Genomic DNA, 107720 nt, shown 5'->3' with positions numbered 1-107720 from the left:
GGGGAGGCAGAACGTTTCTGCCTTTTCTGCTCCTTCCAGCCCTGCAAACACTAGAGAAAGTGTTGGGAAAGCAGTTCCCCCTCAGCTGCAGCTCGTGAACCATCTCTCTCCACTACAATCTCTCTGAAATCCAGCTGCATGACTTTATCTTTTGCCAGACTGCTTCACCCATATAACCCCTCTTCTCAAGTCACTGAGTTCACCCCTATCCATTCCCACATATATTCAAACTCCTTCACTTTGCAGCTCCTCACTTCCTGTACTCTTTATCTCTCCTTATACCCCTCCTCCTTGTTCACCAGGCAAGATCCTCCCATCTGTGCCCTTCTCCTCCACCCCCTCCTCCTGACCCTGTGCATTACACCAGGCTGCATCGCATGCTTGCAATAGACTTCCTGACTTGGGGTGCCAGGCTCCCTCTCTTGCCTTATTCTAGTCCAGTTTAAAAACCCATTTCCTTAAAAGATGAAATGAAATGCCTAACGTCCCTTTTGCCCTGTTTGTCTTGATTAGACTGTAAGATCTAATGAGTAGGGACAGTCTCTTATATGTTTTTGTGCAGCGCTATGTACATGGCACTATACTATGGGAGTGATAATTAGTAGTAGTAACTGGTTTGTACCTTTAGGAATCACTGACCCATGGATCCATGTCTTCACTGATGGGCATCGCCAGAACATCATTTCCTTAAGGTGTTCTTTGAGGAGCTGGGAGTTTAATAATGGACCAACAGTGTCTTTCCACCCAGAGCCAGCTGTTGCACCCATTCACCTGAAATCCAGGAATGTGCCTTTTGCACCCTGGTTTAAGATGAGGTGGAGCTTGAGAATCTCCTAGCACAAGGTATCCTAGAACTATTTCTGCATTCAAAAATGGGCCAGTGTACCAGTATGTAGGGGTTATGGGGATATATCAGCTTTTGCAAATCAATCAGAAGACTGAGTTTTTTTTAATTTTAATTTTATTTATATTCCACCTTACAGGCACTGTAATTATTTCCTTATCCCCAGTGGGCTCACAATCTGTTTGTACCTGAGGCCACAAGGAGTGGGAGCAGTGGGATTTGAACCCTGGCTTCCAGCTCCCTGCTCTAACCACTAGACTTTTACATCCTCCGAGCAGAGGTGTTTCAGGGATGGAGCTGAGGCAGAGTTAGAAGGGATGGAGTCAGCATTTATGAATGTAGCTTTTGAATTTCAAATGTGCCTCCGATATAGCACAAAAGTCAAACCATGCATTTGGAAAATTACTCTCGGCAATGAGCAGGAGTTTTAATTGTTAGTATTATTTGTCTGGTATATTGAGAGAATGTTTTTTGGGTTATTTTTATTCGGATGATCTTCAGCCAGACAGCAGGTGGCAGTATAAGAGCGCAGTGTTTCACTGGCACCAGCAGCTGGAGCAGACAGGATGAATCCCAGGACCGATGTCCTCACTATGCTGCTGAGGCTCAGAGAGAGAGACTATTATCACTGAGAGAGAGAGATGCCCGTTTCAGGAGACATTGCACTGCTGCTGAGGAACTGTTAGAGTGATAGAATAGGCTGAGATAATGACAGTTGGAATTAGCTGAGAGAGAGAGAGAGTTGTTTCAGCTGGGAAGTACAGCTGTGGGTTGACAGAAAAAGGTTGCACAGGACTCATATCTGACTGGGAAGGATGCAGCATTTCATTCTGCAGAAAACTATTAAGTACCAGCTGTTACTGTTCCTTTTTTTTCCCCCTCTTTGCTGTTTCCCAAGCCTTTTGAGTTAAATGTAAACCCTTTTCTTATATATAATAATTTATTAGCACTGTTTCTGTGAATGATTAGTGATTCAAGTGAGTTAGGGAAGGGTGTCAGCAGAGTCCTGCACCAAGTCACACACAGTTCTTTCAGGGTTTTTGTGACAAGTAGAGCTGGAGCAACCAACCAGCATCTGAATCAGTGAGGAGGTCTTCTGACCACAGATTGTGCTAATAAATAAACGTTTGAATGCTATTTAGTGATTCCTCAGTTGTCATATATTTATTTTGTCTTTTCTGGGTCCCTTTCCTAAGGTCTAAGCTCCTCCCAGAGGAGGACCTAGTTTAGGGTAGTGAGTGGACTAAACCATTTGCTATGGCTCACCTCTCTAGGAGTGACCACAGTGTTGCAGTTCTAGGTTTGGTCTGAGAAGCCAAGAGTATTCTGAGCAGAGGCTATGGAGTAAGAAGATAAGGGGAAAGCAAACCTCTTGTCCTGAGTAGGGTTGGGAGTCAGGAGATGAAGTGGAAGCAAGTCTCTGGTCGCTACAGGAGTTTGGGGAATGAGCATAAAGCCTGTCTTCTCTCCTCTATAGTTACTCTCCTGGAGTAACTATAGAGGTCAGACAGTTCCCTGTGCTCTGAGGGACTACTCATCTCTGAGGAATCACTGATTAGCATTGTGAAATCCCTGAATACCAACAAAATGTTTCTTCATTCATATTTATATACTAATAGGTCAATACAGAGAGCAAGAAGTTAGCTGGAATTACCCAGGTATGTGTTGCCGCTGGATAGACCCAAAGACAATGGAGTAAGTTTATCCAGCTAACTTCAGGGCTGCATCCACTATTACCAGACTTCCCTAGCTCAGTGTAACTGGGAAACACTCAATATCGGTGCTACCCAGCTAAACATAACCCCACACCCAGCACATCTGTTTTTTTTTTATCCAGGTAAGTTAACCGTTCATTGGCCCACAATTTTAACATTTTGAGGTCTGTCCAGCTAAATTCCAAACTCAGTCGGACAAATCCACTGACTGTAGACCTTTAAAAGTATTACAGGGCACCAAGCGATATTTGTTTAAGGCTCCTTACTACGTCAGCTTCTTTGTGTGCAAATTGTTGACTTCTCAGCAAGAAGACCACACACTCACAGGATGCCAAGGTAAACATCTAATGCACATGTACAGACGTTTACGGGATGAGCAGAACCAGAAAGAGAAAGAAAGGAGATATGTGAGCATTTCCTGATATCCTACTTTCCATTGGAGGTACAGGCACTGATCTTGGTTATCACAAAGTTAATTGTGTCCATTTCTGTATACGAAGTATGGGGCAAGTTTTCAAAAAAGCTGTTGAGTGGCCACAAGAGTTGATTACATTTATTTTTTCAATCACAGCATGGCAGCTGGAAATGTTCCCAAATTTAGCTTAGCCAGTTCACCACTGAGCAGCCTCTTGAAAACTTACCATGAGCAGCTCCAGAAGATCTACCCTCACTGAAGGGCATGCCCCTTAATCTAAAGGAAATACCCACCTCTCCCCCAACCCCAGAGCTCACCCCCTCCCATGACCCCTTCCTCTCCCTCAACACCTGGAAGGGAAAGGGATTGATAGCAGGGAAGAAGATAAAAGTAAACCCAGGAAATTCGGAGAGCATTTGATTTACTAGAAATGTTGATTTAAATCCAATTCCTTCCCCGCTGATGGCAAGTCCTTCTATTCAGTTAAGAAATAGTATTACTTTATTAGGAGTCAAGTTTGATAACTCATTACCTTTTGCTCCTCATTTCTCTTCTTTAGTACAAAGATTTATTTTTAATGTTCTTAGGCTAATTTGCAGGCTCAGACCATACTGGGAAGTCCATAATCCCCACAAATCTCTAACGTATTACCTAATCTTAAATCATTCAGACTCTTGTAATCCCACGTATCATAGCCCTACTTCTGCTCTCCCCCATAAAACTCAAATCATTCAGAATACTGCAGCAACATTGATTTTTGGAGAAAAGAAGTCTGACCGCATTACACCTCTTTGGCACGAGCTTCACTGGCTTCCTATCGCTGGTCGGATTCTTTCTCAAATCGCTTGCTTTTAAAGCACATAGATGGGGAACCCCCTCTTATCTAGCGCGTCTCTTACTTCCTGATGAGGCCGCTGTTATGCGCCCCGCCCGCGGTCGTCCCGCTCACGGGACCGCTCACCTTTGGGGTCCCAAAGCGGGTCCTGGTCCGGTCTCCCTCACGGCCCTTACAAGTCCCGCTAGGCCCCAGCTGTTGCTGGGCCTTTGGCCACACGCCAGGCCTCATGCCGGGCCTCGGCGTCGCAGCAGCTAGCCTCGCCCCTAGGCGCGCAAACGCGGACTAGCTGCACTGACGTAGGTCCCAGGGTGGGACCCTGATTGAATCCATGTTAAAAGGAAGTACCTGGCCTCACTTCCTTGCCTTGGCAATCAGGTCAGTTTGTTCCTGAGATTGCCCTTGCTTGTGTTCCTGCCTGTTGTTCCTAGTCTCGTTCCAGGATCCTTCTGTTCCAGTTCCGTTCCTGCTTGTTCCTGCTTCCTAGTCCTGCTTGTTCCTGTGTTCGTTGTCCGTCTCCCTGGTCTTACCTCAGATTGTCTTACTGGTATTGACCTCAGCTTGTTCCTGACCTGCCTGCCTGCTGCCTGCCAAAGACCTCAGCTTGCTCTTGACTGCTTGCTTGCCTGCTGCCTGCCCAAGACCTTCGCCTGCTCTTTGACCTTGTCTGATCTCTGGTTCCTGACCCTTGCTTCGTCGACTACCCCTTGGACTGACTTCTGGACTTTGACCTTTGCCTGCCTGACCTTGCTCCTGATTCTGGCTCTGTCCCTAGCCTTGTCATCGCCATCACTATTCTGGTTTTCCTTGCTTCAACCTGATTCCAGCCTCGAACACGATAGCGCTCCTCGAGCATCCGTGGGCACGCCGGACTTACACTCTCCCAGGAGACCCTGCGAGGCCCACCTAAGTCCAAGCAGCCCGGGTCCCTACGGGCTCCTCCTGGGGGGACCTCGGGCTTCCAGTGGTGAAGCTCTACAATGCCTCTGTCTCCTTCCATGCTCCGCCCCTGTGGACAGTCCCTGTACTACCACAGGCCAAGGGTCCACCCCCAAGCACAACACCTGCAAGGTTATTACCTTCATCTCTGCTGGCTTTACTTCCACTTCCCTCTCCTAGAGAAATTTGTCTGGAGCATGCAAGAGAGGGGGTTTTCCTATTTAGCTGCATATTTTGGAATACCCGTCCTCCGTCTTTACAAAGTGAGAAAGAATTCAGGATTTTTAGGAAAAGCCTCAATACTTGGCTTTTTGAAAGAGCCTACAAAGTTTAATTTCACTCGGATTATTTTTATTTTGTTCTGGACATTGTGATTTGTATTCATTTCACTGTTACTGATTTCCTGTTGAATTGTCTGTCATGTTTTCTTTCTGATTATGATGTATTAGCTTGCTTAATCACAAAATCTTACAAAAGTAAAGCAATGCAATGTACAAAGAATAAAATTCCATGCTATAAATGGCCATAATAAATGCATCATGTTAAAACAAGTAACACAACATCTAACCAGAGCTGACAAAGAAGAGGAAAAACCTATAGGACTGCTTAAAGGGACAGTGAGTGCTGTCTGCATTCTGAAGCACTTCCTGCAACCTGCTTGTTTAGGATGAAACACTAACATCTTCTCTAGAAAGCCCGAGAGTTGAACTTGAACTACTTTTTGAATAATTTTAGACAAGACAGGAAAACTTGAGATAGGATCAATAGTTTTCAGGAATATTTGGTAGAAGATGGGTATTTTTTTCAGAACCAGAAAGACTGTAGCTTTCTTGAGAGTAGCTGGTGACTTATCGGGTTCTGAACTGGTATTGATGATGGTGAGAAAAGGAAAAAGGGAAGGGCGTCATAGATGGAAGTGGCATGGGAAAGGGACACGGTGTCTGGGAGAAGGTGAATAGGGAACATCTTTCATGGAAGGGGAGGTTAGACCAGAAGAGGGTGAAGGTGAGGGAAGACTTACATGGACATGTGGAAAGAAGACGTGTGGGACATGTAAGAGGAGTGGGGGTAGGGGAGTCGAGGGTGTTACAGCAATGAGATCACAATATGGAAGGAAACAGGGTATTAAGTGGGGGACAAGGACTGGAGATAGGGAGGGGATGGAAGGAGAGAGGGTTTTAAAGGAGGGAGGGAACGGGGTGAAGTCACTCATTCTTCTTGATGGCTCATATTTCTTTATTTGATCTTTTAAAGCAAGGTTCAGACTTTAAAATGTGCAAGGCCAAACACACATCACCATTATATACAGGGAGGGCAATAATAAAAACAATTTCCCCAGGTAAAATGCTCTTTATATCCATAGAAATGGACTGTTTGGTTATTGTCCATCCTTTACATGAGTAAAAGTAGGAGCATATATCAACAAGGCATGGACTTTTACATGTAGTTTTGTAAACATTTCTGGTTTGGAGTTAGGAAACTACATGCAGAGTTTTTCCTTAACAAAGTGCCCTCACAAAAAGCAGGCATGGGTATTTTTGAGGGGGCAATAAAGAAAGCAAAACTAGATGTGTACTTTTGTATTATCACAGCAAACTTCTGGGTTAAAATTCACATGGGATTGGCCAGATCTTGCATACTTTGATTATTTAGATCAAGGCTGTGAAACATCCAGATCCAGATGAGACCCACAGCTCAATCCCAGGCAGCCCGCTGCCACAGCTGCAAACCAGCAGTTCATGGTGGGAGCTTCGGCTCCTTGTCTCTGACTCCTCTCCTGCACCCCCATAATCAAATGTTCACGGCAGGAGTGAGCATGATCTGCTGCCACATCTTTGGGTCATCCCCCCCCCCTTGAATTAAATACTCATAAGGACTGGAGAGTGGAACAAGAGCTCCTGCCTCATCTTTGGCTCCTTCCTGCAGCCTCCCACCCCAAGAATTAAATGTTCACAGAGGAAACAGAGCAAGAGCTTCTGCTGCTTCTGGCTCCTCCCCAGCCACCCAGAATTAAATATTCATGGCAGGAATGAAGAGCACACATCACATCTCTTCCTTCATAGCAGAAGTAAAGCAAGAGCTGCTGCTGCTGACACTTGTAGGTTAAACCCTTGCTCACTTGCTTGGACCTTGAGGGCCCTAGCAAGCACTGCAGAGGCCTTGCCTGCTCCTGCACATGTGCATCTCTTCTGACAACCTCCCACCCACCAACTGGGTTTCCCCTTGGATATGGGGCAAGTACCGTACCACCTGCTCCTTCATGAGGGTTTTCTGGGGACAGTGTGACTCCTCAAACCTGGGGTTTCACAGTACCCAGAAAAATAAAGACTGCACATCCAAAAAATTCAAGACTCACTGAGCAACTCACTTACGGGTCGATACAGTAAGGCCGCGGTAGAAACAGTGCGGCAGTGTCAGGCGCACCCTTCCTCCCCGCACCCACAGTTCTCTTGACCTAGCGCCTGATACTCTCTTCTAATTGCATGCAAATGCATGGCGCGGCTGTAAAGCGTTAGGGAAGGGTTATGCCCGCGTAACCCATTTTACTGTATAGGCGCTTAATACAGTGCCTATACAGTAACCTGGGTGCGCTGGTACCTGTCATTTCAAATGACAGGCACCAGGAAGTGTAAAAAACAAAATTTTTAAATACCTGTCGGAGGGCCGCGTGGGTCCAGGCGGCCAGCGGGATCCGGGGGGCTGGTGGTCGCGTGTTAAATCTAGGCCGCGGGCGGGTGGGCGCCTGTTCCAGGCGGCGGCAGTGGGGGGGGGGGGGCGGGTGGACGCGCGTTAGTTTAAGACGACCGGCGGCGGGATCCGGGGGGCCGGTGGTCGCGTGTTAAATCTAGGCCGCGGGCGGGTGGGCGCTTGTTCCAGGCGGCGGCAGCAGCGGGGCGGGTGGACGCGCGTTAGTTTCAGACGGCCGGGGGGCGGGTGGTCACGTGTTAAATCTAGGCCGGGCGGCGTGTTAAATCTAGGCCGGGCGGCGAAAGCAGCCGGCTCCTCCGCCTGGATGAATGAATGCGCGCCTGTGCGACCCCTGCGATTCGGCGCTCAAGGCAGTCACATGCCGTGACGTCACGCCTTGAGCGCCGAATCGCAGGAGTCGCACAGGCGCGCATTCATTCATCCAGGCGGAGGAGCCGGCTGCTTTCGCCGCCTGGATGAATGAATTCATTCACTGCCGGTGGGGGCTGCCTCTCCGGCAGCCCCCACCGGCAGTGAATGAATGCGCGCCTGTGCGACCCCTGCGATTCGGCGCTCAAGGCGTGACGTCACGGCATGTGACTGCCTTGAGCGCCGAATCGCAGGGGTCGCACAGGCGCGCATTCATTCACTCATCCAGGCGGATGAATGCGCGCCTGTGCGACCTGGCCTAGATTTAACACGCGACCACCCGCCCCCCAGCCGTCTGAAACTAACGCGCGTCCACCCGCCCCCGCCGCCGCCTGGAACAAGCGCCCACCCGCCCGCGGCCTAGATTTAACATGCGACCACCGGCCCCCCGGATCCCGCCGCCGGTCGTCTGAAACTAACGCGCGTCCACCCGCACCCCCCCCCCACCGCCGCCTGGACCCACGCGGCCCTCCGACAGGTATTTAAAAATTTTAATTTTTTCTTCTGACAGGTTTTATGTGTCCCACAGCATTACATTTTCTCGATCATCTCTGTATCGCTTTTTTTTTTTATTGTGTTTTATTGTTTTTGAGTATCTTAAGCGGTGTCGATGGATTTGTTACTAGACTCACAGTCCTAACTCCTACTAGGGGGAGGCGGTAAACTAACACGTTAAGGCCGCGGCAAAACAGCGGGTTACTAAGGAGATAATCTGAGCGCGCGTTACGGTATCGGAGGGGAATAGCTAATTCCTTCATTATACATTATACAGCTAATTCGTTCATTTACATGCCGGGTGCGGAAAGGGTTATGCGTCTGTTTTAAGAAGCGCTAAGGACGCGTGAAACTGGAGACTGTATAGCTGAATCGCCTTACGCGCCCGAATTATGCGCTCCGAGCACGTTACAGACGGGCAATCTTCGACCGAACGATACTGTATCGACCTGTGAATAAGGGGTAAGGGAAAACGCGCGTCCAAGAGCAGGCTAACAGTGCGCTCCATCGGCGCGCACTGTACTGTATCGGCCTGTTAATGAGTTGACCTGTACCGTTGTTTGGGGGAGGCGCCATCTCATTCTTGGCCTCAGGCAGCAAGTTGCCTTGAGCTGCCCCTGGATACATCCATTTACTCACTCTCCCTTAGCTCTTTTGGCCTGTGGAATCCCGCTTCCTATACTGATCCGGCTGGCAGGAGGTGGAGGTGAGCAACAGCAAATTCGCTCTCTTTCTCCTCCTCTACCGCCGGGATGCCACTTGTGTCTTGAACCGCATCAGGGGTGTTCCGAATTGTTCGGAACAACAGTCGGTGAGGTTGGGGCCAAAGTGCTACGGCTCATCGCCTCCCACTACGAGCGTGATCAGCCAGCTTCCGCCTTCCCGACCCCCGTTCTCCCAGGGCGATTCCGCTGGAGCCCGGGGCCCGGTTCACTAACAGTCCGAAGCATTTTATTGCCACAGTGACATACAAGATATGACTGGAACTATAATCCCAGCATGCAGTGTGGCAGCAGATGCTCCGTGATGATGTAGGCAGTGGCGCATAGCTCTCTTCTTCGGTACAAGCAGATCCTAATACGGTTAAGAGGGGAACAAGGGATCAGCCGAATGCTGAACTCTGCCATCTATTACTTTTGCCTGTCGACTGATGCTGAGGAATGAGGATTTGGATTAGTTGTGCCTGGAAATTTCTTGCCGGGTGGGGGGAGGGCGCTAGCGAACGGAAGTGCCGGAGAAGGGCGGAAGTGAATGTAAAAGGCCGCTGAAGAGAAAGGTAAAGTAAGGGATCGCGGTTCACAGTGCTGTTTAGCGGCTCTTTTTATTTCCCACTATGTATTCCGGTCTGTTATTCCAGAGACCCGTCTGGTTGCAGGGCTGCGCTCCTCAGTGTGAAGAGAGACTCGACCCGCTTCTGGGTTGCGCCCCTGTTGTGTCTCAGTAGACAGACGTTTGTTTCACATGTTGCGACCCTCAGAACAGTGAACTCCGGTCCTTGAGTGCCACAAATAAGCTTGCTTTTCCAGCTAACCAAATTATGCAAATTAATATAACTCCTGTATGAAATGTATGCAACTGTCATGAATATTTGTTTTGTGTCACGTGAAGTCTAGAGTTTGCCATCCGAGCCCTAGAGGCTGCTTTTTTTTGTTCAAGCTTTGCGGACCAGTCTGGTATCCACCGTTGACACGCTCTCTGCTTCTTGAGATCTCTGTTAGCACTTTGTAGCATTAATTGCGGGGCAGAACGCTGTGAATCTTCTTTCCTCCCTCAATAGAGATGTTTTTTGTTTTAACTTTGTTTCTTGTCTGATTTAGAACAGAGCTGGTGCAAGGTAATTTGGCGTGTCTGGGGACCCTTACAGCTTTGTGCCTCGGCCCTCCTCACGCACACCGTTAAAAATTATATATTTAGAACAGTGGATGTTCTTGCTAGATGTGTTATATCAAATTCATTAAATTCTATTTTTTTTTTTAATTTCCAAACATCATAACCTATTTCAAAGCAGCAAACAATATAAAACTAATAAATATTAAAAAAATATCCGCTGCTCTCCATATCTGTAAACTTTGATTTCCAGCTGCTGTGAGAATGTGGCTTACCAAGGGGTGGTTATGCACACAGACTTTTCTCTCCCTCACACACGCACTCTCTCATGTTCATAAACACATTCTCACACGCTTATACATGCTGTCCCACACACATACACAAGAATGCTCACGCACTTACTTTCTCCCTCTATTTATTTATTTATTTATTTAACAGTTTTATATACCGACCTTCATAGTAAATAACCATATCGGATCGGTTTACAATTAACAAGAATAAAAAACTGGGGTAACTATTCAAGTAAACGAAAGATAAACAGTAAGTAGGAATGAGTCTATGAAAGCAATAGCTACAGCCATAATCTTCTCTTTCTTTGAGCTTTGACTGCGCCTGCTCTATTCTTCAGGCCTGCCATTGCTCAGCTTCCTGCTCCACCTCATTTCTTTGGCCCTGCTCATCACTGCTTGGTGTCTTGCTCCTCTGTGTTTGCTGCTATCGAAGCTCCTGCTCTGCCTCCTTTCATCATTTCTGTGGGCTTGCCACTGCTGGAACTTCTGTTGCTTTACTTTTCTTTGCTCTGCAGGCCTGTCAGTACTGAAGCTCCTGCATCTTTGCTTTTTTTTTGGCCCCATGGGCATGCCCTTCAGTGCTTATTTTTTAGGCCTCATGGACCTGAAGCTTCTCCTACTGCAATGATGGCATCTCTGTCCTGCTGGTAGAAGTCTCTGTGACCCCACTTCCTCTTCTGTTCCATGCCGGCAAGAACGACATACCATCACTCTTCCACTCCCTGCATGGTGGCACTCTAGGCAGTCGCCTAGTGCTTCCACGAACCCTGGTTTAGAGCATTGTCATCGTTCATGATTTTTCTTGACAGAATACTGCCCCACCAGGAACTTTCATTTATTTATTTTATTTTTCCTAGGAATTTATCAATTTTTATTGCAACAGAAAGAAATCCGTGGAAAAGACTAATTTTTCCAGGTAAATCTTTTTTTTTCTTGTTGTAATAAACATTGATAAATTTCAAAGAAAAATAAAATTGCAAACAAAGGTCCCTATGCCTCGCACATTTATTTCTATTTAGTGCGTTAAATTAATTACATATCCCCCACCTATACCTCCTACATTTTCAGGGTTTTTTATCTTTGATCACAAACCTCATAATTTGTGATGTTTCTAATTTTATTCTGATAATTAGTTTTAGTTTATATGAGCATCATCTGGATTACCTGGCGGCCTCCCATATAGCAGGCAAGGAGAATGTACAGGCCGATTTCCTCAGTCGCCAGTCTCTCTATCCGGGAGAGTGGGAACTCTCGGAAGAAGTCATGGATTTGATCGTCAACAGGTGGGGTTGACCTCATGGCAACCTTGCGCAATGCCAAGGCCAACAGATTCTTCAGCCACTGGAGGGAGCACTGTTCGGAGGGAGTGGATGCTCTAGCTCTCCCCGGCCCACAGACGTCCTTCGTGGCCTCTGGTGGAAAAAGTTCTCCGAAGAATAGAACTCCACAAAGGGCCAGTTGTTCTGGTAGCACCCGAATGGCCTCGCAGACTGTGGTTCGCGGATCTCGTCAACCTGGCGACGGACGGGCCTCTTCGTCTCGGCCATCTTCCTCGTCTGCTTCGGCAGGGGCCCGTATTTTTCGACCAGGCCGATCGCTTTTGTCTAGTGGCCTGGCTTTTGAACGGAGACGCCTGAGGCGTAAAGGCTATAAGGAGGAAGTTATCTCCACTCTACTGCGGGCTCGTAAGCAGTCTTCTTCTCTGACTTATGTACGCGTTTGGAAAGTTTTTGAGACCGTTTGTGCGGAATTGGCTGTCTTGGCACGCTCCGCTCCGATTTCATTGGTACTTTCCTTCCTCCAGGAGGAACTCTCCAAGGGTCTTTCCTTCAGTTCATTGTGCGTGCAAGTGTCTGCTCTCGGCTCCCTTCTCGGTAAAGTCGAAGGTCATCCCTTGGCGGCTCACCAGGATGTGATTCGGTTCTTGAAGGGCGTCAAGCCGTCCACCAACCCCATAGATACCTATTTAAAGTTAATACACTTTTCCTCAGTAACTGAATAGGCAAAAGTTAAAGGGTATAGAGCCACTTTAGAAATAGGACGAAAACAATTTATTTAAAATTACTAACAACAAAAGGGGAAACAATTTGCCATTGAAACTTAGTTTTCGTGAGTAATATACTTACAGAGATGTTTAAGATCAGTAGGTAGTATAATTCCCAAATATCCAAAAGACTCTTCAGCCCATGGCAGTGGAAATTCTGAGCCCCAATTGCCTTAACCTGATTTAGAGTTGCAAGAACTTCTGATTTATCTAGGTGTAATTTCAATCCTGAAAAGGACCCAAAAAGATGAAATTCCTGTAGTAATGATTTCAAAGAGGACTTAAATTCCTGGGAAGGCGGCTTAGAACAAAACATTTTAAGGGGTTATTATAGCAATCTGGTAACATAGTAGATAAGAGCAGAAAAAGGCCAGCCAACCCAACCTGTGCATTCATTTAATTAAATTAATTTTCTTCTTTGCTTCTGGATATCATTATGGTGCATGATTAGGTGTGGTTGTATATTTTTCAGAGTGCTGCTGGTGACAGAATGACACGATGGACACTGGGGGTTATCCCCTCCTCCCTGACAGTATTCTCTATCAGATTTTTCTAAGCCTTGACCATGAAGACGTGCTGTCTGTGGGGCTGGTATGTCGGCAGTGGCATGCTGTGGCCCGGGATGAGTTCTTGTGGAAAAAGCTCTTTTACCAATATTACAGGGTTGACAGAGATGTGCCACGGCATCCAGGTAAGATTTTGCATATCATAAATTTAACCACGGTGATAAATCATAACAACAGTCATAAATTTCTGATATAAACAATAGAGGGAGTGGAAGAATTTAATCCCTTTTTCCTAGCCCAATATTTATCCTAAGGAATGGCTACAAGCTCTGAAAAACTAGACTTTTCAGGGTTATATTTATGTAATGGCAAATATGATCTAAAAACATAATTCCAAGCCTAGTCTTGCTTCTTGGGCTAGCTGTGGTGAGGTTTGCTTCAGAGGCAGTGCTCACAACCGCCAGGAAAGAAGGAAGAAGCATTGAGCTTCATTCTATAGTGAGTGCTTAGCGAACTGACTTACAGCAACATTTTGGTGTATGCCTATAACTAGGTTTAAATATTTCCTTGGGTTTGGGGGGGGGGGGGGGGTGGATGCATATAGTTTTGTTGTACAATATGTGTGTTGTCTTGGTTGGAATGATGCTTTGAGAGTATGCTAAGGTTTCTATTGTATCCCCAGTTTCCTCTGCATTCAGGCAGGCCAATCCCCAGTAATGGGTTATGCACCTCTGCCAGCAGATAGAGACTGAATAAGAAGCTGTTACTGATATATAGTCCTGACCCGACAACAGCCCACTAATATTCTCCAGCAGATGGGGGTTCCATTTCCCTACTGAGGATTGCCTTTAAAAAAAAAAAAAAAGGAGACATAGAAGAAAACAGAAGATAGACAAGAAGGTTATATAGCACTGCCTCCTGAGGTGATATCGTTGGTTCCCTCCCTCAATTGAGAGCCTTCAGTCCGGTAAACCTTGTACTAGTGTGGACTTAAAAAAAAAAAAAAGTTAGCAGTTGCAGGCTGAGAGACGGTGAAGGCAATCACCCTCTCCCCCATAGGTAAAGTTTTTAATTAAAAAAAACCAAACCAGATGTATTTTAGTAAAGCTACTTCCTAGTGGGTCTTTCTCCTTGGCGTTTGGCATCTCCTGCTCATGTCACTGGGGAGTTTTGTGAGCTGTGCAGGTGGCTCAGGCACGGCAGGTTGAAGAGCCTTTTGGCTAGTCTCTGCTCTCAGGCTTTCTTTCCGGGCCGAGTAGTAGATTGCGGCAGTTCCTTCAGACATTTTTGTATGTGACGTCGTGTGCCGTCTTCTGCGCCTAAATCTGCATCCCCTGTTGTGTGCATACTTTTGTGCGTATATTGTATGTCTAGTTAAGCGCATCGTTCAGCGCGTTTTGCGTGCATATGGCTGTACATTTTCTGTGTGCGTATTTCAGCGCATTTTGTGCATATTGCTAAGCGCATAAATCTGTGCGTAGTTCCCTGTACGTACCCGGATCAGTCCAGACTGTGGGTTGAGCCTCCTTTCCAGCAGGTGGAGACAGACCAAAACTGAAAGGGTATCCTATATGAGGACAGAGCCTACCCTGTAGCCCTTCAGTATTTGTCTGTCTCCAGCAGGTGGATCAGCTCACCCTTCGGTCTCCTGATTTAGGTTAGTCAGCCTTCTTTTCTTCCTTTCTTTGGATCAAGCAAGTACTTCTTCCTTAGGATCTTGATTGGCTTTCTCTCTGTAAAAAAAAAAAAAAAATAGGAGTTAAGTTTTCTTCTGTGCAGGAGAAGGCCCCATCTCCTGGCTCTTGCCGGACTCAGGGGGGCTTCGCCCTTGTGCGGAGCATAGCCTGAGTCCGTGAGTGCTTCCAGGTGTGGGGACCGGGGCTGGTGGTCCAGTTTTCATCTCCCCCCCCCCCTGGCTGCCTAGGGAGCTTAGAGCTCCATTGCTGTGCTCAGTCTAAGTTGAAAAAAAAAATCAGACTTTGAAAAAAGAACAGCAATATAATAATAATTTATTGGTAAATTTTTTAATTTTACTTACCTGTGATTCGAACAAACAGCCAGACAGGCAGGAGTCAGCAGGTTTTTCTCCCCTGCTTCACTCTTGCCGGCGGGCTGCCAATCAAAGCTATTTTTAACTTTTTTTCTCTCAGCGTGGCTCCTCTTAATTGTGGATGCCGCGGCCAGCAGCCTGCCTCACTTGTGGGCAGCCCTTGTTGCGCGAGGGGCTCTGCTCTGCCTAGGAAGGCCCCTCCTCGGCAGGACAGACAAATTTAGCCCGGAGATTGAATCCCCAACACATGGCCAGGCCGTTCCCGGGTCGGCAAAACCCGGGAATGGCGGCCATATTGGGTTTTTCTGCAGTTCCCGTTTCAGAGCTGCCTGGGGCTGGGGAGCCAGATTTTCATGAGTCTCCCCCCGATTTGAGCCCCGAGGCCCCCCAGGATGTGATCCCTGACCCCCCCCTCCCCCCCACTCCGGGAAATTCAGGACCTGTTTTTCTTCTGATTTTGTCCTTCTCCTGCACAAATCTTATTTAGCTAGCTTGCAGGAGGAGAGGGAAGGGCCCCCCCTTTGCCCCCCCCCGGCAAAAATTCCATGCCACGCACCGTTAACTGCCCAGCCGCGGAGCCTCCGGTGTCGCTTTGGGTGCGGGTGGTTCCGGGAGTGGCCCCCCCTCCCTGATCCCCCCCGGTGGCCCCAGTTCTTCCGGATCCTGATCTCACGTCTGATTCAGCGAGCACCCTTCTGCCCCTGGAGGGGGACGATCCCAGGGTCCTCCGCATGTTTCAAAGGGAGGAGTTGGAGCCCCTCATCCCCTTTTGTGGAGGGATCGAAGGCTTTGAAGGACAGACAGTCCTCGTGCTCCACCCCTAAGCCTGCCACACAATGAAGTTCAGTCGACCCATTCCTCGGTCCCTTTTCTGGGTGGCCGCCTTTCCCTTTTCTTCGAGGAAGGGGTCAAAATCACGTGGGACCAGTGGGTCCTCGACATTGTCCGAGATGGGTACGCCTTCGAGTACTGACTGAGCCATATCGCTGATAGAACTGGGGGCTGCCTTCTTGGCTGATGCGGAATGTCTTGTGAAAGATGCAAGGTAGCTCAAGCCATGAAGTACAAAAAACAGCAATCTGCAAATTCATCGCCACGGCCTCAAAGGCTTGCTTAAGGATAGCTTCAATCCTCCTATCCGGAGCATTCTTTAGAGCTGCCTCTCCTTCCACCGGGATGGTGGTTTGCATAGCAACAGAGCATACCAACGCATTCACCTTTGGGAAATGCAACTGCTCTCTAGCCTGCGGATCCAAGGGGTATAAACCCAACAAGGCATGCCCCCCTATAAAGGTCTATTCTGGTACACTTCATTCAAGGTCAATCAACAATTGAATAGCCGCCAGAGGAGTCACTTCCGTAATAGTGGCTAGATGGCAGCTGTGGCCATGTAATTGTTAGGCCAACATTATTTCTAAGTCCAATCTCACCAAGCTGCTCTTCAAGGGTTCCCTTTTGTTTGGCAATGAGTTCGAAAAGATGGGAAATAAATGCAGGGAAGCCCAGGTCCCTCATTTGCCAGAGGATTAAAAAGCCGGCTTCTCGGCCCTCTCAGGCAAGTGGCCGCTTTCGTGACTATAAGCGATTTCATCCTTATAGGGGGAGCATCTTCTCAGAGATCCCTTCCCTTCGGTAGGTCTCAGTCCTTTCCCCCCAATAGGCCTCAGAAAGATTTGGGCTTCGGGAGTGAAGCCTCTCAATCTTCTCAATCAAAGTTTGCAACCTCACAGGACAGGAGGTAGGCAGCCATCTATCTTGCTATCATCAGATAGAAGTGATTCGGGATGGCTATGCCTTAGAATTTCTTTACATTCCTTCAGATGCCTTTATGATATCCTCATGCAACTCCCCTCAGAAGAGGGTAGCAGTGAACACTCCATTGAGAAGTCTATTAGCCCTGAATGCCGTGATTCCCATTCCCAAATTGCAGCAAAATATAGGCCAATATTCCATCTATTTTATTGTACCCAAGAAAGAGGGGTCCTTTTGATCCAGCCTGGATCTTAAGGGAGTCATTCGTCATTTTCAGGTCACTCATTTCCGAATGGAAACTGTATGCTCCATCATAATGGCAGTACAATCAGGGGAATTACTCACGTCTCTGGATCTGACAGAGGAATATCTGCATAATCCCATTCACTGGGAACATCAGTGGTTCTTCTGGTTTGCCATACTGGATTGCCATTACTAGTTTCAGGCCTTACCCTTCGGACTGGCCACTGGATCTTCTCCAAGGTCATGGTGGTGGTAGCAGCGTTCTTGTGCAAGGACGGCATTCTGGTATACTCTTATCTGGACAACTGGTTGATTTGATCCAAGAACGTGGACGAAAGTCTCTGAGCTTTCACAAGGTAGTCTTCTTACTACAGGAGTTAGGCTGGGTGGTGAACCTATCTTAAGAGCATCTTACAGCCATCTCAGACGCTGGAGTATCTCGGCATTCACTTTGATATGAAACAGGGCAGAGTATTTCTGCCGGAGTGTCAGATTCAAAAAGTGATTGCTCAGATTCGTACCCTGATCAGCCCTGCTCACCCAACAGAGTGGTCTTATTTTACAGGTCCTGGGTTTGATGGCCACCATATAGGAAGTAGGTCCATGGGCAAGAACTCATATGTGACCTTTTCAGTGTGTTTTGCTTTCCCGCTGGAGCCTGGAGTCGCAAAACTATGCGGTAAGACTTCTGCCATTGGAGGCAAGCAGCCAATTGCAATGGTGGTTGCAGGCGTATCATCTCAGGAAGTGAGTTTCCTTGGAGACGCCGGATTGGTTAGTGCTCACACAGATGCAAGCTTTCTGAGTTGGGGGGGGCTTATTGTCAGGAGTTGATTGGTGCAAGTTCGCTGGAATGCCGAGGAGCAGCAGTGGAGCATCAACCGATTGGGAACTCGGGCGGTTCTTCTAGTGTGATTACAATTCACTGAGCGTCTAGATGCTCGGGCGGACCGGATAATGTCAGACAATGTGACGATGGTGGCCTGCATCAATCAGGGCGAAACCAAGAGTCAACAGGTGTCAGAGGAGATAGATGTCCTCGTGGTATGGGCGGAGCAGCATCTGCTAGGCATATCTGCTTCTCACATTGCCGGAAAGAACAATGTCAGAGCCAACTTTCTCAGCAGGAGGAACTTGGACTCAGGAGAGTAGTAACTATTGGACGGAGCCTTTCAGCTCATATTGGAGCGCAGGAGCTGTCCGTATCTAGACTTGCTGACAACTCTGACAACGTGAAAGTTCCGCGGTTTTTCAGTTGCAGACGGACCCGAAAGCACTGGGCATCGATGCGCTCGTTCAGGTGTGGCCAAGCGGTAGCCTGCTCTTTGCCTTCTAGCCCTGGCCTCTGATAGGCAGGATCGTTCGGAAGATTGCAAGTCAAGCCCTCACCATCCTTTTGTTAGCTCCGGATTGGTCCCAGAGGCTGTGATATTTATTTATTTATTTAAAGTCTTTTCTATACCGTCGCTAAGTTATATACCATCGCAACGGTTTACATGTAGGCACATAAGTAAGTTTGGAGTAAGCGTACTATAGTACATTCTAACAGGTGCCATTAAGTTTGGGTTACATTAAATCATAAAAAAACATACAAATGTTTAGTGATGTAGTTTCTGGCCAGGTGTACCTAGAAGGTACTTTTACAGGTCAAAAAAATCACATTTACTGTGTTATATTATTACATTCATTGTGTACTCAATTTGTTAATATATTGTAATGCACATTTATAAGAATAGTGCTATGTGCCGGTGCTCTTCTGTTTTATTCCAGTGTATTTTCTATTCTCCGGTCTCTTTATAAAAGGTTGTTTAAAAAGCCATGTCTTTAGACTTCTCTTGAATGTTTTGGGGTCTCTCTGTAATCTGATCTCCAAAGGCATTGTGTTCCAGATTGTGGGTCCTGCTAAAGACAATGCCCTTTCTCTTACCTGGGTTAGTCTCGCTGTCTTGACTGAGGGAATGGTTAAGAGAGCTTTGTTTGCTGAACGAAGGTTCCTGTGTGGTACTTGTACCCGTAGTGCAGTGTTTAGCCAGTCTGCTTTTTCATCATGTATTAGTTTATGTATGGTGCATAGTGCTTTGTATTTTATTCTTTGTTCTATGGGTAGCCGGTGAAGTTCGGCCAGAGTTTGTTATATGGTCTCTTCTTTTTCCAGTTAGTATTCTCGCTGCTGTGTTTTGTAGAATTTGAAGTGGTCTTATTGTTGTATTTGGGAGTCCTAGAAAAAGTGCATTACAGTAATCGGTACTGGCGAAAACTAGTGCCTGAAGCACTGTTCTGAAATCTGCAGGAGTTAGTAATGGTTTAAGTTTTCTGAGGATCATGAGTTTAGCATAGCCTTCTTTTACTTTTAGCGATATGTGTTGTTTTAGATTAATTTCGGGGTCCATTATTATTCCAAGATTCCTTACTTTTTCCGCTAGTTCTATTTTCTGGTTGTTTTTGAGTATAATTTGGGATTTGAATGATTTCGATATGCCAATCTGCAGAGACTGCTAGTGGGCAGTCCCCTCAGGCTACCACCGCAGAAGGATCTGTTGTGGCAGGGACCTATTCTACACGAGGATCTGGATTGATTTTGTCTTACAGTTTGGCCATTGAGAGGGCTGGGTTGTTGAAACGTGGTTATTCGCCTGCTGTGATTTCCACTTGCTTCAGGCCAGAAATACATCTCTGGCCTATGTTAGAGTTTGGAGAGTTTTCGAGGCCTGGTGTACTGAGCAAGTTTCTCAGCCTCTCAAGGTGGGTATTCCCTTTATGTAATCCATCCTGTAAGAATTGCAAAATAAAGGACTGGCCCTTAACACCTTGAAGGTTCAAGTGGCAGCACCTCACTTATTATAAGGGATGAGTCAGTGGTGGGCCTTTGTCTTCCCATCCTGATATATTCTGTTTCTTGAAGGCAGTTAAGCATCTTTGTCCTCCTTTGTGGCTTCGGTGCCTCTATGGGACCTTAATCTGGTCCTGGAATTCTTGGCATGTCCGACCTTTCGGCCGCTGTGTGGTCTTTCCTTGCGGCTGCTTAACTGGAAGACAGTTTTTCTGGTGGCAATCTGTTCCGCATGTTGGGTTTCCGAACTGCAGGCCCTTGCCGTAAGCTTTTTCTGCATATGACTCCGGGAGTGGTACAGCTTCAGACTGTGCCCTTATTTTTGCCAAAAGTAGTTTTAGAGTTTCATTTGAATCAGTCCATTTCTCTGCTTACATTGGACAGGGACAGAGAGAAAAGTATTGTATCTTCTTTTGCATACCTTGGATGTCAAGCGACATTTGCTGTGTTACTTGGAGTTTACTAAATCTGTACGGAAGTCTGTTCACCTGTTTGTGCTCCATGGTGGTGGTAAACAGGATGTTTCAGCAGCACTCGTGACTACAACCCATTGGGTTAAGGAGGTCATTACGGCTGCCTCTGTGCCTGCAGAGATTCTTTGCCAAAGCAAATTAGAGTGTATTCCATGAGGGCTCAGGCGGTAACGTGGGCGGAACTTAGATTATTGTTGCCTGTTGAGATTTGCTGAGCAGTGACAGCTGTCATCATTGCAGACCTTTTCCCAGCATTACCGCATGGATGTGTGGGCTCGGGAGGACACCGTATTTGTGCGGGCGGTGTTGACTGGACCATGGTCAGCTTCCCACCCTGTTTGGGAGTAGCTTTGGAGAAATTACTACTTACCCGAAAATTTCATTTCCTCTAATGAGAGCAGGCCAACCCCCGACCCGCCCTCAGCTGCTGCATTTTTACCTTTGGTTCACTGTTCGGTGCGGACATTGTAGAGTGTTGTTCCTGCTATTTGTTTGAAGACTGGTAAGTGGCTTAACCAGCCCCTCAGTTTATTGAATTTGTTTATTCTTTTGGCTGAGCTCTGTATTCCCTATTGGTTGAAAGCTTGAGAGGTTGATTATTGTTAATCATTTTTTACTTTAATCATTTTGTCCACAGTTTGGCTTTTCCAGAGGATACTGGTGGGCTGATGTTGAGGCAGGATTATATATCTGTGATGGCAGCTTCTTACTCTGTCTCCACCTGCTGGCTAAGGTGTATAACCCACTGGTGGGGATTGGCCTGTCTCATTAGAGGAAAGGAAATTATCAGGTAAGTAGTCATTTCTCCTTAGCTCTTACATCACTACAAGACTTTGAGGGATGGGATTAAATGTGTAGCAAAACATTAGGAGGCCGTGAATGAAAGCCCAGCTCTGAGTCTTCTCTGTGTAACAGGTGTCGGAACTTGGCCTCCGGACTTGGCCCCAGCATTGGGCCTGGGCCCTGGCCTAGGCCCAGGCGTCGGGACCCAGCCCTGTGCAGTTCAGACATCACCAGTTTGTACAGTGTGGACCCACAGTCCAAACAATGTTGTTTTCAACTGAGCAGCTACAAGCAGGAGGAAGGAAGTAAGACATGCCGATGGCAGAAGCAACAGCTGAACTGGCTTACAGGTGCTAGTCGAGATTGGGATGGCAAAGGGGGGGCACTTGCCACCCTGTAGCAACATCTCTTGTGGTAATGCTTTGTTTTAACTCGCACGTGAGTAGTTTTTACTTTCTAACTCTCAGAAGCGGTGTCCTGGTATGAGGAGTTCAGACGGCTTTATGATACCATTCCCTGCATCAAAGTGCAAACACTGACGGAGCACAGTGACCAGGTCCTGCACCTCAGCTTTTCCCACAATGGGTACCTGTTTGCATCTTGCTCAAAAGACTGCACTGTGAAGGTAAAGCACTACCAGGAAATATTGGGGAGTGGAGGTGAGGGGAGGGAGCCAAAGGCTGAAGACCATGGAAAGCTCTTAAATAGAGTGTCTGACACATTGAGCTGAAATAAGTCACTTTGTAGTTCAGAGCCCCCCCTCCATCCATCCTCCATGTGCTAAGTTACTTTACAAGCTTGAAAAAATATTATTTAATAATCTTTCCAAGCCAGGGTTTCACAGATTTTGTCCTCAGGGCCCTTAATCACATCTGGTTTTCAGGGAAATCAAAATGAGCAAATTAATCTGTTTTTAGATACACATGTACAAATATTTTTATTAATTTATTAATATTTTTTGGGTCATCTTGAAAATCAGACCTGGTTGGGTTCCTGAGGACCAATGTAGGGAAACCCAGCTGAATACTCCTAGAGCAGTCCAGCTTTGTTACTCTTGTCTTCAGCTACTCTTCCTTACTATGCATTCTGTATATCCACTGAATACGTTCTAATACTGTGCTCAATAAGTGCTACCATCTGAACTCCAAGCTTGAGGAATTTGAGTAGTGACTAGGGCCTCCAGAACTCAGTGTGCCCTGTTTTTCATGGTGAAATACAGTGATATCTCTAGTGTTCCCCACAAGCTCTCTCCCCCCGAGGGAGCATATCCATGATGTTCAGTAGAATGTCACCTGTGCTCAGTGCATGTCGTCTCTATCCCAGGGGGAATGTACTAGTGATATCCCTCTAGTGTTCACTATATGCTTTCTCTTTCCCAAGACCTATGGAATGAATTGGTGACATTCAGTAACATAGTGCTCAATGTGTGCCTTGACTTTCTCATAGAGCGTGATGGCAGAAAAAAAAACCACACGGCTTATCTAGCTGGCCCATCCACACCAAATGCTTCTCTGGAGATAGGGAGATACCCGCAATACCTGAATGTAATCTGCTTTGAAGTGTCTGAAAGGTGGAATATAAATCAAATAAATAATTGCTTAGCATCCAGTCAGATGAATCCAGTACAAGTGGGTTATGCATTTCTACCAGCAGATGGAGACAGAGCAAACTGACATCATAGTATGTACACTCCTGCAGTTACATCAGCCTGCCAGTATTCTCCGTCTCCAATAGATGGTGAACATGCATCTCCCCACTGGGGATTGCTTCATTTTAAAGAAAAGGAGAATTAAGGAAAGACAACTCACCCCGCTCTCTTGTGGTGATACCAAATGATAGTTCCCCCTGTTAAGAATTCCTGAGGTGATTAAGAGGTTTTTTTATTCTGCAGGGCTTCCTCCTCCCCCAATCTCCATGCTCAGCATGCCGGTTTGACATGCATTCCACACCGTGGGAGGTCGAGAGACGTGGGCAGCCTGGTGGGTTGAGCAGCCTCCTTAGGCTAGGCCCCACTCCGAGGCTTCTCACTGCACACCGCATGGTAGGCCGCAATGGCATTTCACGCGCTTTCTGAGGCTGCCCTGTACAGGCTTGTCCATCCAGCGTGTGCATCTTGCTGTACATCCAGGTTGTGGGCCCAGTTTTTGGGCGCACAGTAGGGCCTTGTAATCTGAGTGCCCACGTTAGGCGACGTGGAGTGGCCATGTGCTTGCCTGTGCGTGCAAGTGTTACTGTGCACTTAATTTTTGGCCTAGGAGAACGTGCCTAAGTGTCTGATGAATAATTTTTGGGTGCCTAGTTTAGCGCCTATATATAAAAAAAAAAAAAGCTAGATGTGCGCCTCTGCCCGCCACTCAGTGCATTGTTGGCCATTGTGGCACCTGTACCTAAGAAGCCTAAGCGTCCTTCTCTGTGCACTGCTTGTCATATTCGGGCGTCTCAGCTAGGAGTGCCCGCTGATTTGTGCCAGCACTGTTTGGAGGCTCAGGGTAATTGTGTTCCTCTAATTTCACTAAGTCCGGTTCTTCCCAGCCAGATGGGGCTGCCTGATTTTGGAACTCCTCTAATTGGTTCCTCAGCAGGGGAAGGTAGCTCAGTGAGTCTCCTCAGGTACTTCCCGGTCTTGATGCTTCTACTTTTTCATAGGTAGAATTTTTCCAGGTTTTGCAATTCTTTCTTCAGACACAGTCCTCAGCCTTGTCCCATGCTCCTAGAGCAGAGGCACAGGTGGGAACCTTGTCTGGATCTTCTGTTCAGCACTGGAGTACTCCTAGAATGGCAGCGAGTCCTCTGGATGGAGATCTGGATGGCACAGATGACACCAATCCAGCCTCTCTTGAGGATAGGGAAATTCCCCCCGATTGAAGCCATATAGAACTATATTGCGGTTCTTTCATAGAGAGGAATTGCCAGCTCTGATTTCCCAGACCTTAATGATCCTTTGAGTTCTTGAGGCAGCTTCTGAGCCCAAGAGAAATCCCATTTTGGTTTCCTTGTATAAGGCCTCTTGTTTTTTTCCCCGTGCTGGAATCATTCAAGAATTGATTGACCTTGAGTGGGGTGCCCCAGAGGCTAATTTCAAAGGGGTTCAGATTTTGGATCCAATGGTAAGAGAGCGCTTACGTTTTCTGAAGGTGGAGGAACTTGTATATGCAGTCTCCAAGCGGACCACTATTCCCGTGAAAGGAGGAGCGGTCTTGAAGGATGCTCATTATAGAAAGATTGAGACTATCCTTTAGCAGGCATTTGAAGCCGTGGCAATGACCTTGCAGATCGCTTCTTGTTGTTCCTTGGTGGCTCACTCTTGTTTGCTTCTCTCTCAGGAGGTTGATGACTCTGGAGTAAATCCCAGAGCAGTTATGGAATCAGCTGCTACCTTCTTGGCAGATGTGGGCTGTGATTTGGTTCGCACTTCAGCCAGAGGTGTGGCTTTGATAGTAGCGGCTAGGCTTCAATTATGGTTCAGAAATTGGTCGGCTGATGTGACCTCCAAGGCTAATCTCACCAAATTGCCCTTTAACAGCTCTTTTGTTTGGCAGCAAGCTGGAGAAACTGGCCAGTAAGTGGGGTGAATCTTCGGTTCCTCGTTTGCCAGAGGATAAGAAGCGGGCATAGTGCTCCATTATCAAGAGAGGTTGTGACAGAGGATCCAAGCATTTTTGACCCTTTAGAGGAGTGACTTTTCAGAGGTCTTGACCCTTCAGTAGGTTTCAGTCCTTTTGTCCCCGACAACCCAGATGAGGTGCAGGCTCGGGTGGTAGACCCTCCTGAACCTCCCAATGAAGGTTTCCCGACCCACCCCCAGAAACAGGAGATAGGGGGTCGCCTCTCTCTCTTTTATCAGAAGTGAATCGAGATCACATCGGATCAGTGGGTCCTGGAAGTGATACGAGAAGGATACTTATTGGAGTTTCACAGTTTTCCTCAGGACCTTTTCATGGAAGCTTCCTACCACTCCCCTCAGAAGAAGCAGGCAGTGGAGTTACATTGGCAAGGCTCCTCAGTCTGAGAGCTGTGGTCCCGGTGCCCTTGTCTCAAGAAAATACAGGGCGATATTCCATTTATTTCGTTGTGCCAAAGAAGGAGGGCTCTTTTTGTCCCATCCTGGATCTCAAAGGCATCAACTGTCATCTGTGATTGAAGCATTTTTGCATGGAGACACTGCGCGCGGTGATAATGGCTGTGCAGTTGGGTGAATTTCTGACCTCTCTGGATCTGTCCAGGCATATCTCCACATTCCCATCCAACTAGAACATCAATGCTTCCTGAGGTTCACAGTTATGGGACGCCACTTTCAGTTTTTGGCGCTGCCCTTTGGTCTGGCCACTGCTCTCAGGACCTTCTCCAAGGTAATGGTGGTAGTTGTGGCAGAGTTGAGAGAGGATGGCATCCTAATGCACCCATATTTGGACGACTGGCTGATTCGTGCCAAGTTGGTGGAAGAGAGCCACCTGGTGACTCGCAAGGTGATTTCCCTGTTGCAGGAGCTCGACTGGGTGATGAACGTAGCCAAGAGCAGTCTTCAGCCTACTCAGTTGCTGGAATTCCTGGAGGTTTGGTTCGACACAAAGCTGGGCAAGGTGCTCCTTACTGAAGCTCATATTCAGAAGTTGCTAGCTCACCTCCGTCTGTTGTTGAACACTCTGCGCCCGACTGTGGTCTTATCTAGAAGTCCTTGGTCTGATGACTGCGACCCTGGAAGTGATACCATGGGTGAGGGCACATATGTGTCCTCTGCAGCGCTCCCTGCAGTCTCTGTGGAATCTGCAGGCTCAAGATTATTCGATTCGGCTTCATCTGCTGATGGAGGACTCCTCCCAACTGCAGTGGTGGCTGCAGGCGGATCATTTACGTCGGGGGGTTTCGCTATCTCCAATGGACAGGCAAGTAATGACAATATATGCAAGTCTCCTTGATTGGGGAGCTCACTGTCAGGAGCTGACGGCGCAAAGGCGCTGAAGTGCAGAAAAGTCTGTCTGGCACATCAATTGGCTGGAAGCCAGGGCGGTCCAGTTGACATGTTTACAGTCGGCGACAGGCTGAAGGGCCGATTGGTCCAAATAATGACAGTCAATACAAAGACTGTGGCTTACATCAATCGGCAGGGATGTACCAAGAGCCAACAAGTGTTGCAAGCAATAGCTGTACTTATGGAATGGGCAGAGGTACATCTCCAGATGATCTCAGCAGCGCATATTACGGGCAGAGACAACTATGATCAGACTTTCTCAGCAGGGAGAGTCTGGACTCAGAAGTGGGTGTTATCAGACAACGCGTTTCATTTGATTCGGGATCGCTGGGGTCTCCCGTTCCTGTTGGTGACTTTGCACAATGCGAAAGCTCCTTGATTCTTCAGCTGCAGAAGGGACTCGCATTAATTGGGAATCGATGTCCTAGTGCAGGAGTGGCCGGAAGGCAAATTGCTTGTATGCCTTTCTTTCATGGCCCATGTTAGGAGATTGATTCAGAGGATTGAACTCCACAGAGGGATGGTGCTTCTGGTTGGTCCAGTTTGGCCCAGGTGACCGTGGTATGCAGATCTGCGAAGGCTCCTGGTGGATTCGCCTTTTTGGCGCACAGGACCCTGTTGCAACAGGGATCTGTTATTCACAAAGATCCAACTCAATTTTGGCTTATGGTATAGCCCTTGAAAGGGCTCACTTGCTGAAATGTGGATACTCTGCGGCAGTGATGTCCACCTTCATAAGAGCTAGAAAGTTCTCCACTTCCTTGGCCTATGTGCAGATTTGGAGAGTTTTTGAGGCCTTGTGTGAGGTATGACATACTCTTTCTTCCTTAGTTAAAGTCCCGCTCATTTTGGAATTTTTGCAGGATGGCTTGAATAAAGGCTTGGCCCTTAATTCCTTAAAAGTGCAAGTAGCTGCTCTCACCTGTTTCAGGGATCTGGTCAAAGGTGGATCCTTGTCGGCTCATCCTGATGTGGCCCGTTTTCTGAAAGGAGTGAATCATCTTCATCTTCCTTTGCAGTTTCCGGTGCCCCTATGGAGTCTCAATTTGGTTTTGGTTTTTTTTGGCAGGCCCTACGTTTAGACCGCTATGTACTCTGTCCTTGCGGTTTGTGACCTTGATAATGGCATTCCTTGTAGAAATTTGTTCTGTTCATAGGGTTTCTGAGCTGCAGGCCTTGTCTTCACAGGAACCGTTTCTCCAGGTGACTTCAGGAGCGGTACAGCTGCATACTGTTCCTTCCTTTTTACTGAAAGTGATCTCTGAGTTTCACTTGAATCAGGCCATCTCTCTGCCATCTCTGGACAGGGAGAGAGATGTAGAGGAGTATCGTCTGTTGCGGCCATTGGATGTCAAGAGGCATATTGTCAGGTATCTGAAGGTCACTGGGCCTTTGCCTGTTTGTCCTTCATGGTGGTACTAGACAGGGAGAGCCAGCCTCGCGGGCAACAATAACTTGTTTGATTAAGGAGTTAGTCACGGCTGCATACATGGATGCTGGGAAGCTGTTACTTAGCTAGGTTAGATCTCATTCCATTTGGGCTCAGGCAGTGTCATGGGCAGATGTTATATTGTTGTCTCCCGTCGACATTTGCCGAGCTGCAACGTGGTCCTCTTTACACACCTTTTCCACGTACTATCGTCTGGATGTTCAGGCCTGGAAGGATATGGCCTTTGTGCAATTTTGACTGGACCGCGGGCAGCCTTCCGCCCTATTCGGGAGTAGCTTGGGTACATCCTAGTGGTTCTGGATTCATCTGACTAGATGCTAAGAAATGAGAAATTACTACTTATTGATAATTTCCTTTTCTTTAGGACAGTCACATGAATCCAGCTTCCCTCCCTTGGCTGCTGAATGATTGCATATTGCTTCTCCTATGTGCCTACGAGTTACTGGGATTACTAGTAAGTGACTCCAGTCCCTAGACTAATGTTATTACCTTTTTTTCTGAGCTCAGTGTTGCCTGTTAGCTGAGTATTGACATGGTTGTCTATTTTTAATCAAGTTGCTTTTGAAGAAAATACTGGCAGAGGTGTATATACTGTGATATCAGTTTGCTCCATCTCCATCTGCTGGTAGGAATGCATAACCCACTTGTTCTGGATTCATCTGACTGTCCTAAAGAAAAGGAAATCAGGTAAGCATTAATTTCTCAGTCCTTTCCATTTCTTCAGAAATCCCTTGTGCTTGTCCCAGGGGAATGAATCAGTGAATATCTTCTTTGCTCATCACGTCCCCTCTGTCTCTCCCCCTCAGATTTGGAACAATGATCTGATCATTTCACTGCTGCATAGTTCCAACATGAGGCCTTACAACTGGAGCTACACCCAGTTCTCACAGTTTAATGCTGACGACTCCCTGCTGCTGGTGTCGGGAGTTTTTGTGGGGCCACACAATTCCTCATCTGGAGAGATTGCCGTTATTAGTTTGGGTAATTTTCTCATTTCTTTTTGAATTGCATGCTGTCCATCTTTATATTTGAGGCAAATTTGTGCTGAAATAATTTAGTTAAAAGAAATGACTGATAAAACTGGATGTGAAATCTGCTCCTTTGTGTATACATTGATAAATTTAGAAACTGATTGGTTTGGCGGGTTTAGTTCCCGCTAGTTTGGATCTCAGATGACATGAACTGGGGTCTGTGGGTGAGCCCTTCCAAAGTAGCAAGTGAGGTAAACTTAGTTTTTGGGTTCTTGCCAGGTTCTTATGGCCTGGATTGGCCACTGTTGGAAACAGGATGCTGGGCTTGATGGACCCTTGGTCTGACCCAGTATGGCATTTTCTTATGTTCTTATTAACTAGCATGGGTGCAGGCAACTGCGGTCGTGAGAAGTCACAAAGAGGTCAGGTTTTCAGGATTTCCATGGTGTGCATTTGTCAGTTATATTTGCGTACACTTACTTAAAAAATCCAATTAATTTTCATGTTTTGGTAACCCTGGATACCGAGCCTGTTTGTAGCTGTTGAGGACCGGAGTTATCTATCCTTGAATTGGCATAGCCAGAAGAGAATAAAGTTCTTATTTGGTACTGATTTATGACAAAAATAATAATTAGAAACCCTACTCCTAAGCTGTACAGTGGATTTGTTCTTGTCAATTACATCTTTTTGGCATTTGGATTCACATCCTGGCACAGTTGGCAGAATTTCATGGCAGTTAAATGAGGTGCACTTAACACTGGGGGGTATTAATAATATTCTTTTGGCCAAAGCTACCAGAATCTGAAGCATCCCCAAGCCACCTCATCAAGTTTCTTTATAATTGTACAGGTTTATTAGTTTGCAGTCATTCTGGTGAGAATAACATAGTAGCACAGTAGTTTTTGGCCCACCTAGACACTTCCTACTGTGTCATCAGAGACCCTACTCAATCTCTGATATCTTCTTCCTTTGCCCTCTGTGTCTGTCCTTAATATTCTTGAATTTCGCCATTGTTTTGTTGGTATCGCCTCTGCTGATAAGCAAGTCCAGCATTCCTTGTTTTTGCCCTCCTTCCAACATCACTTCATCTCATGATCCCTTGTCCTTGTGGGACAATGTATATCTTGTGTAACAAATATTTTGATGTATGCTGGGACAGTATGACTACATGTTTCTGCTTTTTCTTTCATCATTTTCGCAAGACTAACAGAAGCTGCTTTATTATGTTTATACAAATAATGAAACAAAGGAATGTTAAACTCTGACATTTTGTAACCTCCTTTTTGATGGTGGTAAAATTCACTCTTATGGCAGAGTTTATAATTTTGGTAGGGCTTTGGGACTCTGAAATTTATCTGGGACTGGAGAGATGAATAGCCCAGGACATTGGGAAAGTAGTAGGCTGCCACCTGCCTCTCCCTGGTCTTCATATACTCTGTGTAACCTTTGTGCTCTCTTGTCCTACCCTGCTCTGTAGAGAATTTCACACTGCTTTCACGGGTGAGGAACAAACCATACGATGTATTTGGCTGCTGGCTGAATGAGACCAACCTGATCTCTGGGAACTTGCATCGCATTGGCCGGATCACCTCCTGCTCTGTGCTGTGGTTGAACAATGCCTTCCAGGTGAGTTGGGGGATCTAAGAATATAAGAACATAAGAAATTGCCATGCTGGAGCATCCTGTTTCCAACAGAGGCCAAACCAAGCCATAAGAACCTGGCAATTACCCAAACACTAAGAAGATCCCATGCTACTGATGCAATTAATAGCAGTGGCTATTCTCTAAGTAAACTTGATAGCCGTTAATGGACTTCTCCTCCATGAACTTATCCAAACCTTTTTTGAACCCAGCTACACTAACTGTACTAACCACATCCTCTGGCAACAAATTCCAGAGCTTTATTGTGCATTGAGTGAAAAAATGTTTTCTTCAATTAGTCTTAAATGTGCAACTTGCTAACTAATGCCCCCTAGTCCATCTATTATTCGAAAGTTTAAATAACTGATTCACATCTACTCGTTCAAGACCTCTCATGGTCTTAAAGACTTCTATCATATCCCCCCCCCCTCAGTCGTCTCTTCTCCAAGCTGAACAGCCCTAACCTCTTCAGCCTTTCCTCATAGGGGAGCTGTTCCATCCCCTTTATCATTTTGGTTGCCCTTCTCTGTACCTTCTCCATCACATCTATATCTTGAGATGCGGTGACCAGAATTGTACACAGTATTCAAGGTGCGGTCTCACCATGGAGCGATACAGAGGCATTATGACATTTTCTGTTTTAGTCACCATTCCCTTTCTAATAATTCTCAACATTCTGTTTGCTTTTTTGACTGCCGCACAGCACACTGAACCGACGATTTCAATGTGTTATCCACTATGACGCCTAGATCTCTTTCTTGGGTAGTAGCACCTAATATGGAACCTAACATTGTGTAACTATAGCATGGGTTATTTTTCCCTATATGCATCACCTTGCACTTGTCTACATTAAATTTCATCTGCCATTTTGATGCCCAATTTTCCAGCCTCACAAGGTCTTCCTGCAATTTATCACAATCTGCTTGTGATTTAACTACTCTGAACTATTTTGTATCATCTGCAAATATGATTACCTCACTTATCGTATTTCTTTCCAGATCATTTATAAATATATTGAAAAGTAAGGGTCCCAATATAGATCCCTGAAGCACTCCACTGCCCACTCCCTTCCACTGAGAAAATTGTCCATTTAATCCTACTCTCTTTTTTCCTGTCTTTTAGCAAGTTTGTAATCCACGAAAGGATATCGCCACCTATCCCATGACTTTTTATTTTTTCTAGAAGCTTCTCATGAGGAACTTTGTCAAATGCCTTCTGAAAATCCAAGTACACTACATCTACAGGTTCACCTTTATCCACATGTTTATTAACTCTTTCAAAAATGTGAAGCAGATTTGTGAGGCAAGACTTGCCTTGGGTAAAGTCATGCTGACTTTGTTCCATTAAACCATGTCTTTCTATATGTTCTGTGATTTTGGTGTTTAGAATACTTTCCACTATTTTTCCTGGCACTGAAGTCAGGCTAACCGGTCTGTAGTTTCCCGGATCACCCCTGGAGCCCTTTTTAAATATGGGGGTTACATTAGCTATCCTCCAGTCTTCAGGTACAATGGATGATTTTAATGACAGGTTACAAATTTTTACTAATAGGTCTGAAATTTCATTTTTTAGTTCCTTCAGAACTCTGGGGTGTATACCATCCGGTCCAGGTGATTTACTACTCTTCAGTTTGTCAATCAGGTCTACTACATCTTTTAGGTTCACCGTGATTTGGTTCAGTCCATCTGAATTATTACCCATGAAAACCTTTTCCACTACGGGTACCTCCCCAACATCCTCTTCAGTAAACACCGAAGAAAATAAATCATTTAATCTTTCCGCGATCGCCTTATCTTCTCTAAGTGCCCCTTTAACCCCTTGATCATCTAATGGTCCAACTGACTCCCTCACAGGCTTTCTGCTTCGGATATATTTTTTAAAGTTTTTACTGTGAGTTTTTGCCTCTACGGCCAACTTCTTTTCAAATTCTCTCTTAGCCTGTCTTATCATTAATAAGCTAACTAGCTCTAGACCAGGCTCAGACATTTCACAATGTATTTAATTTAATACACTCTTAAGGCTTCTCTTTTCCAGCTGAACCAGCTTCCAAGTTCAAGGTCCTTGTTATTATGTAACTTTTGCTTCTCTGCTTTTGTCTCCGCTAATTATAAAAAAGTTGTTCCTTATGTTACGTTATGTTATACTGTTCTACCCCTGTTCAATGTAAACCGACCTGATATGGTATTCAACCTTGAAGGTCGGTATAGAAAAATGTTAAATAAATAAATAAATAAATGTCTTACATTTAACTTGCCAATGTTTATGCATTATCCTATTTTCTTCTGTTGAATCCTTCTTCCAATTTTTGAATGAAGATCTTTTGGCTAAAATAGCTTCTTTCACCTCCCCTTTTAACCATGCCATGCCTTCTTTCCACCTTTCTTAATGTGTGGAATACATCTGGATTGTGCTTCTAGGATGGTATTTTTTAACAATGACCATGCCTCTTGCACACTTCTTACTTTTGTAGCTGCTCCTTTCAGTTTTTTTTCTATTTTTCTCATTTTATCAAAGTTTCCCTTTTGAAAGTTTAGCACGAGAGCCGTGGATTTGCTTACTGTCCCCCTTCCAGTCATTAAATCAAATTTGATCATATTATGATCACTATTGCCAAGCGGCCCCACCACTGTTACCTCTCTCACCAAATCCTGTTCTCCACTGAGAATTAGATCTAAAATTGCTCCCTCTCTCGTCAGTTCCTGAACCAATTGCTCCATAAAGCTATCATTTATTCCATCCAGGAACTTTATCTCTCTAGCGTGTCCCAATGATACATATCCCAGTCAATATCGGGGTAATTGAAGTCTCCCATTATTACCGCACTACCAGTTTGGTTAGCTTCCCTAATTTCTCTTAGCATTTCACTGTCAATCTCACCACCTTGACCAGGTGGACGGTAGTATACTCCTATCACTATAATCTTCCCCGACACACAAGGGATTTCTACCCATAAAGATTCAATTGTGCATTTAGTCTCATGCAGGATGTTTATCCTGTTGGACTCTATGCCATCCCGGACATAAAGCACCACACCGCCTCCCTGGTGCTCCTCTCTGTTATTGCGATATAATTTGTACCCCGGTATAGCACTGTCCCATTAGTTGTCGTCCTTCCACCATGTCTCTGAGATGCCAATTAAGTCTATGTCATCATTCACTGCTATACATTCTAATTCTCCCATCTTACTTCTTAGACTTCTGGCATTAGCATACAAACATTTCAAAGTTTGTTTTTTGTTTGTATTTTCATTCTGCTTTTTAATTGATAGGGATAAGTTAGAAGTTTTTTAGCTCAGGTGAGTTTTTAGTTACAGGCACTTGGACTACCCTTCTTATTATTGGAATCTCACTGTCAGGATGCCCTAATTCTAATGCATCATTAATATCCTTTGAAGATACTTCTCTCCGAAACATGCACTGCTGAGCGACTGTCGGCTTTCCCCTTTGTTCTAGTTTAAAAGCTGCTCTATTTCCTTTTTAAAGGTTAGCGCCAGCAGTCTGGTTCCACCCTGGTTAAGGTGGAGCCCATCCCTTCCCCAAAAGGTTTCCCAGTTCCTAACAAAACTGAATCCCTCTTCCTTGCACCATCGTCTCATCCACGCATTGAGACTCCGGAGCTCTGCCTGCCTCTGGGGACCTGGACGTGGAACAGGGAGCATTTCAGAGAATGCTACCCTGGAGGTTCTGGATTTAACTTTTCTACCTAAGAGTCTAAATTTGGCTTCCAGAACCTCCCTCCCACATTTTCCTATGCCATTGGTGCCCACATATACCACGACAGTCGGCTCCTCCCCAGCACTGTCTAAAATCCTATCTAGGTGATGCGTGAGGTCCGCCACCTTCGCACCAGGCAGGCAAGTTACCAGTCGGTCCTCACGTCCACCAGCCACCCTGCTATCTACATTCCTAATAATCGAATCACCAACTATGACGGCCGACCTAACCCTTCCCTCCTGGGCAGTAGGCCTTGGGGAGATATCCTCGGTACGAAAGGACAGTGCATCACCTGGAGAGCTGGTTACTATTGAGTCTTCTCTCTTGTCTGCTTCCCGTTTATTATTTATACCTTTGGGGAAAATGAATGTCTCTCTCTTAGTCCCCTCTTTCTTCTTTAAGGTCTATAGGTCCTTAAGTCACATTTCATAGAGCTATTGGTGCAGACTCTGCTTCATTTTGGTAACTGTTTCTGGATTGCCTGTATTCTGTCTATATCCTTTTTGGAATTATAGGGGTATATATATATATATATACAAAGAGCCACTAGGTGGCACAGCTAACTGGCTAAAGTTGCAGCTGAATTTGCTGTTGAAACTGAGCATGCAACTTGTGTGGTTAGGTTTAAGGCACCCTTTTGTGCAGCTACCCTTAGGTGGACAAATATATATGCTGAAAACCATGCTTACTTGATAAATTGGAAAACCCTATTGAAGGCATGCCCAGACCAGGCCCTTTTTTTTGTCCAGCTAAATCTGTTCATTTCTGGAGGCTGTATCCCAGAAAGGATATAGAAAGACTAGAGAGGGTTCAGAGATTGGCAAACAAAATGGTAGTGGATTTGTACCAAAAGTCCTATGAGACGAGACTGAAGGACAATATATATATATCCTAGAAGAGAGGCAAAACAGGAGGAATATGATTATCTTCTTTTATCATCAAGAGCCCATGCAACTGTATATAGCCCTCTTAATTTTTTCATTAGCTGCTGTTGGTTCATGGATGGAGTCACCACATCCTGTATCTGTGGCAGTGGTTTTATCTTCACTAGAAGATTCCAAACTATCGCTACCACCATCATTAACACTAGTGTTCAAACCAGGAGTTGGCACAGTTTTATCATGGATGATGTGCGGCCAGTATAAATTGCTTTTTACTTCTTTTCATACTTTAATAAAAATTTGTCGCTTTGCTGAGATTCATGTCAGTGATGAGGAACTCGATGAGACTCGGTGAAAGACATATTTGCTTATTCCCCCCACCCCCCAGACCTCTCCTGTTGCATGTATATCATTATCCTCCTCCACATCATGTGCCACTCCCTTGGATTTTTACACCCCAAATGCATGAGACTACCCTTTTTGCAACTTTTCATATTTTCTACTCTTATCTGGAGTGTCCACCTTCTCCAACCTGTTGCATGTTTTTCTATCATCTTGAGAAGACAAATCTTATCTATTAATCCCACTGCAGTATCAATTATTATTATTACTATTATCATCATTAGAAAAATATTGAACATAACCCGATGTAGGACTGATCCCTCAGGCAGTCCCCTGATAACTCCCTTTTCCTTGGAATGAGCAGCATTTAACATTCTCTTCGATTGCCTATCACTCAATCCAGTTTACCTCCTCAGGACCAAGCCCTCCGCTTCTTGCTGACAGCTGTTCCCTGCACCAGTCAGTAGTTTCCATCATTCTCCACATTGGCTGTCCAATGCTGGATCATAAAGCTAGAACAGAACTCATGCAAATGGAGCAATTCTTGAAAGTTTATTGTGGCTGGTTTGAATGCATCAGGCAACGAAATCCTTGGTCTGTGACAGTTTGTTCCTATTTTTTTAGGTGATGTATTATTTTCAAAATAAAATTGCAGGTTTAAAAGGGAGAGGATAAGCAGCCCAGTAATATGTTTATTTTAGGCCAAATGTCATTTAGCACTTATGCTTCTGTGTTTATTTTTAATGTTTCAGGGCATAGAATCTGAGAATGTAAATGTTGTGAAGAGACTTTTTAAGATTCAGAATCTGAATGCCAGCACCATCAGGACAGTAATGGTTGCAGACTGTAGCCGGCACAATTCTCCAGACTTGGTCCTGGATTATAAGGAACAGCTGACTGCCGAGACCTCCACCAGCCAAACCCGTGACCTCGGTAGTGACAGTGAGGAAGAGGATGGAAAGGCAACAAGGAACCTGGAGTCAGAGCAGTTTGTACAGGAGAAAGAGGAGCAGCAGCAAATGGAAGAGGGGTCGAGTCCCAGCAATGGGCTGAAGCAGCTCCTGGATGATATCATGGTAGGCCGTGTCAGGCCTCCCCTGACCGAGAGTGAGCTGGAGACAAAGGTAGCTGCTCTGTTTGCAAGTTACAGGACTAAACCACCTGAAGGGAACCTGCATTCCACAGAGGATGGTGATAGAAAGAAGTACTTAATCTTCACCACTGGGTGCCTCACGTACTCTCCACATCAGATAGGTATTGCTGCCCTGCAATCAGACACAGACCTGTTCAGTCCATAGAACATAAATCTTTCTTGCTTACTCTCTTCTGAATTTACTTACCTGCTGTATCTACTGCTGTGTTTGCCATGTCCAGTTATCATAGGCCTTCCCATGGTTAGAATGGCAGTGATAGCACTGATTGAGATTTTAAAGTTGATTTTCAAAGCCATTAATGATCATAAACTCCCTAAGTAAATGATGCAAAGTAATAGAGTAAGAGGGTAATTGTATAATTGTAAGTTAGGATAAAGTCCACATGTAACATGTACATGTAGACTTTAACCAACATTTTCAACCTGAATTTATGTGCATGTTTGCCTCAAAAATGCTCAGATAATTGGCTCAATATGAGCATAGATTAACTTGTGTAAAGTTACATCTCCTCTTCAGAGGGCAGAACTTGGGTGTGTACACTTGCACACATACGTTTTGCAATAAAAAAAAACACAAGTTCCAAGTATAAACCATATCCCTTGCCCTCCCCCAGCAATGCCTCTATGCGGTTCACTAAGAAGTTTGTATGTAACTGGGTTACACATGTACTTTACACGCACATAGTCCCAGTCTAAGTGCATAAAACACAATTTCCCTGTACGTACCCGGGTTTTGTCCCCCCCTCTAGCAGATGGAGACAGAGAAGTTGTCAAAACAAAACTCCGCCTTATATAGGATGGTGCCACCTCCAGTCTGGCAGTATTTCTCTGTCTCCAGCAGATGGTGGAGGTGCAAAACCTACAGTCTGAGCTGTTTTCCTTGGTTTTAGGCTAGGAGTTGGTTAGACTTAGGGTGATTTTATTTTGAACAATTTTGCTTTAATTAAAAAAAACAAAAAACAGGTGAAAAGAGCAGTGAGGTCTCAGCCTCCCAGAGGGTCGTGAGGTCCTGAGAGGGCCATCCCCCACTGGTATTGAGGCAGTTGCACTGCTGGGTCGAGGACCCTCTTTTCCCCTATTTATTTATTTATTTATTTATTTATTTATAAAGGTTTTTATATACCAATTGCCGTCTGCACATCGTATCGGTTTACAAAGAAAACAGTGCAATTAAGTTGGAACATAATACAAAGAAAACAGTGCAATTAAAATGGAGCATAATACAGTGCAATTAAAATGGAGCATAAGTTAAAATGGAGCATAAAATAGTGCAATTAAAATGGAGCATAATAGATAAATGCATCATAATAGTTTACAAAAAGCCTAGTGATTATAGTAAGAGGCATACAGATATAAGGAGCAAGTTTACACAGGTACATGGATCAAATTGACATTATAAAAGTATAGTGTAAGTAAGAAGTATTTAAGTTGATCAACTTAAGAATTATGTACAAAACTACAGTTTACCAAGGACATTGATCTTATTATAAAGGGGTATAAACGTATAGTGGGACCATTGGAAACATAAGGAGAGATCGTCATAGGATGCTTATAGAGGTGGCATCAGGAGAGGTAATAGAGTATAGAGATGGAAGCAGAGATAGCGTATGGAGGTTGCATCAGAAAAGGTGAGTAAAACAGACAGATAAATTAAAACATGTAAGAGAATAACAAACATATGGGAGAATAACAAAAATGGCAGAAAATTAGGAAAGGAGGTGGTAAATGGAATAGAGATGGATTTGCGGGGGGAAGGGTGGGTGGTGTTAGTCGAAGGCTTGTTTGAAGCTCTGGGTGAGACACCGGGGAGCCCAGTTCACTCTACCCAGCAGGAACAGGACCTTGGACACTGCCGGGCAAGTTTTTTGGAAAAAAAAAAGTAAGTTACTTCGTGTCGGCCTTTTTCTTTGCTGCGGCTCTCTCCTTCCTGCCTCGTCAAGGCTGTGTAACGAGTGGCTTCCTTTTGTATTTTGGTTTCCTTTTCTCTTGTGCTTTTTTTTTTTCTGGTGTTCCTGATGCCGCGCGTGCAGTTCAGCCCGAGTGCGGCTGTCCAGGGAGGGCCTCTGTTCTGCGTGTTTGCCCAGGGGGAGGGCTCCTCTGGGGCAGCTGGAGCTGCAAAAATCGCTAAGAACAAGCCTGCATGAGTTTGACTTTACAAGTGGAGATCCGATTTTGCGAATGCTCTTAGACGGAACAGTGTTGTAGATCATATAGTCATCTATATGATCATCTCTCATTCTTAGCTTGTACATAACCAAGGAACTCAAGACGATTTATGTAAGCCCCTGAGGCAGCCGTTTTGAGACGGCGAAACTCAGCCAGAGTCGGGCTACCCTTGTTCTCCACTTCAATAAAGGATTTACTGAAGACTACAGGCATCTATTCTTTTTGTTCATCCTGACGGTTATCATAGATCGCCTTCCTTTGTGCTTTTTGAGTTCCTGAAGGGACAGCTGCTTCTAGACAGGCTGAGGCTGCTCTGTTCCCGTGCAGCGTGGGAACGGCGAGCCATTTTGGATGATTTTCAGCCGGCACCTCATGCAGCGTTGGGGGAGGGGATTCTGCCTCCTCCTCTTTCTCCTCAGCAGAATTTTCCTGGGGAAAGGGATCCTTTCATGCCTACTTCACCTGCAACAGAGGACAGCCCTCAGGGGACTTCAGATTCCTCTTCCTCTTTTTCATCGGAGTTTATTTTGTTCCTCCATAAGGCTTTTAAAGCGCGGAAGGCAGGAAAGCAGCAGTATAGTATGAAATTGTCCTCTCTGGGTTCTAAGCCCCATGCGAAGAAGCGGTCCAAGCCTAACGGGGGACCAGGGCCTTCGAAGCCCAAGCATCCACTATGTGTGGGGGTCCCTCAGACTAATTCAGATATTTCTGGGCAGGACTCTGACCCAGGGGACCCGGATGTTCAGCCCAAGCCCCCACAGGGGGTGGATGTGGACCCTGATTTACAGCAACATGATGTGACTAGGGGATCGCATGTTGTGGAAGGGGATGACCCTAAGGTGGTCCGTCTCTTTAGGAAGGAGGAGTTCTGACCTCTTGTGCCTGCTATTCTGGCTGAGCTGGGCATTGAAGGACCACCGGAGGCAATCAAGCTAGGAGCTAGGGATCCTGTATTGTTGGGTCTGAGAGGCCCGGCTACCTCTTTTCCTTTCCATTTCTCGGCCACAGACTTGCTTTTCTGTGAATGTGATACCCCGGATTTGGGTTTGAAGGTGAGCAAGGCTATGGATAAGCTATATCCTCTGCCGGAAGATGCTTTGGACCTGCTGCGAGTGCTCAGGGTGGATGCGGCTGTGTCTGCAGTTACCAAGAGAACTACGATTCCTGTTATGGGAGCGACAGCACTCAAACATCTGCAAGACAGGAAGTTGGAGTTGCAGCTCAAGAGAATATTTGAGGTCTCAGCACTGGGAGTGCAGGCTGCTATGTGCAACAATTTTGTCTTGCGAGCTGGCCTCCCCTGGGTCAGCAGTTACAGTCCAATGCTGGTCTCTCGGCAGAGAAAGCTTCTCAGGCAGGCCACCTAGAAGCTTCTATTGCCTACAGTGCTGATGCACTTTGCGACCTGTTATGAACGTTGGCAAGGTCCATGGTGTCGGCGGTCTCAGTTGCTTTTTGGAAAAGATCTGGAAGATATGATCCACTCTCTGGGGGAGAATAAGGTCCATCGGTTACTGGAGGATAGACTGAAATCAAGGGGAGCCTTTTCGTCCCAGGCAAGATTCAAAGGAAATCGAAGATTTCGAACATCTAGAGCTCCCACTACTTCTTTTCGTCAGGCGTCAATTAAGCAGCAAACCTGGTCTCAGTCCTTTCGTGGCTGACAATTCAGCAGAGCTGGTAATTCCCAGTCTGCGTCTGGGACCAAGTCCTCCCAATGAAGGGATGCCGTTCCATTCCTCGGTACCAGCTGTAGGGGGCAGACTGTCCCTGTTTTTCAAGAAATGAGCCAAGGAAACTTCTGATCAGTGGGTGCTTACCATGATAAAACAAGGCTACGCTTTAGATTTTGCACAGCACCCCCGGGACCGGTTTCTCATCTCTTCCTGCGGTTACCAAACCAAACGGAAAATGGTACAGGACACCTTGCAGCGCCTTCTCCAGCTAGGGGCCAACGTCTCCGTTCCTCCAGAGGCAAGAAGAAAAGGACGGTACTCCATTTACTTCATAGTGCCCAAGAAGGAGGGTTTCTTTCGGCCCATCCTGGGCTTGAAAAGGGTAAACAGATGTCTACGAGTGCCACGTTTTCACATGGAGACACTCCGGTCCGTCATTGCCTCGGTGCAAAAAGGGGAGTTTCTGGCATCCTTGGATCTCACGGAAGCGTACCTCCTTATCGGCATCCATCCAGACCATCAGAGGTTTCTCCGATTCTCTGTGCTGAGTCGGCACTTCCAGTTTCGAGCGCTGCCCTTTGGACTTGCCACCGCGCCCAGGACGTTCACCAAAGTGATGGTGGTGGTGGTGGCCCATCTCCGGAGGGAGGGGCTTTTGGTGCATCCTTACTTGGACAACTGGCTGATTCAGGCAAAATCGGAATCGCTTGCCTGGGTGGCGATTCGCAAAGTGCTCCGGCTCCTGCAATCGCTAGGCTGGGTGGTCAATTTCGCCAAGAGTCGGTTAGTACCCACTCAGTCCTTGGAATATTTGGGTGCTCTATTCGACACTCAGCAGGGCAGAGTTTTTCTTACCACTGAGCGCATCTCCAAGCTGCAAGGTCAGGTGAGAGACTTATTACTCAAGCAGTCACCCAGGGTCCGAGATTATTTGCAGGTTCTCAGTTCGATGACTTCGACCCTGGAACTGGTACCCTGGGCCTTTGCTCATATGAGGCCTTTACAGTCTGCGTTGCTTTCCCGATGGAACCCAGTCTCTGAACTTTTTCATCTGCCTCTCCCGCTTACGGATACTGAGCGATCCATTCTCGATTGGTGGCTGGTAGCGGACAATTTATCCCGAGGAGTTCTCCTGGAACTGCCAGCATGGACGGTGGTCACCACGGATGCCAGCCTCTCCGGTTGGGGGGGGGGCGGTATGCCAGGGGAGATCGGTGCAAGGATTTTGGACTTCCGACGAATCACAGTGGTCGATCAATCATCTGGAGATGAGAGCGATATGGTTAGCGTTACAGGAGTTCCATCCTCTCCTTCAAGGGAGGTCGGTCAGAATTCTGTCGGATAGTGCGACCACGGTGGCGTACATCAATTGCCAAGGAGGAACCAGAAGTCAGCCAGTGGCGATAGAAGCCCGTCAGTTGATAAGCTGGGCGGAGCAGCACTTAGCATTGCGGTGTCCCACATAGCCGGCGTCGACAACATTCAGGCAGACTTTCTCAGTCGGAACCGTCTCGATCCCGGGGAATGGGAGCTGGCGGACGAGGCGTTTCAGCTCATATGCGACACGTGGGGCATACCCAGCATGGATCTCATGGCTACGTTTCGGAATGCCAAAGCCCCACATTTTTATAGTCATCGCAGAGAGAGGGGAGCAGAAGGGGGTAGATGCCCTGGTTCTACCCTGGCCGACCGATGTTCTACTGTATGTCTTCCCTCCATGGCCGTTGATCGGCAAAGTGCTCAGACAGAGATCCAACCAGCGGAAGTAATCTTAGTAGCTCCAGAATGGCCGAGACGTCCATGGTTTGCGGACCTTATACATCTAGTGGTGGCGGGGCCACTGTGGTTTCCAGTTCTCCCAGACCTGCTGCATCAAGGACCCGTTTGTTTGGAAGAAGTCGATCGCTTTTGTCTAGTGGCATGGCTTTTGAAAGGCATCGGCTGAGTCGCAAAGGTTATTCGCCCGCTGTAGTGACTCCATGAAGTTAGCATGGGGCACATTTAAAACTAATCGGAGAAAGTTCTTTTTTACTCAACGCACAATTAAACTCTGGAATTTGTTGCCAGAGAATGTGGTTCGTGCAGTTAGTATAGCTATGTTTAAAAAAGGATTGGATAAGTTCTTGGAGGAGAAGTCCATTACCTGCTATTAAGTTCACTTACAGAATAGCCACTGCCATTAGCAATGGTTACATGGAATAGACTTAGTTTTTGGGTACTTGCCAGGTTCTTATGGCCTGGATTGGCCACTGTTGGAAACAGGATGCTGGGCTTGATGGACCCTTGGTCTGACCCAGTATGGCATTTTCTTATGTTCTTATGTTCTTACCCTTCTGCGATTGCGTAAAACATCCACCAACCTAGCGTATGTTAGTGTGTGGAAAGTTTTTGAATCTTGGTGTCTGGACCGGCAGGTTGTTCCTACCCGGGCTTCTGTGTCTGCTATCCTGTGTTTTCTTCAAGCTGGTCTGTCCAAGGGCTTATCATGTAGTTCTCTCAGGGTGCAGGTGGCGGCTCTTGGGTGCTTGCGGGGTACTGTTCAAGGCGTACCATTAGCGGCACATCCGGATGTGTCTCGTTTCCTGTGAGGGGTGAAGCATTTGTGTCCTCTGGTGAGACACCCTTGTCCGTCTTGGAGTTTGATTTTGGTTCTCAGAGTTCTGTGCTCTGCACCCTTTGAGCCGTTGAAAAGGGCAACTCTGAAGGTAATTTTTTTGATAGCCATTACGTCGGCTCATAGAGTGTCGGAACTCCAGGCTCTTTCCTGTAGGGAACCTTTTTTTCAGATCTCTGATTCGGGGGTTTCCTTATGGACAGTCCCTTCATTTCTGCTGAAAGTGATTTCTTCTTTTCATGTCAACCAATTGGTGGAGCTGCCGACTTTTGTGGATTTGGTGCAAATGGATCTCCTTGTCCAGGGACTTGAGAAGACTGGATGTTCGCAGAGCTTTACTGCATTATTTGGAAATTACCAATGCTTTTCGGGTGACAGACCATACTTTTGTGCTGTGGAGTGGTCCCAAACGAGGACAGATGGTGTCCTAGACTACCATAGCTCGCTGGCTGAAGGAGGCTATTGGTTTGGCCTATTTGATACATGGTCGCCTTCTCCCAGTTGATCTTTGGGCCCACTCTACTCGATCTCAAGCGGCATCTTGAACAGAGTGTCAGATGGTATCTCCGCAGAAGATGTGCAGGAACGCTACTTGGAAATCCTTGCATACATTTGCGAGGCATTACAGACTGGATGTTCAGGCACCGGGTGAAGGAGGCTTTGGAGAAGTAGTGCTTAGAGCGGGCCTCTCCAGATCCCATCCCAGGAAGAAAGCTCTGGTACATCCCAGGAGTCTGGACTGATCTGGGTACGTACAGGGAAAGGAAAATTAGTTTCTTACCTGATAATTTTCGTTCCTGTAGTACCACGGATCAGTCCAGTCCCACCCGGGAAACGCCTGGAAGTAAGGGAGAGTCCGCTCAGTTATTGATTGATTTGTTTTCAATCTGCAGAAATTGGATTGACTGTCCTCAAGTGGTTCTACAGGTTCAGTTCCTAGGAGGGTTAAGTGAACCGGTTATTTCTTTTTCTCTTGTTGAAGGGTTATTGTACATAGTTATGGAGGTTTTTTTGAGAGCCATTCTGCTTTGACATTGAGTAATACTGCTGGACTGTAGGTGGCACCATCCTATATAAGGCGGAGTTTTGTTTTGAAAACTTCTGTCTCCATCTGCTGGAGGGGGCAAAACCTAGGAGTCTGGACTGATCCGTGGTAATACAGGAGCGAAAATTATCAGGAAAGAAACTAATTTTCCTATTTCTTCCAGGACAGAATGACCCAGTCCTAGTTTTGTACCCCACTGCATGCAAGGGCTGATAATCCTGTTTTCATATGAAAATCATTCTGCTCCTAGATTAGTTAATCTGACTTCATTCCTCTTCTCACTTTGGACACCTGCTTTAGGAATAAATGCAGAACAGTTTTCTATATAATCATATTTAGTACTGGAGTAGACTGCAAAATGCCATTCACATATATTTTATCCGGGATTTGTTACTCCTGTAGTAACTAATCCAGTAGAGAAACCGTCTACATGGGGATTTGTCACTCCAGGATTCATGTGGAGCTTGATGTCCAGTCTCTTCCTGTGAATATGAGCAGCAGTAAGTCTGCTAGCGGCCTGTGTGAAAACAGCATTGGATAAATCAGAGCAGTAAAACAAGGACTTGTCTAGCCATGCTGAAAAATGTAAAATGGGACCAGCAAGTATTATTTGTGGTGCTGCAGTTTTTACAGATTTTACTGAGTGCAGTAGTTTGCTAGTTTTCAGGGGGGGATCAGATACAGTCCTTGAGGACTACAAAACCGGTCTGTTCAGAATATTGCTAATGATTATGCATGAGATAGGTTGGCATACAATGGAGGCAGTACATGCAAATATATTTCATCACTATGGGCTGCACCTTTGCTCGCTTTGCTCACCAACCCTCCTGGTGTTAGGGGTGCAAGCGGTACACAGGTGGGGGGATAGGCAGGTGTGGGCAGTGTTGCCCCCTTGCACACTCCACTTTTTCCTGTTCATTCTCTTCTCTCCCCATTTATATTAGGGAGTGGTGGTGTAGGTGAAGTGAATGTGGGGTTGGTAGGAAAGGGTGGGAGTGGTGTAGATGGTGGGGGGGGGGGGTGCACATTTCACCACGTAACCCCTTCCCCCCCCCATGTGTGAAGGGGGGGAGGAGTGGTGTGGGGTGTGCGTAGAGTGGTGATGCTCATGTGTGGGGATTTCAGGGGGGGGGGAGATAAGTTGTGTGTGTAGATGGAGGATGATGGTGTGAGGGTGTATGTGCAGCTGGTAGTGGATATGCTGGGGCTGATGGGCAGCTTCTGGGTATGTGTGCATGTTCCTGCTCCTCCCCTCCCTACCTCCTCCTCCTCCACTGTGAATGCATTTGTTTGGTGGTTTAAGTGAGGGTGGTGGGGTATGTGTGTGGAGAAGGCTGTGGGGGTGCGGATACAGCAAGGGGGTGGGTGTACGGAGAGGATGTGAAGGGGAGATAGAAGGCTTTCTGTGCACACAATTTCACTATTGCTATCCACTTCTCCTCTTCCATGTTCCCTCTTCTTCCCCCACACCAACTCCTTTCCTTCTCACTCCTGTAACTTAACCCTTCTTCTATCTTCTATTCAACTGTCTCCTGTTTAACTCCTTTAACTCATACCCACCCTCTTCCTTCTCTCCCTCTTTCCACCTCCAGCCTAGTCTTCCTACCACTGATGGGGCCTGAGAAACTCAGTCAGCTTTCTACATCTGTCGCTCCTTTTCTTTTCCTGTGGTGGATTTGGGAAACTCCAGAAGCCTTTCTGTGGCTGCCAGCTGCTGCTGCATTGCTGATTGTGCCTGCATTGCTTGAGGTCTCCTGCAGCAATTTTAGCAGTGTGCCAGCTTGTCCCTCTGCTCCAGATGAGCAGTGCTATGTGTGTGAATGCAGATGCACTGCGATGCTCACCTTGGTTTGAGATTGTGAAAGTGGAATGTGGGGGGTGTATGTATTTGGGGAGGGATTTATGCAGGGGCATTGGGGTATCAGGCACCCTAGGCGACCCTTTTATCTTGTGCCTGCCCCTAGCTCCAGCCTCGACCTCACTCACTCAGACAGGCCTCCTCTCTTACACATACTTAAGTTCCTTGTCTCATTCACACACACCCTTACACAGGCTTCCTCCCTCTCTCTCATTCCATGCCCTCTCATACACAGTCCCTTTCACACACACACACAGACGCTGCGAGCGGGATGGGTGCTGCTCGTGGCTTGCCGAGTCTCTACTCCTCTCAGCCATGAGTGGGATGGGCTCCACTCACGGCCCCATATGACTGCTCTTTGCCACCCCCTAATGGCTGGTGCCCTAAGCAACTGCCTAGTTTGCTTATTAGGATGCGCCAGCACTGTATATGGTGGGCGTAGGTGGTGTGTGATTGTTGTGATAGTGTGGATGAAGATGGAGGTGTGGAGTGTGGGTGATGGTAGTGGTATTCAGTAATGTGGAGGTCGAGTGAGTGATGCAAGTTGCTGCACGGAGCTGAGTACGTGTGCAAGGCAATTATGATTGGGTTTGTGATTGTGTGGTGTGGGTAGTAGGATGAGATGGAGGTGAGGGGTGTATTAATGGATGGTATGTGGTGTTGCTGGGAGGAGGTGAGTCATGTGTGAGGGATGAGTGTTACATAATTTACAGTGGTGTGAGTGGCTGTGAGGGTTGTGTGTGAGAAGATATATTTTTGGGGTGTAGTGCTGTGAGGGAGTGAGTGGCTAGGGGGCTGAGTATTGCAACTGGGTTTGGAGAAATGTTCAGGTGGAGGTGTGGGGGGCATGTATGTGTGCTATGTAGTGGTAGTGTGAGTGGTCTGAGATGTTGAGTGAGTGTTGTGACAGGGTTTCCGGTGGTGTGCATGGTGTAGGTGACTATGGTTAGGAGTGTGGGTAGGGATGTGTGTGAGCATATGTTTTTGTGGTGTGAGGGGGCTGAGTTGCCGAAATGGGGAAATAGATCTGTGGAAGAGGATCAGAGTGTTGAAACTGGGTTTGCAGTGGTGTACATGACTGTGTGGAGGTGGGAGGTTCATTGTGAGTGGTGATGGTGGTGCTGTGAAGGGAGTGAGTAGCTAGGACTGAGTAGGTGTGCCGGGGGGGGTTGAGTGTTGTAACTAGATTTGCAGGGCTGTGCAAATGGAGGTCTGGTGGTGGCATGAGTGGTGATGTGAAGGGGTGAATGGGTGTCCGGGGGTGGGGGGGGTATGGTGTAAGTGACTATGGATGGGGATGTGTGCGATGGTATGTTTGTGTGGTGTAAGGGGATGAGCTGCAGGAGTGGGGAAGTAGGTTTGCAGGAGGGACGCATATTGTTGCAACATGCTGTAGTTGAGGGGTGGAGGTGTAGATTGCGTAGTTGGTGATGTAAGGTGGTTGTGTGCAGTGGGGTGAGTGTTGTGAGTTGCTTTCTGGTGGTGTGAATGGCTGCGTAGAGTGTGCATGTGGGAGGGGGTTTGGGGAGAGGTGTGGTAAGTGAATAGTGCAAGTCGTGTGAGGGTGTGAGTGGGTATTTGAAGGAGTGAATGGTGTTGGGGGGGGACAGGAACATGCTAACATAGTTGAGTTTGTGGGTTCCATGTATTTGGGGGGAGGGGGTGCATGGAAAGGTGTTGAGGGAGAGTGCAGAAGCATGGACACTTTTCTCATTGCACACCCCACATTCTAATCCTTCATACTCTCTATTTTCTGACCCTTTCTTCTCTCTCCAGCACATGCTGTCTGCTCTCCTTTCCTCCTCCTTCTAGCTCGTTGACCACCTGAGCAGCTGCTTGGGTTCAAATTTCACAGGGTTTGTTTCTAGACTCTTCCTCTGCTTGCTGCTCACCCATTTCATACTTACGCTGACTCAGAGGATTTTGTAAACCCCTGGTAGGATTTCAAATGTTTTCTTTGCCTACTTCTTGTCTGCGGTTTCTGCTGGCCCTTTGCTGATTCTTATGCATTCATTTACCTCCTATCCAGTGGTCTTTCCTGCTTAGTTAGGCCGATACAATATTGATGCGATAAAAATGGGCATCCAAACTGCACGACTGTTTTCCTAACATGCGCCCATCCACTTCTCCTGGGCCCGCGATGCGATATGCAAATGAACAGCCACATAAAAAAGGACGCGCTAGGGGAAAATGAGTGTCCCTAGCTCATCCTTGCCATCGGGTGCCCAGGAGATGTGGCTGTTCGCACAGCCTCGGGTTAGGGAAACGGATGCTCAATTAATGAGCGTCCGTTTTCCAAACCTGCACACAGCCATGGGTTAGGAAAACGGATGCCGGCAAATTGAGCGTCCGGTTTCCTAACCTGACCTCCATCAAAACTTTTTTTTTTTTTTCATGTTGCTGCTTTCTGTAGTTCCTCCTACTTAGTATCGCCATGATATTAAGTCGGAAGAACCACAGAAAAGCAGTATTTTCTGCTTTTTTGTTAATGGCATGGGGTGCCTCAAGACTTAACACCAGCACTGGGGCTGGCGTTAATATTTGAGGGTTAAAATGTGAGCATCGGCACACAGTGGGCCAGATTTTATAACATACGCGCGGGCATAGATTTGTTCGCGCAACCCGGCGCGAACAAATCTATGCTCGATTTTATAAAATGCGCGCGCAGCCGCGCGCATGTTATAAAATCCAGAGTCGGCGCGCGCAAGGGGGTGCACAATTGTGCACCTTGCACGCGCCGAGCCGAGCAGCCCTCCTCCGTTCCCTCCGAAATCGGAGCGGCCTCTGGGGGAACTTTCCTTCCGCCCCCCTGCACCTTCCCCTCCCTTCCCCTATCTAACCCGCCCTCCCAGCCCTAACTAACCCCCCCCGACCTTTGTAGAAGAAGTTACGCCTGCCTGTGGGCAGGCGTAACTTGCGCGCGCTGGCTCTCCGTCCCCCGGCCTGGTGGCTGTTCCGGAGGCCTCGGTCCCACCCCTGGAACGCCCATTTTTTCAAGCCCCGGGACTTACGTGCGCCGCTGAGCCTATGCAAGATAGGCTCGGCGCGCACAGGGGGAGGCAGGGGTAGGTTTTCGGGTGTTACGCGCGTAACCCTTTGAAAATGTACCCCAGTGATTTTTTTTACATCGGGGCATTTACATGTGATGAGCACTATTAGCTACACGGAGGTTTGGACACATGTTTTGAACGCTCTAATCCCATTATTGCTTCGGGAGTTGTTCTAGCGCATCCAAAACACACACCCAACCATGTGTCAAGCTGTGCGCTAGGCTGAGCGCACTGTATTGCATAGGCCCCCCAGTGTTTGTTCCTTTCATTGTGGTCCACCCTCCCACACTATTTGCTGATCTCTGCACATGCGCATATGTGCTGAAGTTATTATCCGGAGCCCCTACTAATCTTATAATACAGAGAGAGAGATTCATTGGGGGTATCCTGAAAACGAGACCCAAGTTTGCATTCCTCAAGGACTGGATTTGTTCACCTTATTTTAAAGAAATACTGGAAGGATTGGTAACATGGTAATTCAGACATCACGTGTAGTAACCATAATGTGAATTGAAGCAATGGGATCAACCCATTCTGCTGAACCTCTTCCTGTTGAGCTGCTACTGAGTCCTTGAATTTGCATGTAATTGCTGTTGCACCCAGATATAACGAAATGTCACTTAGTGTTGTCCTAAAGCTTTCCAATTGTGATTAGAAAGCTTGAAAAATATGGATAGAGCTGTATTGGACAGTAACACCAAAAGAAAAGTTAGCACCTTCATAGTACAACATTAAAAATAATTTTAAAAAATGGCACAGCTTCTTATGGTTAAGTGTTCTTTTAGAGTAATATTATTAGATCCATGATGCCGCTTCCTTAAAGCAGCTTGTGCCTGCTCAGAGATGCCCTGTCCTGAGGAACTAACCAGAAAGTTCTCTTTGGTTTTTTCACTTTTTATTTATACAGTTACAAATTATTTCCAAGAACATTTTTGTTAGGTAAAGTAATCAACTTAGAAAAATACATTCATAAAGAAATTCATGTTAGGTCTTTTCTGTTTAGAAAAAAAGTTTCAAAAAATATTTTTTTAAATTGTTATACTGGCATCTGATCTCTGATGGTTTGCTTCCAAATGACTAGAGCAGTTTGCCCTGTCATGCCTGGAAATGCCAAACAGAGGCCCTTTCCTGATGACTACAAGGCCTACTCGCGCTTTTACACATGCGCTTTCTCTGACTCTCTCATTTTCTTTCAATCTAGTGTTTATTCTAAATGCATAGGGGGTTGAGGAGAAATGAGAAGCTTTACATAGGTTTGGGATTGACAGAGTTCAGGATGGTCGTGTTGTGTGCAAACCTTGCACCAGCTGTAAGATCCCTTACTCCTCCCAGAGCCTTGTTCTGCTCTGGGATACAGTGTTCTTTAGCATAACAGGGGGAGAGCCTGCTTATGTGTCTCTTCATTCCTTCCCCCAGGGATCAAACAGATTCTCCCTCATCAGATGACAATGGCAGGGCCCGTGCTTGGAGAAGAAAGGCGTTCAGATGAGTTTTTTGATTCCTTAGATCACGTCATTGATGTTCATGGACACATCATTGGGATGGCACTGTCTCCTGATCACAGGTGGGTAGGGTTTGAAGTCGTATTTTTTCCACCTTAGAGAGGGAAGTAGTCATTTGTAAATGGACTGTCAGGAGTAAATAAATAAATAAATAATGTTGAAAGCTTGGGCACCAGCCCAGATTTTTAGAAGCCAGGATAAAAAATCTTTCAGTTGCTTTTTTTTTTTTTTTTTTTTAAGTTTTCTTATTCCATCTCGTCATGCTATACCACTCCAGCCCTGACAAGGCATATAGAGGCGGACAACTCTGTTTTCCCTTGTGACATCACAGCCACTACTTATGGGTGGTGCTAAGCAGCAGGAATTTAGTGTTTTCTGCCTCCATGGTAGGACTTGGCTGGTGAGGCAGTGCGTCATTGGATCTTTGATCAGACTCTGGGGCCAGGCCACTGGCTTAGGGCAGCAGTGCAAGCCCATTGATCGGCTCCCAGCCCCAGAATGGGTGCTTTGGTTAAACCCGGCCGAGGAGCAGTGGAAAAAAAAACAAACCAGAGCAGAGATTCAGATTAGCAATTCCCTTTTTCTGCTGAGAGGAGGTTTTTCTGTTTCCTCCTTTTCCCTGCTCTCCTCCTGCTCTGATACCCCCTCGCTAACTACCTCCCTCCCCCCCCCCCCCCCCCCCCCCCCCCCCCCACTTCAGCTGCAGTCAGGCCTGGTAGAAAAAAAAAAAGAAAAACAGAATTAACAATGGAGGAAGACAGGCCAGTGAATTTGGACTGCTGTGGGTGGAAGAAATCTGCTTTAGCAGAGCCTATCTAAGGGGGAGTCGAATCAGACGTTCCTGCAACCACTGGTGGAGTGAGGGCCTCTGTTTGGGCCGTGCTATGAGATGTTGTGAGGCCTGCAGGTCGAGGAGCATCGGTATTGGCCCCGGGAGAACTTTTCCCTGGAAGTTTTCATTTCCCTTCACCAGGCCTTTTGTGCTTTTGCTTGGCTTGGGCAGGTACTTCAGGGGGGCCACTGCTAGAGCTCCGGAAGTGTTATACCGGCCCCTTCCTCTTTGGTTCCCACCAAAGGGCACAGCTGGCTATTGAGACTCTGGGGCCCTCGTGAGGCCCAGGGATGCTGATAGTTCAGCGTCCTTTGAGGAGGGGGGGGGGGGGGAGTTCCTCCTGGCCCTGAGTGATTCTGACATTCAGCTCTTTCACTGAGACAAAATGTTTTTTGGTTGAGCAGGTGACCTTGTGTCTCCATCTAGAGGAGTCGATGCCACAGGAGTTGACAGTTTGGGACTCAGTTATTAAAGGAAAGGGCAAACCCACTACTGTCTTTCCACTACACCCTGAAGTAGTGGAGATGATGTTGGTGGAGTGGGAGTCCCCGGAGTCAGGCCTGAAGGAGTTAACGTCCTGCATCGCCTGTACCCTCTTCTGTCAGCTGTGCGCAGAAGTTTTGGGGGTTTTTTTCAGGTCCTAATTATAGATGCCTTAGTCACAGCAGTGACCAGACATATGACTATCCCTGTGAGGGCGCTGCATCTCTAAAGGACACCCAGGACAGGAAGATGGAACTGCCCCTGAGAAGCTTGTTCATTTCTTCAGCTACGGCAATGCAGATTTCCATTTGCTCAGCCTCGGTGGTCCAGGCCCTCCTTAAAATTGCTCTTTGTGTTGTTATACCTAGTTGGTTACCAAATTAAAGGGAACATGGAAAATATGCATTTCTACACTGAACAAGCGGCCAGCTCCATTTTATCTGGTTTTCACCTTTTTGATGCTTCAGGTAATAGTGATGAGAGTGCCGAGCAGAGTAGTAAAGGAAATTGGGATGAATATGCAAAGAATAGAAAAAAGGCAGTGCGCATGGAACTCCATGCTGCCACCTTAGCTGAGTATTGCTATGTTAAACGCATCCCTAGAGGATTGCGAATTAACAAAGCACCCTCGTTATTTGCTGATGACAACACATTTATCCAAAAATGGAATTCTATTCTTAACAAGTGCTCCCATGACTTGATGCTTTTAATTATTGAATTTACTAAAGTTCAATTAGAAGATTTGAAAAAAGATACAGAATTAGAACTTGTGAAAATCCAAAATGAATTATCTGCGGATTCATTAGCAAATCATATGAGTGAGCTTCAGCAACAGTTGGATGAGTATCGAGTTGAAACCAAAAAATTCAAGATCAGTAAGTTTTATAGGGATGAGAAGGATTACAATGGGGGTTATGTATACCATTGGATGCAGGTGAATAAAAAACATAAATATCAGAAAAAGAAAGGAGATTTTTCTTCCTCTGACGAATCCACTGATGATTCAGACGATTCTCATCAGGGTAATAAGAAAGATGGGAGACAGGTCAGATTCGCAGAGAGGGACAATGATGGTAATCATAATGATGGTAATCGTTACGATACGCATCCACAGTCTGAGGCGAATTTTTTGGAACAGCGTGCTCGAGGCAACAGAGGCACTCGAGGGTCTCGGTTTCAGAAAACCAGACCCAACAGCTCCAATTACAATCTACGACGTTGAAGGAGAAGCAAGTGTCTGTGTTTAATCTTTCAGACAAAGTTCTTACTACATCCATGTTAGAAGTACTTAATAAAGGTCTTTCCTTTGCACCGGCTTTCCGATATGATTCGTTTTCCACCCGTACTGAATTACACAAGTTTTTTAGACGTCTGCACATTAAAGAGTTTTTTATGAGTGACAATAAACCATTTGAGAAAGGTGGTCTTTATAAACCCTCAAAATGGAGTCCACCTTCGGCTCCAAGTCACTTGTTGCAAACGTTTCAAAGTCTTGTGTTGAGGGATTTAGATTTATTAGATGTTCAAAGGGATTATATCCAATATAATCTTACAAAAGACCAATGGCAGGCTATGCTTCAATTGCGAGATGATACTTCTATAAAAATTAGCGCTGCTGATAAAGGTGGAGCTATAGTGGTAATGAATCAAATAGATTATGATAGGGAAGTATATCGTCAATTGAGCAATCGGCAGGCTTATAGAAGATTAGAGTATAATCCTACATCCAGATTACATTCACATATCATTGATCTTTTAGAATTGGCTAAGAAAGATAAGGTGATTACTAATAAGGAATATCAGTTCTTGTTGGTGTCCTTTCCCACTACAGCGCATCTGTACATATTACCCAAAGTTCATAAGACTTTAAATAATCCACCTGGGAGACCGATCGTAGCAGGTATCGGAACTGTGTTGGAACCCCTTGCTCAAATGATAGATCACTATTTACAACCTCAAGTGATAGCAGTGCCTTCATATGTGAAAGATTCCACTGACTTCATAAACCAACTAGCAGGGGTGCCTGAGATTCAACCCAATTGGGTCTTAGTGACTGCTGATATTACCTCATTATACACATGTATACCTCAATGTGCAGCTTTTGAAATCATTAAAACAGAATTGGCCAAAATTGATATGAACCCTAGAAGATTAATATTCCTTAACATGATCGCAGAAATAGCATTGACCCAAAACGTGTTCAGTTTTCAATCTGATTTTTTTCTTCAAATCCAAGGCATACCCATGGGTTCTCCCATGGCTCCCAGCGTTGCTGGATTGTATGTTGCCCAATTCGAAGAGAAACATGTTTATAAATCTGCATGGTTCCAGCATGTAAAATATTGGAAACGTTACATTGATGATTTATTTTTTGTTTGGAGTGGTGGCACCTGTGAATTGGATACGTTTTTGCAATTTTTGAACTCTTGTGATCCACATTTAGAGTTTACTTTTTCTCAACATCATCAATCTATTGTTTTTCTGGACATGAGAGTCCAGATTCAAAATGGGAAATTGATCACTAGAGTCCATAGGAAAAGTACGGATAGAAATACTCTCCTGCATTATCAGAGTTTTCACCCCAAACATCTTAAGGATAATATCCCGGTTGGCCAGTTCCTCCGGTACAGGCGTTTATGTACTTCTACTGCTGAATTTAAGATTCAGGCTGTTCAACTACAAGAGAGATTTCTTGCTCGAGGGTATACGAGGTCTGTCATAAAAAAGGCATACAAGCGTGCATTGTACGCTAATAGGGAAAATTTATTAATTCATTTTCCAAAGGAATCTCCCACTAGGTTGATTTGTTCTATTCCGTTTTCTTCTAAGGTTACTCAAATTAAAGAAGTCATTAATAGCCATTGGCATGTTTTGTCATCTATACCATGCTTTATAGACAAGCCTATATTTGCCATTAAAAAACGTCACTCCTTGTATGATAAATTAAAAGGTCAGCAAATATCTGGAGATTTGGATTCCCCTCATGGACAGATCCCATGTGGGTCTTGTTCCGTGTGTTCTCTTACACTGCAATGTCAGTTTTTTGATCACCCTCATTTAAAATATCCGTATCGGATTCCCCAGGTATTTGATTGTAACACCAGTGGTGTAATTTACGCTATTATCTGCCCATGTAATTTAATTTATGTAGGTCAGACAGCACGACCTATACGATGCCGAATTATTGAACATCGGAGTCGGATAAAATCAGTTCGTGAAAATGCCCCTTTAGTGAATCATTGGGTAGAAAAGAATCATGTTGTGGAGGATATCCGGTTTTTTGTTATCAAACAGGTTTCGCTTAAGCATGGTGGTGATTTGTCAACTGCACTAAGAAAAATTGAACAGCGGTTTATTTTTAGCTGGCAAACTATAATTCCAAATGGGTTGAATGGATCTATCGAGTGGAGTGCTTTCTTTTAAACATCACTGTAAGGGATTACCGGATTCTTAAGGGCTGGAAGTTCTTTTTACTCTGGTTTCTCGTTTTGGGTGCGATGGAGTATTTTTTATGGCATTAATATGGTCTCCCTTTTAGTGTTTTGCTTTAATTACTCTTAGATTTGTGTGTGGTTGAAGTTTTTTCAATCAATGAATGGGTAATTCTGTCAGGCTGGTGATTTGTCAGGATGTAATTGTGCCTTCTATATAAAGTTGTTGTTAGCGCTCTGAAATTCACATCGCTATGGGTGACGCCGATTGACGTCACTTCCGAGGAAACGTGAGTATTAGAGAACTTTAACGGGACGGCGTTGTGGTAAGTGTTATAGGTAAAAGCTTGTGCATGCTCGTTTCAATGACCTTTTCGTTTTATATCATTGCAGAATCATGATAGTTTGAGTGTGCTGGTTGGCTGGTGTGGCTAAAAAAATTTTTGCGTAAATATATATTAAGTCAAGCGACGTATGCCACTCATGCAGCATGGTGAATAATTAAACTCATTTGATGATACTTTTGAAGATATGCTGGAATATCGGGACGCCCAGTGAGGTCAGAGTGAACAGTAAAGTAATATCAAAATGTGAGTGCTCTCTCTTTTTTAGTTTGAGTTATTCATTTGGGTTTTTATTGGTTTAAAGTGTGGGTTTCAGTTTGGCTGGATAGGTGAGGGTAATTTATGTACGGAATGCGCTTTGAAATTAGAGTGGCAGTGTGGAGTTGGTTGGGTTAGGAAGATAAGTGAGTCTTGTGGGGCCGGGCCAGTGTAGAGGTTTGTTTACAATATGACTTTTGAATATTGTTGGGAAATATTATATTGATAATTGATTGATCCCGTTAGAAATTGTTTAATGTTATTATGATTTTTTGTAGTGCATAACTGCAAATGAAATGTTATAAACACAGTCCCTGAGGAAGCCTCTAAATAGTGAGGCGAAACGAAGATGTCTTTTGTCGGACGAATTGGCTTGTGTTAAATGTATAAATTATATGTACAACTAAAAATTGGGTCTATGAACATTTCAAACTTCATGTGATTTTTATTGTGGTGTGTGTGTATGAATGTGCTAGCTTAGTTTTAAATTTGTCTATGTAGGGTTTTGTGGAGTTTTCTATATAAATAAACATAATATTGATGTATTGGAAATTGTTGTCTCTCTAATTTTTATATGTTGATGATAGTGAATTAGGGAGTGGTACTTAAAATTGCCCTTTGTGTTGTTGTACCTTTTTATAGACCTGGCAGAGGTTGCAGGCAATTTCGAGTTTCCCAGCAGTGTCGGCTAGGTAGGTAGTTTTTTGGGGATGCCTCCTCAGCTTACTAAGGCTCGAGGTGCTAGGGGCAGTCCTTTCATGGAGCCAGAAGAGAGAGAGCGGACACCAGAGGCTTCTCATGAGCCTCCAGAGGTTCACTCGCTCATGGGAGTGGATCCACATAACGACCGACCAGTGGGTATTGGAGAAAATTCAGTACAGCTAATCTTTGGATCTGTATCATCCTATCGGAAACAGCTGTATGATGTCCCCCTGCTGTGCGCCGGACAAGCTGAGGGTGGTTCGCGAGACTTTGCTAAAGCTGCAGTTGTTGTGGTCAGTGGTACTGGTGTTCCTTATTGGAGCAGGGCTGAAGACATTATTCCATTTATTTTGTGGTACCCAAAAAGGATGGTTCCTTTCGTCCCATATTAGATCTCAAGGGCATGAACCGCAGTCTGTAGATTCCACATTTTCATATGGAAACTCTGTGGACCATTCTCGCCGCAGTTTGCCAAGGCGGGTTCCTGTGCTCGCTGAATGTGTCAGAAGCCTACCTGCATTTTCCCATTCATGAAGATCAAAGGTGTCTTCGTTTTTATGTTCTGCAAGAACATTTCCAATTCAGAGCCTTACCTTTCGGTCTAGCAACCGCCCCACGGATATTTACCAAGGTGATGGTCATGGTGGCAAAGGCAATATGGTCCACCCGTATCTCAACAATTGGTTAATCCAAGCGCCGACTCACAAGGAAACGTAGTAAGTGACTTGTTGAGTGGTTCAGTTCTTAGAAAATTTGGGCTGGGTAACCAGTTTTGCCAAAAGTAACTTACAGGGGTTTGGACAAATAACTTACAGCCCGAGCAGAGTATCTGAGGGCATGGTTCATGGGACAAGTGTTCCTCATGAACAAGAGAATGTGCAAGATAGGCAGGTTCAAGGCCTCCTGTAGTTGCTGATCCCATCCATTTGGGATTATTTACAGGTGCTCAGTATGATGGCGGCGACAAGCAGACTGTGAGGAACTGCAGAAGGACTTTGTAAGACTGGGGAACTGGGTATCTAAATGGAAGACAAACTTTTAATGTGGACAAGTGCAAAGTGATGCACATAGAGAAAAATTATCCTAACTAGGAGGCCAGTTTTCAAAGTGATTTCCATATACATCGGTTGTCTGGAAATTGGCCTCCCTCAGTGCAGCATAACGTGTGGACTTTTGGCTGCATTGAGAGGTGGTGTTTCAGGGGGCATTTAAATCAGCAGAGGGAAAAGTACATACATAATTGAATTTTTAAATCTCTACACATACATTTTATGCAAAATTCTAGCCATACAAAAACAAGCACAAGTGACTTTGTGTACTTTGTACCTGCCACAAATCAAAAGTATCCATATATCTTCTCTTTAAAAATTGGTGCAAAGTCCAAGGATAAAAAGTACACAGTCTTTCTCAGTGCAGACAGTTAGAAAATTGCCCAATCGTGGCTTTCGTGTTCCACTCAGAAAAAAAGACCTTGGAGTCCTTGACTGTGTTCCAGCAGTCAAAAAAGCAAACAGAATGTTAGGAATTGTTTGCTAAGGAATGGAGAATGTCATAATTCATTTGTATAAATTTATGGCGTGACCAGTTCTGATTGCTCCATCTCATAACAGATATAGAGGAAATAGCAAAGGTACAGAGAAGGGCAACAAATGATAAAGGGAATGGAACAGCTCCCCTACGATAAGAGCTAGGGCTCTTCAGCTTGGAAAAAATAGCTGATTTAAAACAAATCAAAGAAAGTGTTTTTATACTCCGCGCATAATCAAGCAGTGGAATTTATTGCCAGGGGACATGGTCGAGGCACCTAGCATTGCTGGGTTTAAAAGAGGTTTGGACAAATTCTTGGAAGAAAAGTGCATTAACAGTTATTAGTCAGGTAGATGTGAGGAACCACATCTTACTTCTAGGAGTGAGCAACAGGGAATGGGTCTGCAAGTAATCCAGACTGCCTTCTGTTGGAGATAGGATGCTGGGCTCCGTGAACTCTTGGTCTGACTGAATATATGGCATCTCTTATGTTCTTATGCTCCACAGGTACTTGTATGTGAACAGCCGGGCTTGGCCCAGTAACTGTGTGATATCCAATCCCATGCAGCCGCCCCCGATCGCTGAAGAGATAGACCTCCATGTCTTTGACTTGAAGACCATGACACGAGTGAAGCGTGCACTCCGTGCACACCGTGCCTACACACCAAATGATGAGTGCTTTTTCATCTTTCTGGACGTCAGCAAGGATTTTGTAGCCAGGTACCTCTTGGAGTTGTACAGAATAGGTCAACTTTGGAGTTTCACAATGCACTGTGAGGTCAGCTAGAAGCAGGTTGGGCTGGCAGCAGGCTTTAGTCTTCTGAGCTAGGTTTGGGTATTGGGAGCAGGACAGTTGGTAGGTGTGTGTGCAGTAAGGAGAGTTACCATATTTATTTATTAAAAGATTTATATACCACCAAAAAACAAATACATTGTACTAAGCAGTTTACAAATATACATATATCATATAAAAAAACATATAATCAAATAATACAATAAAAATAACTTAAAACATACAAAATTACAATAATGTATATCTAAACATTCCTGGTAATTGTTCTCCTAAGATTCACATTGTCCAATCATATCTAACTTGGGTATCGCATGGCATGTTTGTGGATCTGCCTGGGTTTGCTATGGCAACTCAGAACCCCATTCAGTTTATTGGAGCAGCAAATCCCAGGCCATCCTCAAGCACAGTGCCAATAAAAAAAATAGCTGGCACTTACATGTGTTTTTTCTGTGCATCTTTTTTTCAGCAATAACAAACAGTTTCTCTCAATCGGTTCTCTATTTGTAGCTTTGTTTTCTTTTGTTTGGGTACAGTGGTGCTGAGGATCGGCATGGCTATATATGGGACCGGCACTACAACATCTGCTTGGCGAAGGTGCAACATGAGGACGTTGTAAACTCGGTGGTGTTCAGTCCTGTGGAGCAGGAGCTGCTTCTGACAGCTAGTGATGACTGTACCATCAGAGTGTGGCGCTCGCCACGTACTGTTCGAATTCTGCAGCCCAAGAAGCCCACACCCAGGAGGCTAATGTTCTCTTGGCTCCTGAACCAGAAAAGCTGAAACAAAAAAACCCCAACCAGCCAAGAATCTTTCCACCTCTCCTCTTTGAACTCCTTCCGTTAAGCTGTTTAATTTATTTTTTATTGTATCTGGGGAGAAGGGTGATTTGCACTTGTAGCAGAACTTGTTATGCACGGTAAAGAGAACTTGTTTGGCTTTGTCTTTCCATGGCTGACAGCTCATTCACCAGCGCACCGTGAAACATACTTCCCTTACTGTGATCATCAGAAGGCTTCTCGTGTTGCCGAGCTGCACCTGCGCTCCTTTATTGTATGCATGTAAGCAATTTAAAAAAGAATGCAAGACTGGAAGGGAAGAAAGCATCACTCCCTTAGAAGAATATATGTGTCCCTCAGGAAAACAAAAATAAATACAATCTAGGCCTTCAGATTGTGTGTATGTAACTGCTCTTTGACACCCAGGTAAAGCCACACATCTTGTATTTGCTTGTTAAAAATCACATTGCTGCACAGTGAAAATGGATGATGAGGTTCTGTGGGCCTTTTTTATTTCCTTAGCTGCTGCTATGGGCATTAGAGGCACTGCACTCTGCTGCTGTCATCTAATTATTTGGCATCAACAGATGAGGGAACATACATGGATACCTGTATGTTACAAGACGGAGAAATTTCTTACCTATTATTTTCTGCTACACCAGTCCAGACAAGTGGGTTGTTCCTCACTACCAGCAGATGGAGGTAGAGAGCACAGCTTTTTCTGTGACATCCTCACATGTGGTGCAATCTAGAAAATTCCTCAGTATTCTAAGAACAAAGCACTAAATGCATCCCAAATAAAATAAACTAGTAACAAATTTCAGAACAAATCCTCTGATAGAACCACTTTTCTATAATGGGAGGTAAATATAAACAAAACTTACACATATTTTGTAAAATGTATGTGAAAAGGCATTTTTTTTTTATCATCCATATGATTTGAAAGAAGCAAGTTCTCTGCTATACCACAGCCCAATTTCCTAGGAGGATCCTGGGCTAGTGTAGCAGGACTAAAGGAAAGGAAATTAACAGGTAAGAAATTTCTCCTTCCTCCTCATCCTGCTACACTAGTCCAAATAAGTGGGAAGTACCAAAGCCTAACTAATCTGGGAAGAAGAAGTAAAGGGCCACCTTAAGGACACCAGCTCTGAAAGCTGCATCCTTTGTGGCCCTACCATTCAAATGGTAATGAATGACGAGTTCAAAGAGAGCCAAGTTGCTGCCTTACAAATGTCTTCTAGTGCAATAGCCACAGCTTCAGCCCAGAAAGAGGATTGAGCCCTGATAGAATGAGCTCAGAGAACAGATGGATCCTGATTACCCTTGATAATATACACAGAGGAGATGGTGTCCTTAATGCATCAGATAAGGTAGCTTTGAAAACTGCCTTGTCCTTGCGAGGACCTCCAAACATGAATAGTTTATCCTATCACCAAAAGGAATTAGTAAGTTCCAAATATCTTAGGAGAACCCAATGCACATCCAAAACTCTCAAAGACCTCACACCTTAACATTCATCTTTGGAAAAAAAACGGGAGGTTAATAGACTGATTCAGATGAAATACTAAAAACACCTTAGGTAAGAAAGAAGGCATTGGCATAATCAACTCTGAAATAAATTGAGCCAAACTTATTGCAACAAAAAACACCATATTTAGAGACGTATCCTTGACAGCCACCTGCTTCAGAGGCTTAAAGATGGGGAAAGATAAGGTCCTTAGAACCAAGTTAAGGACCTACTGAGGAATCACTACTCTTAATAGAGGTTGTGGACTTTTAACTTTCCTGAAAAAAGCAAACAACATCAGGATACGAAACTACCAAGAGACTTTGCATCTTATCTCTATAGCAGGAAGTAGATGCAACATGGACCGTCAGTGAACCTTTATCTATACTCCATTGGAGAAAGGCTAAAATGACAGAAACATCAGCCTGCCACAGAGAAACTAAACACTCCTTGCAGAACACCTCAAAAAATCTGCCAGACTCAGATAATGTACCACAAAAGTAGACCTCTTATAGGCTTTCAACGGAATGGAAATTAAGGAGGTGGAATAGCTTTTCCGTCACAAAAGCAAGCCTCTCAAGAGCCAAGTAGTAAGCAAAAAAGGATAAGGGTCATCCATAATGACTGGCCCTGAGACAGGTGGCCTTTAGTTGCTGAAAACCTCTGCAAGTCTACCTGCAGTCCTAGATCTGCATATCCAAGCCTTCTCGGCCAGGATGGAGCCACCAAGATCATCCAGTCCGGTTCTCGCTATTAAGGACCATGGAGGGAACACACAAAGAAAAACCTCTCTTGACCAAGGCTGGACTAGATTGTCTATGCCTTTGGATCAGATTTCTCTGCATCGATTGAAGAATCTGCTGACCTTGGCATTCCTGCAGGTCACATGTTCAACTTGAGGAAGACCACAGCCGTCCACAATCATCTGAAACACAGCAAGTCTGAGTTCCCAATCTCCTGAATCCAAAAAATCTCTGCTCAGGAAATCCAGATGAACATTGTCCTGTGCCACAATGTGTGCTGCTGAAAGTTGAGTGAGGTTCTCTTCTGCCCAGCAAAGGAAGGGAGTTATTTCTTCTGACACTCCCAGGCCCCTAGTGCCCCCTTGTTTGTTCATGTACATGATTGCAGTCACAATCTCGGAGAGCATTCTTACCATCTTTCCCCACCAGAGTTAGATTTATCGCCCTCGTTTCCAGCTTGTTGATGGATCGGGAGTCTTTGAGCTACCTGATCCAGATAATGTGCTCCCCAACCTGATAGACTCACATCAGTGGTGAGAAATATCCACAAGGGACGTTCCAGAGCCACGTCCGTTAACAGATTCTGAGGTGAGATCTACCAAATGAAGACAGTGAGAAGAAGTCAGCACTCAAAATCTTGAGATTTTGGTGATCAGCAGGAAAGTAGAGAAGCCTGCAAAGGGATACATGTGAGCTGTAGCCCAGAGAACAAAATCCAAGATGGTGACCATTGACGAGAGCAGCTGCAGGTAATCCCAAACTCTGAGAGCACTTAGAAGGGAAAATCTCTGCACTTGATCTACAATCTTGTTAACTCTTGCGCATCAAGTAAGTGTGACCTTTGTTTGTACTGAATTGAGCCCCTAGATATTCCAGAAATTGAGAGGGAAGAAGGTTTTTGGGTTTTGTTTTGGTTTGGTTTTTTTTTTTTTTTTTTTTAAATTGATCAACCAACTCAAACTTTCTAACAGTTGGATAACTCTGTCAAAAGCTGTGATACCTTCTTGAAAAGATTTGGACCTTATGAGCCAATCGTCCAGATAAGGGTAAACCATAATCCCTTCTTGCATCAGCTACCACCATCATTACCTTGGTAAAATTTCTTGGATTTGTGGTTAATCCAAAAGGGAAGGGCAAGTGTTGGTTCAGAATATAAAAACACAGAAATCTCTGATGGTCCTCCCTTATTAGGACACAAGTACACCTCTGCCAGATCCAGGGAAGAGAGAACTTTGCCTTCCCTTACTGCAACAGGAATAGACTGGAGAGACTTCATCATGAAAAGGGAGACATGAAGGATGTTTACCCCGTTCGGATCGAGATGCAGTTTGTAAGAGCCGTCCTTTGGAACTACAAAATAGATGGGATAGCATCCTAGACCTCAAACTTCTAGAGGAACTGGATCCACTGCCCTTAACAGCTGTAATCTCTGGCGCGTGGGCTACACTTCCACCCTTTTGACAGGCAAGATGTAAGGAGAAACCATATAGGCTTTGGTGGCCAGAGCAGACAACTCTATAGTATAGTTGTGCTGAATAACCTGAAGTTATGTGGGTCCACTCCTGGTAGAACTGCTGTAAGCAGCCACCTACAGGCAACATCAGAGAGTGAACCTGCCTGACTCTGTTGGGAAGATCTACTGGTCACAGAGGAGGCTGTAGAGTCCAGTTGAATATCACAAACCATGAAAGCACTGGTTCCTGTCCCTAAATCGAAACAGTCTGGCCTCTGCTGGGCTGAAAAAGATATGACCCTTATCTTCTGGGAGCCTATTAGGCTTGAGATTTTCCAAATCCTTCACCCATTCAGCTAGGTCTTTGCCAAAGAATAGAGTTTCTCCTTGAAAGGAAGTTTACACAGACACGTCTTTGACCAAAAATCTGCCATCCAATGCCTTAGCCACAAGTGTCATAGCAGAAACTGATGAAGCAACTGAGCAAAATGAAATCCTGATAAAATCATAGAACACACCTGCAAGGTTTCAGCTGACTCCAGGCGGGGGCAGTCTTGTCCCCTTCAGGAAGTTGGATCCACCGCAGAATAGCTTGAGCCCAGTGATGAATTTAGGATTTTGTCACTCCTAGGCACTGATGGTGCTGTCATATCCCACTCCCCATCCCCGGTAAGGTTGGACAACAGGGAAGTAGGTCTAAGGCACAGCCCCAGATTTTATTGCTGTGGCTCAGAGGTAGATTCTGTGGCAAAAAAGTGAAAATTCTGAAGTACATTGACAAATAATTCCATCTTTTATATTACATTATAAACCTTGCTTGTGTCTGTATAATTTATTTTTCCTTTATTGGATGAAGAACAAGGAGAAGATCTTGGGGATGGGAATAGGAGGAAGGTAAGAGGACTAGGGATGGGGAAAGGAAGTGAAAAGGATCAGGAATGGGGAGAGGAGGAGAGAGAACTGGATTTAAGGAAGATTGTGTGTGTGGGAGAGGGGAATCAGGAATCTGTGATGGGAGAAGAGTCAGGAGACTGAGGGAAGTTTTGGGATTGAGGGAATAGGAGGTGACAAAGAGTAAGTTCCAGAACCTCGTGAGAAGTAGGAAGAATAGGAAGCTCCTGGATCTTGGGCAATAGAATCCAAGATCAAAAGAGAAAGGATGTGACTTGCAGTCAGATGGGGGGAGGCAGTAGAGGGAATAACAAGTAATGCTCTGGTTCTACTCTTCCTTGCATCCCCTGTGTAACTTCTCACCCAAACTGGCAGAGACACCCACACATCCAACACCAATCCCTTTTCTCTCACAAAAAGTCACTGTCTCCTTCCCCCATTTCCCTTCTCTCACACACAGACACACACCCTCCAGCAGATCCCCAGTGATCCCTACTCAATCCCTCCTAATCTTCTCAAAATAACCCCCTTTGCTCTGTCTACAACAGGTTCACCCCCCTCCTCTCCTGTTCCCTGCAAGTTGCCTGGGAGGGGTTGAATCAGGAAGTGGAGAGTTGTTCTCTGCAAAGTTAGATTCAGCATAACTGTAAGGCAGTAAATCAGCCAGCCTGCTGCTCCCCATTTTTTCCACCCTAGGCACAGGCCTGTTGTAAATTCCAGGCCTACTTGAGCCACCACAAATTGCTAACTGTACTGACAATGCAAAAAAGTAAACATATTTAAAAGTAATCTCAATCCTCCTATTTTGAGGATCCTTAAAAGAAGTGCTTCCTTCTACAGCAATAGTTATTCTTGTAACCGCTGAATCCATTGCATCCAATTTGGGCATCAACAAAAAACGCTGTAGCAGCAATGGATATAGTTTACCAAAATGTTTCCCTGAGCCAAGGGAAATTCCCATTCCACTATCATATCCTCCACTTCGGAGTGAAGAGGAAAAGTCTTAGCAGATTTATGCAGAACCTTAATGATAGGATACTATTCAGGAACCTCTTCTGGTGTGTCTTCTGAAATGTTTAAGGTAGCAACCACCTGATCAATAAGGAACACAATCTCATCCCTTTGGAAAACTAGGTAACTAAATCATCCTTTCACTGAGGGGCATGTCTTCCTCCTCCAAGGAGTCCAAGCTGCCTGTATCCATAAATTCATCCAGGTCCTCCAAAATGGACTGTTTGTACTGAGGGGAAGAAGCATCTCCCAAATCACAAGATTCCCAGGCTGATTTAGGAGATAACAAGTGAGCCACAGACTTAGGATCAGGTTCTCTGCCAGAAGACCCCCAAAAACTGCATACTTCCAGCATACCTCTGAATAACACAAAAGGCCTGATGAAGAAATATAAAGAACCCTGGAACAAAGTTCCCTGAGGCAGTACGGCCTGAAGGAACAGGGAATAAATGCAGAGGCTCTAAAAACTGGCCTGAGTGCTCTGTAGGGGCCATGCATTCTGAGGGACCTGCAGCTAAAATGGTGGCCATTCCCACCAAAAATGCTGACTCTGTAGACCCTGCTACCCTAGTGAGAAGAAGAGAATTCAATTCCATGGCAGCTGGCTCGGCCAATATAGAAATTAACTGTCATGGCACTCCTCCAGTCTTGGGTTAAGCCACACATAATAATCCTGAAACAGAAGTGCACATGCAGCCACAATCTGCACCCTGGTGGCTCTTTTTCATCAGGAACTTGGACAGTCAAATTAGAGCAGCACTGAAGGAGCTCACCCACAAAACTTAGAAACTTTTGAAGGAGATTCAAGATGGCTGATCATTAGGTTAGCGGCATGGGAGCTCCCTCTCTGTTAGCGATTTGTTCTCCTCTGGCCACGTGAATTGTGGCTTTGGATGAGCTTTCCTTTTCTTTTTTTCTCCTGACTTTCGATGGGCTGGAAGAGAAAACAGAGGATGGCATCTTTCCCCACGGCTCCTCCAAAGTCCTTTTCGGTGGGCCCACTAGATGCCCACATCATGCGCAGCAGCCCTTTGCCGGGGATCCAGCCGCTGGAGAGATGGGGAGGGGAATTTGAGCTCCCTTCTCTCCCTGGCTGTCTTTCACCGTTGAGCCGGAAACCCTGCAACCGCAAGGACCTCCCAGGAGCCAGTTGAGACGCCACTTAACCGCGTTGTGAATGTGGTGAGCTCAGAGGGGAATGACGGGGCGGTTACGGCAGCTGCTAGTCCAATGGCCACTCGAGGACAGCCGGGCAGGGACGATTTACGAGACAGAGCAAGAGGTAATTATGAGAGAGAAGACGGGGAAGTATTCGGAGACTCATTGCTATCTGCAGCTTTTTCTCCCGTTCAGAGACCGGGTGAGATTTCATTGGAAGCTATATGGAACGCCATTGTTGAGCTTCGAAGCTCTATTTCTCAACAACTTTCTCCTATTGTACATAAGTACAAGGAGTTAGATCAGAAAGTTACTGTGTTGGGGAACACTACCACCGAATTGGGTCAACAGCTATCTTCGATTCGTGTTCAAACAAACTCAGTGCAACAAACCCAGCTTGCGCTGGTGAAAGAAAATATCATAAGGAATAAAAACCTTAGATTTATAAACTTTCCCAAAGTGCCCTTAATCTCCCCTAGAGATACGTTTAAAATATATTTGACTGAAATACTACAGGAACCAGAGAATGCAGTGCCTCCTATCTCAAGAATATATTATTTGCCACCGTTTAAAAAGGAGTCTGATAGAGCACAGAAGGAAGGTATGGAAATGTTGCAGCTAGTTGAAGACCCATCAGTGGATATTTCAGCTCTACTCGAAACGTCGGATACGGAGATGGCAGTCCCAGCAATACTTATAGTAACCTTGGTTCTTGAACCGGATAGAGACTGGCTGATGAGACTCTTTTTTTAGACATAGATTAGAAACCTTTATGCAACTTAAAGTAAAAGTCTTTCCAGATGTCTCAAGACAAAAGCATAAACAGTTTCTGTTAATGAGATCCAAGTTCAGCGAATAGGGGGTGTCTTTTTCCTTAAATTTCCCTGTAAATGCATGGTAAAATACCAAAATAATTCATTTATGTTTCTAGACCCCCCCCCCCCCCTCAGTTGACACAATTTTTGATTGGTAAAATTCCACCTCCCAATCTTTCTGATAATCCCTAGCCATAATAACTCGTAATCTGTTCCCAATAAAATAATATGGCTAATGCTTCCTAACTGTTTGTAGCCTTTCCTTTTCTTACTATTATTTAGTAATATATTTCTTTGGGTTGTGTCCTTGAATCTCTCCAGTATTTGAGGATTTGAAAAAGGTATTGAGTATAATTGTATGGTCCTATAAATGATGGTGATGTAAGTATTTTTTTGTTCAAATCAATATCGGTTTTCTGTCAAGATTTATCTTGTTTATAATTTGTAAATGCATAAATAAAAAAATACAAAAACAAAACTTAGAGAAACATACCTCCAATGCTAGCAACACTACTCATACAGAAAGAGTCTCAAATTGTTCCAGAGCTGCTCTCCCATTTTCTATTTTATTTTTAAATAAATCCTTAAAGCCAGAAGAAGAGAAGAGGAAGAGGCAAACTTAAAGAATCTTCTTAATCTTTTTTTTCTTTGCCAACTCAATCCCCTCAGGCTCAACTAAACGCCCTCTGGGTCTGGGACCTGTCTGAGCAGGCACTCCACCTTGACATTAGCAAACCAGGAGTCTGGCCCTGTGATACCGGAGAAAGCCCAGCCTTACTCTGACCTCGAGGGCTAGGCAGGCCTTGTCAGAAAAAAAATGCAGCTGTATCACCATATGTCCTTTCCTCAGTATTCTCTACCTCCAACAGATGAATTTTCTGGACTGCACCATAAGAAGATAAGAAATTGCCATGCTGGGTCAGATCAAGGGTCCATCAAGCCCAGCATCCTGTTTCCAACAGAAGCCAAACCAGGCCACAAGAACCTGGCAATTACCACATGTAAGTAGCTGTGATGACATCACAGAGAATGTTGTGTTCTCTATCACCATCTGCTGGTAGGGAGCAACAACCCACTTGTCTGGACTGGTGTAGCTGGATGAGGAGGAAGTTAGATCTGGGATAGAGCAGTTTGTCACATTGGTTGCTGGAGTCATGTGTGGGTGTGTGTGTGTAGGGGGGGGGGGGTGGATGAACATAAGAAATGCCATGCTGGATCAGACCAAACTTCCATCGAGCCCAGCATCCTCTGTCAGTGGCCAAGCCAGGTCACAAGTACGCATAAAGTAGCTCTATTTTCTGTTGCTGCTAGGGATAGAAGTAGCTTCCCTTAGTCGGGCTATTATTGTGTTACAGACATTTCCTCCAGGAACTTACTCAAACCTCTCTTAAACCTCACTGTTAGTCGCTTTGACCACATCCTCTGGCAACAGATTAAACAGCTTGATTGTGTTCTGAGGGAAAAAGTGCTGTCTATAATTTGTTTTAAATCTGCTGGTTATTAATTTCATGGAGTGTCCCCTTGTTTGGGTAAATAACCATCCTTTACCAGTTCCATCCTACTTAGGATTTCATAAACTTCTATCAGGTCATCTCTCAGCTGTCTCTTTTCCAAGCTGAAGAGCCCTAGGCTGTGTAGCCTCTCCTCATAAGAGAGTTGTTCCATCCTCTTTATCATTTTTATATCCTCTTTACCTGTTCTAGTTCCGCCATGTCTTTTTTGAGATGGAGATATCGGAACTGCACCATAGCTCGATATAGAGGTGAAATGATATTTTCCAGTTTATTCTCCATTCCTTTTCAGATCATTCCTAACATTCGATTTGATTTTTTTTTTTTTTTTTTTTACCACCACCGTACACTGAGCCGAGGATTTCAACAGGTTTTCTACAAGGACTCCAAGGTCCTTTTGCTGAGTGGTGACTCCCAGTACTGATCCCAGAACTGTGAACCTGTAGTTGGGATTATTTTTCCCTATGTGCATCACTTTGCACTTTTTCACGTGCAGTTGCCCAGTCTCTCACAAGGTCAGATTCAGATAACTTTATTGGCATGACAATTTTACATGTGTTTCCAAAGTAATATGCATAATGTTTAAAATAAAAGGGTAGGAAAAGAAGGAAAAAAATTACAAAACGGTAATAAGCCCCTCTACAGTACCTTGCAATCCTCTGCTGTTTTATCAACTTTGAATAATTTTGTATCATCTGCATGTTTGATCGCCTCACTTGTCTTTCCCTTTTCCAGATCATTTATGAACATGTTAAACAGCAAAGGTCCTAGTATGGATCCCTGTGGTACTCCATTAGTGACCTTTCCCTGTATGTACCAGTATCAGTCCAGACTCCTGGGTTTGCCCCCCCTCTAGCAGATGGAGACAGAAGTTTACCAAACAAACTCCTCCTCATATAGGCTGGTGCCACCTACAGTCTGGCAGTATTCTTCTGTCTCCAGCAGGTGGAGGAGGTGCCGAACCTATAGTCTGTGCTAGGGTCTATTTAGAGACAGGATAGGGAGTTAATTTAAAATAAAAAATAATAATACATTAAATATTTTTGTTACGTCTTCCTTGCTGGGCTCGACTCTCCCTTCCCTCTGGTCGCTTTGGGGACTCGTGCTCCGTTTCGCCGCGGTTTGGAGGGGTTCCGGTAGATTTTGTTTCCGGCAGGCATGCCGCATCGGGCCGCGTGTAGGGCCTGTGGAGCTGCGCGATAGTTTGTGCGTTACTTGCCTCTCCGGGGGAGAGGGAACCTCAGCAACCCCAGGAAGGGTCTTGGTCTGGGTCCAGACCATAACTGGCCCTATCGGGCGCAGGTACGGGCACCATTTTGAGTGCGCTGGGGTCAGCGTTTGAGATGGCAGGCGCCATCTTGGCTCTACTTGCGCCGGCGGCCCCTGCAGCACAGGAAACAGCATTCGGGGGGGAGGACCCCCCGCCGCACTTGTCCCCGCAGCGCAGGGTCCCTGAGGGGGACAGACCTGCGAGGCCTGATTTGTCTAGGGCTGCAGAGGTACCTGATGGGGATGGAGATGATTTATCTTCTGACTCTTCATTTTCTTCGGACTTTGTTTTATTGATGCTTAAGGCCTGGAAGGCGGGGTTCGGGCAGAGTCAGGATCCTCTGCCCGAACCCCGGAAGCGAGCCAAGGCCGCCCCGGAGCCTGACCTACAAGGGAGGTCAACGACCAGCCAGCGTCCGGGTGCCTCAGCCAGATACAGATATTTCTTTGGACACGGATGATCAGGATGACCCAGATATACCCTCCCTGCCTCCGAAGGGGGTTGAGGGAGAAACCGACCCCCAGCAGGGGGGTCTCAAGGGACGGATGGAGACGTTCCGAAGGTCGCCCATCTTTTAGGAGAGATGAACTGGGTCCCCTCATTCCGGCTATTTTAGGGGAATTGGGGATTCAGCTGCCCCAAGAGGAATCTAGATTGGGGGCTACAGATCTGGTGGTTCTAGGCCTTAGGGGGCCGCCTTCAGCTTTCCCTTTCCATTTTTCGGCAACGGATTTGTTGTTTAAGGAATGGGATACTCCGGATTTGGGGCTTAAAGTCGCTAAGGCGATGGATAAGCTCTACCCCCTACTAGAGGAGGCTTTAGAGCTGTTCCGGGTGCCCAAGATGGATGCTGCAGTGGCCGCCGTCACTGAGAAGACAACCATTCCAATCACCGGGGGGGACAGCCCTTAAGGACCTGCAAGATCGTAAGCTGGAGGTCCAGCTTTAAAAGATCTTCGAGGTTTCCGCCCTGGGAATTCGTGCGGCCATGTGTAGTAATTTTTCCTTATGTGCAGGTCTTCGCTGGGTCCAACGGCTCCTAGCCAATGACTCTATCCCAGGAGGAAGCTCGCCAGGCGAGAAGACTTGAGGCTGTGATCGCCTACAGTGCGAATGCCTTCCATGATTTGCTTCGCACATCGGCTAGAGCTATGGTGTATCGGCTGTGTCAGTGTGGCGTTTGTTGTGGCTTCGTAACTGGGCAGCGGATGTGTCTTCAAAATCTCAGCTGGGATCCTTACCGTTTAAGGATAAGCTGCTGTTTGGCAAGGAGCTTGGAGGGTCTGATTCAATCTTTAGGCAAAAATAAGGTGCATTGCTTGCCAGAGGATAGACCGAAGTTGAGAGGATCTTTTGCTTCTAGGTCGTGGTTTCGTGGCGGTAGGAGGCCTCGGACCACCCGTGGGTCCGCCTCTTCATTTCACCACAATGCCAGCAGGCAGCAGACGTACTCTCAGTCCTTTTTTGGGCACCGTTTCGGTAGACTTGGCTCCAACCAGAACGTGCCAGGTGGCAAGCCCTCACAATGATGTGCAGCCGGTCCATTCCTCGGTTTCAGTAGTGGGAGGTCGTCTGTCCCTATTTTACGAGGAATGGGCCAAAATCACTTCGGATCAGCGAGTCCTCGAGGTGATAAGACATGGTTACGCATTAGATTTTGCACGTCAAGCCCGGCCACGATTCCTGGTGTCTCCCTGCGGGCTAGCAGCAAAACGCCGGGTGGTCAAGAAGACTTTGCAACGTCTTCTCGACCTCGGCGCCGTTATTCCGGGGCCCTCCACGGACCTGCAAAGAGGCCGTTACTCCATTTACTTCGTGGTGCCCAAGAAAGAGGGAACCTTCCGACCCATCCTCGATGTAAAGAGGGTCAACAGATGTCTGCAGATTCCTCGGTTTCGAATGGAGACTTTACGCTCAGTAATTGCGCCATTCAGACCAGGGGAGTTCCTGACGTCCCTAGATCTCACAGAAGCATATTTACACATCGGGATCCGGGCAGATCATCAGAGGTTCCTAAGGTTTTCTGTGATGGGGCAGCATTTTCAGTTCCAGGCACTGCTTTTCGGACTAGCCACTGCCCCCAGGACGTTCACCAAGATTATGGTGGTGGTGGCTGCTCAATTGCGCAGGGAAGGATTGTTGGTACATCCGTATCTGGATGATTGGCCTGTTTGAGTGAAGTCGGAGGTTCTCTGTCAGGAGGCGGTTCACCGGGTACTTCAGTCGTTGAGATCGCTAGGCAGGGTAGTCAATGAGGCCCAGAGCCATCTGGTGCCCTCTCAGTCACTGGAAATTTTGAGAGCTTTATTCAACACGTGCCAAGGCACGGTATCTCTCCCAGTGGAGACTTGTTATCCCAACGTGTATCCCAACGTGTTATCCCAACGTGTACCGATGGTCTGGGATTACCTTCAGGTCCTGGGCTCCATGACCTCAACGCTGGAATTGGTTCTGTGGGCTTTCGCTCATATACGACAGACTCATTTTACAATCAGCGTTGCTGTCCCGATGGAATCCAGTTTCGGAACAGTTCCATCTCCAGCTACCTCTGACAGAGCACGCTCGGTCCAGTCTGGATTGGTGGTTATCCCCTGTCAACTTGAGTCGGGGAGTCCCATTGGTGATTCCGGTCTGGACGGTGATCACGACGGATGCTAGCTTGTCCGGTTGGGGAGCGGTGTGTTTGAGAAAGTCTGTACAGGGGCTGTGGTCTCCAGAGGAAGCGCATTGGTCCATCAATCATCAGGAGACCAGAGCAGTCCGTTTGGTGCTACAGGAGTTCCTGCCGCTTCTCCAGGGCAAGGCGGTCAGAGTCCTTTCCGACAATGCGACCACGGTGGCTTATATCAACCGTCAAGGAGGAACCAGAAGTTGGCCGTAGCGTTGGAAGCCCATCTCTTGATCCAATGGGCAGAACAAAACTTGGCCTGCATAGCAGCTTCTCACATCGCCGGGGTAGAGAATGTTCAGGTGGACTTCCTCAGTCCCCATATTCACAACCCAGGCGAATGGGAATTGGCAGACGATGTATTTCAGGTCATTTGTGCACAATGGGGCACTCCCCTGATGGATCTCATGGCGAAGTTCAAGAATGCCAAGGCGCCACGGTTCTTTGTTCGTCGAAGGGACATGGGGGCAGAGGGCGTGGACGAGCTGGTACTGCCCTGGCCGACAGATGTTCTGCTTTATGTGTTCCCGCCTTGGCCTCTCATAGGCAGAGTCCTTCGCAGAATAGAGTTACATCCATCGGAGGTGGTGCTAATAGTTCCCAAGTGGCCATGGCGTCCATGGTTTGTGGATCTGGTGAATCTGGCGGTAGTGCCTCCATTGCGCTTCCCAGACCGACCAAATCTGCTTCATCAGGGACCAGTCTGTTTCGACCAGGTCGAACGCTTCTGTCTAGCGGCATGGCTTTTGAGAGGAAGCGACTGAAGTCTCAAGGATACTCGGATGCCATGGTAACTACTCTGTTGCATTCTCGTAAGGTCTCTACTTCCCTGTCCTATGTCAGGGTCTGGAAAGTCTTTGAGACTTGGTGTCTCGACAGAGCTATTGTTCCAACTCGAGGAACCGTTCCGGAGATTTTGAACTTTCTTCAGGCTGGATTAGTGAAGGGATTATCGTGTAGTTCCTTGTGTGTACAGGTAGCGGCACTCGGTTCCTTGCGCGGTAACATCCAGGGTGCATCTTTGGCATCCTGATGTCTCTCATTTCCTTCGGGGGGGCGAAACATTTGCGACCTCTAGTGCGACAGCCCTGTCCCTCTTGGAATTTGAACCTGGTTCTTAAGGCTTTGTGTCGGACGCCGTTTGAACCGTTGCATAGGGCAACCTTGAAGGATCTTACTTTGAAGGTAGTGTTTTTGGTGGCTATTGCGTTGGCACGCAGGCTTTCTGAGCTTCAGGCTCTCTCTTGTAGAGAGCCCTTCTTGCGCATCACTGGCTTTGGTGTTTCTCTGTGTATGGTTCCCTCGTTCCTGCCTAAGGTGGTGTCTTCCTTCCATTTAAATGAGTTTGTCGAACTACCGTCATTTTCAGATCTGGATAGATTGGACCCCTTCTCTAAGGATCTTCGGAAGCCCGATGTTAGTCGAGCATTGATGCGATACCTGAAGGGACCAATGGCATTTGAGTTTCGGATCACCTTTTTGTACTATGGAGTGGTCCCCGAAGGGGCAATATGGCTTCCAAGACTACCATCGCTCGGTGGCTTAAGGAATCCATCACTTCTACCTATTTGTTGGACGGTAGATCTTCACCCGAAGGTCTGCGGGCTCATTCCACCTGTTCTCAGGCCTCATCCTGGGCAGAAAGTCAACAGGTTTCCCCGGAGAAGATTTGCTGTGCGGCTACGTGGAAGTCTTCGCATACTTTCGCAAGACATTATCACTTGAATGTTCGGGCACCTAGTGCTGGTGGCTTTGGAGAGTGAGTGCTTAGAGCGGGCCTCTCTGGATCCCATCCCAATTAAGGTAAGCTCTGGTACATCCCAGGAGTCTGGACTGATCCTGGTACGTACAGGGAAAGGAAAATTGGTTCTTACCTGATAATTGGTTCTTACCTGATAATTTTCATTCCTATTGATAGATCTATCCAGAGTCCCACCCATTTTTTTCCTTGGAAGGGAATGGAGAGTCCACTCTCTTTACTGATTTTTCTCGACAACTTGGTTTGACATTGTTTTTCTTTTCTTCGCATGGGTTCTGTATCCCTTTGGGGGGTTGTTATGCCATTTTGCGCTGTTGGGTTACTGTATATACTTAGTTTGATCCATTCTGCTTTGACATTCTGTCAGACTGTAGGTGGCATCAGCCTATATGAGGCGGAGTTTGTTTGGTAAACGTCTGTCTTCATCTGCTAGAGGGGGGGGGGGGGCAAACCCAGGAGTCTGGACTGATCCGTGGTACTACAGGAATGAAAATTATCAGGTAAGAACCAATTTTCCTTTCTCCGTTTGGAAAATTGACCATTTAGCCCTAATCTCTGTTTCCTGTCTTTTAACGAATTACCTCCCAGATTGGTGGGTATTTGTTGTGGAGGAGGCTTTCTACTATGAAGGGGTGTTCTGTTCCTGTCGTTTTTTAAGTCATTGTGGAGGCTCCCCTCCCCAAGAGCATCAGTAGCTGTATTAGCCTACCAATGCTCTTGGAGGAGGGATGAGAGGGGAATAATTAATTGCACCTATTGGGATGTGTTAACTTTCCACAGAGTAAGGCAGAGAGTTTCTCTCTGCCCTGTGTTAGACTTGTTTTTATAGGGATATCTGTGAGCACAAGGTCAACCAAGGCAGGACTCCACAGCCCAGGGCAAATCATCTATAGCAGACCCTCCCTGAGATTGAAGGGGTGGGGTGGAATGCTGCCTGAATTGGCCAATTCTGACCTTCCCCAAAAAACCCAGCAAGCTCCCTCCTCGTCTTAAACCCTGATACCATGTGGGCTGTACGTTTCCTTTGTGCTGATGATGAGATGCTAGAACCTTTATCTGTGCCCCACGTTTTGGGACCCATACCTATAGGTGCCACTGCCCTAAGGATGCCATAATGTTGTACCATCCCATGGATCCAGAATTTGTTGAGATGAGGGGAAGGCAAAGGAGGAGAGAGGAGCACCTATCCCAGGCATCATGTCTCTATGGGCATCATCATGCTGTTGCCCAGACCCAAATTCTGATGCAGCCCATAGGGCCAAAAACAAAGTGCTTTGCCACTGGCCCACCCTTTAATCCAGCTCTTGCAGGAATGAAGAATCTGCCAGAGCTAAAAATGTGTCTTAGCTGCTGGTGCTGCCTCCTCCCCATGGCCCAGCACAAGCCAGAATAAGAGTGGAACTGGTGCCTTTCTCTCCCTCCTATGTAGTTCAGACTCTGATACCATTTGAACCATGTGGAGCTCCCTAGAAATCTAAGCTGAACCTCATGGTTCAAACTGCTTCTTAGACTCAGAACAATGTGGGAGAAGGGAAAAGTGCCACTGCTTTCAGCTTGAGCTGGGCTGTGGGGTGGGAGAACAGTACCTAGTGTATGTGGGGGACAACAGAGACTAGGGATTAGGAGGGGGAAGAACTGTAGGGTGCAGAGAAGAGTTTTGGGGGTTGAGAAGGGGAAGTTAAACACCAGGGACATTTGGGGGCAGAGCAGAGACTTAAGGGTTGGGGGGGGCAGGGAAAGAAGCACCTGGAGATTTGGGTTGGGAGGAGCATGGAGACTGGGAAATTAACAGTGGGGGGGGGGGGGGGAAATGAACCGGAAGTGAGAGACTGGGGTAGGTGGGTTTATGGGAAGAGCAGCAACTGGGGATTGGGATGAGGGTTGATGGGTGACTGGAGATTGGGAATGGAAGGAATGGCAACTGAAGCATGAGTTAGTGGGACAGCAGCATTTGGGACATTTGAGAGGTATAGCGAGGACTGAGAGATTGGATGGGAGAGTAGTTGTGGGGGACTGGTAAGTTGGAGATGAGTGTGTAGGGAGAGCAGCAATTGGGTGGTCAGTGGTGGCTGGGGGAGTGGGGTAAGCTTGGATTGGAACTGTGGTGTGTGTTTGGGAATTGGGCTTATGAGTGAGGATGTGTGGGAGAGTGAGCAGATAGAGTGCAACTAGATGGTGTGAGATTGGGGTTAAAAGGTAAGGAATGGTGTGAAGGACCTGGAGTACTGGGGAGGGGGTGAGAGAGAGTGGAAATGGGAAGCTGGGTAGAGGGTAAAGGACAGAAGAAAAGGACCCAAGTCAGAGGAAAGGAAAAGTAACAGGGAAGTTGTTTGAGGAGGTGATGGCTGGGGAAGGGGCAGAAATGGTGGACTAGGGAGAAACAGGGTGAAAGACAAGGAGAAATAGGAAGCTAGAGAAGGCCTGAGAACAGAGGTGGAACAGGAGAACTGGGGAGGGGGGTAGACAAATGGAGATGGGCTGGGAAGGGGGTGAAAGTGGGAGATAGCTGGTAGATAGGTGACAAATGAAAATAGGAAGATTGTGGACTGGGACAAACAATTTGAGTAAAAAGCTAGAGTTGCTGCCTAAGTAGGATGGAAAGGGGTTAGGAGAAGTACAAGACAAAAGATGTGGAGAAACTGGCAAGGAGGAGAGTAATGAGATGGGAAGAAGAGAGCTTGAAGGGATATAGTTGAAACAAGTGAGAGCAGATGGAGGGAGAGAGAGAGAGTCCGCTTTAGGATGTGGGAGGTGAAAGCTAGAAAGGAGGCGTGGTGTGATAAGGACAAGGGAATTAAATAATAATTGGCGATCAGTGATGAGGAGATAGCGGGCTGAGTGGAGGCAGTGTGAAAGACTAAAGTTGGGGAAGTGAATAGCAGGGGCAGGGAGAACTGGAGAAAGAGAAGGAGAGGTGACATCTAGCTATGACTGAAAAGAGAAGCAGAGAAATGAGATGAAGGCAAATCAATGTCAAAGACAGACTTAGGGGAGAAGAGACCGAAACAAAAAGGACACCCTGGAAAAGGCGTTCAAAGAAGAAGATATTGAAGGCAGAAAACAACCCAGGACCAACAGCTTTTAAGTTTAGTGACTGCAATATGTCAGTTTTCGGAAAGTGCATCTCTGCTATCTTTGTATTTTGCACGGTACAGGACAAAATGCTTTTCTGTTTCTCTTTCTCCAGTGTTGCACTGCGTGCAGAGTCAAGCTTCCTGGGGTTTCCAGCTCAGTTCTAACTGCTGATATTTGAGCCATGCAGGGGTCTGTAGATAAGAGAGTCCCATAGTTCAAACAGGGGATGTTTCACCACCGGGCTGCAGAAAGGAGGCAACAATGTTTAAGCTGCAGCCCGACTGGCTTAGAGGTGCTGGCTGACTCCGGTTGGGATGGCAAATGATTTTTTTGAGAGGGCATATGCCACTCCATAGCAATGCTTCTACTGGTAGTGGAGAGTTTGTGTTGCTACTACTGAGGTGACACCAGGATTTGTATATTATGTACATTGTACTTCCCCTGTGAAGGTATAATTGTGTATTTCTGCTGTGGTACATGTTTTCTAGATGAATTAAAAACAAGTTTTAAGCAATTCATAGTTGGGTGGTGTATCTGAATTCCAGATTAATATATGTATTTCTATTATGTAAAGTTTGTGAAATATTAAAGTTGTAGATGGGACATAGGTATTATTTACATTGAGTAAGACCATTTACATTGAGTAAGTCCATTCTTCTCAGCCCCCATGTGAAGACTGTGTATGTGGAGAATACCTGCATGGAGTGGCCACTAGTTTCTCAGTTTTATTTATTTATCATGTTTTTTTATAGATGTTCTGGAGAGTGTGAAGGGACATTTTTTCTCTTGGCCATAGGTGCCAAATTGCCTGGTTATGGCTCTGAGTTGCCCTGATTTGCCTCCCCATAAGGACTGCCCTGTCTGTAGGTGTCTCCTTCACACACATTTATAGATCGCCTATAATTGAGAGGACCTGGATATCTTTAACTCAGAACCTCGAGAAGAGCAAGCTTCCATTCCCTTTTATTGAACCAGTGTAGGAGTTACTCAAAGGTGCAATATAGTAAATGCTGGCAGGTAAAGACCAAAGTGGCTTATCCAGTCTGTCCAATTGAGCTTCTTCCAATTTAGGTAAAAAAGCATATAACTTCCCACATGCAGTAGAACACCATCATTTTTCGTATGTGCGCTTTTGAGACTGCATGGGTCTTATCTGTGCCAGAGGATGGCATGTGAAAAATGTGGGTATCTGGGTATCTGTCCTTGCTACACAAACTTGAAAGTAGTCATCATCCCACAGAGTTTACTTTGTGTTTTATTAATTCTTAACAGGTCAGGTTACATGGCATAAAACCTTCATCATTGCTGTCACATATTCCTGTGTATAATGTATGTAGTCCCTGCACAAGAAGATGACAGCTGCTTTGTTAAAACCTAGTATCATCCAGCCTGCAGCCCTTATCTGTGCTCTTTCCCTTTGAAGCTCCTTGTCCCTGGGGTATAACCACATTTAAGGGCTTGAGCCCTGCTCGACAGGCAATATCGAGAGATGACAAACTTCCTATAACTTCTGTGTGATCTCTCCCTGGGTTTCAAACAAGCCCTCGTGCTAGCTGTAAAATTCACGACATTCCATGCTCATATATTATCTCATGTTTTAAGTAACCCGGTAGTGGCCTTTCAGAGGAAAACGGAAGCTTCAACAATCTTCCCCATTACACCACTTTTTTACTTTCTGCTTTTTGCCTGTTCAGGTTAGGCACCCAAAAGAAGTCTTGTGAGATACTCTTCTTAAGGGGTCAGGGGAGGGGGGGGGGAGCGGCAGATAAGAACTACTTTTAGCAGGCAGATTTTTCATTCGTTTTCAGGATCTGGAGAGTGCATGAAACTGTGGCAGTGGTGTTTACTGGCATTCCTATTCCGTGCTAAATCAGCCCTCTGTTGTCACACTAGCTACACTGTTTCTTCCACATCCCCTAAACCAGCATTTTGCTGTTATACCCTACCTACACTCTTCCCTCTCTGTACTGTTCCTGCCACCCTACACTATAAATCTGTCCTCTTGTCACACCCTACCTACATTGTTCTTTCTACCGTACAGCAAAACTAACCCTACTGTGCATACATGCCCGCAGTTAATTTAATTTAAAAAATATATAACCCTCTATTCCAGAATTCATAGGTAGAAATAAACATAAATTAACACCACCAAATAAAACCATAAAAAAACAATGGTCTAAACAAACACATTATTTATTTATTTAAAATATTTATAGCTTGCCTATATTAAAAATTTATGCTAGGCAAGATACAATAAACATTAAAATAATTACATAAAACAAAACTGCAGACTAAACAACAAATTAGTATATATATATTAAATATCATTGATTATTGAATTATTAAATCCCTCTAATACTATTCAGGAATGGACATGAAAGCTTCCAGAAACAATAGGAACTTCAACAGCTTCCTAAAACACTTGAAATCTGTATTGATCTGGAGTTTCAGGTAGATTATTGCACAAAGTAGGCCCAATAATGGAAAGGGCACACTTTCTGGTCTTCTGCAGGTATGCAACCTTGATAGTGGGAACCTCTAATAAATTACTATTAGTGGAACAAAAAGTTCTATTAGAAACATATAATGTAAACAAGGCAGACAAATACCTGGGCTTAGAATTCTGTAATAATTTGTAAACCGTAGTCAATATCTTAAATTTTATATATTGCTTCACTGGCAGCCAAGCTTCATTTGGCAGAATCGGTTTCTTGCAAGGGTCTGGCTACTGCCAAATTCAATAGCTTAAACAGCCAGGTTTTCAAAGCCTATCTAAAAGTTTTTTAGACAATACATTTACCATAACTGCTCAGGTAATGTATTCCACAAATGCAATCAATAAATGCAACTGGGTCTCCTTACTAGGTAATATAATATCTCCACATATTTACTGTTAGTGGAGGTGCCCTGATTGGCATCTGCAAATTCCTTGCATTCAACGCTCATTCGCAGCCACCAAGTATCAAGACTTTAACACTGTCCTGGTTCTTGTAGTTCCTCTATCTTGTCACGCCTGTCAAACACACTACACTATACATTTCAGCATGCCCTAGGTAGTTAGACTACTAGCGCAGGCGTGGCCAACTGCAGGCCTGGAGAGCCACAAACAGGCCAGGTTTTCAGGATATCCATAATGAATATGCATGGGATAGATTTGTATGCACTGTATGTATTGTATGCATATCTATCTCATCCATATTGATTGTGGATATCCTGAAAACCTGGACTGTTTGTGGGACAGGAATCCTCAGTGGTTCTTGAGGATCAAAGGTGGCCAACCCTGATCTAGAGGCAATAGCTCTCTTTTTGCTTGTCAGACAGTAAGTGGGAGGGAGGGATACTACACCATTGACCTGCGACCCTAGGTTTAGAAATAATCAGAAAGCAGCTGTCTGGTTAGCAGAACTGGGATTGCACCCACTTTGTTGGTCTGTTAGTGTGATTAATCAAGCTTATAAATATTATCTTATAGATATAAATCTATGCGATGTAATAATTCCAGTGTTTCTTGGGTAAAGCATTACAACTGCCTTTTTTTATGGTAAAAATGTGATTTTTCCATCTGTTTTTTTTTCTTTGGAAATAAAGTGAACAGAGGATCTCTGAGGGAGAGGAAGGGATTGTAAAGCTGAATAGGAGGTATGGATGGCCATTGGTGGGGCTGGTAGGAGGTATGGATGGGCCATTGGGGAAATATGACAGAAACATTTAAATACATCTAAGAAATAAAATGCACAGCAGGTGGGCCTCTTTCACCAGTAAGGATGTTCTGAAATGAGGGTGAAAATAGGAGTAATATTTATTTTACTCAAAGGGTAGAGGACACAAACAACCCTCCTGTGAAGGTGGTGAAGATGAGAACAGTATCAGAATTCAAATATGGAACAAGCACAGAAGATCTGAGGGAAAGGAAGGGACTATCAAATTGAATGGGAGATGTGGAAGGTAGACTGGATGGTTTTATCTGCTGTCATGTTCTATGTTTCTATAATAGAACATGGCCTCCTGTCTCATGATTTTTAAATTTCTTGAGGCATGTCAGTCAATGTCTTCTGAAAATCCAGGTATACTATATCGACTGGTTCAGTCTTATCCATGTGCTCATTTACACCTTCATAGAATTCTAGTGGATTAGTAAGACACTACATCCTTTTGCTAAATTTTATGCTAGCTCTTTCCTTATTAAGCCATATTCATTCATATGAAGAATCATTTATTCTTAATAATAGCTTTTATCATTTTACCTGCTGCCCCAGCATCAGGCTCACTAGTCTATAGTTTACTTCCTCATACAACACACAACAAGATGGCAGAAAGGCCTAGGGAATTTATCTGGTCTGCCATCCACATCATTACGCAGCTCTAAAATCCCCTACCACTCCAGCAGAGATCCCCTTGCTTGTCCCATACTTTCTTGAAATTTAGACGCTGTCCCTTGTATCAACTACCTCCATTGGCAGTGGGTTCCATGAATCCACCACCCTCTCTGTAAAGAAACAGGTTAGTCCTCAGTCAGACCCCCTTTCACCCTCATTTACAGAGTCTCCTTTCCAGGTGAAATAGACCCACCTATTTTGCATTGATACCTTAGCAATATTGAAATGTCTCAATCATATCTCTCCATCACACCCTTTCTTCTAAGTATAAATGTTTAGGTCTCTAAGTCCTCTCCCCAATATGCTTTATATTTCTCAGTTTCTATGTAAATGCATAGAAAAAGATTCTCCAGCTGAGACGGGACCATGGCTTCTGGCACTGAGAGTTCATAGTTTTAACACAGGAAACATTTACTATAAGATAATTGCATCTCTGTCATAGTAAAAAGAATATATTACTTTATATTCTGCCTTTAAGCACACTTCAAAGGTACTATGGATATTCCCCTGTCTCTGGACAGTTTGCAATCTAAGTTTGTACATGAGATAATGGAGGATGAAGTGCTTGCCCATGGTCACAAGGAGTAGCCGTAGGATTTGAAACCTGGTGTCCCTGGTTTAAAGGCCAGTGCTCCAAACCACTAGGCTACTCCTCTACACCAATATAAATTTAAAACAATTCCATAATAGCACAACTGCAGCTTCTGAAGCAGAGTACCCAATCCAGGAAAGCTCACTGCCTTTTAGGAAGCTGTATTTCGCATCCCTAAAAATATCCTCTTGGGAAAACCATCTATTATTCCCTGCCCATGCACTATCCCACAATACTATAGGAGAACATTCATGGTCATATATAGTGGGTAACATCTGAAGCTGTAAACATGTTCTGTGCTTTCTGCTCCGTGGGGTTTGTGCAAGATCCACATAATCAGCATACCAGGGGAGTGGAGCTAGTTTGATCAGGAAACATTCTGGAGTTGCAGAGGAAGCGGATAGAGAAAAGCTGGAGGCCATGAGTTTGTATAAAGTGATTTACATCATTATTTCAGTTCTTTTCCTTAATGTGGTAAAGAGTTTTGGGGATTTTGGTTTGTTGTGGGATTTGGTTAGTATCATCAGATGAAGAAACAGATTAGGAATTTAGACAGTCCATGGCTTGTTCAACTTTGTGCATTTGTCTATCTTTGTGTAATATTATATATATATATATATATATATATACATCCACACACATGAATAGGAGAACAAGCTACCATCAGATGCAGCAAACCAAACTTCTGCAGCTTCTGTCCCGGCTCACACAGGATTTGGGAAGAGTATCCGGGACCCAGCACGCCCTTCCGCTTCCTTCTTTCTGTCTCAGAATGCCTTCACCAGGGGCGGCGCAGAGGGTGAGGGCGAGGACCTGGCCAGTGACACGGTGTAAAGACTAGCAACAAAGTTCTCCCAGCCACGCCGGAAAGCCCGATCGATGGTCTGAACAAAATAAAAACAGGACAAGACATTATTTACAAAAGCATTGCTATATTAATGTATAATTTCATTACATTTGCGCTAAGTATGGAATAGAAACGGAGCTGTTAAATAACCCCTCTGAACTAGTCTTGGTTTTATGAACTTATATCCTCAGTCTATTGTGGAATTTACAGACCTGCTAACTTTGCAGGAACAGTAAATCCCACAATATAAATAGCAGAATGCAGAGGGTGGGGCTGACTTTGAGGAGAATCCAGATCAGTGGGCAGCTACAGGATATGCTGTACCACCCTCAGAATGTTTTTCTTTATAGCTAAGCCTCCTGGATTTTAGTATTCCACAAAGCAGTGAATCAGGGATTCAAAGGTCATGTCAGATGTCATTCATGCTGCACATGCACAAAGATATGGTCTTTGGCAACAGTAACAGAAAAAGAAATGCTAGGATCCCACAAAGCAGTGTAGTGAGTCCTATTTGCATAGGTATAGCCAGGCCTGAGCAAAACTTCAAAGGTGATGTATCAGACATGTTCATCCATGATGCTACTGTTGCCCGAGAACCCATATTTATACATGCACAGCATGGATGAACATGTTTTAGATGTCATTTCTGAATCCTCGCTTAGGCCTGGATCTACTTTTGCTCACAGGCCTTGCTGTACTACTATGTGGGATACCAATACTAAGGATTAGTTAAAAAGCTCCACATCATCAGGGATAGAATATTCCAGCTTTGCTTTTACTTCTAGTGTATCTTTGGGACTTGTAGATACAGTTTCTCTAAGAGCAGCAGGAAACTCCAAGTCCCAGAATGCATTAGGTTAAAACCAGGATTGGCTCAGGTAACCCAGAGCTAGTTAGCAGGTATTTCCTAGGATAAGCCTGTAGCTGAGCCACAGCTCCTCTCTAGAAAGCCTTTGTAGAGAAACATATCCTGTGGGGGGCAGTACTATATTTTGATTATTGAACATTGAGGTGTGGAGTATTTGTACTTTTCCCCTTTCTGAACTATGTGCAGATATTAGTGATGACTGTCCTCTGGTAGCCAGAGCTAAGAACTGCAGCTGGAGAAAGATAGCAGATTTTCTCCTGCTACATGGAAGGTGCTTGTGGCTGATTTGCAGAATTGCTGGTTTCAGGCTATAGAAGGTTGCTATCTTCAGTCCTAGCTGGGAGTGCTTATCCTCACACATTATGCCCAGGTATAGAAACAAACTATGACAGGAGATAAAATCTTCCACAGCCAGTTTTCCCTTCCCTGGCTCATCAACTGCAAGGCAACTGTACCCTAGCGATGCTGCAACCCTGCAGATCACCTGTGTCTTATTTTCTTTGGTGGGGAATCAGCAAAGGTGCTTCCTCACTCAATCCCTGTTGCCTAGTCCAATGGAAACTGAAGGGTGACCTAACATATATCATTCATGGACATATTTAGTGCTTTGACTGCTCAGGTCATAAGGGCCAAAACCAGAGCCATTCCCTTGTCAGAATGAACCCTTTTGCTACTGGAAACTCAATATGTTAATGTGATACATATTGCTAGCCTTTTTTTTTTCTGTTTACGATAATATGTAGCACATTCCCCAGTTGGCTGGTTTAACTGGAACAGGGGAGCTACATAAACCAGGGTTCAGTTGACCTCCTGGGCCCTAGGTGCTGTTGTGGAGATATCTTCCTGCTTCTCATTCCTCTCAGCTTCAAAAGCAGTGGTCAGGAGTATTCTCAGCTGGTAACTAGGTCCACCAGGGGATTCCCAGTAGCAAAAAGAATTACGGACTCCAAGAATGCAAAGTGTACTTGCAGAGAAAAACAAACTCCAATGGAGAAATTACTTACCTGATAATTTTGTTTTCCTTAGTGTAGACAGATGGACTCAGGACCAATGGGTATTGTGCTCTCCTGATAGCAGAGGGGAGACGGAGTCAGATTTAAAAGCTGACATCAGCCTACATATACCCGTGCAGCACGCTTAGCTCTTCAGTATTCTCCTCGAAAAGCCAGTGTGGATATATGTTGCTTGATACTTGATTACACTTGATTGACTTTGAACAGGTTCAACTGATTATATATATATAAACTTTTGGCACTGGAGACCACCAGTGCGCTGAAGCAATAAATGCCGACACCTAGGTAACTGCGGGTGTCTTAACATGAAGGTAGGCCGAGGCTTGCCCGTACAGTCTCGAGATTGATATCCGAGGTTCTCTATTTCTGGAGCAGCCGTGGGCGGGATGCTGAGTCCATCTGTCTTCACTAAGGAAAACGAAATTATCAGGTAAGTAATTTCTCCATTTCCTAGTGTGTAGCCAGATGGACTCAGGACCAATGGGATGTACAAAAGCTACTCCCCTACTGGGTGGGAGGCTGCCCGTGGCCCACTTAGTGCTGCCCTTGCGAAGGCCGTTTCCTCCATGGACATCCAGGTAATAGAACCCGGAGAAGGTGTGCAGGGAGGACCATGTCGCCACCCGACAGATCTCAGCTGGTGAAAGCAGCCTGGTTTCAGCCCAGGAGACTGCCTGGGCCCTTGTAGAATGCACCTTGACCTGTATAGGTAGTGGTTTTCCTGCCTCTATGTAGGCAGCATTAATGACTTCTTTGATCCAGTGGGCTATGGTTGCCTGCGATGCCGCTTCCCCTTGATTCTTCCCACTGTGAAGAATAAACAGGTGATCAGTTTTGCGCAAGGATTCCGATCTCTTGAGGTATTGGACTAGGATTCTGCCGACATTCAGGTGGTGAAGGAGGCATGAGTCTTCCGAATCTCTGTGTTCATCTGGTGATGGTAAGGATATGGTCTGGTTCATATGGAACTGGGGAACCACTTTCGGAAGGCAGGATGATACCATACGCAGCTGTATGGTGCCTGGGGTGAACCTGAGGAATGGTTCTCGACAAGATAATGCTTTAAGTTCAGAGATGCGCCGAGCTGAGCATATTGCGATCAAGAATGCAGTCTTTAAGGTCAAGAGGCGTAGAGACAGGCCGCTTGTTGGTCTGAAAGACTCCCCTGCTAGGACGTCTAGTACTAGGTTGAGATTCCATACAGGCACTGGCCACTTTAGAGGTGGCTGGAGTTGTTTAACTCCTTTCAGGAAGCGAGACACATCAGGATGAGTTGATAGTCTGATGCTGTCCACTTCGAACCTGAAACAGGCCAGTGCAGTGACTTGAACCTTGAGGGAGTTGAGAGACAACCCCTTCTGCATGCCGTCCTGTAGGAATTCTAGGATCGTGAGAATCTTGGCTGTCCTCGGAAGGAGGGTGTGGTCTTCACACCAGGCTTCAAATACTCTCCAGATCCGTATGTAAGAGAGTGGAGAACTTGCGTGCTCGGAGCATGGTGTCAATCACGGCTTTTGAGTAGCCGTGCTTCTTTAGGTTAGTCCTCTCAAGGGCCATACCATAAGAGAGAATCGAGCCGGGTCTTCGTGGGAGATCAGTCCTTGCTGAAGAAGGTCCCTGTATGGTGGTAGATGCAGAGGATTCCCCGCCAATAGTCTTTGCATGTCCGTGTACCATGGCCTTCTTGGCCAATCTGGGGCAACTAGTAGGACTAGTCCCCTGTGGTGCTCTATCTTGTGAATGACCCTGCCCAGTAGCAGCCAGGATGGGAAGGCATACAGGAGGTCTTCCTCTGGCCAGTTCTGGACGAGAGTGTCGATTCCTTAAGACTGTGGTTCTCGTTTGCAGCTGAAGAATCTGGGGACTTGGGCATTGTGATGAGTTGCTAGGAGGTCCATGGCTAGGAGACCCCATCGATTCACTATCATCTGGAAGGCTATGTCTGCCAGCGACCATTCCCCCGGGTCTAGGCTCTCTCTGCTGAGATAATCCGCTGAGATGTTGTCTTTTCCTGCGATGTGGGAGGCCGAAATCCCTTGCAGGTTTGTTTCTGCCCACTCCATGAGAGGGTCTATTTCCAGAGACACCTGCTGGCTCCTGGTTCCTCCCTGGCGGTTGATGTAGGCCACAGTTGTGGCGTTGTCCAACATGACTCTGACAGGCTTGCCTCGGAGTCTATGGCTGAATCGCAGGCAGGCTAGTCTGATCGCTTGAGCTTCCAGGTGGTTTATGTTCCATTCCGCCTCTTCTTTCTCTGGGCTGTTAGTTCCTGACAATGGGCTCCCCACCCTCACAAGATCCACTTCGGTGCAGATAGGTTTTTGCCTCTGCTTAGGTGTTCTTCTTGTAGCCACCATTGAAGCTGATGCCGAACCTCTGTTGGTACCTGGAGGCAAATTGAGTAGTTCTGGGACACTGGATTCCATCGTGACAATAGGGAGCGTTGTAGTGGTCGCATATGGGCCCTTGCCCACGGAACAACTTCCAGAGTTGAGGTCATGAGGCCGAGGACTTGAAGGTATCCCATACCTTGGGGCGAACCGAGTTCAACGGGTTTTGCAATTGCCCTATTAGTTTCCTTCTCCTTGGAGGGAAAAGGTAGACCTTGTCCAGCTTGGTATTGAACCGGACTCCCAGGTATTCTAGTGACTGGGAGGGTTGTAGGCAGCTCTTGGCTGTGTTTACAACCCACCCGAGCTCTTGTAGTATGTTCTTAATTCTGGTGGTTGCGTGGTGACTCTCCTCCGAAGACTTTGCTCTGATTAGCCAATCGTCCAAGTACCAGAACTCCTTCTTTCCTCAGTGCAGCCACTATTACCATCATAATTCTGGTGAAAGTTCTGGGAGCGGTGGCTAGTCCGAAGAGTAGTGCTCAAAATGGTAATGATTGCCCAGTATCGCAAAGTGCAGGAAGCGCTGGTGGTCCTGATGGACCGGGATGTGAAGGTAGTCTTCGGATAGGTCCAGGGAGGTTAAGAATTCTCCCGGTTGCACTGCCATTATAACGGACGTAAGATTCCCATGCAGAAGTGTGGTACCCTCGGTAACGGTTGATGGCCTTGAGGTCCAGGATGGGTCGAAATGTTTCTTCTTTCTTGGGAATGATAAAATAGATGGAATAGTGGCCAGTATTCTGTTGAGATGTAGGCTCTGGAGTTATTGCCTTCAGGCTGAGTATCTTGCTAGCGTGGTTTCCACTGCCAGTCTCTTGGAGTGGGAGTGGCATGATGATCTCATAAATTTGTCTGGGGGGATGCTTTGGAATTCGGTCCCCCTCTCAATGATAGTTAGGACCCCACTTTTCCGATGTTACTTCGACCCATCTTTGGTAGAAGAGGGTAAGTCTGCCCCCTATGTCTTCTTCCTGTGGATGGTCTGCGTCTTCTCATTGTGGGGCACAGCCAGAGCCTGCCCCTGATCTGCACCTCTCTTAATATGCTTGTTTCCGGAAGGACTGAAAACCTTCCTGAAGTACAAGGTGCTTGGGACTGGTGAGTTCCTGTAAGGTTTAAAAACGCTGCAATCCTCTACCCTTGTTCTTCGGGGGGAGGAGCACTGATATGTTTCTTTTGTTCCTGTCTTCAGGTAATCGGAGTACTGGGGATTCGCCCCATTTGTTGGCTAACTTCTCCAGTTCGCTTCCGAACAGGAAAGATCCTGTAAAAAGGCATTTTTGTGAGATTCGCCTTGGAAGATCGCATCAGCCGACCAGTTTGGAGCCATAATTGTCTTCTGGCCGCCACTGCGGCGGCGACACCCCTGGATGATGTGCGCATGAGGTCAGCAGTGCATCAGTGAGGAAGGAGACCGCAGGTTCCCTCGCTTCTCCGGGCATGGTAACGTCTCTGGAGAGGATCAAACAGGAACGTGCCACCAAGGCGCAGCAGGAGGCAATTTGTAGCGTCATTGCTGAGACATCAAAGGACTGCTTAAGGATGGTTTCCAGCCTTCTGTCTTGGGTATCCTTCAGTGCTGCTCCTCCCTCCACAGGGATCATGGTGTGTTTTGAGACACCACAGATCATAGCGTCCACTTTAGGGATGCATAGAAGTTCCTTGGCCGTGGGTTCCAGCGGGTATAGGGCTTCTAGTGCCCATCCCCCTTTAAAACTGGCCTCTGGAGCATTCCATTCCAGGTTAATGAGTTCCTTGATGGGCTCCAACATAGGAAAATAGCATGAGGCTTTACGGAGGTAAACCAACATGGGATTCTTTTTAGGTTCCAATGTAGGGTCTGTGCCTGGGAGACCCAGTGTCTTTATAGTTTAGGACACAAGGGCTGATAATTTGTCTTTGTGGAAGAATCAGAGCATGGTCCAGTATGGCTCCATCCCTGGGGGGATTTCCCCTTCTTCCAGGAAGTCTGTTTCCTCCTCTGAGGTGTCTGGCTCCCCATCCGGGATGATCTTAGATAGGAGAGGCATGTCTCGAGAGCCTCGGGAGGTGCTGGGAAGGGCTTGTGCTTCCGGCAGAGTTTGAGGCAAGTGGACAGCTGGGGCTGGTTGCGCCTGGACAAAGGTTTGCATCCCTTTGAAAAATTCCACCCAGGAGAAGGTTCCTGGGTCCATGTTGATGCCAGGAAGGATTGTAGTGGGAGCCCCGGAGGAACTTTCCTGTGGGGGCGCCGAGTTGGACATAATTAGGTTCAGGATGCCATCATCAGTGGTTCCGAATTCCACTCCTGGCTGAGGGAAGTCTTGATTGGGCTCTCCCTGGTTCTGTTCGCACTGCTGGCACAGAAGAGATTCTAATTCAGGCTGCGCAGCTCTCAAGTGGCAGGCTGGGCAAAGGAAGGGTCCCTTGGCCTTCTTGGATGGTGGTGCCATTGTTTGTGTGCGTATAGAGCTTAAAAACTCGTCTGTGCGAGAGTTAGGCGCACGGATGCTCTTAGTTGTGCGCGTCCGAAGCGCAGAAATTATGTGCAGTACTTATGCACAAGTTATGTGTGCAGGTGGCGGATTTTGTGCACGTAGCACGGTTATTTGCGCCGCTGTGCACACAACCCAAATGTGCATGCAATTAAGCGTGTATCCCTACGGACGCGCTCAAGTTAGGCGCCTCGGGCCTCTGGCCTGCTCCGCGTGTACCGATGGCGAGGGGGGAAGATGGCGCTGACAACCCCGGCAACAAGTTGGCGCGCCCCCCCCCCCCCCCCCCCCGGAGGGTCTCTACGTGTGTGGACCCTCAACCAGATCGGGGCCTAGCTAGAGGAAGGCTGCTCAACCCGATTTAAACCTCTTCGGAGGAAGGTTGGAACGACTGTTCGAGCCTTGGAGACCGGAGTCTTAGAAGCAAAGGTTCTACCTTACCTGGTCTCGGCGCTTACCGGTCGCGTGCCGGGCGGTCTCCAGCTGCAGGGGGAGAGGGAAATACCTTCACCGCTGCGCTCGAATCTGCACTGGCTGCCTTTCAGCCACCCTGGGGGCTAAGTCCACGCCGGGAATCGGCCAGTGGACTAAGGCTCACCTCTGAGGGATATTGAATCAACCTCAGAAAAGTCTCGACTTGGGGAGGGACCGATAGATTTCACCGCAGGAGAAGCGGGGCTCTCTTCTTAAAGGTAAATTTTCTTCTTTCTTGTAAATGTTACACTATTCTTGTTTGGGATCGTGTCCACATCTGCTATGGGAGACAGAGAAATACGGAAGAGCTAAGCGTGCTGCACGGGTATATGTAGGCTGACGTCAGCTTGAAATATGACTCCATCTCCCATCTGCTATCAGGAGAGCACAATACCCATTGGTCCTGAGTCCATCTGGCTACACGCTAGGAAAACCAGTATTGGAAAATCAAAACAGCATCAGGGAAAATCATAATTAGAGAAAGTCTTTTTGTCTATGGTATATCCCATAGACAAAAAGACTTTCTCTTTCCCAACTGAACCAGTGTCTTTTCAAAAGGGACCCTTCCCTGAGAGGGTAGGGTAAGTCTTCCAGCTCCAACATAAAGTAAGGGCTGGAGAAGTGAAATCCTCAAAACAGATCTAAAAAAAAATGTTAACTTCAAACAAGTTTTGCAAAACTCTCAAAGTCCAAAAACTACAAAACTCTCACAAATCTCCAGCCTCTGTTAATTGGTCACAAAGGCAAAAGATCCAGAACCCAAGCCCTTTGACATACCAGGGTTATAACTTTCTTTCAGGAAATTTGGCCCAAAAATCCAACATAGCAAAATCTCTAAAAATCTTCTTTTCTTGGTCAGTCCCCCTTGGGGATGGCAAAGACCCTCCTTTTCTCTGGTGGCAAATCTTCCTTTTCTTTCTCTGCTCAATGAGTTCCTGGAGGAATCTCAAGCTCCTTTCTTTTCCTGTATTGCTGTCCCCCTGGCTCTGAGCATGTGCAGAAGGCACTTTATAACCCTGAGCCTCGACTTGCAAAAAGGTGGGGATAAAGCAAGGGGATGATTCCATAAGAACATGCCATACTGGGTCAGACCAAGGGTCCATCAAGCCCAGCATCCTGTTTCCAACAGTGGCCAATCCAGGCCATAAGAACCTGGCAAGTACCCAAAAACTAAGTCTATTCCATGTTACCGTTGCTAGTAATAGTGGTGGTTATTATCTAATAGCAGGTTATTATCTAATAGCAGGTAATGGACGAGAAGTCCATTACCTGCTATTAATTAAGTTGACTATTATCTAAGTCAACTTAATTAATAGCAGGTAATGGGCTTCTCGTCCAAGAACTTATCCAATCCTTTTTTAAACACAGCTATACTAACTGCACTAACCACATCCTCTTAGCCTACTCCCATTACCTATGCCTAGAAAAATCCAGTAGAATCTAAGTGACAGGCAAGGCCGGGTCACAAAAATATTACCAGCTTCTTACACAGATCTTTTGGTGAAACTTGTCAGTTTTGTGTGGTTACAGTGCCTTGATGAGTGACCTCGTGCTAACTGCAGTGAAAACCACGCTCTTACTTTTGTGTCCCACCTGGTCAGAAAGTGGGTTACATTGCCAATCCCAACCCCACCCACTCAGTCCAAGGGGATCTCTTACTGGAAGTAGGAGTGGGAGGTGAAATGGCTATGGGCCGACTCTATCGATAACAAGGAGTTTTGCTGCTTTGTGTTGTGCTTGTCAATAAATATAAGGCTTTAAGTACAATCTTGCTCAACAAGGGACAGGAAAGAAGCTTTCCTCCCCCAGCTGCAGTTGTTCCACATTTAGGTACTTGAGCTTCCTGTATCTATAAGAAGGTAGGTATGCAAGGAATGTACTTGTGAGCTCATCACAAGGCCAGGGTGGGGGTGGAGAGGAGGAACAGAGAGTGTAGAAACTTCCCTATTCCAGGCATGTTGTTGTTTCCTGGATAATTCTAATTTCCTGAATGGAAGAGGAAGGTCATCCACAGGCACATAGGAACTGCCCAACTGGGGACTGAGGGCCTCTCTGGCCCAGTCTCTCACCCCCAACAATAGCACATCATGAGCAGGTATGACCAGCTGCATCCCCTTTTAGCAAGACAGACTGATTTCAGCCCTGAATTTAACTTCCACTGCATGCATGGCAAAGTAGCACTGATATCCCCGAAGAAAATAAGCAATAACTACAAGTCCATGTGTGCAGTTGGCCAGATAATGAAACTTGGCCTGTCCTGCCAACACAGAGTTGAAGCTGCAAGGTGGCTGCTTTTCCCTCCTGATGCCTTCTAGACTTGGGTTTGTTTTTTTTTTTTGTTGTTTGTGATTACTGCATGATTAAGAGAGGATTTGCAAGCCCAGCGCATCTGTCAGTCAGGCTGCCAGTATCGTCACCCACGTGCATGTGACCAGCAGGCATGTACACGTGAAATCATTCCCTCTCTCATGACACCTCTTCCATCATCTTTCTCTCTCACTTCCTCTTCCCTCTCTCTCTTTCTTTCTTTTTACTACACATGTTGATAACTAGGTATGATATACAATTCTTTGGAAACAAGTATATTTAAACATTTCTTTCAAGAAATATTCAATTATTAAATATAATTCCAACTAGCATCACAGAAAAATCCCTTTGTCCTGAACTTTTACAGACTGGGAATGGGAAGGCAACTGTGATGGAAAAAAGCACATCTGACCAACTAGGAGGCCGATACAATAATGTATGATTAAAACTGTGCATAGAAACTCCACACAGTTTCTTAACACACAGTTTCAAAAAATGTTTTTGAACTTCTAATGCAGTAAGCTAATGTTATCCTAAAGCAGCGGGAGTTAAAAAAGTGCGCTGGCTGGAAAATATATGCTAGCATAGGCTGAACACACATTTTAAATTTGAGGGAGCAAAGAAGCCTCTCTGCTGTGATTTATGCTTTTTTGTGCACAAACATGACTTGGGTACAAAAAAAGTCATCTTTTCTGCTCAGAAATCCCATTGTAGATGCTGGAAGTCCACCTTCTGCCCATAGACTGACACAAATGCTGGAAACTTTATTCCACCTCTGACTAGGAGTAAAATTTCCCGCACTAATAAACCTGATAAGCCAGAAAACCTCTCTGCCGTGGTGGGGAAATAGTTAATTCCTTCATTTGCATGGGATTTTCATGCGAGAGCACTAAGCAGGATGCACAGTTTTACACACATGTTTTGTGCTCAAAACTACTTGCTGCATCGGGCAGGGACAGCTCAAGGCAACCTGCTGCCTGAGACAAGAAGCGAGATGCTGCCCCCAACACCCAAAAGGCATACACTCAACAACAGTGCACACATCCCCCTGCCCCCCCCCCCCCCCTTCAGTCAGAATAGTCACAATGTTTTTTGCCTTCAAGCAGGAAAACGCAGGATTGATCTTGGTGGCAGTGTTCAAGGGAGTCTCACCACAGGACTGGCTCAAGGGCAAATGGTGCCCTGGACAAAAATAGTTGATTGATGCCCCCCCCCCCCCCCCAGCTGATCCCTGCAATTCAGGGTGAAAGGGTAAAGAAGTCAGATGGGTGGAGAGGGGTAGAAGGGTGAACACTCCCCACCTCAAACTGTCATTGATTAGCAAGGATGGGCACACTGAGGGGCAGATTTATGTGTGTAGGGGGTTACGCGCGCCGGGCCTATTTTCAAAAGTCCTGGCGGCGCGTATAAAGCCCCGGGACGTGTGTAAGTCCCGGGACTTGAAAAAAGGGGCGGGGCGTGTTGGTCCAGGGGCGGGGCCGGAGCCTCCAGGCACAGCGGCCTTTTGCTGCTGTGCCCGGGTTCACTGGCCAGCCATTGGCCGGCGTGCACAAAACTTGCGCCTGCCAAAAGGCAGGCGTAACTAGGTAAGATAACTTTTTTAGGGGGGTTTAGCTTAGGGCTGGGGGGCGGGAGAGTTAGGGGAAGGGAACGTGGGGTGGGGGAAGGGAATGGAGGAAGGCAGCACGGCTCAGCGCACGCAAAGTGCACAATTGTGCACCCCCTTGTGCGCGCCAACCCTATTTTATAACATGTGCGCGTATGTTTTAAAAATCTGCCCTATCTCTCTCCCCCTGACCTCAGCATGCTCCCCCTTCCCCACCCCCCACCACCACACTAGTGCTATAAAACATTACAAGAAAAACTCCTAAGGGCCCTATTTCCAATAAAGAAAGCCCTGGCCAGTTCTAGATTCCAAGCAAATCTATTTTTTTTAATTGTTTGATAGCATTACATCAACAATTTTAGAAAATGGATGCAAGATCTTATTCAGATGATATTTACACAAAATATAGCCCAAGTAAGGAGAAAAATACAAAATAAAAAGACCATAATACATAAATAGAAATCTGCAAACAAAAACTAAACTGGAAAAACCACAACAAGCCAAACAATGATGTAGCACAACATTACTATTCTTTATAAAATATCAAACAAAATAAAGAAATATGTCATGAATCATAATAGTAAAATCATACTAATAAAAAGAATAAATATTTCAAAACATTTGATAAGTATCCAATAATTTAAAAATGTTATAAATTTCCCAAAACACCAATAAAATATTTCTAAACAGCAGAAACATTAAATAACATCCATTAATTAAAACCAAAATGGATTTAAACATCTCTCCATACCTGGAATCTTTTGATTTCAAGTCACACTGAGATTGCCTTGGATTGGGGGAGGGGATGCACAAACTTTATCCTCTCTCTCAGACACACACATGTTCCTTCTGCCACACGCTCTCCATCTTCGTACACATGCCCATACTCTCACATGCACCCCTCTCTCTCTCACGTACACAAGCTCCCACTTCCTCATACACATGCAAATTGTGTGTGTGTGTGTGTGTGCGTGCGCAAGCCTGTGGGGGAGGGGTTGTGCATGTGTGTGACACATAGGTTCTTACACATGCATGCACAGGCTAGCACATGCATACACACACGTTCATTCCCATACATACAGACACAATGGTTCTCACTCTCGCACTTACACATGCACATTGTAACACACACGGGCTCTCGCTCTCAGGGCCTCCCCATCAATTTCGGCAGCATCGGGATGGGATCTCCTGTGGCCTGCTGGCGCTTTCTTCAGGCCATGACTGGATTGGTCATGCTGGTGGCACCCAGGGTGACTGCCCAATGCATCCTACCAACACTGCTCACATACCAATCACTATCAATCCCTAGCCCAGTATCTCTCGCTCTCACACACACATACACATCACTGTCACCCCCTTGCCCTAGACCAGTTTTTCTTTTTCACCAGTCCGTCACCCCTTTCCCAAACCAGTCTCTCTCTAACTCACCAATCACTGTCACACCCCTTCTTAGACCAGTTTCTCTCTCTCTAATTCACCAGCCCCATAGTAGCCTCTCTATCACCAAACCCTGTCACCCCTTCCCCAGACCAGTGTCTAACTCACTGACACCTCCTCCTCCCAAACAGTTTCTCTCACCAGTTATTCACCCCCTCTCCCCCACCCGTCTCTCTCTCACCGGTCACTGTCACTCCCTCCCCCAGATTCTCTCTCCAGTCACTGTCACTGCCTCCCCCAGACCACTTTATCTATAAGTCTCCTTAGTCACTGTCACCCCTCTCCCCAGACCAGTCTCTCTCTGACTCTCAGACCAATGCAATACCGTGTGCTTGCTGCAGCACACGGCTCAACACATGATTGGATATGTGTTTTGAATGCTTGTCCATAACCCCCAGTGCAAAACGTGTAAATTCATGTTGATGAGGCTATTAGCTATTCCCCCCAATTTAAAAAAAAAAAAGTGCGGCCAATGCGCACATTTTTACCCTAAAAAATTAACGCCTACCCTGGAGCAAGCGTTAATTCTTGAGGAGCCCAAAAGGTTTACAGAAAAGCACAAAATACTGTTTTTCTGTAGTTCCTCCAACTTAATATTAAGTGGCTGTGCACAGGTTACGAAAATGGTCGCTCATAAAATGGAGCATCTATTTTCCTAACCCGCTGACTGCCGTCTCTCCTGGGTGCCTGACACCGAGGAGATGCTAAGGATGCAAAAGTTTCTCTAGTGGCCTTCTTTTTACTGCGCCAGCTAATTTAAATATTAAATTGGGCCCGGGAGAGGTGGATCGGCGCATGTTAAGAGAGCGGGCACTCAGTCATATCAATGCTCCCCTCACACCAGGCTCTCTCTTCAGTCACTCTCTCCCATCCAGACCAATGATTCATTCTCTCTCTCCCCCCCCCCCCCCCCCCTCTCTCCAGGAGGGGCAGGAGCAGCTGCATTTGGCCAGCAGGTGTTTGTCAAGGCAGCACTGCTACTAAAGAGCAATCCTTCCCACCCAAGACCACTGTCTCTCTCTCTCTCTCCAGGTGCAGGGAAGAGACTCTACATATTCAGGAGGTTCCAGCAGAAGTATCACTGCAGGCAGCGCTGCTACTGAAGATCGGAGCCTACAGAATGTCTTCCACGGGTCTCCTGCTCTGCTGCCCCACCCCAAACTCCCTAGTGTGTGTGTGCGCGCGTGTAGGTGTTGTTTCGACGTCAGCTCTGCTGCAGGCATCTGTCTTGTTCCACCGCGGTCCCTCCCTGTCTCACTGCAATCCTTACAATAAAAGTGAGTTCCTGTTTGGCCACCTCCTCTCCCGCAGGCTGCCGAGTGCCAAAGCCAGCAGAGGTGGACAAGAAACCCAATCACAGACCAGCGTTGCTTGCCGGCACACAGGCCACAAAACAACAAAGCAGCTCTGCACAGGCCATACTGCCACCAGCAGGGACATTGCTCATCCAGGTACCAAAGCACGAGGGATAGAGGTGGCTGAAAACGGAGAGCCTCTATGGCGACGTGATGACGCAGGACGCTGCAGGTGTCTTGCACTTTACAGTCCGCGAGGCAGACGCCGCAGGGGCGTTTTGAGTGGAGCATTTTTTGCCACCACTAAAGTATGTTGCCTGAAGCGGCCGCTGCACCCTCCCTCATTACAGAACCTCCCCTGGCATCGAGAGTAACTTTGGAACACAAAAAATGTGCATAAAACTAAAGGTGAAAATGTGCACTATGAGAAACGCACCTTTTTGCATGGGCTTCCAGGATATGACTGAAGTTACCAAGGCAGCGGTTGCTGTAATGGAATATTTAGTGGCAAATCCAGGACTTATACTTGGAGCTCATTTATGAGGGGAAGCAATTCTGATGAAGTGGGCTCTGTCCTCGAAAGCTCGTGCCTCAATAAATTGGTTAGTATATAAGATGCCACTCGCCTCTTATCATTTAGCTGTTCTTGAGCCATGGGGAAAATGTCTTTTTCTGATGGAAACCAGGATATATTATCTCAGAATCTATTGATCACATTTTCCTGTCTTACATATTCCTTATAAATGGCATTCAGCCCACGGGAACAATTTATTATGGAATAGCTATGTCATCATAAACTAAAAGAACCAGGGTGTGAATGGGGTCATAATTTGTGTGGAGGGCAGAGTGCTCGCTAGTTTCAACGAGACAGCCACAGAGGAGCCCCAAATATTTGTTGCAGCCTGAGTGAAACTGCTCCTCCTCAAACTGTATATATACTGTAACTTCTTGTTCAATGTGCTTTGTTCTTTTCTTTCTTTCTTTCTTTCTTTTCCATCTTTTGGCACTTCAAAGTGTAGATACTTCCATGTCTCCAGAGGGCTCACAACTAAGTTTGCACCTGAGGCATTGGAGGGTAAAGTGACTTACCCAGGGTCACAAGGAATAGCAGTGGGATTTGAACCCTGGTTTCCTTCCTGTTGTTCTAATCATTAAGTTACTCCTCCACTCATAAATTGTAATGCTACTGTAACTAAATTCAATTTAATTTTGATTATCTACCTTGAGACTATCTTGGGAAAAGGCAGAATATCAAATGCTTGTAGATAAATTCATAAAACCATAATGCTGTTGTCCAATTTTGAGTCCTTGTGCTGTAGCATGGTTGATGCATCCTAGTAGGTGAACTCACTAGGTCCACGCCAACAGCTGGCGGACACACCCTTGGCAGGACTGAACTAGACCTTCACCTATACCAGCCCCATTCCCTGCAGATTGAGCCCATGGGTTCCAGGGGCTGGCGAGTGTCCCTAAAGGCAGTCAGAAAAAGAGAATCCAGAGCTGGGTTGAGATCAAGGCAGCAGTAATCTGTCGGTTACCAAGTTCAGGCCGAGGGTCAGGGCAGGTAGCGAGCAAGACATAGTCGGGGTCTATATCAGAAGTCAGTACCAGGCAGCAGGCAAGAGAATGGTCCGGGTCCATAGCAGAGGTCCGTACGAGGAGGTCAGGCAGACAGAGGACCTGGACGGTGCGTGGCAGGGAGCAGGAACGAGGCAAGGCTGGGACTGGAGCAAGCAGGGCTGGAGTAAGGCAAGGCAAGAATAAGAACAAGGCTGGAGCGAGGCAGGATCAGGAACGTGACAGGAGTAGCAACATGCACTAAGGAAGACCTGTTGCTGAGACCCTGAAATGAAGCGCAGCTGGGGTTTAAAAAAACCAGCCGTGCCAAAACGCACTGGCTAGGCTTTCCTGAAATAGGGCCTTGAAGTTTGGGGAGCATGTGCACGCCTAGAGCAAGGTGCAGTGCGTCAAGACCCGGGGCACGATGGCAGCGCCCCAGCTGTGCGGGAGGCTTGGGTGGTGTCCAGGGCCTCGGCAGTGCTTAGGGTAAGTGTGGTCAGTTGCGACCTTCTCGGAACATTACAGCTGTGGCCTGTCATCTGGTATAACTTGTTTGCTGCATGGTGTGCCCCTATCCAACCCAAGGCAATCTGAAATCAATGACCAAGCCACAAGGTCCCAGCCAGCTTGGGAAGAAAACTCTTCAGCTTTACGAAAGGTGGGCAAACCTCTCTCTAAATTTGTGACACACTTGGTTTGCGCTAATAAAAAGGCTTTGCATAAAGGCCAGCATAGTTAGACAAAAAACAAGTAGGGCCTGCAAGCATCATCAGACACCAGCACAGGTAGTACTGTCGAACCACTATTTGAGTCTTTCCATGGCCATCTGCCTCCGCTCATCAGGACCTCCCTCTCTTCCCACCACCTCCTGCCTCCTTTCCTCTGGACTTCCCTTGCTACCTTTTAGTTGCTGGGGTCCTCTCTCCTTCTCATCTGCCTTCTGCCCCATTCCGCAGGCTCTGCCCCCATCTGCCATCACTCTCCTGCCACCTCACTTCATATCACAGTTTGATTCCAGCTATGGTGGTGTCTACTCAGCATGGCTTTGGGCAGACTCACTCCTCTCAGCTACTTCTGAAGGATTTAGTATTGGATTCAGCAAGACCACATGCTCCAAGTCAACAGAATCAGTCCTCCTCCCCTTCAAACACACCGGGAAGAATTTCAGAGAATGAGAGAACAGGCTCTCGCTGGGCCCCCTCACTCCCAGTCTTTTGATTCTCTCTTCCTGCTGCAAACCACCAACATTTCCCATGACTTGTGCTGGTAACCAGAAACCCGACAGCAGGTGGACACTTTGTTTACTGCAGTTTTCGAATTCATGTGATGTTTAGTGCAAAACTACAATTTTTCAACTAATTTACATGTTTCACTTTACCCTCCGTTACCTCAGGTACAAAACTAGATTGTAAACCCTGTGGAGATAGGGAAATACCTACAGTACCTGAATGTAATCTGCTTTGATGTACACTTTGAAGTGCCAAAAAGCAGAATATCAAAAAATTATTAAAAAAAATATCTGCATGATTTTTTATTTTTATATTCTGCCTTATGTGACTGTATGACAATGATAAGTGTCCTATAGGGGGATCCACTCATAAATCTGAGTTTCCTTTTAGTACGCAGTCCTAGTATCTGATCAACAGAATAATATACACTCTTGTGCAGTATAATATGAACTACCTTCAGTCTTCTTCAAGGAGGAAATCAGGCCTCCAGAATCCTCTGCCACTCACATTTCCTCTGACTGGGGTCAATTTATTTCTCATATTTACCCCATGGGTGGTCTGTCTTTGTCATTTATCATGTAGTTCTCTTCCTATGGGTGCCCATATCCAGAAAACAAGGAGTTAAGCTTATTTGCTCTGAGTCTTATGACATCAGATTGATCAAATATGAACACAGGTGAAAGCAAACATTAAAGGTTAGAAAGCTGGGGATTCTTCACCCATGGCTCAGCCAGAGATAGATTTTGTCCCTAGGCCAGGGGTGCTCAAACCAGTCCTTGGGGCCTCTCCAGCCAGTCAGGTTTTCAGGATATCTCTAATGAATATGCATGAGATTTATTTGTGTACTACCTCCTGTGTAGGCAAATATTTCTCATGTATATTCATGAGGAATATTCTGAGAACCTGAGTGGCTGGCTGGGGGGGGGAGGGAGCCCTGAGGACCGGTTTGAGCGCCCTGCCCTGGGTACTATCAGAGCAGGCGTGGTACTGCTGCCCTCTGCTACCCCAGCAGAACTCTGTCCTTGCAGCCCTGTGATCTCCTCTCCCAATTTCATCCCCAGCCAATTCATTTCCCACCTCCTCTAGCTGGGCTTTCTGTCCCATTGCTCCACCACCCCACAAACCTCACAACTACTGCTCCGGTATAGATGCTGCTCTTCTCACAAGACAGTGTATGTCCCGAGATTCCAGAATTTAGCCAAATTAAACATTCCTGCACCCAATCTGACTAAACTTTCTAGTACAAAAGAACGATCTTTCATCATTGCTGGATCAACAATATGGAACACCATGCCCTCTGAATTACGCCAGGAACTCTGTCACAAAAAATTTAAACAAAACCTTAAAACCTGGCTATTTAAAAAAGCCTACTATCAATAATCTGAATCCTCATCTACTCTTCCTAACATCCACAATCTATCATATATTGTTTATATGCTATTTATACAAAGTTATATACTGTATTGTACTCAAGTTACCATGTTATATTGTAAAGCGCAATGCTGAATTACTGTTTGTATGTAAACCGAGGTGATGTTATTTACGTACCCCGGTATAGAAAAATCTATAAATAAATAAATAAGTGAGCACAGTGTCTGTACCTCCAGATTTGGCCCACAGACTCCAGAACTTTAAAGGAATTATTGGGGGTCTGGGCCAACACCAGAAAACTCTAGGTGAAGCAGGGAAGTACCTGTGAGGGCCACAAAAGAGGAAATCATCCGGGCCTATGCAGGCAGAAAGGAGGAGCATCAGCTGTATGGGCAGGAAGAAGAATCTCTCACGAGCGGAAGAAAGGGCAGACGTGTCAGCCAGAGCAGTCAAAAAAGGAGGAGGAGGAATCCATTGAACCACGTGGATCCAAAGGAGGAAGCTGATGCTTCCTCCTTTGGATCCACATGTGAGAGTGTGGGAGTGTGAGAGTGTGGGAGAATGTATTTCTTGGAGAGGGAGAGAAGTGAGTGTGAGTGGGCATGTGTGTGTGTGAGGGAGTGTTTGACCAAGTGTGTGTGAATGAGTAAGACAGAATATATGAGTGGGAGTGTGTGTGAGAATGTATGTTGGAGAATGAGAAGTGTGAGTGTGTAAAGGAGCATGGGTAAGAATGAGCATGTGAGTGAGAGTGTATGTGTAAGAACAAGCATATATGTGGGAGAGACAGTGTAAGGATGAAATTGTGAGTATATAAGAAAGGAGAAAATTTGTGCACATATTGCCTCCCCCCCCCCCCCCCACCTTCCGGCTAACTGACACAAATTTCAGGGTGGCTCGACCTCAAAAGTTTCCAGGTAAACCGTTGTCTGGCACTCACAGGAAGTACAGTGTCCTTGCTCCTTCCAGGCTTCTGTAAGGGAGACTGAGTTTGTGACTGCCAGACTGCAGGCTCATTTAGTCCCCAAGGTACAGACAAGGGCAACCAAAATGATAAAGGGGATGGAACAACTCCCTTATGAGGAAAGGTTAAAAATGTTAGGGTTGTTCAGCTTGTAGAAGAATCGGCTGAGGGCGGATATGATAGAAATCTATAAAATCATAAATAGAATAGAAAGGTTAAATGTAAATTGGTTATTTTATCTTTCATAAAATACAAAGGCTAGGGGACACTGAAGTTAGTAAGTAGCACATTCAAAACAAATCAGAGAAAATTCTTTTTCACACAATGCAAAATTAAGTTCTGGAATTCATTGTCAGAGGATGTGGTTAAGGCAATTAAGGTAGCTGGTTTAAAAAAGGTTTGGACAAATTCCTGGAGAAGTAGTTCATAAACTTATTAACCAAGTAAACCTAGGGTATAGCTATTAATTATCACTATGTGATAGCAGCATGGGATCTATTTACTGTTTGGGATCTTGCCAGGTACTTGTGACCTAGATTGGCCACTGTTGAAAACAGGGTACTGAGCTTGATGAAACCTCGGTCTAATCCAGTATGACAATTATGATGCACATTGTCTTGTTAGAAGAACAGCGCCTATACTGGAGCTGCACAGGGTGGTGCAATGGTATTAGGTATCCTAAGCAAACCTTACAGCTTTACATCCCCACCCCGGGACCTCCCCACACACAATTAAAAATGATGCATTTATAATAACAGATTTTACATGAATAAAAGATGTTGTGATAAAAATATTACTTACAACATGTATTGCAAAAGAGACACATGGAACCCATATGGTATTAAGTGTGTTGTACCGCATGTTGGATGTGAGTTTGGCCTTGAAAAAGCTATAGGTAAACTGAACTATAATTATAATATAGTAAACCTTCCATAGCAAAACAGCACTAACTGCTAGCACTCAAACAGTAACAACCCTATGTATAAAAAGGCAACACTGCAAGTATTATCCTGGGCTCTAAATTACCAATACACCTCCTGTTAGGAAAACAGAACAAGCCAGGCTGCTATAGATCCCTACTCAGAAACTACCTAGGAGAATACTTCATCTCAGTTACACATGCGGAACACAGACAGATCATCATCAAATACAGAATAGAGAGACCATCTATCTATAATAAAGAGGGAAGATGCCCCACACCTGCATCACTGGTATGCAAACGGAACTTTGCCCCCCCCCCCCTCTCTGCCCCACTCTGTATTGGAATTGAGCTTTGCCCCTCTCTTTCCCTGTACTCTTCAGCTCTGCCCCTCTGTCTCTGTATTGTGCAATCCACTCTCTACTGCCACATATGGAAACTGAGCTCCTCCCCATCTCTGGCTGTACTCATCCACTCTCTCTTTTTCTCTGAATAGTCAATTCACTCTCTGCAACCACACAGCACATCCGAGTTCAGCATGCGCTCTCTACTACCATACACCTCAGTTATGCACTTTCTACACATCACAGTATTTCCCCAACCTTGGATGGGCTTTTACTACTAGTAAAGTATAAATAGAAATGTGTAGATAAAAACTGAACTGGAAACCACAATAAGCCAGACTGTATGCAGTGCAACAATGGGAAAATAATCACCACCAGTCCTCAAAACATCAAACAATAAAATCAAGAAAAATAAAACATGAATCATAATTAGAAAAACCACATTATTAAAGAAATATTTCAAAACCACTAACAAATAGAATATAATCTAATAATTAAAAACTCATACAAATTATTAAAAAATGTTCCAAACACCAATAAAATATTTCAAAACAACAGATACAACAAATATCACCCAATGATTAAAACTGATAAAGATTTTTAAAATTTTCCTCATGCTCTCCGTACTTGGGATCTTTTGATTTCCAGTCATTCTGAGATTGTTGTGAATTTATGGGGAGCGTGGAGCGGGGCCCCAGTCACAAACTTTTTTCCCGCTCTCTCGCATATATACAAACTCTCTCTTACACATACTCTCTCTCTCACACACACACACACACACATGCTTTCACACACACATATGCACTTATGCTCTCTCTCCATTCCCCCTCTCCAAACATGCAAACAGCAGCAGTAACAACCTCATCTTTGGAAGGACAGATGGCTGGGAAGCCTGCTCTCTCTTCTGTTTGTGAGCCTGTGGACCCATCTGATGGTGTGCTTGCTCAGTTCTCCTCTCTTTCTGCCATGCCAACCCAACTGATGCTGCTCCTCTCTTCTGTTGCTAACGTGGACCCAGCCAACATTGCTCCTCTCTTCCACTGCCACCGCTCGGGCCTGGTCAATGCTGCCACCATGAACCCAGCTGACGCTGTATCTCTCTTTCACCACCGCAGGGGTCAGCCAACACTGCTCCACCTCTGGAGTCCTTCCAACCCCATGCAGCCAATGACCGTCCTGCTCTTTAGGGCCGTGGCAATTGAGCCTTTTTCTTCCCCTCCCCAGGGCAACATGACTTTTGCTTCCGGCCGTGGGGGCAGGAAGGAGGAGGCCCAGAATCCTGCCACAAGCAAGAGTCAGGAGTGTTGGTCTGCTGGCTAAAGTGGACGCAATGGTGGCTGCTCCCAAACTTTTGACACTCTAGGCAGCCACCAGCCCTGGAGCTGCAGCTTTCAGGTCCATGGGAGTGGAAAAGAACTGGAGGCAGAGCTGGAAAGAGAGAATGGGATTCCAATCAGATTGTAGGGCAGCTGGGGTGGCAAAAATGGCTGGTGGGATTGAAGGGCGATGGGCAAGAACTTTTCTGCCCCCAGAATGTTTCCACCCTAGGCACAAATCTACTGTGTCTGTGCATAGTCCAGACTTGGGATAAACTATAGTCAAGCAAGCGACCAAGCTAACAGCAGTGTTAGATCTAAGCCACAATGCCTGTAGCCCAGCCACCTTCTGCTCAGATTCTTCCCTCCAAGCCAGTACGGACTCATGTCTCAACACGGTGGTAGGGGCTGCATTTCCCTCTGAACGAGTATTGACCCAATGTCCCAACACGGTGCTGAGACATTCTCTTCCTATTTATATATTTATCTATTTAAAACTACTTAATATTCTGCCCATGTCCAACAAACGTTTTTCAATGTGGATTACATCAAAAACATTCATAGATGAAATCATAGATACAAACATGTTAAAACACAATAAAAGATTAGAACTACATTCAATTATATACCTCCTTAAAATATAATGCCTTCAAATATTTTCTGAAAACTTTTAAATCCTGCTTATCCCTCAAACTTGCCAATAACGCACTCCACAGCTGAGGGAAAAGTCTTTACTCAGGGGTCTGTTGTAACTTATAGTCTCACGTTACTGGTACTGACAGCAATTGTGATTGTGAGGACCTTAAACATGCCGGGGCACACAGCTTTATTTTATTTACTATATATAAAATCTTATGTATCAGGACTAAAATCTCAAACTGACACCTCCACGTTACAGGCAACCAATGCAACTGATTCAGCACGGGAGTAAGGTGCTCATTCAGCCTCTTACCAGAGATATGTCGAGCAGTTGCATGCTGAAAAGTTGCAGTCATTATTTGTATAAATGTTCTAAATAAATCTTGGGAAAGCAAATATCTAAGAGATATTAACATGTTTAAGCTTATAAAATGCCACTTTAGCAACACGCTTTATGTCTGGTTCAGTACTGTCTGAGGGGTGAAAAGCAATGTTCCTGCATGGTATTAGGGACATTCTTCTCTTTGAGCCAGTATCGACCCAGGGCCCCATCACTGTCTTAGGGAACACTACCCTCTAAGCCAGTAAAAACATAAGATATGTCCCATGTAACGCCTTATGCGATGTTATGTTTATTGTAAACCGGTATGATTTGTAGTCTCTACAGGAATGTCGGTATATAAAAGCTCAAAATAAATATGCCATACTGGGTCAGACCAAGGGTCCATCAAGCCCAGTATCCTGTTTCCAACAGTGGCCAAACCAAGACACAAGAACCTGGCAAGTACCCAAACATTAAATAAATCTCAAGCTACTATTAAGCCAGTATCCCCCATGATGTTAGGAGCACTTTCCTCTAAAACAGTACTGACCCAGCATAATGTTACAAGGCACCGTACAGAGTACTCTGAACAGGGTATTTCTTGGAGGACTGCTAAGGGTTATAGCACAAGGACCTGTCTAGAATTCCAGCACAGGTTGGCACCCACTGAAATTCCTCCAGTAGATAGACCCTCACCATGCTGAGAAAACCGTTGCCACATTCTTTAATACTGTAGCCAGGGAGAGAACCCTGCTGTGTGATGCTCCTTCTTTTACCCTCTTTATAAAGCCACAGTTAGAAAGTTTAAAGCCAGTTTAGTTGTATATTCTCAGAGTAGCATTGAATGTAGCAGGGGGATTTCTTTAGGGGATGGAGGATTCACTTTACCTTTCTGTACTGTTTTCTCTTTTTGTTGTTTTGCCTCTCCGTCTCATTCTGTACACTTTCCAGCAGGGCCCCCTCAATGAGCAGCTGGTCTTCATCTGAACTACTGAAAGGTGTGGGGTGAGCTGCTATCTGTTGCCCCAGTTTTGTCTCAGCCTTCAAAGCTTCTCGTGGAGAGAGAGTCCCATCCGATTCTATCAGAGAAAATGGGGGAGAACTTGTCTTTGGGACCCGCAGGCTCCTGGACCTTCTCTGTTTCTTCCTGTAGCCCTTGGGCCCCTCAGTAATCAGGGGACTCTTCCCATTGAGATCTCCCAGCTCCCCATAGAAGTTGAAGCTGGTGCTGACCGCGTCCCTGTCCCCTGAGGACGGTAAGGGGTCCCAGCCTAGGCACTCCTTGGGGTAGTCAATTTCCTCCAGTCGGTCATAGAAGCCTGTAGAGGTGTCAAGAAGTGCAGGAGATTTGGGTTTCCTCAGGGAATATGACTTTTTGATTTTCTTGGAGTCCCTGCTGGATGTCATCTTTTCAATGTGTTCTGGAAATTCTTGGACAGGATGGGATCCTAATCAATTCTTTAAACAATTTAGTGTCTCTTCTAGGTCGCTGGTTTTGTACGTATCCTTAGAGGGCTGTTTCCTGCAGCAACTGTGATGTGGTCAGTCTCGCTCCTCCTGGTTCATCTGCAGTATCTGCTGTCTCAGTGACTAATGACTGTGTGCTAGATGTGTGTGATTAAGAGTCAGGAATTTCCCTGCCCCTGGGTGAATCAGACTGACATGAGGTGCCTCATGCACCCGCCCACACATCACCATTTGATCTCCTTATTCTTGGAAATCTGAGAGCACTGTAAAAATTACAGGGCTTATCAGGTGGAGCAATGTTAGGGGGCAAAGGTTGGCCGTGACTGGAACACCACTACCCCTCCACCTCTCTCCCTCTATTTGCTCACTTCCTGCCAAGAGGCCAGAGGCTGGTTGTAAAGTGCAGAAGGTGAAAGTCAGTTGCCAGTGTCAGCTGGTGAGAGGAAGCAAGAGAGTGAGGGGCCCTTTAAAACTGTGAGGTAGATTTTAAAAGGGTTACGCGCATAAGTTATGCGCGTAACCCTTTCAAAACCCCCCTGCGCGCGCCGAGCCTATTTTGCATAGGCTCGGCGGTGCGCGCAAGCCCCGGGACGCGCATAAGTCCCGGGGCTTTGCTAGGGGGGGGCGTGTCGGGGGGCGGCGTGAAGTTCAGGGCGTTCCGGGGGGGCATGTCGGGGCGTGGTGTCGGCCCGGGGGCGTGACCAAGGCCTC

At 45.9% G+C, this 107720-nt stretch overlaps 2 protein-coding genes across 7 annotated transcripts; one reads left to right on the top strand and one right to left on the bottom strand.

Annotated features, from left to right (window-relative positions):
- Positions 1-9045: 9045 nt before the first annotated feature.
- Positions 9046-77712, top strand: FBXW5 (F-box and WD repeat domain containing 5). Of its 6 annotated transcripts, XR_003858181.1 has the most exons (10): positions 9416-9636; positions 12994-13212; positions 21626-21783; positions 28384-28558; positions 30026-30174; positions 35878-36379; positions 50104-50251; positions 58274-58486; positions 59093-59761; positions 77309-77712. XR_003858181.1 is itself a non-coding variant. In XM_029612337.1 (9 exons), exons 2-9 carry the CDS (start codon positions 13020-13022, stop codon positions 59337-59339), a joined length of 1785 nt encoding a protein of 594 aa, XP_029468197.1. In that variant the 5' UTR covers positions 9046-9066; positions 12994-13019; the 3' UTR covers positions 59340-59729. The 6 variants fall into 6 exon arrangements, 4 of the variants coding, with proteins under 4 accessions (XP_029468197.1, XP_029468195.1, XP_029468196.1 ...); XM_029612337.1 differs by lacking the exons at positions 9416-9636; positions 77309-77712 and adding an exon at positions 9046-9066 and having other exon boundaries at positions 59093-59729; XR_003858182.1 differs by lacking the exons at positions 59093-59761; positions 77309-77712 and adding an exon at positions 55329-55525 and having other exon boundaries at positions 9411-9636; positions 58274-58403.
- A 716-nt stretch (positions 77713-78428) lies between these two features.
- LOC115096979 lies at positions 78429-107170 on the bottom strand. Its single transcript, XM_029612338.1, has 2 exons — positions 106431-107170; positions 78429-83048 (listed from the first exon to the last, which is right to left on the bottom strand). The coding sequence occupies exons 1-2, from the start codon at positions 106947-106949 to the stop codon at positions 82932-82934; spliced, it is 636 nt and encodes a 211-aa protein (XP_029468198.1). The 5' UTR covers positions 106950-107170; the 3' UTR covers positions 78429-82931.
- Between the last annotated feature and the right edge of the window lie 550 nt (positions 107171-107720).

Source organism: Rhinatrema bivittatum, chromosome 8, assembly GCF_901001135.1.
Source record: "Rhinatrema bivittatum chromosome 8, aRhiBiv1.1, whole genome shotgun sequence".
In the NCBI taxonomy this organism is placed as follows: domain Eukaryota; kingdom Metazoa; phylum Chordata; class Amphibia; order Gymnophiona; family Rhinatrematidae; genus Rhinatrema; species Rhinatrema bivittatum.
This window is presented reverse-complemented; position numbering and strand designations above follow the sequence as displayed.

Excerpts from the sequence above, each read along its gene's own strand:
- FBXW5 (XM_029612337.1), top strand. The coding sequence starts at position 13,020 with ATGGACACTGGGGGTTATCCCCTCCTCCCTGACAGTATTCTCTATCAG. Across the intron at positions 13,213-21,625 it reads AGATGTGCCACGGCATCCAG|AAGCGGTGTCCTGGTATGAG; the intron begins GTAAGATTTTGC and ends TCTAACTCTCAG. Across the intron at positions 30,175-35,877 it reads GGTTGAACAATGCCTTCCAG|GGCATAGAATCTGAGAATGT; the intron begins GTGAGTTGGGGG and ends TTAATGTTTCAG.
- LOC115096979 (XM_029612338.1), bottom strand. The coding sequence starts at position 106,949 with ATGACATCCAGCAGGGACTCCAAGAAAATCAAAAAGTCATATTCCCTG. Across the intron at positions 83,049-106,430 it reads AGAGAAAACAGTACAGAAAG|ACCATCGATCGGGCTTTCCG; the intron begins GTAAAGTGAATC and ends TATTTTGTTCAG.